This window comes from Trifolium pratense, linkage group LG4 (assembly GCF_020283565.1).
Source record: "Trifolium pratense cultivar HEN17-A07 linkage group LG4, ARS_RC_1.1, whole genome shotgun sequence".
Lineage (NCBI taxonomy): Eukaryota > Viridiplantae > Streptophyta > Magnoliopsida > Fabales > Fabaceae > Trifolium > Trifolium pratense.
The window spans coordinates 27,098,145-27,242,323 of NC_060062.1; the positions used below are offsets into that span (position 1 = coordinate 27,098,145).

Below are 144,179 nucleotides of genomic sequence, written 5' to 3' on the forward strand. Positions count from 1 at the left end.
GCAGTGAGCACTCTTGAACCGAAACAAGAGAATCTCAATGTACCATTACATCAAACCCACATAATCAATAGAAGAGTGAAAATGCAAGATGAAAGCTAAAATGTGTCCAGAAACTTTACCTTTCTTATGTCCAGCAAAAGCAGAAGCTACTGCAACAGTTACATCCTTAGTTTGCACCACTAGGATAATAATATCAAAAACCAAATAAATTATAATTAAAAGGCAATTTTGAAATAAAAACAGAGGATAGGAGTGATTAAGGATGCCAATTTTGTTGGAATGTTTAATTATTCCTTGATTGAGTAAAAAACAAAACATCCAGTTTTAGTGAATTAAGCTAATATTTGTAGTAGAAATTGAAGTTGTATCGAAATCTCGAATTAGTACTTTCATTCACTCGCACATGTATGAGCTGATTTTTGGCATCTTCCATTTTATTTTAAAAATAAAATATCATATTGACTATGAGAGTTTGATGTCAAATCAATAAAAATATATCATTTTATCGTAAATTTTTGAATAAATAGGTAGGAAATTAAAATAGTAAATTACAAATGGAAAAAACATAAAAGACAACAATCGCAATAAAAAATGGAAAAAAATTGTACACAATTGCAATACTAAAGGTCAAAATGTCAACATAAACTCTAATTTCTTTCATCACTAAAGTTGATTTTACTAACAAAAATATAAAATAAAAAGATAATAAAACAAAATACCCCTTCTTCAAAAAAAATAAAATCCAATTCGATAACTTACTTCTTTTTTATTTAAAATTCAAAAACTTGCTTGTGCTTCTCATGTGAATACTATCGACTAGCAAAGTTAGTGTGCTATATATATAGATTCGTTGATGATGCGATGAAGAAAGATGTAACAGTACGAAATGAATGCGGTCCATCAATAATTAAAGAAATAAAAAAGTAAAAACACATTAGATGATGATTTTATCGTGCTGGCAAGATTTAGATTCATGCATGTGTAAAATAAATTATACCATATGTATGTAAATGTTAATCTCAGTCAAAAAGTCTCACATCACATCATAATATAATATGTGAGTTGATCTAAACAAAAGTTTATAAGTAAGAGCTATTTCTTACTCCTCCATTCATTTTTACTTGTCGTTTTAAATATATATATATATATTTAAGAAAGTGTATTTTTGTATCTTATATTCTTATTATACTTTTATTTTAATTCACGAATAAATTATTATTTTTTTGCACACACACATTCGATTTTATGATAAAAAAAAATTCAAGCGATTTTATGATAATTACTCTTACGCATATTGTCAATAAAAAAAGCACATCATTATCTTAATTGGGTGCCAAAGCAAATTTAATGCCAACTTATCCCAATATAAAAATTAACATTTAATGATACAAAAAATTAAATATTTCAAAAGTTAAAATGCACAAATTAGCATTTAATAATTTATATTTTTGCTTCCTTAATATGTGTCTTAAGGGCACATTAGGGCACATGTTAACATTCTCTTAAAAACAAATATATTGGGAAGGGACATAAACCACTTAATGCTAGAACTAAAAAAATTAGATTAAATTGATGATGAAGGGAAAAGAAAAGACACACCAAGACATAAAAGAGTAGCTGGCACTTAACAAAGTAAATGGCATAACACAATTTTCGTGTCACCAACCATTTTACAAACAATCTCTACCATATAATTACCCTCAAACAAATCCGTATCTCTCTCCCAATTCAAACACCAAATCCAAATAATTATAACCTTTGATTTACTATTATTAATATTAATAATTTTACTAAATTAACAAGCCTCTAAAAAACTCTCCCCCTCCTCTCACATTTTCCTTATCGATGAAGGTGAATGAGAGAGATGAGTTCCTAAAGTAAATATAACTCTCATAAAAAACCGTCATCGATCATCGACCTGGATCATCATAAGAGAAAAATTATTAACAAATGGAGATGCAACGCATGAAAGAATTATTATCACTTTTGTTAGCATTGAAAAGTAACCGAGTTGCTCTTGTTGGTTGTAATCATACCGCGGCTCGATTTTGCTCTCGCTAATAAAACTTAGCGAGAGAGTTCTTTCCACACCCCCTCTCTTCTCTCTCATACCCTTTTATACCATAATATATTAACATATTCATCATAACTATTTTTATTTATTTATTTATTTTCATATGCGGTAATATATTCTCATTTTGCCATATTAGTTTCTAGCTATACATTATAAACATTTTTTTTTTTAAATCCCAACCATGGCGGTTGACCTAACTTCTCTTTCCCTTGGAACAAAAGGTTACTTTTACAACAAAAACAAGCATCTTAGTGCATTTGCTACCCCAAAAGCCCATTATCTTATAATTAGGCTCCCTATTTCAGGAATATGGAAGATTTTTTATCGTTTGGTTCTTTTGGCATTGTTTGTGACTTCACTACCATTGATAAGTTCATCATTTGTTTCAAGAAACCCTAGTCTTGATGATTCAACCTCAAACATGAAGATTCTTCCACAACAACAACTCAATGAATTTGATAATTCCATCAACATGGATCAACTTTTAACCCTCCTCTTCAACGACCTAACGAACGATGGCCTTGTGAAGAAATCGAATCAACACAAAGTCATTTTCCTTGGAGATGAAGAACAAGGGTTTCATCAATTTCAGAGTCTCATTGATCAATACAACATGGATTTTATTCCACTGAATGATGTGGCGAAACAAAATTCGATTCTTGATGACACGGTTGATTTCGTCTTCACGTCCAACTTCCCCACTTCCTCACAATTCATTGATAGAACCCTAAAAACAAATGGCATTGTAGCGGTGGTGATTCTTAATGCGGACGGGTTTCGTAAGCCGTCAAACTACAAGGTAGTGTACATGAGAAGATTCGAGAAAGTAGTTATGGCAATGAAGAAAATAGAAAAAACAATCAGAGTAGGTAGCCAGCGAAAGCTGTGTGGATACGCAACTGAGGCAAAGAAAGCAGCACTTCAGAAACTCGAGGATGTTCTCCTCGAGCCTCCACGTGCTGCCTCGGGAAAATCAAGAGTGTATTTGAAGCGTACAAAATATTTACCTGATTTGATGGGTGACACCCTGGAAAGCTATCCTCGTCATGTTTTCATCGACGTAGGGTTGCCAAACAAGGATAGAGGTAGTGGAACAAATTGGTTTTTGAAGAATTATCCTACAAGGAACAAGAATTTTGAGATGTATAAGATAGAGACTGTGGCCGAGGGTTCGAGCGCGGCTCAAGTTGAAATGTCAGATTGGTTGACGAAAAATGTAAAAGATGAAGAGTATGTGGTGATGAAAGCTGAGGCTGAAGTTGTTGAGGAGATGATGAGGAGTAGGGCTATTATGTTGGTGGATGAGCTTTTCTTGGAGTGCAAGCCACATGGTTTGAATTTGAAACAAGGGACTAGAGGTAGAAGGGCTTATTGGGAATGTTTGGCTTTGTATGGAAAATTGAGAGATGAAGGAGTAGCAGTTCATCAATGGTGGGGTTAATTAATTAATTGCTTTTTTGGAGAAGTCATTAATTTATTATTGCATGAAATTCTCGTCAAATTGTACCTTATCATCACAACCTATTAAAAATGCTCATTAGAGACCATGCATTTTTTATATATAGACCTTGTGCTCATACATATATTATTTTATTCAGCACGATTTAGTACAAGTGTTGAATTGTATTTGGTGTTTGAGAGAGGGTAATCTGGATATGGAGACAAAGACTTGCCAAGTTTAAAGGCTTGAGAGAGTTAGAGAGATGGGAGTGTGGATCTAGATGGCCATAATTGGAGCAAAAAAAATTAAAGCCAATGATATGATCTATATTTCTTCTTGTTTTTTCATTCTTTTATTTTGCGGCTTTGTGTATTATTTCTACCTTTTCTATTTTGAAAAGGGTTACACAAAACTTGAGCATCTTCTTTTGTATCCAATGGAATTTATAGTAAGTTATACAAATACTGAATATAATGTTTTATTTTTATGGCTTGGTTAATTATTACTCACTTTGTTATGAATGTCATGACGTTTACAAAGCAAAATTATTTTAAAACAAATCCAATTTTTATTTACGCACTTTGTTCCTTTTTAGGTGTCTAAAAAGTTATAGAAATTTTTCATTCCTTTTTATTTGTTATTCTCAAAGAACAAAATGATATTCCTATATGAATAATGCTAGCAACACTTTTTAACAAACACACTCTCTTTTATTGGTTGAAATTCATATGGGTCTCATAAAAAAATGTGGACCCATATAAATTTTATGGGACCCATGTGAATTTCAACCAATAAAAGAGAGTGTGTTGGAGTGTGTTTGTTAAAGAGTGTGTTGCTAGCACTCCTCTTCCTATATATAAGGAACACATTGAGAAAAACACACTGACCAAGGAGACTTATTTTTTTTTATTAAAAATTCTAAAATGTTATGTGTTATTCCAAAACTAACCTTGTATATTAATTTATTGTTGCCTCTTGTATTTATCAATATAGATTGGTATTCTTGATTCCAATGTGACTCCTCCTATGCACAAGGCTAATTAACAAGGGTATAAAAGGGATTACCTATTTAATAAAAAATAAATTTAAAGAGTGTTTCTTATAAATAGGACCGGAGAGGGTATCTATTATTACATCTGTTCTTAAATATAAAATCATTTTTTATATTTTTCTTTGTCTCATTTTATAAGATCCTTTTTAAATTTCTAAAAGCATTAATTATTTTTTCCAAACATACCTCCAATTACTGTGCATATTTTTCTACAATATATAATAAATACTCTAAAAACACATTAACACATTCTCTCTCTTGAAAGATATAATTGTAAAAATAATATTAACGGTCAACAAATTAATACTACAATCTACTTGTTTAATCTACATAATTTTCAAAAGGGGTCTTATATTTAGGGTAGTATTGTTTTGTCAAATAATATCTAAATTAATAAAATATATTATTTTATTTGATACGTTCAAATTACATGAAAATGCGAAACAAATTGTTTGTGGTAATTTTTCACACAGTTTCCCGCAGTTTTATGTCATAACCGTCCGATCTAAAATATATGGTTGAGATCGTTTTAGGTAATTTTATAACAACAATCATTGGTACTATCTGATCTATAAATAATAGCCCAAATTTAAAACAATGTGAAAATTGTGTGATACTTTACTGTAGCGAATCTCGATCCATGAAGCCACGCACACCTTGACTTGTTCTTATGGCATAACTTATGCCCTAACAAAGATCTATCACTCCAAAACCCCAAAGATCTGATACAAAACATTGACACAAAATAATATAAATTAACAGTAAGGCATATATTGATCATTATGACACCCTAACAAGCATTCCAACCCAGCTGTAGAAGACATCTTGTTACCAACTCCAATTCCAAAAGTAATGTGTTCAGTAACTAAATCCCTCAGTCTGCTACAATTCGAACGCAGACCTTATGACAGCCCAAAAGATCTCAGCTAGCAACTCGGGATCTCTGCTCGTGCCACCAATAAGCTGCGGAAAAGCGAAGAGTCTGATACAAAATTAACAATCGGACCATCTGTCCGAAGCCATACGGACACAAATTTTAGAGATGCAACCCAGCTGCAGCTGGAACTCTGAACTGCAATTCAAAAAAACCAGAACAAATTCGAATATTGCCCTGCAACCTCCACTTACAGAACCTAAATTCTGAAGCACGGTTATAATAATATCACCATCCACTTTACAGTTTCGAGGCAAGTAATTGGATTTGTCATCCATTGAGAAATATCGTAATCGAAACTTCTTGACTTTACTCTCAACCAATTCCACAAAAGTAATTTGGCCTGTTCCGTAATCGCTAAAGCTGAAATATTCTTGTCCTGAAAAATCTTTGCGTTTCTAGCTTTCCAAATGCTCCATATGCATGCAAACCAAATGGTTCGAAGTCCAGCTTCTGTACCGTTACTCCTTTGCACTATCTTTGTGAACGCGTCAAAACGTGTAATACACTCATTATGCATAACCGAGTTCACCTCTATCCACTTGCATATAGTCATCCAAACTTCATACACAATATTACATTCGAAGAGGATATGTGATGATGACTCCACCCTTTCACAATTCCTTGCACAGTTAACTGCAGCACTAATTCCTCTCTTACTAAGATTTTCTTTTGAAGGAATACGATTTTGGAATACCTGCCACCCAAAAATTGTCACCTTTCATGGCACCAATTTGTGCCACACCTTTTTATATGGTGTTTGATTCCCCAAATATTACTTAAAAAGAATAAATAAAAAATTCCTAACGGTGGGAGTGAGAAGGCCACGTTTCTATTTTTTTTTTGTTACACACGTTTCTGATTGTGTTTGAGACAATAAAAAAAATTATTCATTTTATTTTCTGAAACTTGAACCTAACCACTTTAGATTAGGCCAACAAAAATAGATTAGCAAAATATTAGGACTTTAATCCCACCCCGTGTTTCTTTTCTACCTCCCGTTTTTTCATTTTTATCCTTGTATAAAAATTTCCGAACGTGTTTTTCGAAGTTTTTCTAGTTCAAATTCGAAAAATATATTCTTAAGTTTTTTTCCAAGAAAAAATAAATTTGGAAAACGCGTTCCTAAATATTTATTCAAGGGCAAAAATGGAAACTTGGGGTAGAAAAGAAACACAGGTGGTAAGATAAACTTCCTGTTAATTATATACATTCATTTTACATTATTCAAACCATACCCTTTTCATAAGAACCGTAACAGTTTCACCCATCATATTCAACTAGATACTACATTATTCAAACAAACTCACCATGTGATATCCAATATTGATTGATCACAAGATAAATGTTTCATGACCCATCAACATACAACCCAACCATTGTTTTATACATCAATGAAAGAACAATGCTTGGAAAACAAAATTTCTAACACAGCTATAAGTAATCCAACATTTGTTTAGAACACTGTACAAATTAAAAAACAATACAAACTTTCAGTACTCGTGTATCCCTTTTTGAATCACTTCCAATTGCAACAACTACCAAATATATAAATAGCACAGGTGAAAAGCACTCTTAACTGCAAGAATTCACACGCACAACACCATTATTACAAGTACTAGTTTTTGCTGTTTAAACAGCAAAAACACGTACTTGTAGCAGGATCTGACGAGCATTGGCAATACAAAGCTTCAAAGCTTAGCTATGGCACAGGACTAGAAAAAAAGACATGCAAATCCAAAGCATGTGATCAATTGGGCAAGTGCAGCATCAGCACCTGAAATGTGGCAACTTGCCTAAAGAACACAAACAATGAAAAAAAGTTGTTTCAGAACCCCACAACTTTGCTAATTGCAAGTAAGAAACACTAGACAAAAGTTCAATGAGATCCTTCTAAAGATTTAATTTCAAAACTGCAACATTTAAAATTTTCTAAAGGAAGTTAATTAAAAATTCAATGATATTGCAGGAACCTACAGATCAATTTAACCATAAAAACTATGAACAGTATCAAAAGCTACTAAGAAATAGTCATAAGATACTGCAAAATAGTTAATATTTAATCATGTTTTACTTGAATCAGTACGATCAAGTTATTTTGTTTTATTTTAAATAAAAGTGACACAAGGCTATATAGTGACTTCTGGTTTGCAGCAAGATAAAGGCATCCACATAAAATAAAGGGTATCTAATAAAACTTGATTATTGGATTATGCATGTACAAGTACCACTATTAATGAAATATATAGTTGATTCTAAATCCTGGTCGACGTAGGTTCTATCGCATACAAGAGAAACATGGAAACCAAAAAGGATGAAAAAAATTGATCAAAAACCCAGATATAGGGTTAAGTACTATGGTTACAAGGAAAACTAGAAGAAAACTATTGCTATTGAGAAAAAACTGAAATATTGTCTTACAATCTCAAGAAACCACCTTATATTGGATAGAAATCCTATTTTAATTCAAATTATTCCTTGGAATAAATCTATTTCTAGCAAGTAGTTTACATAAAAAAAGACAAAAATAACATATATTGCTTTGTGTCACTCAAAAAATCCTATTGATTCGACTTCAAATAATCCAGATTCAACTAGTAAAGAGCCAAATTCAACTATTAGATGCAAGTTCAGTAGTGAAGATAAGAAGTTCAATAGTAGAGTAGTTAGTTATCAAATATTTAAGGCCTAAGAATCAAAATTGTTATCCACTCTCCATGCAAAACAGATTAGACATGGCAATAAAACTCATACCCGCGGGTACCCGCCCAAACCCTATCCGCTTTGACGGGGAAAATCCGAGTTGACTGGGTTTGGGTTCGGGTTTGGGTTTTCCCCAATTTTAAAAGACGGTGTTGGGGCGGGTAATGGGACATTGATACCCACCCCGAACCCGTCCCCAAGCCCGCCCCGCTTATATTATTTTACCTATTTTAAATTAGAAACCCTTAAAAATCTCTTAAATTACATTCATATGTTTGTTTTTTATTTTTAATTTGAGTATTAAACAAACCGTTTTCTCTATTTTTTTTCTTTATTTAAACAAATATTGTCGAAATAAAATACTAAAGTACAATCCAAATTCATGTGGGGAAGAGGCGTAATGGGGATACCCGATCCCCGTTGGGTATGAATTTAGGGTTATACTTTTTATCCCTGCTTGAAATTGGGACGGGTTTGGGGGAGATACCCGAACTTTATGGGTTTGAGTTTGGGGAGGGCAAAATCCACCCCCGCCCCGTTGCCATGCCTAAATCAGATTGATCAACAAATGCAAGAGAGATAGACTCCTTAATTCTTGCTCCAACATTAACTATGATTGTTTGCTCTCAAATCCTAAACAATATATTCAACAAATTTAAGGGCATATATCATTAACTATGGATAGACTTACTCATTAAAATCAATATATCATAGTAGAAGTGTATTAGTTTCCCTTATTGACAACATCCTTTCCTTTGATGATTATGACCGGACACTGAGCATGGTGGGCACAGTAGTTGCTAACACTTCCAAGGAACATCCTGCAATAAAAAAGAGGAAGAAGCACTGTGAGTGTCTTAGTCCATATAGTTTCCATTTTTAAAGTTAAATTGTTCAAACCAATAAAATATGAAAAATACAAGATTTGATGTAAAATGTAGAGCATTTATCCTAATGTCCAAAATGTAAACGGAAGCAGATCTATATCTGCAGATAAATGACAAAAGACTAAGAAAAAAGATTAATGATTAAGAAGTTACTTATGAGCCTTTTTAGTTTTTACTATGTAGGCTAGGTCATAGGCCCCTGTAGGCCGGCCTGGCCTATTCCCACCTCTAAAACCGGCACAACTACATCTTAAGTTTTGATCCTATCTCAATCCCACAAAACCAACTTACAAAGTTAGAATTGCCTAAGCTTAGAAAATTTTATTTATATTTTACACTATATCTCTAGACAATATTGGACCACAGTGTCTGGCCACTTGATCTAAGTGTGAAAATTTCCAATATCTTCCCTGGTACTAGTATTACTTTAGGATCACAGTGTCTGGCTACTTGTCAACATTATCATCATATATAAAGAATAATAAATTGTTCAGATGGTTTTTTTAATGCCATTTTGTGAAATGTGATGTCCTAATAAAGCTCAAAAATACCATAAATAATGTCAATTGATAGTGTAAATTATTTTTTTGGTCAAGTAGCCTAGTGGCTAGAATTCCGGCCTTTAAAGGTGAAGTCTAGTGTTCAGGGTTTGAACCCTCGCACTTCCATATATAATGCGATGTCCCTGCCAATTGAGTTAAGCTCACGGGGACAATTGCTCGTGTAAATTAATGTGTAGATTTATGGCAATTATCAAAATTTGTCAACAGTCAATTTGTACCTCTTAATAGGTCCAAAAGCTCGAGAGCCAATCACAAGCACATCAGCATGCAAATCCTGTACAGTTTCACAAATCTTCTCCTTTGGATCGCCAATAACAACATGGGTGCTGACTTCAGTCTGCTACAAATAGAGAAAAATCAATCGTAACTAAAAAAAAATGAAATTGGGGGATTCAAACAACACAGTCCTTACCTCTCAAACCCTGATGTTACTCCCCCCCCAAACAACTAAAACACCAATTCTCATATATTATGCCAAAATTATAAAATAAAATAAAAAATTGGTTATGCCAAATTCTCATATTATGCGAGTAAACCGGCTTACAATGCTACACAAGTAACCAATTCTCATATTATTACTGTTCAATAAACATTCTATGCGAGTAACACAGTTTACAATGTAATCAACATTTGGAAAAATAGATAGCCTAAATTGATAGTTAAACACTTAAACCAATCACACTGAATTTGAATTATTGCTAAATAAATAAATAAAATAGATAGCCTAAGAAAACAAAAACAACAAAAAAGACTTTCTTCATTTTCCATTTGATTTTTTTTTTGTTACATTTATGAATTTAATTTGTATGCACTATAAGTTTTTAAAAAAAGTTACAACACATGCAACAAATTACGTATCAATATTACCTATGTGGTGATACATGAATGAATACATCTATGAAACTATTTTACTTGCATACCAATTAAATTAAACTCTTCATATATTTAAATTTCTAAAGATCTCTGCACCATGAACAGCCTTTTTTTCACAAATTCCAGCGATTGCATATGGAAACACAACAATTATTAAAAAAAAAGGTTTAAATATGATGTTAGTCGATGTAAATATAACTTTTTTTTTTGTTTTAGTCCCTCTGAATTTTTTTGTTTGGTTCGGTCATACAAAATTCAAAAACGGTTGTTTTTAGTCCCTAACACCACCTTATTGGGACATGTGGTTCCACGTAGCGTGATTATATATTGGACCTCATATCACTTCAGGACTAAAAACACTAATTTTTTTAATTTGCAAACTGAACTCAAACAAAAACACTTGCAGGATTAAAACCAAAAAATGTTATTGTTAGAAATCATGGAATCATAGGGATGAAGATCATAGATGTAAGCAAGATAGAAAGCATAGGAGTATTCATGAGGAAAATACTCATAAGAATTCATATTAAATGAATATAGATTGATAAAAGAATGAGTAAAATGTACAATGGAGTGACTTATTTATAGATCTACTTTGAGTAACTAACTCACTAACTAATCAACTTTCTAATCTCCTAACCAACTTGATACCCTAACAACTAACTCAAGTTGATTAACTAACTATCGATATTCTTACCAATTACTTCCTCCGGTCTTAAATATAAGCAAAAGTCAAAATATATTTAGTCTAAATTTGAGCAAAATACGTTTTGACTTTTACTTATATTTAAGACCGAAGTATCTTTGTTAATGTTGATATCATTTTTTTTTAGATATACGAACATAAAGTGGAATGACCGGGTGTCCAACCTAGCAATTTTAGCATTTATGTCAGTTGAGCTAGGATTTGTGGACGATGCTAACTAATATCATATTTAAACCAAAATAAATGAGTAAAAAATTAATTTAACTGTAGAGTTACATTGAATTGGGAGCAAATTCCGAAAGCGTGATCAAGTATAGAATCAGTTATTCGCTTCTGGTGAGCTTCAATTGCAGCAGCAAACGCGGGAACTTCGAGATCACCTAGCAAAAAAGAAGAAGTTGGAATTAGAATGGTGAAAATTGAAAAGGAGAAGTTAAAGGATGAAAGAAAATGTACTGAACTGGGGCCACCGAAAGGGATAGAACCGGGATTAAGACCGGTGGCGATTGACGGCGGAGATTGAACATGGAAGATGATAAAAGAACCGGCGTTGGTGGAATCGGGTGTAGGTGATCGGAGCTTTAGATTTTCTAACGCCCAGCGGAGAGCGTTCATGCTTTCTTCGCTTCCGTCTACAGCTACTACTACTACACCGAGGTTTCCGTATTCAGACATAGCTTTGCTTGATTTGATTTGGTTTGGTTTATTGACTTCCCAGTTCTCCTTCTATCTTTTATCTAGGTAGTTAGTTGCTTCCTTTGACTTTCTTTTTGGAGGTTGCTTTTGTTGATTTTCTTTTGGATTATCTTACTTAATAATAAGTTTTTGTCTCTCTAATATGTACCAAATTTTATTTTTAATTCTACAAATAAAAAAATTGAATTTTAGTACTCTAAATTTTTAGTTTTTAATTCCTTATTTTTTCAAAAGTTCGCATGTTTCAAATGACTTTTTTCAAAAACATATTATATGACTTGTTTGTTTTTGGGTTCTATGAAATTAAAGAAATCATCGTCCATTCAATCACTCAGCAAAAACGTTATCTCAGCTATTGGACAAAGTCAAAATTTACTCGTTTATTTGGTTGAAGTTGAAGATGACGAATGGGGACTAAAATTAAAAACTGAAAATTTAAAGGGATCAAAGTTCGAAGGAAATTTTTAGATGACTAAAAATAAAATTTGATTATTTAAAGAGATTAAAGACATACTTCTTCTACCCCTTATTATAAGAAAATATTTACTTTTTTGGTGCATTTGATTCGTAAGACAACAAGAACTGGACAGAACAACACATGACAAAACAAGATAATACAGCACAGGACAAAACTGTACCGGATAGATATAGGGTGATAATATTTTTATATTCGAAAATAAAATGAATATTTTCGTATTTTTTATAGTTGTACTGTGGACAAAAAGTTGTCCTATGGTTTAGTGAGGGACAAAAAATCTTGTTTTTGTCCTGTCCCTTGCTACCTTATTTGTCCAGTCTCATAACCAGTTTAAAATCAAATAGGGTACAACAAAAGTTATTCAGTCAAATCCTCTGTTTTTCAGCCGATCAAACACACCCTTTATGTTTATTGAATGTTTGATGTATTTGATCTATAATATAGACTATATACATCAAACATTATCCATCATTTAAAGAATAACTATGTCTAGATAGTGCTTCCGTAAAAAAAGTATTAGTTATTTATTATTAAAAATTATACAAAAATTAATGTTTTCTAAATATACATTGAAACAAATCGAACACTTTATATGATAACATTTATCTTTAAAGCATCTCCAATAAGAGTATTAAAGAGAGTATCGTAGGTTAATGATCCGTACTTTAATTTTTTTATCATTGGAGTTTTGTGATACGGTACCTTATTTAAGGTATCATATCATCAATTTTATATCATTAATTTCGGTTAAGAAATACTTCATCCTTCCAAAATTATAAGAGAAAAATCTCCACTTTTTTATCCCAGGAAAAACAATTTTCAAAAATATTTTTTCCTTAATCTCGTAAAATTAAATGCAAAGTGCATTTAATTTTCTCCCCCTCATCTTTTCTCAATAATCAACAACCAATAAAAATTATTTTTACATTTTCTCATGCAACTTATCCCAAGGAAAACCCACAAAAATATATTTCAAATTATCATGTTTTACTTTTCCTTAATAAGTGTGATTTTTGTTTTTTCTTTTATAATTTGGGACGGATAGAGTAAATATAAAAGGGGACCACTTGCTAATATTAATAATGTATGATATCCAATGTGGTATCACTATTGGAGCAAAATATATATGAGTTACATAAGTATTAAATGACATTACATGTACCACTTATTAGTAATGTATAGGCTTAAATATAGTTTTGGCCTCCTAAGTTTCACAATTACTTGATTTTGACCCCTCACATTTCAATTGCTTGATTTTAACCCTCTAAGTTTCATAATTGCTTGATTTTAGCCCCCAAGTTTCAATTGCTCGATTTTGGCCCCCCAAGTTTACCCCATTTTGCATTTGCTAGCCCCCCGTTGACTTTTTTGACTAAAAATTGCTTATGTGACATTTAAAAAAAATTTAAAATATGTTTTAATTAAAAAAATTTAAAAATAATAATATTTTCTTTTATAAAAATGTATTAAAAATTATTTTTTAATAAAAGGTTTAATAATTATTTTTTATTTAAAAAAAAGTTTACAAAGTTTTAAAAAAATAGTTCATAAAATGTTTTTTTTACTTTTTTATATAACAAAATTATTTTACAAACTACATATAATAAGAAAAATATTTTATAATTTAATTTTAAAAAACAATTTGTAATTTATTTATTTTTAAATACTTACTTAATTTTAAAATGCTACATAACCAATTTTTAATCAAAATATTCAACGGAGAGCTAGCAAATACAAAAGGGGGTAAACTTGGGGGCCAAAATCGAGCAATTGAAACTTGGAGGGCTAAAATCAAGCAATTGTGAAACTTAGAGGGTTAAAATCAAGCAATTGAAATGTAGGGGAGCAAAATCAAGCAATTATAAAACTTAGGGGGACAAAACTGCATTTAAGCCTAATGTATAATACCCAAATTGACATCACAATTAGAGATATCCTTATATATTCGTAAATAAATATGATAAAAGTATGTCATGTGTACATAACACAAAAGTTTTATGTTAAATATGATGAACTACTTCCAAGATTAAGTGTCTCGCTTGTTACATTTCCTCTATACTTTTTTTTTATTTTTTTTATTTAGGTTTTTACAAAGGTACAAAGGGTCATGCTAACTTAGTATTCGGGGCACTAATTAAGGTAATTAAAATTGATAAATTTTATATTAAAATAAGTATTTTATATATTTTGAAAAAATAGATTACACAAGTTCTAAAATTATTTTACTATATTGTTCCTTAATTAGTACTTTAGGGATACTGATTATCATTTTCCTTTTATAATAAATAAATGAATGGATTCAAGTATTAAAAGATTTGGATCCAAGTGGTAAATAATTGGATGGTTTTGAGATATGGTCTTGGCAGCAAATAAAAAATTTAATAGTTAGGATGAATCTAAGAATAACTTAAAATATAAAAATACAATTTAGCCTTTTAAGGGAACACTCGATTGTAACCGAGAAAAGTACTTTCTATTCCACAAAAGTCATCATGGTTGGTCATTATACACAACTTTAAAAAGAAAATTGTTATATATATATATATATATATATATATATATATATATATATGGGGTTTTCTAACTTAGACCCTAGTTAGGTCTAAGTTAGCAAGGTGCACCTTTTCAATTGGACCAAAATACCCATTCTTTTAATTTTTGAAAGAATAGAGCAACAGGGGCATTTCTGTAATTTTACATAAAAAAAAAATACTGACACGCGCCCCCACCTTCTTAAAAATTAATAGACGTGGATCCAGTGTCGCGCGCGTACGGAAGGACCATGGTTACAGACCGTTGATTTCCATCAGACAGCCAAGATGTGATCTCATTAAGGCTGTCTGATTGATCAGACAGCCCAGATCATCCTACCATCTTGTCTGCGCCACACTAGATTATAAGCTGGAGAGAGAAAATTTTACTTTTGAAAAAGGCAGCCACGTGTCAGCATATGAATGGGTCTGCGTGATTTTTTCCATTTTATGCTTTAAACTCGATTATTTCATCGTAAATTAATTTTTTATTTTTTAATTTTTATACCAAAATTCATAATTTTTTTTTCTCTACAAATAGAGACTTGGTTTGTTTGATTTGGACACCGAAAAAAAAACGCAATTTTTCACTACTTTAAACTCGATTATTTCGTCGTAAATTAATTTTTTATTTTTTATTTTTTATACCAAAATTCATAATTTTTTTTCCTACAAATAGAGATTTGGTTCGTTCGATTTGGACACCGAAAAAAAAAACGCAATTTTTCACTACCTTAAATGAGATAAAACGATAATTAAAAACTAATGTTTGCTTCTGAAACCATTTATCTGGTACAATGGTTTCAGAGAGTTGTAATCTGAAACCATTTTGCTGGTAGAATGGTTTCAGTAAGTTGATTATTAGTTATTTGCTTCTGAAACCATTTAGCTTGTAGAATGGTTGCACATAGTTGTATTCTGAAACCATTTTACTGGTAGAATGGTTTCAGTGAGTAATTTATTAATTGTGTTTGCTTCTGAAACCATTTATCTGGTACAATGGTTTCAGAGAGTTGTAATCTGAAACCATTTTGCTGGTAGAATGGTTTCAGTAAGTAGATTATTAGTTATTTGCTTCTGAAACCATTTACCTTGTAGAATGGTTGCACATAGTTGTATTCTGAAACCATTTTACTGGTAGAATGGTTTCAGTGAGTAATTTATTAATTGTGTTTGCTTCTGAAACCATTTATCTGGTAGAATGGTTTCAGAGAGTTGTAAACTGAAACCATTTTGCTGGTAAAATGGTTTCAGTAAGTTGATTATTAGTTATTTGATGAGATTAAGGTAGTGAAAAATTGAGTTTTTTTTTCTGTGTCCAAATCAAACGAACCAAGTCTCTATTTGTAGAGAAAAAAAAATTATGAATTTTGGTATAAAAAATAAAAAATAAAAAATTAATTTACGACGAAATAATCGAGTTTAAAGTAGTGAAAAATTGCGTTTTTTTTTTCGGTGTCCAAATCAAACAAACCAAGTCTCTATTTGTAGAGAAAAAAAAATTATGAATTTTGGTATAAAAATTAAAAAATAAAAAATTAATTTACGACGAAATAATCGAGTTTAAAGTATAAAATGAAAAAAAATTAACGCAGCCAATTAAAATGTGACACGTGGCCTTTCCTTTTTAAAAGCTTTCTCTCTCCGCGTGTGGCCTTCACCCACACGCGCCTGTCGGCGCGTGTGATGCACGCGCTTGGCTTTTGTCAAATAACGCGCTGCCACGTGTCCTGGGGGGGAAAAAAGAAGTGGGGGGTGCGTGTACTGTTGCGTAAAATTACAGAAGTGCCCCTGTTGCTCTATTCTTCCAAAAAAATAAAAAATGGGTATTTTTGTCCAACTCAAAAGGTGCACCTTGCTAATTTAGACCCAACTGGGTCTAAATTAGCAGCCCCCTATATATATATAGAGTCAGGATCCGTTGACACCAACTAGTTTGACACCAAATGTTACACCTTTCAATAACGTTTTAACCGATATAAATTTTATAAAATCCACCGTTGGATTGAAAGTTTACATCATATAGATCATTTGTGTAAAATTTCAAATAAATCCAAAATCATTTGATATGTTATTGAGATACATCAAAATTAACGGTTTTTGTATTTTTTTAAATGCCGTTAATCTTTATGTGTCTCAATAGCATATCAAATGATTTTGGATTTGTCTGAAATTTTACACAAATGATCTATATGATGTAAACTTTCAATCCAACGGTGGATTTTATAAAATTTATATCGGTTAAAACGTTATTGAGAGGTGTAACATTTGGTGTCAAACTAGTTGGTGTCAACGGATCCTGACTCATATATATATATATATATATATATATTTTTTTTTCCTTTAAATATTTTAAATTTTTTTATAAAACAGTTGGCTATTAGAGGACAAAGCAGCAGGCTTTGCCCACATCCTTTGTATATATCTCTTTATTATATTAATAAAAAAATATACATAAATAGGGGACATAAATCTAACCAAGTTAGTCGCATAGGACAATCAAACATACCATACCAACTTCTAGTTAATCCTAGAGACAAAATATAATCCTAAAAATTTCAAGTGAATGAACCAACAGTCAAAATTTGTTTTAGTTTCTATAAAAAAATTCAGCAACTTTTGGTCCATAAAGTATTTATTGTCATGAGTTTTAGTCTCTATTTTTCATTCAACTCGTGCATATCATTGAATTTTTTATAAAAAAAATTATGTGGTCATGTTTAATAAATTATATGAATCTTTCTTACAAAAGTTTAATTTTTTTTAACAAAAGATAAATTAAATATGAACTTTTTAGTTTTTTCTACATAAAAATTCATCTTATGTTAAAAAAAATTAATTTTTTATGGGAGGTGTTTTCATAATATCATAAACATGAATACAAATAATCATTCAAAAATATGAAAGTACACAAAAGTTTGATCAAAAGTAGTGATCAAAAGTTGATAGAAAATATTTAAGAAACCGAAAGTTTCCGGAAAATAATGATTTGAGGGTAAAATAACGGCTACTATTATCTTCAGAATATAATAATAATAATCTAAAAAACCAAAAACCTCATAACACCATCATACTTGTTCAAGTTGCCACTCAAAAATCATTGAAGAAGGCTTCGCCTTCAACAACTTGCCGCATCACGACCACAAAAATACGAAAAACAACATCAATATCGTTGTGTGTGATGCTCACTTGATAAAAGGGGAAAAGAATAACTGTTCATGGTTGGTGCTACTTGGAATATTGAGGGACAAATGGTTTGAATTCTGTACATGTTAAGTCAGACTCATAAACCTTGGCTTTTGACTTGAAATCCACGAAGCTTCTCGTAGTTACTAGGCTCTCATTGTGGATCAAATAGACACAATGTATATAAAGGTTGCAGGTCATATATAATATAGGTTTTTTTTTAGTAAAAGTAACACGGGAGTTTTTCTTTACGCGCCCCGAACTCCCATTTTTACCCCATTGTATGTTGAGTAGCGAGTGTGTAATACACAATTTATGGGAAAAATAGTTTGCAAGTTAACCTGTCGACAATAATCAAAATCCCTGTTGCAGTCAAATTGTGTTGACAGATGACCAATTTTGATTGGCTATTTGTGTCTGTGTGACTGTGACATAGCATCCACTAATCATAAGCCTTGGTTAATTCAATAAATTGACACCATTATGTTAATTTTTTTCCTTCACATTCTCAAATTCTCTCATTCTTTCAATTTTATATTTTGCTATTTTTATCGTTTTGTTTGTAAACAACCACATAATTCGTTGTCAATTATTAACCAAACTAAGAATGTTATGGTAATCGGCGAAATACTATTTGTGACCAAATTGAGAACGTGACAAACAATCAAAATGAATTATATCCAAATGAGGCTTTCTCATACACAAATGGGATTGCCCCATGCTACCAAGCTATAGAAGGTGTGAGCAGCTGAGGGGCCGCTTGCGAGACCAACGTACAACAGAGGCTTGACTTTCTAAGTGCAAGTCTGAAGTAAGCAACTCGAAGCGAGATACCTCCATGTTCTTCTTCTAAAAATTGAGATGCTAGACGGGGACAAAGATGTGCAAGAGTAACATGCCCCTATTTTATCCCTTAGAGGGAGATTCTATTTAGGTCCTCATTTTTATATTAAATTTGATGTAATTTTTCTGTCTAATGTTTTTTGTTTTGAGAAAGTTTACGTTGTAATAAATATGTTTTTGATTAATTTTTTTTGTCTTTACCTTTTAATAAAAATCTTTACATTCAACTTGTCTACCATTACCCTTTCTTGTTTTTGCAAATCCTGTAATTGAAGGGTTTACTGGTTAACATGGGAAACCTAAAATGGTTAGCATGTTAACCCGCGAAATCTGTTTGATTTTAAATCTGTTTTCTCTGAACAAGTTATCTAAAATAATAAATAATGTCCAAAAAACATCGTATAACAAAAAACTTGTTCAATACCTTAAACTTTGTTTTGCATTGTTCCGTCCTGTATTATTTTGTCCTTTAGTTGATTTTATAAATCAAACAAACCCTACACTTATTTATTTCCAAATAAGCACACTTTGATTTTTATTGAAGGCAAATGCTAACCTATGACCTAAGGGCACATTTTAAGATGTAATTAATAAACTACTATCCCACTTAATGTGTTTCAAAAATAGTAATAATCAAGTTTATTAATTAAAAGATATGATCCACAATATTTATTAATTATTTAAATCAATTACAAAGGCAAATTGTGATACTTGCCAACCATCATCATATGATTACACGCGCAGCTAACTAAATTATTTTGGTACAAAAGCAGTTTTTTTTTGGTCAAATCTTTTTTTTAAGTTGAAAACAAAAATTAATTTTTTTTTTTGACTTAAAAAAAATTAAATTATTAGTATTATAAAATTCCAAAACATATTATCAATTCAAAATCCAAAATAGCACTAACAATCGTTACCATCACAACATAATACTATAATACTCAGTCTTATTCACCGAAACGAAAAAAATTAGATTATTAAGGATGCATATAATGTCAGGCGCATGTAATCATGATGATGGTTGACAAAAAATTAGATCACGATTTGCCTTTGTAATTGATATAAATAATTAATAAATATCGTGGACCATATCTTTTAATTAATAAACTTGATTATTACTAATTTTGAAACACATTAAGTGAGATATTAGTTCATTAATTGCATCTTAAAATGTGCCCTTAGAGCACATGTTAGCGGAACCTTTATTGAATATTAGGTAAAAGATATGTCACATACTTGATTTAAGAACTAGTATTGAATATTGATAGCAATTAAATTCTTAACTTTTTTTAAGCAATGCAGTAATAATTTCTAAGTTTAATTATTGTACACCATTAATATAAAATTATTTTACACGTGTATCTAATAATATGTCATCACATTATTTAATGAATGTGATATTTTATGTATTTTAAAACACATTACATGATATCAATCGTTAGTTGGTTTAGTGGTGATTGACGCTGAACTTGGTATGAAAAACAATAGTTTGATTTCCCTCAACTGTGAGTGAAAGTGGACTGTAACAACTTGATACCATAATTAACTTCCGAACCGAATTAAATTAATGATGAAAAGAAAAAAATACATTACATGATGTGAAAATACTATTAGAGTATTTTTTTTTTGGTTACAGTATATTACTAGTATTGAATATGTGTATATAAATTAAATTTATAATTCATTTATACTCATGAAGAGGGACCCAAAGTCCGAATATCAGATCAACGAAGTCAATTCCTGTGCAGGGAAAACAAAATTCTTTACTTCTTTTCCTTCCATTCCATCATCAATTTCTTAAATTCCATAACCAACCGTTTTTTTCTTCTCACACAATAAATAAACCATTTATTTATTCATTTATTAAATTAATTACCGCGTGCGTTCCACCTCTTACGATAAAAAAAAGGAGAATGTTAACATGTGCATATATGGCACATGTTAAGGTAGTAAAAATAGAAATTATGTCTTAGAATTTGTGCATTTTTAACTTTTCAAGCATTAAATGTCTTGTATCATTAAATGTTAAATTTCTATATTAAGATACTTTATCATGTGCCCTATATGCACATGTTAACAAGACCCTAAAAAAAATCGTGTAAAATAAAAACATGTTTTATACTAGTCCTCAAAAAAAAAAAAATAATAAAAAACAATTTTCATCTTCTCTCCCTTGTCCCAACGCAACTGCAAGAACAATAGTAAATGTTTCAAAATTTCAACGTAGTGTTTCAATTTCAATTTCTTCACCATCATCGTTGTGATTCTAAACACTCACTTCAATCTTTGAAATTTGCGTGCGTGTGAGCTACGTCACATGCATATCTCACTCTCATCTCCAAATTTCCACTTCTTTGGTAATCTAACACAATTCTTTTTTGATTCCGTTAAATTTCCGACTAATCCTTACCGTGATCGTCACTATCGCCGCCGTAATCGCCGCCGTATTACGGCGGAGGAGTCTACTCTCTTTTTTATTTATTTTTCTGGATAAATGCGTGTTACAGTGGATCTAGGGTTTTCTTCTTTGCTTTTCGCGGCTTTAATTTGTGTCATTTTGCCGGCGATCGGTTTCTTCATACGTTATAAGTGGCGGCGTGCGGCGGAGAGGGCGGAGGAGATTAAGAGACTGTTGATTCTCACGGCTGAGGAATCTGCCAGGGCTGAGCGTGAGGCGGCAGCTTCGTATCAATATGTTGTTGCTGCGAATTCGTATCAATATCAAAACGGTGCCGTTTCAGCTTCGTCTCAATACGTTTCACCGAATTCGCATCAAAACGGCGCCGCTTCGGTTGATAAGAGCAATCAATGTGTAGTGTGTTTTTCTCCCACCACTACAAGGTGTGCAAGGTGCAAAGCAGTTCATTACTGGTATGTTCTTGGCTTGAAATTTCTCTCTTTGTTGTTGATTTTGCTAAATTTAGGGTTTTAATTTTTAGGGCATAGGTTGTTAGTTTTTATATGTTGGTTGGCCTTTGATTTTTTGGATTATGTGTTTGTGTTGTTTTTGTTGAATGGGTTTTGTGTGGTTTCTCTTTAATCACAATGAAAAAAAGTAAAATATTTGTCTTTGGTTTGAATTGACACTGGACTCTTTTAGTTTGTATCCGAATATGATCAATGTTCAAAGAACGGTTTCTTTTGACATTAAAAATCTAATGCACTTATTTTCATTAAAAATCAAAGGATCAATACAATACATGTTGGACTATCATTGTAAAATTAGTGCAAGCACTTTGCTAATTGCAATGTGTTGGCTCGCCTCGTAGGAAATTCCACACGGGAGTTGTAACAAGAAAAAGAAAGTAACCTCCCACGCTCCTTGATGATGGTCACAAATTCTGTAGCATCCTCACACATGTGCTTCACTCCATCAACCACGAGCTTTGCATCCATCTCGAAAATAACATCCGCCATGTCCAGTTCTCTCATCCAAGTCTTTTGTTTCTTTTATAGAATACTTTTAGAAGTAAATGGCTTCCTTATAAATTTTCTTCTCAAGATTGGTGTATATGTAATACAATTGCTTGTTTTTTGCATTTTTGAGTTACGACCCCCATTATTTTTGGATAGATTCTCTATTAGTGGTAGGATTTTGTGTTGTTGCATAATTTGTTGAATAATTTTCACTGGTATTGACAATCATACCCATATTACTTTTTTAGTGGCATTTCAATTCTAGCATTTTTGAATGACAATCGTACTCATATTACTAAGCTGTCATTTCATTGCTTTTCCTCTGCAACTTTTCTATTTATGTAGGTTTTAGTAAAATTAAAGTATCCTTATTTCCTAACGTTATTTTACTGTATTTCAGTTCTGGTAAGTGCCAAATTGCTCATTGGCGTCAAGGTCACAAAGACAAATGTCATCCTCCCAGCACAGCTCGCCAGACTGATGATTTGGTAAGCAATATTAGTAAGAAGCTAGCCAAGCCAGACCGTCGTGGATTCAATGATGAGAAGTCTCGGATTGAAAGTACAGAGATTACAAAATCCTCTGAGAAACCCCCATTGTCTGATATAAAACGTTCTCCCAAATTTTCTTGTGTAGGGACTGATAATGCTAGAGTTGAGTCTCCTGCAGAGGAAAATATCGCAGACTCTAATTCTGAATTATCATGTAACTCATTTTCTGGATTCTCTGCTTCCACTGGTGCTAATGGATCATCATCATCTGATGATTCATCTGTTTGTGAGAGTATCATATCAAATGAGCATGAGAGATCCGAGGGACCTATTTCTACTGACCACACTTTTGACGTCTCTGACAACACATCAAATGGTCATAGCATTGGTGCAACCATCCCATTGTCACCTAAGTTTGCTAGTTTGGTTGATTCAGCTAGACCTGGTATTGGTAAAGAAGAGATTAAGCTCACATCAAATGATAGTTCAGGTTTGATGATGCAGAAAGGGGGAACAGAGCCTTCTAAAGTGTCGTATGGATTTTGGAATGGCACTCTTGATTCAAATGGGGTAAAAGATGACTCTTTTGGTGACCCTCTTCTATCTCACTCTAATGAACCTGTTACGAAGTCTGTTGGGAAAAATATGCCAAACATAGGATTAGGATCTTCCAAGAATGAAGGTCTTGATTCTACTCGTTATACAGATGCTTCAAGCATCCATAACTTGCACACTGTTGGCTCTAAGGTATCAAATCATGTTGTGATCAACCCTGGAAGCAGCTTGAGATCTGCTGAAATTAGTTGTCTTCCATGTACATCTGCCGAAACTAAGTTAGTTTCTAGAGCTGTAGAGGAGGAGCATTTACATTACAGTTCAAAATTTATGAACAATGGTACCCATTCTGGCACTGGTAATTCATCCCAGGTTGCTAATTGCTCTCCAACTTCCAAGGATGGCCTTAAAACATCTGTTATGAAAGTTGTTGATCAGTTTAGAGGATCAAATATGTCCAAACACTTTCCAATAGCTGTTGGAAGTGATGTTGCTGTAAAATACAGTGAAAAGGTTACTTTTAAATAAATCTCTTATGTTCTTCATTGCCTTAAGAAAATGTTTTTCTTACACAGTCTATTAACTGTTGTTGCAGGGTCTTTTTCCATATGATTTGTTTATCAAACTTTATAACTCGAACAGAGTGGAGGTCCAACCATTTGGTCTTACAAATTGTGGAAACAGGTAATTGGAAATGCTCGTGAGAAATTGATAATTGTTGCATTATATGTATTAATTGGAATATGTTCATGATGCAATAGAACAGTTTGACTTTACACAATTTTCTTCTTTCTTTTCCATAAGGATCTTATATTTCTTGCTCTTTGTTGATTGATCTATGTAAATGGTTAGGCTGTAGATTTTAATATGTTTAGGATTTGCTTTTTCAAAAAAAATATGTTTAGGATTTGCTTTTTCATTTTCATAATTTTACTACCATTTTGCAGCTGTTATGCGAATGCTGTACTCCAGTGCTTGGTATTTACACCACCATTGACTGCATATTTGCTTCAAGGGCTTCATTCTAAATCATGTATGTATGCAATCACATTTTCATGTTTGAATCATCACATGGCAAGCTGCAAGATTACTATCTGTATAACTGTTCTCTGATGTTAGTTTCTGATGTCAAATTCAGGTGTAAATAAAAAATGGTGTTTCATCTGTGAGTTTGAAAGTTTGATTTTGAAATCAAAAGACACAAAATCTCCCCTCTCACCTATAGGCATACTCTCTCAACTACAGAATATTGGAAGTCAACTTGGTAATGGAAGAGAAGAAGATGCGCATGAATTTCTAAGGTGTGGTTTACATCTTTGAACCTGTGTAAATTGATATTTCATACTTTCATTATTCTTGTTTTATTTCTTACTTAAAGTAATGCATCATATACAGGCATGTGATTGAAACAATGCAATCTGTTTGTCTTATGGAATGTGAGGCTAATGCATCAGACTCATTAAAAGAACAAACTAATTTAGTGGGTCTTACATTTGGAGGGTACCTGCGATCAAAGGTAATATATATATATATATATATATATATATATATATATATATATATATATATATATATATATATATATATATATATATATATATATATATATATATATATATATATATATATATATGCATCTATCTGTCATGGTCTTGTACCTCTGCAACTTTTGTATTGGCTTGTTTTCGAAATAGATAATGCTATTATTGCTGTAAACTAGCATTCACTTATCCAAACAAGACAGGAAATGAAAATAAAACTGATCATATATTGGCAGATAAAATGCATGACATGTGGAGGGAAATCTGAGCGTCAAGAAAGGATGATGGATTTGACTGTTGAGATAGAAGGAGAGATAGCATCCTTGGAGGATGCCCTTAAACAGTTTACAAGCATCGAAACTCTGGATGGAGAAAACAAGTACCACTGTGTCAGGTAGGAGCCTTTTGGAAATATTCAATATTATGATATCTTACGCATGCTTTCATCTCAATGCTATATAAGGTCGAAATAATATGTTTGGTCAATTAGTCTTGTCCAAATCTGTTACCGAAAATTAGGGGGAGTCTATTTTTAAGATTTTAAATGGATTTGGGTGTTCTGTGGCCACTCCTATAGTGATAATGAACTTGATTCGTAGATGTTTGGGAACTTAGTATAATAACTTAATAAATCATAACAGCTTTTGACAAAAAATAAAACGGATCATAAGTTATTTGGTGTATTATGGTGTCTGCAAGGATTTTCATTGCATGGCATGTACCAAAATCTTACCAAGGTTTATAATGCTTGTTTGTGGCCTACTTTTTGTGAGTACTGAAATCATACTTTGGATCTGCGTAGCAACATTTTAAAAACCGTATTGGTGATTGAACCGCTGAAACCGGGTCATGGTTCGTTGAATTGGATGACTAATAAATAAATAAGTATAATTTTTTTTTATTTTTTAAAAAGAACCGATTGAACCAATTGCGACCGAACTGAATTTCAATCTGATTCAGTGAGACTGAAAATCTACCGCAGTTTAACCAATTGAAAGACTGTCCAGTTCCAGGCAGAACCTTATGGTCTGGTTTTGTAAACATTGCTGGATATTGTTGATCAGTTTAATTGGAAGTTGAATCTTATCACTCATGCTTTTGATTAAATGGTTTATTTTCCGTTGTATTCTTGTTCAATGATTACTGTCCTCCATTTGTTATCTTTTTATGTTTTTGATTTGTTACATTACATTGTTTAAATCTTTGCCATATATGTGTAAATTGTGTCTTCCAGAGGTTTTTGTTATGGAATGTTTTTCCTTGTTATTGATAAACTGTTTCCATGTTAAACAGATGTAAATCTTATGAGAAGGCCAAGAAGAAAATGGCAGTTTCAGAGGCACCTAATGTTCTTACTATAGCATTGAAGAGATTTCGGGTATATATATATGTTTAATGCAAGCAAAATACTTTACCATACATCTTGTGTGCAAATTTAATACTTTTTTACATGTGTTGCAGTCTGGAAAATATGGGAAGCTCAATAAGCCAATTCAGTTTCCTGAAATACTTGACTTAGCTCCTTTCATGAGTGGAACTAGTGATTTGGCTATATACAGGCTGTATGGGGTCGTTGTGCACTTGGATACAATGAATGCTTCTTATTCAGGTCACTATGTGTGTTATGTGAAGAATTTCCAGAACAGTTGGTTCAAGATTGATGACAGTGTGGTATGCGTCAGTTTTCCTTAATTTGCATATCTTGATAGTCGATAATTGTGGTTCTTAAAATAAATACTCCCTCCCTGACACATTACAAGCAAAGTTCACTTTTTAAGTAAATTTTGCTTATAATATGTCACGGAGGGAGTATGTTTATGTGAATTTATGCTTTCTTTAATTAATGATCCTTCTTAACAAAGCTTATAAGTTAAAATGTTATTTTGTAGTTATACAAGACGGTTAGACTTTATGATCATTAATTCTATATTTAAGTCTTAGCATAACTCTTAACCATGGAAATTGATAAATGCATGGTTAGATGTCTGACACCTTTTGTGTCTGTCCATGAAACCCGTGGTAAATTTACTCTGCAGTGTTATCTAATTCCAAACTAAAAACTTCTTAATTACGGCCAAATAAGCCCATCCAGAATGTTGGAAATCCTCCTTAATTACGGCCACTCCTAGCTGCCTTAATTGAGATCACTATGGAATTCCTTAATTAACTAAGGAATTCCAACATAATTACGGAATTCCATAGTGATCTCACCCATAGCTTTTGGGTTTAAGTTTGGTGTAGTTCAAATTCTAAAATGATACTAGATTAATTGTTGGGCTACCCACACCGTCCATGGCTCATAAGCCTTTGGGTGAGGATTTTTTTAACTGGAAAGCTGTCTTAATTGCTGCAACTCCTAGCCAACATGTGTGTATACATTTTTTCATATGAAAGTTGTGTTTATCAATAATGAAAACTACTATGTTTTATCTACTGATATTTCCAATGTAGCTGTTACGTTGAACTCATTCAACCGTCTCGTATTTATTCTACAGGTGACGCCTGTTGAATTGGAAACAGTATTAACAAAAGGCGCATACATGCTTCTTTATGCTAGGTAATACATCTATTTTATATCTTCAATTTTTTAGAGTAACATATTGTTTTATCTATATTATGTTTTATTGTTTCATTTATTTTTAATTAGATGAATTCCTTGCAGGTGCTCACCTAGGGCCCCAAGATTAATCAGGAACATGATAGTGTCCTCAGATTCAAAAACCAAATTGAATGGAAAAACTATCATAATGAAGTACAAACATGCATCAACACATTCTGGTTCCACTGAATACATGACTAATTCAGTTTCTGGTACATATGATTTACCCGCCTTAGAGACAATCAATTCGAAGTTCCATCGCATGAAAAGTATCATGGAAGAAGACTCATCAAGTGATAATTCATCCCTCATCAGCAATAATTCAGACGATTGTTCTTGCAGCACTGATAGCACTTATGATTCAACAAGTACCGACGAATTTGCAGATTATATTTTTGGTAATTCAGGACGAGTTGGGGGCGGCACTTCCACCGCATGTTCAAGAGTGGGGATCGACGGTCTTTTGTATTGGAGTAGACCCGTGGATGTTGAAAGGAGTGATAAATGTGTTTCTCATTTGCATCACAACACAAGTATAGAGCATAGTAAGTTAGATACATGTAGGAGTAGTTTTAGGCAGAGTAATTCTTTTGAGAGAGCAGGATCCAATGATTTTAGCTATATAAATTCTGGTGTAACACATAGAAAGACAAGAGAAACAAAGGATTGAAATATTTGATTACCATACAAAAGTTGAGAGCCCCTAATTGATAAATAATAGTGGGGATTCTCTATACTATGAATTTTTTGCAGATCGTTTCTTTACAGGTTGATTTTAAAAATGCATAGTCTCGTTCTTATACATTTTTTAGAAATAATCTAAAAATATCAGTAGCTTATTTATACTTCTTTTTTTTATTTTTACAGAATGTCTTATTTATACTTTCAAGTTTGAACCTTGTATGCACCCAATTTTACTCCATTGACTTCTAAGAGACATGTTCTTGTTATAAGGTTTTCTTGCCCAGTTAATTCATTTCATACTTAGATGGCAATATGTAGGGTATGGTTGCATACCCGCAGTTTGGAAAATATTCACGCCTAGACTCATTTGCGTTGGTAACAATTTTAATACTCGTATCCATATCCTATCCGTATCTAAGTGCTCATATTGTACCTATAACTTGCATTTTAACTATAGAAATAACAATCACGGGGATAGAATACACAACTTTTGTAACCAGATGCATTGGCTCATGCAATACTATTAGAACAAAACGAGTTTTGGAACAATGACTTGATTGATGTTTTGATGATACCAATATATAAGAATTCAATTGGTAGTAGTAATGTGTGTTCTAGTATACAGGAAATTATATATGTGAAGAACATACATAAAGAACCACAGATAGAACATTAGGGAGTAATTAGTTAAAATAATTATAAGTAATAGTTATTAAATAAATTAGGTATTAATAGTATTTATATTAGTTGAACTTTGCCGAATTGTTAGTTAATCGGGCCTTTAAGCCCATCTAAAGTTTTATCCATTTAGAAGTAGTATAAATGTAGTGTGTTGAACACAAATTAAGGGAATTGAAAATGAATGTTTTATTTTATCTTTATTTTACTTGTCATCTTAGAGTACGATGAGTTAACTCTATAGTTAAATAGTTTAGAAGACAAGCATGGATCTTAGCTAAGGAGTCAAAGGAAGTCAAGTTTTGAATGGAACAACACCTAAATCCGAAGGTCAACTTTGAAGAGAGATAAGTAAACCCTTGGGGATATACAACCACGCTATGAAGACCGGATCTAAAATCGAAGATTGCTTCTGATGCCAAAGATTGGTTCTGAGTTGAAGAGAAGTTTTGAAGCCGAAGATCAGCTCTGTTGAAGATGTGTTATGGAAGAGAAGCCGAGTCTTTGAAGAGTGATTGGTCAAAAGATTCGTGTGTCAGTGATAAGTCATGTCTATACTGGATAACCTGCTCTTAGGACTGACACCTTTGTCCTCTTGCTCTAAGACGTCAACGTCTTTGACCTGCTCAAGGCAATTTGTCTCTGCTGCATTAAATGCTACATGAAACATGCTTACAATCAACAATGTTGAAGAAAGGTCATTCCCAAGAAAGCTCAATGGATACTTCCTACTACAACAAAAGATTAGGACTTAGGAGGTTCTCATCAAACTAGGATGATCAAAAGATTAGCGAGTTAGCTTTACAATGGTTAGACTGTGTACGATTAAGTCTTCATCAACAAATATATTTGATCTCCTCTAAAAGAGGAACTCTTAGTAACATTGAAGACTTGCAAGCAACCGGTACAATCAACCTACAAAATATAGCTTGTCATTGTACAAAATACTTAGATAGGTTTCTTACAAACTTGTATCTTAGAAAATTTAAGGTTTGTACAATCTGTACTTAATTGTAAAGCTTAACACTTCGAGAGTCTCAAGTGTGAGGCTTACCATTTGATTGTAAAAATTCTTTTAGAAGGCAACCAAAAGTCTCTTGACTTAGTGTATCGAGCAAACGGAATTTTATCGATCAGTAGTACCTTGAGCAAGGAAGTCTTGGACTAGGTGTTTGAGCAGGGAGTCTTGGATTGGGTGTCTCAGGCATTGTAATATTGGTGATTATATATACTGTTAAGCCTTCTTAGTAAGGGGACTAGATGTAACCCTAGTTAACGGATGAACCAGTATAAAATTCATGTGTGTTTTCTTGTCTATTTACTCTGTATTTACTTTGTCTTGCTTATAATTAGCCGTACCTTAGCAAGAAGTTTTTAGAAAAATAAAACAAAATTCAAATTCTTGTGTTTTTCTCACATTCAAAATACTTGTACCGGTTCATAAATTCGCAAAAAAATAGTCTTCAAAAAAAAATCAGTATGCACGGGTGCATAATAACTTGCACTGGTTCATGTTTGTCACATTTTTCAATTTTGTTTGTTTAGAATTGATCCACCGATTCATTCTGTGAGAATTTACATATGCCTGCATAAAATACAAAATTTAGGGAAAATGTAAAATTTTGAATTTTAAACCATTCTAATTTATTTCTATTCTATTTTTGACATCTATTATTGAAAGAGAGAAAGAAAGAGTGAAACATAACCGTATTGTAACTAATTCTTCTGTTTGTTATTGATTTTTGTTATCTGATGATTACAATACAAAGTTTTTATATAGACTTGAACTAGGAGTGTGTTAGTTCCTAATCAGTAAGCTAACACACTTGTATATAATGCTTAGTCTAATCTAAACATCTTAAGTCTAAACTAATCCATTTACTGTATAGTTACAAGGGTATTTACATTGTATACACTTACACACCCCCCTCAAGCTTATTGAGAGTCCCTCAATTTTGATACCATCTATGTCACGTCATGGAACTCCAATGATAAGAAGAAAAAAATTAAGATACTAATCATTATACTATAAAACTCTCTTAGATACTCTTATTGGAGATGCTCTTTTATATTTATTTTCCAGATATAAATGTGCACTAGTTAATCATTTATCTATAGTCCAAATTCTTCAAATTTATTAATCGATTTCCGTGTTTTTCTTTCTTCTCTCTTTTTTTTTTCTACTGGAAAAATAAAAATTCATCCTAAATTTTGCCTTTTAAATACCGAATCCACCATAAATCGCTTATTAATAAATGGCCTAACATAACAGTCACCTAGCAACTTGTTGGTTACCTCTCAGCGTTATCTTCATCCAATAATATATGCATCGATCAAGCTTCTGGATTCACTGTTACACTGCAAAGAACAACAGTGTACAGATATTCTCCACTTCCAATCTCTTCAAAGCGAAGTAATACCATAATCGAATCAACTAAAAACCCACTATGGAATTTGTGGAAACTCTATAGAATATAGTCTAGAAAAAGACCAATGCAATCTACCTAGATATCCAAATGTAGCAACATATCGTGACCCGCATGTAAAGAATAAAAATAACATTGATTCTTTATGAATTCTATATTCAATTATCCTCCGGTTCTATCTATATATATAATTCCTAAATAGTTCTCCTAACCCTAATCCACTTAGACCAATTAAATTGTTTCATTTAGCCACATCATCCATTTAAATCCAAATAAAACACTCTACAATGCCACATCAATTCTACTTATATTATTATTATTATTATTATTATTATTATTATTATTATTATTATTATTATTATTTATTATTATTTTATTATTTCATCTCTATACTTTTCATATTCTACATTTATAAACTTATGACTTTTTAATATACACTCAATCTATATATATAAATCCTAGATAGTTGTGGAATTGTCTATCTAAACCCTAATCCACAAACCAATGAAAACTTTTCATTTAGCCATATCATCCACTTACATTCATTTAATGTGGGGTACTAATTGTAATTATTATTATTATTATTATTATTATTTTGGGTTATTATTCATTTATATTTTTTTGTTCATTTTATTATTTTTTGTATTTTAATGTTTTTTTTTCAAAAAGGTTAATATTTTTGCTAATAATCTTTTGTCCAATCTTTGTAAATATAAGGAGTTGGTCGATTGTCAGGACTACTTTCTAATGTTAGTAAAAAAAATAGATACAATAAAGTTTACTAATGGTTGTTATGTCCTGTATGATTTTTATCATATTCGATATTTGAGTATGAGTTAAGTTGGTTTATTTTTGCTCCAATAAGTTTCAAATTAATATAAATGTCAAATTCGATAATACAGTAGTTTTTTTGTAAGAGATAATAAAGTAGTTTATCCAACTCAGAATCCTTCCAATGAGATTTATAATATAAATAAAAACTTATGTTTCAACATCGATTGTTTTCCATGGTCAATTATATGTTGTCATTTCCATAGTTATTTTGAAGAATGAGTTAAAGATATTGCTAATCAATGTTAATGAAGAAGATACCAAAGTAACTTCAAATCTGATGTATAAATAAGTTTTTTAAATGTATAAGCATCGATATATATAATTCCTAGATAGTTGTGCAACCACTAATCTAACCACAGTGTATGAGTATGACCATAAACCGTTTTCATAGTGACATGACAATTTATGGATTACCAACTTATTTTGGTAGATGCAATAAGATCCATTGTAATCTTTTCGAAATGTATAAACACATCTTTAATATCTATCTTATATTTACATCACTTTATTATATTTTTTTTTAAGGAACATCACTTTATTATTATTATTATTATAATTATTTTGTTTTTATTGATGTTATTATTATAATTTTCATAATACTTATTGTTTCAATTTATACGAATGATTTTTCAACATTATAATATAAAATACCGCATAACACCCGTGCATCGCACGGGTGTGGGACTAGTATATAATATATATAAGAAAAAGTTGACTTTTTTGTAGAATTGATGTATCTAAACAATAATATAGTATAAATACATCAATTCTATAATAAATCTAAAATGTAAAATTTTCTTATATATAAAACCGGAAGAAATATATGTTAGATTTCATATGCAAGAAAGATTCATTCTGGATGTTTCAGTTCAGGTAGGATTTTATTATTTCTTATTTATAAAAGGTACTAGAAACACTTTAGTCATAAAAAAAACATACTAGAAACACTAAATACATTTTACCAAAAAAAAAAAAAACACTAGACACATACTAACTTTTGTAAACACTTTGTGTATGTTTGGTTTCAATTTTGGAGCAGCCAGAATTGATTCTGGACATGTAGAATGAATTCTGACTTATTTGGTTCCTCAAAACTAGAATTGATTATGCCTCCAGAATGGATTCTACTTGAAGCTAGAAATTGTAGCTTCTCATTCTAGAATTGATTTTTACACTCAAATTATTTGTTCAACTCACTTTTGTATGAATATATCCAAACATAAATCAATTCTATCAAACTCAATTCTATCAAAATCAATTCTGTCAAACTCAATTCTATCAAAATCAATTCTGTCCACCGCAGAACCAAACACATACTATCTATATTTTCACGTAACCATTAGATTTAGTTTTAGGTCCTAGACTCAATCCTCTTCTTTATAAACCAATACTTAGAGCATGATTATCGGTTTATACATGTCGTTCCTTAACTGTTGCACAGCAGGTGCATGTCAAACCAAAGGCAATAATTCATGGGACAAGGATTGTGACTTTTTGGAGGGAAAGACACCCTGACTTTGGGCCAATATCATCCGTCAGATCCATCTGTTGCACAAGATAAGGCCACCTGCATTCAGAGAAGCACAATCACACTTCTCTGCAAAATTTGAAAATACACATAACAGAACACATCTAATGCCAATTAGATCTACTTGTTGAAACATCAACACTTTGCTGCAGAAATTGACAGCAGAATAAGAAAGAAGAAGAGCCAAGGAGATGCAATCAACTCTAAAGAATTTACCAAAGGCAAAAAAAGCTAAATGAAGCACAATAACAACGCCGTTGTTACTTATTCTTTAATCATGAAATTTTCTATTTCTATATGATTTTTATTGCTCTGCAATTTCAAGTTCTGTATGTCACTAAACAGAGTTGATGATGAAATCATTGTTATTGGATCTAGCTTAAGTTCTCAATCTGATTATGTCTTCTTTGCAAAACTAAATGACGAAGAGGCAAAAGTTTTTGGCAATCGCGGGGTTGACGAAGGGAACTTGTTAGGAGCGAGAACTGATTTGTTACTTTATAAACAAAAATAAATGTGGACAGGTGGCATTATCTGGTACAATAGATAGATCTGATGGATGAGATTAATTGGCCCAAAGTCAGGGTGCCTTTCCCTCCAAAAAGTCACACAATCCTTGTCCATAATTCATGTTTGGCAAGGTGCATAAACTAAAGAACGTGTGTATGCAGAAGCACGATCTTTACTATGCCACATAGATATAGGAAGCTATTGTTTTTTATTTTTTCCTTTCAAATGACCATTGTTAGTAATATTGTGGGGTTAAGTGAGACTCATTTTAGAGTGTTTGATGGATTGTATGGATATTTAGAAAATATAGTGGAGTTGTTTAAATAATTTGAAAGTATGAAATAGAGTAAACAGCCACTTTAGTCTCTGAAAGTGTCACTCACTGTCATAGTAGTCCCTGAATCACCAAAAAATATTTTAAAGTCCTTGATTCGAGCATCCGTTAGTCAAAATGGCCCCTTGCGTTAAATTAACGTTAACTCTGATAACATGTCCTCTTTTTTTGCCACATCACATGCTTATGTGTTACTTTCTTGCTTATATGTGAATTTCATGGTGCTTAAAGACTAAAATGAATACAATGTGTCTTCTTCAACCCAAAAACTTATACAAAACCCAGAAAACTGTTCCCCTTCAACCTAAAAATTGATACCAAATCCATAAATTTATTCATCTTCATCCAAAAATTTATCCCTCTACTTATCCTCCATTCTTGTTCTACATGGAATCAACCTTAAAACTCATTGAGGACAAACCCATTTCACCATATGATTAAACTTCTCACTCTTAAAAATTAGGGTTTTCAACAAAAATTAGGGATTTTTTTTTATTTTGAAGCATGAATTGAACAAAATAAAGCAATAGAAGATTTGATTGGAAGTAGAAAATGGAAGAAGATGATGATGTGATGATGGGTTGGTGAGGGAGAGTGTAGAAAGAGGATGAAGATTTGGGTATAATGTTTGATGGAGGTTTGTGAGGGAGATTGGAGAAGAGGATGAAAAAATTGTGTTTATTCATTTTTTCCAGGAAGATGAGATCATGATTTTATTCATTTTGGTCCCTATCGGTAGTTCACTTTCATTTTGGTCCTCACGTACGTGGGCTTAGTTTTTGAATCAGATTTGACAAGTCATGGTCCAATTAGTCAAGGACGAAAAAGACTGTTTACTCATGTGAAATAATATAAAATATTAAGTGGGACCAATTTAAAGAACTTAAGTGAGTTGGATGTATATGGATGCTCTTAGATTTTGTCAAAAAAATGTACTATAGACTATGAATAATTAAATCATCATGAATATTATTACAGAAATACAAATACTCCCTCTGTCCCAAATTATAAGGGAAAAACACCTATTTTTTTTTGTCCAAATTTATAAGAGAAAAAATCGTTTTCAATAATGTTTTTTTTCCTTATTTTTATAAAATTAAATGCAAATTGCATTTAATTTCTTCTCTCTCTCATTTTCTCAATAAACAACAACCAATAAAAATTGTTTTTACATCTTCCTATGCAACTTATTCCAAAGAAAACCCACAAAAACATACTTCAAATTCTCATGTTTTACTTTTTCTTAATAAGTGTGATTTTTTTATTTTTCCTTATAATTTGGGACCGAGGGAGTATATAATAAACTCAGAAATTGTAGCAAAGTAAAGTAATGTTTTTGTAAACATTATCTATATTTTCACGTAATCATTAGATTTAGTTTGAGGTCCTAGACTCAATCCTCTTCTTTATAAACCAATATTTTTTTTTACACATAAACTAATACTTAGATACTTAGATTTTGTCAAAAAATGTATCGTAGACTTTGAATAATCAAATCATCATGAATATTATTACGAAAATATATAATAAACTCGTAAATTGTAGCAAAGTAAAGTAATGCCAAGTCCCTAAACTCTAAACTATTACTCCGTGAAAACCTAGTTAGGATTATGTTTTTATCATAATAATAATAATAATAATAATAATAATAATAATAATAATAATGGTTAGTTTATGGATCATGTGATATAATGGACGGTCAAATTTTGAATTAGTTTCTATAAATTTCAAATTATTCAATTATATAATTAGGATTTAATGGTTAATGAAATGGATTAAGGTTGTTTTTTTTTTTTTTTTTGATAAGCTGTTTGATTTTATCGAGTTGAGATCCTCTCCATTTCTTATGTTTTCCATTTCTTCCATTATTAAAGTTTTTAAATATTTTGGGGTGTATAAATGACATTTGGACCCACTTGATGTCACATTTTTACATTTATATTCCCAAAACTATATAATAATGGAGGAAATGGAAAGAATTGGAAATGGAGAGGATCCTAACTCGATTTTATCGAATAAACTCTTCATCTAAGTAGTATAATTAATTAATCATTAATTTACTAGACTTAATACAAATCTACCAAAACCACCGTTAATTTCTACAAAACCATCAACAACTAAACCAATCAAGACCAAAGAAAATTGCAAAATAGCAACAAAAAGTGATTATTCATTACAATTCAGAAATGTGTTCTTGGCGTTGTAGACCAAATCACATCCGAAGGTAGTTGAGCACTATACATACACGACTCGCCACCGCCGGTGAGCTGCGGTGGGGACTTCTCATCACCACCACCACCACCGGAGACTGATTTATTCATAACATCCTCTTCCAAAGGTAACCTATGATAAGATGGATTGTTAAAAGAAGCGGCAATCACAAACACCGGACCAACGGCAAGCAACCGTCCAACGACAAACCCTCCGACGATCTGACCCTGAGGTCCGGCGAGAGAGATCGAGAATTCTTTTTGGATCGGCGGTGAGGGTTCCGACATGGAGAAGAACGTAGCGGAGATTGAGAGAATGTTAAAATGGCCGTGAAAAGTAACGGTAGTGCCGGGAGGAGCAGATATTTGACGGAGTGTAACGTTAGAGACGGTACCTGAACCGGTTAATACACATAAACTGGTTTTTCTTCGGTTACTGAACCGGGCTATTGCTTCAACAACATCGCTGCCTTGGGGAATTTCAAGAATGTGTGGGCTCATCGTGGGCTCGGGCTGACGATTAACTATGATTTGGGTTTTGGGCTTGTTTTTGGAGCCAGGTGGACGGCCTCTTGGCCTACGACCAATCTCAACAGTGGAACCGTCGCCGCCACTTGGCTTGTGGGCTGTTATTGGGCTTGGCCCACCGCTGCTTCGGGTTTCATCTTCTTCTGATGTTTGGCATTCACGAGAGGATTGGAAAAGGTTATGTTGTTGTTGTTGTTGAAAGTTTGAGAACATTTTGTCTTGTTGAAGTTCTTGTGTTTAATAGAAGAGAAGAGAAGAGAAGAGGACTCTATTATGAAGAGAAGAGAAGACAAGATAGAGATGAATAGAAGTGAAAGTAGAGTTGAGGTGATTGGATTTTTTGGGTATTAAATAATTGTGATAATGTGGGGTTTTGTAGGGAAAAAGATAGAGATACTACTACTATTTGAAATTGGATTAGATTAGATTAGATAGAGAAAGAAAAAGAGAGGGATGGAGGGAGGTGGGTGGGTGAACTTGGAATCCAAGTAAAGACTGGATGGCGCTGCTGGCTGGCTAGCTGGTTGGTTGGAGCAGTGTGGGGACCCACGTTATGTTGGACTTGGACGGATGGGATGTGTGTATACCTATGAAGCACGACACCGGACAGGACACGGACACTGACACGTCGACACTAATAAAATTTTGGAAAAATGACATAATTTAGTGTAATCATAGACACCGACCCGACACATATCCGACACGAAAATGCCTAATATGAGAAGTGTCGGTGCTTCCTAGATGGATACAGAGAAAATTGGAAGTCAATATAATTATTATGGATCATTTACTCAAAATAAAAAAAGAAATAAATAAAATTATGGATCATCTCAACTCCTCAAGGGTATTATATTATTAAGGAGAATCAATTCTCTCTATTACACGAGAGAAATAGTAGAATTTTAGCCATTGATTTGTGAGGAGAGAGAAAAGAAAAAGTGGAAAAAGATGAATCAAAAAGTAGAGATTGAAGAAATTGAGGAAAATAAAATTGAGAGAATCTATGTTCGATATTAAGCTAGGAGTACAAGTACGTTGCTTAGACGGACTGATAGTATCACCGCTGGTAGTGAGATTCACAATTTGACATGCATTCCTTCTTAATTATGCAGAGTACGGCGGTGTGAGCATTTCTATAGAAGAATTTCTCTACAATATGCATACAAATACAACAACTCCATGCAAATTAGTCACACACAAAAAAATAAAAAAAATAAAAAAATCCATGCAAATTGACGACATCCTTTTACTCTATTTGATTATTAGGACTCGAGTTGATGAACTTTGTGCAACCCACGTGATTATGAAACCCATCTTTGAAGAATTTGTTTAGGGGACTCAACACAACGTGCTCGAATATGAGAACCTATTCTAGGAGTGAGATTATGAGATCCGACTGAATAGAGAGCCCAAACTGGGTAACCTTTGCTAAGTTCATTAAGTAATCAGTATTGTTAAGTAATAACCACAATTGTTAAGATATTGATAACAATTGTTATGTGATAGCGAGCCTTTGATGTTATATATAATATGCTTGTGATGTGTTTGATGTTATATATGCTTGTGATGTGTTTGAATTTTCTTTGGTTATCGTTCCCATGCATTTTGTTAGGGTGTTTCAGCCCTAACTCAACTTCAGAGATGCAATTGATTATGACGTCTACTAGAGTCTACTAGAGTGAATCATCATTTATGGTTCTATTTTTAACAACCAATTTTTTTGGGTTAAATCCACGTGCCTCCAAACAATCTTATTCCAAGAATCATTTGATAAAATTTGATAAATGTGAAATACTCTTCCAACAAGGATTCATTCAAACCATTTTATACTATTTTATTTTTTATAGTTTACGTTAGGGGTGAGCATGAACCCGAGACCCGACTCGAAACCGATATAACCGACAACACATTGAAGCATTCGGTCGGGTGCGGGTCGGGTCTCGGGTCAACAAATTGCAAAAAACCGGGCATGAACGGTTGCATACGGGCGGGTGCGGGTCTCTAAAATTCTATCTCTCCATAACCGAAACCGACCGAACAACCATTAGATGCAAATAAATTTTTTCTCTTCTCTCCCTTTCAATCTAATATACTCTTCTCTTTGTTATTTTTATCCATCTTTGATATAAGATAAAAATATTATATTTTACAAAGCTTATAATTAATAATATGGTGATAAAGAAGGTGAGAAATATATTCTAATATATATATTCTAGATCTATTTTAATTTCTACGTCTCTTCTACTTAATATTTTATTGTCTTTAGATCTACATATTGAAAGAAAGTAACTGCATTTACCCTCTTTGTTTTTTAATTTACTTCGTCTATCTTTTGTTGCATTGTGTACGAGGTATTAAACTATTCGAAAATTATGAATTTTTGGATAATGAATGAGTTTTAGATGTAAACAAAGTTTCGATCTAACCCGTAATAACCGACCCGTTCAACCCGCCACTCATATGACCCGAACCCGAACAAACCGAATATATAGACGGTCGAAATTGGGTCCAAATTAAATTATTGCGATTTTTATCGATTTAGTGATTTTCGGCCCGAACCCAACCGATGCTCAGGCCTAATTTACCTCACTCAATCCAACCTCTATCGGTACACGCATAAGTGGTTCGCTACTTCTCTAAACACCCGCATGAATTGGGTCTCTCACCGTGGGAGAGGATTATTAACCGTTGATTTAACAAGGTCATATCATAAATATATTACACGTCATTGGAATTTAAAGAAAAAGGAAAATCAACAAAACAAAATCTGGAACTTCGTCTTATCTCTTCTCTGTCCAAACTATGACTTGTATCGTATGTTGTTCAGTCAGCCAACAAACACCGACTGCCACCATTGAAGACTCTTTTCCTTTGTTAAGCATTGGTCTGGCAAGTACTAATATTTATGGGACATAACCATTCAAATATAAAATACAGGTTCATTTGGGGTTGAATTTGATGTTTGATAAAATCTCCATCCCTAATTAAACTCAAAATTAAGCTTGATGCCTCTTTCATGGTGCCATTGTTATCACCGTCACCGTTCAAAAATATTATGTAATTAATTAATATTGCTTTTTTTTTCTTCTTTCTGTCAAGTTTCACACAAGTTACCACATTCCACTGAATTAATTTGAGCTAATCACCGTAAAAAGCAGTTCATTCGACCGGTAAAAAAACATGAAAAAGAGGAATTCCTCGATTGGTCCTTCCGCCACAACCCACAAGGTTATCTTTAAATTAAGTAAATCTATAAAATAGAAAGTAAGAACCACCGGAAGTGGTGTAGAGCGGTGGCAAGGAAAGATTCTGGAAGCAGCGATTAATAGCGGCTGAAAATCCGTTGGAAGCGGTGTGGCGCTATGGTTGCAGGGTCGGTCGGAAAAAAGATTGATTGTAAAGAGAGGGAAAGAGAGGACGAGGAAGAAATATAATACATACAAATCATTTTCCCCTAAAAGATATTGTGCTACCAGACAAACATTTTCCACAAGATTTTCGCATAGACATTAGCAAATGTTCTTATAAAGTACAAGCTTTATAACGGGAATGAGTTATCAGTTTATGGGAAATAAGAAAGAGAATACTGATTAATTCCAAGTTGTAAGACCAGCTGGTGGTGTATACATAATGAATGATAAAGCAAACAACTATGTCCTCTATGCTTATCAATTTATAAATAAAGAATAAAGTCAATAAAATAAAAAGCAAGGATAACAAAGAACAAGAGGGAGGGAATTGCTTAATTGCATCATATACGGGCAACGTAGGAATTTGCCTGTGTAACATATCTAACCCACCGATATGGCTCATGCGTTCCAGATTTCTTTCCTATTTGCAAATATTTTACCTGCATTTAGGAAATGTATTAAGCACTTAGCATGTTCAAATGGATCCCCTTCATTTTAAGGGGACAGAATATTCAAAGGAAATTCGGTTATACAATACCCATAATGTAGATGGCAAAGTTTTTGCATCGATAAATTTAATTTTTCAATTAATATAAAGAAATACAGATAACTTGTTAAAGCAGAATTTCAAAATACAACGGGCCAAAAACATCAAATGGGACTGTTTCTCCAAACTGGTTGAGGAAGAGAAATAACGGGTGGGAGGAAGGGTCAGCTCAAAAGTAAGGGTGGCTTAACTGGCAGACAATGAAATGAAAATGACACGCAGTCACATTGGGTGTTTAATTATCATAAAAAGGAATTATGTTCCAAGCCCTAACAAACAAGATCACAAGCTTAACCAGGTTTACATGACTTGGTCACAGGCTCACAGCAAATACATAACACGTGACAAAATAGACAACAAGAAAAATCTAATACGAGGCACTACGCTAACAGATTAAAGGGATCAAGGGATGGCCGGATGGACATCACTTGATGTATCTAGTAGGGTAGCAAAAAATGGAGACTTTGATAGACGGAAGGTTTTTGGTTAAACCAAAACCAAAAAGAGAAACATCAAGTTGACATGTCGGTTTACCTGAAGCTGTGATACATTGTACATTGGTATCGTAAATGTCATGCTAACAGGTCCGGATTCTTTCGTTATATTACCTGTTAAGACATAAATTTGCATAAATTCAATATATTGATTGTTCAATCAAAGAAAAAATAAACTATCCAATTTAGTGAATGCACTAACTACAAGAATAAATACCATGTGATTCCTGAGAAAAGGTTAGCTTTGCACGTAAAGTATGCTCAGATCCCCCATTAATCTGTTTCATTGCTCAAATCAGTGACCGTTATCTCCAGGAAAAAAAAGCTAATGACTTGAATTAAGAAATATTACCTTCTTTAAACTCCATTCTAGCCTCTTATTTGCCTCCTTAAAATCAGTAGTTTGTCCATTAGCACCAGGTTCCAGTTCAAAACTAACTCTGAAACAATTCCATATGACAACTCACATCAGCATTAGTGACTATAAGACTAGCTATCATTAAATATAATGTACACATTGCATATGCAAGGAAATGTTGTTTTCCCAGTTTCCTGTAAATGTGCATGAAGCATGATATGCTAAATCCCAGGAATTAAAGAATATAACTTGATATCGGAAAACCAAGTGTCGTACTCCCTCCGTGACATTTTATAAGCAAATTTCACCTTTCTAGGTTCATTGCATAAATTAATGGATCTGGACTATATTATATAACTTGATGAATGAGAGACAATAGAGGCATGAGATGGTGAAACCGTGGGTTTCAACTATGCACGATATGATATGATACGGAACAATCCATAGAATGATTACAAAACATTTTATTCCTGTTTACACGATATGATATGATAGGTCAATCCTATACAATAAATACATGGATCCTAATCTTATTTTCAACGGTATCAAAGCCTTCACGAACACATGGTCAAGAGAACAACCCTTGCAGACCAAATTCTTCAAATAGGAATAGAAATTTAGCATAAGCAAAAGTAGTAACTCATAGTGTTTGTATTAAAGGGTCCTTGGATGAGTGAACATGTTATGTGTAAAACTATTCGTGAACCATTACCTAATAGCACAAGTTGTTAGATGAGCTGGAAATGCAAGTTTGCAATTCTTTCAATATTGATTTAGGGCTGTCCCTTTAACTCTTTTTCAAACTGATGTCCAGACATTGTATGGTTAAATGGTGTGAATTACATGAGTCAGACAATGATCACATCACAAACAACAACTAATACAACAAATGATTTGATAATATCTCTAGAGTCTAGTCATACAATCAATGGACGGTTAATAGTTGGTGTTCAAAATTTCTTTCAGCATAACCAGTGGAGTGGAGAAATGCAATCATGTTTCCTCAAGCGGGACATTTTAAAAATTGTTTTTCATTAATTAGAGTAGATAATCAATTCCTCCAAATATTTGAGTTAAAATTAGTCAACAATCCCATCCAGAGTTTTATACCTAGCTCTACTCCTGTTCAAAACCTATTAGGTATTCTATGACCAATAGTAACACAAAACCACGACCCAATATTTCAACGGCTTCAATTGTTGAATGCATTAACAAATTCGGTCAAAGTTTCTAATTAATATTGTGAAATATACATGTCATTTATTAACTTATACAGAAGTACATAATAATACCTGGTGGTGTATTTTGGTAGTGGCATCTGCACTTTGACAGTGTTTGCTGTTATACTTGAGGCAAACTCAGCACTTACTTTAAGATATACTTCTGCCTGCAATATCAAATTTGGAAGTATTATTGAATGCAATGAAAGCAATTTAAGATTTGCAAAATTAGATACATTGTAACACGTCTATAAGCTTATACAACAAATGTGCCAGAAGAATTTATAAAAAGGAACTATGACACTAATATGCCTTAGCTACTCTTGCTATTTTTTAGGAAAAGAATAAGAAAAAAATATAAATATTGAAAAGTAGATATCACCTTAAGGGACCCTGTCTCTTCAATCAAAGCATTGATACGAAAAGGAGGCTTAAATGCCTGGGTCATACGGTAATTCATGACTGGAAATTCACCGTCAGGCGGTATCTAAAAATTGACAATGCAAGACAAGTGTTAAAATAATCAAAAGAAAGCAAGCTGAAGAAGTACTTTGTTATTTGGAATTTATTTGTTTTATCTTCAATACTATTTCTGTACTCACCAGGGATAGAGTTCTGTTCGTATCAAAACTATCAAGACGAACAGATTCATGGAAATTACAGTCATCTAATATCACTGCTCCCGAACCAGAGGAACTCCTATAACCTGCTCTAGAAACATTTCAAAAATAAGTTTCATTGATAGACCACTGGATACAATTGTTTATACTGGTATCAGTATGAAACTCATAGGACATACAAATATAATACGGAGTAATAAAGAACAGAAGAAATTGACATAATTCTTAATACGTATGGAAAAGCATTTATGAATATGCAAAATTGGCTATCATATAAAACTCATTAATCAAAATCCATCAGATCAAGCATGATTTACACTGGTAAAACTTAAAACCTGCACAGAAATTAGTTATATCTGGCCAAAGATTTTATCTTTCTAGGAATAGAAGAATTATATGCTAAGCATGAATATTCAATTGTGAACGAGAACAGAAAATTTAAAACCAAAATAACTAAAAAAACATACCAGACACTGGTCCCTGGCTTCCCCCAATGGTAAGGTCTTCATTAAGAGCTAAGCGAATTTCAGGATTTCCAGTAAGATAGCTCTTCATTTGTATTGTGCCATCAATCTCAGAAGTCAATATATATCCCTGAGTCATTAAGAAAACCAACAATGACAAACAAAACGTATGGCACGCGAACAACTTGAAATACAACTAACAATCACAAGCTTATCACAGTAGGTAGCACTTCAAAATGTGAATCAACAACAACGAAAGCCGTTTCATACTAGGGTATGTACATGGATTAAACAATATCGTTTTATCAAATACACAGGTTTTATAAAGGTCTTCAGAACTCTGGGTTCTCTTAGAGCTTTCCTTGACCTTCCACCAATCTATTTATTGGCCTAACTTGATTAAATAAACTTTTCATAGTAGGGTATCTATCAATCTTCACTTCACATGGATAAACCATCTTAGGAAAGAGAGATTCTGTTAACTTTTCCTCTAAAGATGTTATTTTTAAATATACAGTCAACCCTGACCTCATCTTTTCTTGTATTCCACTCCACTCGTTAACCACAACACAACCTTTTCATTTTGTATCACGTACCTTGTGCTCTTGCCGGAACTTAACTACCTAACATTTGCTGCCATAAAACATCACTAGTCTACTATTATGCATCACAAAAAATACATCCAACAGTTGCTCGTTATGTTTCATCAAACTAGTTTAGCCATTTAAGAAATCTAAATAGACTTTTAATTGAAATTGATGGTTCTTCAGAATAAATAAGTTTCAAGTAGTCAAGAGTCATGATTCAGGAATTAAATATGATATCTAATGAGTCCCTCCACATAGAGTTTTGTTTTGTCAATTAAAATCTTGGAAACCATAAGCAAAGCTACTATATACCCATGAAACAGGACAGATGAAGCAAAAACAGACAATAAAAAATTCAAAGTCATATTATATGTATGTACTCACACTAGAGCTAAACGTGATGCTGATTTTCTCAATTATATCTACAAAGATTTCCTCTCTCCTTCTACCCCCAGGCTCTGTTGCCACAACAGATTTTGTAACAGCTATTCCTGGCATTCTCTTTGTCCCCTGCTGCATGAAACAAAAATGAAGTATTATTATATCATAAATACAAGTCATAATCGCAAAAGCTATTAAGTGCTTGAAATAAAAGATATTAAACATCATACGGAAAAGATTGCAGCAGGCCCAAGAGGTGATAGACGTGCTGCATCAATTACAAGTGGCTCATTGAAAATATAGGACTTCAACAATTCTGTAGATGTTGTTTGCACGTAACCGAAATCCTGGTTCAAATCATGACATCAGGTCCCTCGTGTGTAAAATTTATGGAAACATAACTATAACTATTTAACTATAAATCTCAGGTCAAAGCAAGAGTGAAATGTAATAAAAAATAAATTACGCATTTATAAAAGAAAATCAGAAACAACATCCATCAGAAATTTAGTCAGGTTTGCGTTTCATTTTAATTCCATAAAAATATCAAGAGCGTATCTCTGAAACCTATCAGATGTTACATGTTACTATGTTAGAGACATTCAGAGTCCAAAAATCACTTTGTATTGATAGTAAGACTCAATAGTGAGTATGAAGAGTAGATTTAAATACCAAAGAAAAGGGAGTCAACTCGGAGAAAGTAGATAATTTTTAATTAAAAGAAGAAACAATACAGTTGAGAAAATATAAGACTGGTTATATAGAAGTAAAAAGAGTCAAATGGGGTATGAGAAGAAGCTCACAATAACTTCATCCAGTAACTCATACACCAGGACAAAATTCTTTCGTAACGAGTCTTCATTGAGAATCCCAAGGTAATCTTTAATAACACGAGCAATTCTTTGTAAAAGCTCGAAGACAAAGGAAGGTGATATATTAACCCTTGTAGTTGCAACAAACAGTAAGCCCACAACTTTCACATGAAAGTAATTTACACCATCTACATTCTGTCAACGAACATATAACATAATATAAAAGAAATCAGCATTTTCCACAAGAGTTGCAAATGACATAACAAGAATAGACATTTCCAGCTTCAATATAATCCATTTTCTGAGATATAAACATACTTTAAAAACCATATGTGATTGCAATAATAGGTATTGATAACAGGGAGTGATATAGCATTTCAGCATGTGTTAAATACATTGAAGGTGGGGCATAGCATAATAGCATTATTAATAATTAAGCATGACCGGCCACTCATCTACAAAGTACCAGGAGACTGGATTCTCTGTTCCCCCAGCCTTTTCGCATTTACAACATTTCTGAAATTTCAACATTTTCAATTGTACTATGCAATGTAAGGTGGGTGTTCTAAGCTGGCTAATGTTCCAATGAAAATAACTACATTATGTGATACAAAAGAAACAAAACGATCCAATTATCCATTGTTATACTTTTCCTGATTCAGTAAGATAATACCTACAAAGACAGGTGGTGCCTCCTGCAGTTCCCCATCTTCCCAAAACTTTACTTTGCGGAAAAATATCTCTGCACTTCCCTTTGGGACCTCACCACGATCTGCAATAAAGACAATTAAGTAACAATAGCCACTTAGGGTTTGGTAGTCAATGATTCAAAAACACTCCACTCCATTCATTCCATTTAGTGGAAGAATTATCATTTAAATCACAACTTGCTTGACCTAGGAATCTGACATTACAAGCAGCTACATAAATTGAGGAAGACGCCATGAAAAAACTGAAAAAGTAACAAGGTAAAACCGAACCACCAACACTATTTAAGCATCTATCAAAGAAATTCCATTGCCACCAAAAATGAAATGGAACTAAAATTTTGAGAAACTTATAACAAGTACAAGAAGCAAAAAAAATATATCCACGACTCGTTATAGTCCAATACAGATCTAACCATTTATAAGTCCCATTTTAAAGTTCTCGTGATTGAATACAATTATATAAATTATTCTAATTAAATACCACAAACTTAATTAGATTACATAAAACTCTTGATTTTTTGAATCAAAAAAGTATTTTAAAATCCTAATCAAATACATTTCCACAAATTCAAGAAGCATAAGAAAACATTTCCACAACTCGTTATAGGCATCTGTCCAATACATATTTAATTAATTATAAATACAAATGCAATGCAAGTTTCGCTTGAAAACAGGTTTCAAATTCTAACAAATATATAGACGCATTCAAAATTCCAACGCGTTTGAGCTCATGCAACAAGATTTAATAGCACATATACATCATCAAAATTTCAGCATTCATATATCACAAAGTTCATGTTTCAAGATTTTCCTATGGAAGTAATTAGTTGGTAGTGATTAATTATGACACGAATAAGATACGATTAAAGATCTAGATGCGTAAATTTGAATGAATAATCTTGCTATAGCTGAAGATAAATCGATCAAAATATTGGATCAAACAAACAGCATCAGATCCAAAAGCAAAGAAAACAAAAATCTGAATAGAAAAGTGTAGTTGAGAGAGAGAGAGAGAGAGAGCTAACAGTCACGGAAAACGATGTTATCGCCACGCTGTGAGAGGACGAAGAACTGTGAGATCATGGTTCCGTTCGATGCTGCACGCACTTCTTACAGTTGTTGCTTTTGTGATGGCTATTTTGCGAGCAATGAAGACGATAAATCGATAATCTTATTGCAATTAATTAACCGTAAATTCTAATATGGACCACTCATCGAGTGATTCATGGTGAATCAATAATGAATAATATTATAAAGAATATAAATTTTACAAAATTTACTATTGGATTGAAAGTTTATATCATAAAGATCATTCATAGAAAAATTTAGAAAAATTGAAAATTATTTAATATGTTATTGAGACACGTCAAGATTAACGGTTTATTAAATAATTTAATTTTGATGGGTCTCAATAACATATCAAATGATTTTCAAAAAAATTTAAAAAATTTATGGATGATCTATACGATATAAACTTTCAATCCAACAGTGAATTTCGTAAAATTCATATTCGGTAGATCACTTGTCCGTGGTAGACCACTTCTAAAGGTGAAGTGGTCCACCATAGCATTAGCCTTAATTAACGGTGTACTATAGTATATATTTTAATTTTCTTGGGAAAAAACAATTAAGTAATAATCCACCAAAAAATAATAAAGTACTAACTATAATAACTAAATGATTTATTCTTCAAAAAAAAAAATAACTAAATGATTTAATTGCACTGATGATCCTCTATTTTAACCATTTTGCAAATTTAATAATCTTAAATGACGTAATATGTTTTAAGCGACGTGACATATTTGATGATGAAAATTTACCCACATTGATGAAATTATAGAATTTAAAAAAAAAATGAAAACAGGAAACCAAAATTACCACTTCAAGGTCAGTACTAGTAGGGCCCGTTTGGTGCACAAGATAAGAGACAGGATAGGATAACTGTATCATATTCTGTCGCAATCCAGTGTTTGGTGATACAACAGGATATGATAAGTTAATCCTGAAGCTTATCCTATCCTGTCTCTCTAGTTATAATTCTTATCCTGAATTTGAGCTGGGTTACCAGCAGGATAGGATAAGAAGAAAAAAATAATTACTGATTTATTTTATAAAATATATTTTAAAATACATAAAATAAAATTAATAAAATATAAATAATAAAATAATTAATTTTTAAATATATATGTGATTTTCTCACATGGGTAATTTTGTAATTTATATATTCTAAAAAATCAAAATTTTACTAAAATTACAATATTTTATAGTAAAATGATTATTAAAAAATTGACAAATAGGGATATTAATTTAAATTTTATAAAAAATTAAATATAATTCTTTTGTAATAGTAGTTTTATTATTTACGTATGAGATATATCATATATTTATTTGTCTTATCTAACATGTATATATTATTGAGTTATTTATTTGATCATGATTCATATAAAAAATTAAACTTGATTATTTTCTCGTGATTTTTATTTTAAATTATATAAAGTTATTTGATTACTTATTTATATTTTTATTTATAAAATTCAAAGTATTACAAAATAATTTTAAAAAAATAACAATTGTTTTACAAGAGTAATTTTGTCAATTAAATATGTTATATATCTTATCATATTATTATGAGCAAGTATGTATTAAAAACAAAATATAATAGTTATCATGTTTGTTATCCTGTGTGCACCAAACATAGGATATGATAACTGAGTATAACTGTTATCCTGCTGTTATCCTATCCTATCCTTATCCTGTTTTATATCCTATCCTGTCACTATGCTATCCTGCGCACCAAACGGGCCCGTATAGTGTTTCAAAGATGTTTTTAAAATGAGAAGGGTGTTTGTTTTTTTAGCGCATCTGTTGTTGTTTTAGTCGGCCGTTAATTTCAACTTTAAAAAAATGGATTTTTTTCTTTGTATTTTTTAAAATAGATTTTCTAAAACTGTTTTTAAAAATATTACAAGTTTTTTATATTCGTTTTTTATAAATTGAAACATTAATTTTGACATCATATAACATACACAAATTATTGAAGATAAAATGATTTTTCGAAATTTTGATATTCAAAATAAGTTTCCATAAAATAATCAAATACCTAAAATAACATTTTAAGAATAACTTTTCAAACCAAATTTTCATTTGAAGTTTTTATAAAAAGTTTCTTTGTAAATTTTTTTAGACAAAATTATGTAACACTATAAAATTCTATTTTAAAAAAATCTATAACAAATAGGCCCTTAATTGGCTGATAATTTTTGGTTTAGCCATTGGTGATGGTAGTTTGAGTTTCACCTTGACACATTGAGTCGTTCTAATAAAATCATCCATTCATCCGCCGTTAAAAATCACTAGGAATAAACCCGTGCGTTGCACGAGTTTGATTAAAAAGCACGTTTAAAATATTTTTTAAATAAAATATAATAACTACGATAAGTATAAATACATATAATTAAATTTAATATTAGTCATGAGAAATGTTGAAATAAGCTCATGTTATAAAATGTGATTCATATATGTTTGTTTTATCTTTTTCATCTTTTGATCTCATTCCTTGAAAGTACATACCAAATAGCATAGCTTCTTACTCTCCTCTATGCAATTCAAGATATTTCATATTTAACTAAATTTTAGTTCTTGTGTTGATATATCGACTTCTTTTAGAATTTTTTTTTAGTAATTTGCTTAATTCTTTCTTTCTTTTTTTTGTGTGGATTTTTTTCCTTTGTTTAATTATGTCCTCGTTTTTCTTGTTGTTTAGTTGGTCTTTTAATCATTTAATAATATTTAATTGCGATTTTTTTTTTTAGTTTGGTTTAAGAACTTTCAATAATGACTTTCAAAGTACTCCAAAATAGAAATGAGAGAATGAAACAAAAAAAAAAATTGATTATTGGATATAAAAAAGAGTGAGTGAAATTAAATAAATCTCCACCATTGATTTATGATTCATCTTTGGTGGTTTTTGTCTTTTCATCCTTTGGTCTTTCTTGTAAAATTACGCACAACTTGACGGAACTATTAACTTTACTCCTATGTAATTTAAGGTTTCTCATATTTATTGAAATCTATGGTCATCCATAAACAAATTAGTATTCTTCATCTTTTAATTGAAATTGAAATACTACTTCAAATTCTTCATCCCCTCTGATGACAGCAGTCATTTGCTAATTTTAATTTCAATTTTGAAGCTTTGATATTTGTCTTGCCCACTTAGATGTTGTTTTGAAGAGATGTGTCGACACTAATTTAGTTTTAAATTGGGAAAAGTGTCATTTTATGGTTACCGAAGGAATAGTGTTAGGACACAAAATCTCTTCAAAAGGCATAGAAGTGGATAAAGCAAAAATTGAAGTTATAGAAAAATTACCACCTCCGATTAATGTAAAAGGAGTGAGGAGTTTTTTAGGCCACGCCGGTTTCTATCGACGTTTCATAAAGGACTTCTCAAAAATTGCTAAACCTTTGTGCAATCTCCTTGTGAAAGAGAATGATTTTAAATTTGATGATGAATGCTTGAATTCTTTTTCCATTATTAAAAATAAGTTGGTCACCGCGCCCGTAATCACAGCCCCTAATTGGGAATTACCTTTTGAACTTATGTGTGATGCCAGTGATTACGCGGTTGGAGCAGTGCTTGGCCAACGACACGCAAAATTTTTCCATGCTATATATTACGCGAGCAAAGTCCTTAATGAAAACCAAGTGAATTACTCCACAACTGAAAAGGAATTGCTTGCTGTAATATTTGCTTTGGAAAAGTTTCGCTCTTATTTAATTGGTTCGAAGGTTATTATTTTTACAGATCATGCAGCATTGAAGTTTCTACTCACAAAGGGGGATTCTAAACCCCGGTTACTTAGATGGATACTGTTGTTGCAAGAATTTGATATTGAGATCAAGGACAAGAAAGGGGTTGAGAATGTGGTAGCTGATCACCTCTCAAGGTTGGCAAACCCCGAAATAACAAAAAAGGAGAAGAGTATAGTAGTTGAGTTCCCAGATGAGCAGCTTTTAACAGTGACTGAAAGACCATGGTTCGCAGACATGGCAAATTTTAAAGCAGGAAATTTAGTCCCAGATGATTATAGTTGGCAGCAAAGAAAGAAATTTTTCAATGACGCTAAATTTTATCTTTGGGATGATCCATATTTATTTAAGGTAGGTCCTGACGGTTTGATAAGACGATGTGTTGCAGGTGAGGAAGCAAAAAGTATAATGTGGCATTGTCATAGTTCAGCTTACGGAGGCCACCACGGTGGAGAAAGAACTGCAGCAAAAATTCGTCAATGCGGTTTTTGGTGGCCTACCATGTTCAAGGATTGTGTTGAATTTGTAAAAAATTGTGATAAATGCCAACGAACAGGTAGTATTGCCATGAGGAATGAGATGCCCCAAAATGGAATTTTAGAGATCGAACCTTTCGATTGTTGAGGTATTGACTTCATGGGTCCTTTTCCCTCGTCTTATTCTAACCTTTACATTCTTGTTTGTGTTGATTATGTCACCAAGTGGGTTGAAGCAACTGCTTCTGTTGCTAATGATGCTCATACTGTTGTTAACTTCTTGAAAAAGAATGTTTTTGCTAGGTTCGGAGTACCCAGAATTTTGATCAGTGATGGGGGGAAGCATTTTTGCAATAAATATTTGGAAAGTGTGTTAGCTAAATACAATGTCAAACATAAAGTTGCTACCCCCTATCACCCACAAACATGTGGACAAGTTGAAGTATCCAACAGGCAGTTGAAACAAATCCTTGAGAAGACTGTTGCTAACTCAAGGAAAGATTGGGCAAAGAAGTTAGATGATGCGCTTTGGGCGTATAGGACTGCATTCAAGACTCATCTTGGGTTGTCACCATATCAGTTGGTGTATGGAAAAGCATGTCATTTACCGGTGGAGCTAGAACACAAGGCCTATTGGGCGGTAAAATTTCTAAATTTTGATGAAAAAGCGGCAGGTAGGAAGAGGTTGCTGAAGTTGAACGAGTTGGAAGAGATGAGGCTGCAAGCTTATGAAAATGCGGTCATTTACAAGGAGAGGACCAAGAGGTATCATGATAAAAAATTGGTTAGAAAAGAGTTTTACCCGGGACAAAGTGTATTGTTATTTAATTCGAAACTGAAACTCTTTCCCGGTAAACTCAAATCTAAATGGTCAGGACCATATGTGATCAAAGAAGTTTTTCTCATGGAGCGGTAGAATTAGAAGAGCCATTATCGAAGAGGACATTTAAAGTAAATGGCCAAAGAATTAAGCTCTACAATGGAGGCGAGATTCCTACTGAGAGGGTCTCATTGGTACTGAATGACCTTTAAGGTCAGCATTAGTCAAGCTAGTGACGGTAAAGAAGCGCTTGATGGGAGGCAACCCATCCGGTATGTTTTATTTCAGTCTTTATTTTTAGTAAAAAAAAAACAAAAAACAAAAAAAAAGGAAAAAGAAAAAAAGAACAAAAAAGAGAGACTATCAATGATGTCATATGCTGACAATCCCTTGTGTTTCATCTTTCTGTTGTCTTGTTTATTATCAAGTTTAATGTTTTTATGTCTTTTCAGAATTGTCAGTGTGTTAATACCTGAATTTGCATGATGAAAATCTCTTAGACTTGCACATAAAACAATAACTGCAGTGTGATTGCTCATGAAGTGCAATGGTTCAAGAGACAAAGAGACGAATTGGAAAGATAGAGTTTTACACGGTGTACAAGTTCAACTTTCAGATACCTCAGCTGGTGAGCATATTGAGCCAAATAAATTCCATGGTATACCCTTTTCTTTCACATCTTATGAGTGTATCCATGCTTTGTATATTTTCTATAACTTGCGACTATTCTCTACTGTTGATTGGTTTTGCATTTACACACATAGAGGCACATTTGTTTGGTACTCCGAGCCTTTTCAAGCTACCCTGTTTATTATTTATCCGTTGCTAAACCAATTTGAGCCTTAAAAAAAAAAAATTCCCTTTTCTTTTGGTGACATACCAAATTATAAGCCTTTTAGACTTGAAAATTTTTATCTGTTTGCCCTCCTTGGAGTTAGGTATAAGCTTTAAATTTTCTTGTCATGACATCATTTTAAGTTTGGGGTTGCTTTTGGAATCAGCAACATCTTACGTTTGGGGTCGAGGTACTAGAGAACAAAAAAAAAATGATGATAATAATAACAAGAGACTCACCAAAATAATTGAGTTTTCTTAAAAAATAAAGAGCCATTAATCATGAAAAATAGTGGCATCTTCAAAAAAAAAAAAAAGAGAAATTTTATTTTGAAAGATAAGTTCTCTAAGTACCTTATTAACAATGAATTGAGCCCCGATAATGGTAATGCTTCAACAAGGAATAGTAGTGGATATCTAACTCCAATTTAGCCTACTTTTTCCAAAATTATCCCACCGTTTGCCCAAGCCAAGTTATAACCCTTAAGACCTCAAAAATGTGTGCAATGTATTTACTTTGATTGACGTTTAGAATTTTTTCAAGCTTATGGTAAAATAGCATTTGCATGTTGATGGAGTGAATACCCTGTCAAAAATTGAGTGAATTAGTGAGTGAGAGATAAGGTTGAACTTTGTACATTGTGTGGAACGGTCATTGGACCAAATTTGATTCAAGTCTTGGAAGCCAAAGTGTTGATTGAGCAGGATCACTGAAGTTAACACCGGTGGTTCTATTGCCGGATGAAGAGAAAAAGGTTTATGAGATTTTTATCATTCAAATTAATTTGTTAATTCCCTGACAATTTTGTTTTGACAGGCATGTCACTTGAGGACAAGTAACAGTTCAAGTTTGGGGTTGTGATGACAGCAGTCATTTGCTAATTTTAATTTCAATTTTAGTTTTTTTTAATTAGTTTTTAGTAGTAATACATGATCAAAAAGGAGATTATTTGAAGAACTTAACATATAAAAAAGTTTGAAGACAAAGGGCCAAAAGGAGAAAAAATACTTAGAAAAATTCTAAGTTTTGAAGCTCAAACACGCCTACGCTCTCTGTATTTTTCGCAGCCCCAAAAACATCCTATAGTGGCGCGATCAGCTTGCATATGACTTCAGAATTTATCTTTGCACATGATGACGTCAGCATGACAGATGGGTGGACCAGCTGTTTTTGTTTTTCTTTGATGAGGTGTCAACACACTAATGGGCTTGAGGCCTTTTAAGTTGGCACGTGACTGTTCTTTAGGAAGATATAAATAGGAGCTTCATAGTAACCTAGGGATATTACGAGACTTTTGGGAAAAAACTGAACCAAGGAATTCACGCCGTCAGGGAGAGAAGAAGCAATTGCCATTGGGTTTTATATCAAGGTGACTTCATCATTGATGTATTATTATATAATTGTTATGTCAATTATTATTATGAGTAACTAATCTCATCAGATTAGGAGTTATAGATGATTTTTTTTGAAACTATCTGAGCCCTGTAACTACATGTTCTAGTTTATTCAATGAAAACTTATAATTATTCAGTTAATCTTGTGTTTATTGCTTTTCGTTAATTGATCACTTTCGAATTGATTTTAAGTTATAAATCACTATTGACCCTAGGGTTTATAATGGAACTAGATTAATTGTTTGTCAATCGTAATTGCTATAGGAATATAGAATTAATTGGCATGATTGTTAATATAACGTTCTTTAAAGCTTTTGATAATATTAGTTTCGCCTAAGGAATTAGGGTACTTTATTAGATAAACGGGATTGATGAGCCAAGGAATTTGGACTCGGTCTATTTTGTTATATTGTCGTAATTATAAGAATTTCATTGTTGAGGGCTAGAACCTAGAGTACCAGTTAGGGACAAAGAGATGATTCAAAATAATTCCTAGTCGTCTTTCTCTAATACAAGTTCACGTTTCAATTTTCTTGCGATTTTAATTATTGTCATTGTTACTACAAATCAATCTGAAAACCCCCCTTTGCAAGTTATTTATTAATCCTAATTTAATTTAATTGTTTAGTTGAAAATAAGAACAATCCCTGTGGATACGAATCTTATAAATTTTACTACTTAGCGACGAATTTAGTTCACTTGCTAAAATTGTCATCACCCTCTAAATCAGGTAGATTCCTATCGGAAAGAGGTTTGACAATTAGTTTTTTCAAAATTCATTATAATTTGGTTTTTTTTTTCTATGCTTGCAATTATATTGTTACAAAATATTTTTAAAATGTGGAAGTTGAAAATGTGAAACAATTGAATTAAGATTAAAGATGAAAATTTAATTTTTTTTTTCTAATTCACATAATTATAGGCACTAATAGTATAAGAATGGGTGAAAAATGTTTTTGACACAAACATAAACGAATAATATTAGAGTCATTCACTCTTTAATCTCTTGCAAATGGACCAAATTATGAAAATTGTTTTGGCAAAATTACACTACAGGTCCTTTATCTTATTTTTTTGTAACATTTTGGTCATTTATCTTTTTTTTGTAACACTTTGGTCCTTTATCTTTTATTTGTAACACTTTAGTCCTTTATGCTTTTTATTTGTAACACTTTAGTCCCCTTTTTTATAACAGTTTGGTCCTTTATCTTTTGTTATTTGTAACACGTTGGTCCTTTATTTTTTATAAATAAATAAGATAAGAACCAAAGTGTTACAAAAAAAAAAGATAAAGGACCAAATTGTTACCAAAAAAAGATAAAGGATTAAACTGTTACAAAAAAATAAGATAAAGGACTTGTAGTGTAATTTTGCCAATTCTTTTCACTTTTTTATAACTTGCATATATTTTTATTTTTTTTTAAGCAAAATAAGTTGGTAGCAGCAAGCTAACCAACCCAAAATATATAGATAATAAGAAAAAGAGAACAACAAAACAAGATGGAGGGGACAAAAACCAAAACTCCATCAAACACAATATCTAAAGGTTGTAAAACCTTGTTTGTTCCTATGTAAGCTAGCTGCAAGAAAATCAGGAGGTTCAAGCCAAAAGGTGTAGGAAGATAGACTATAACCAAGAGAAGCAAGGGTGTCAGCAACTTGATTCCCTTCTCTAAAAATATGAGAGACGATGCCATTCATTTGTTTGAAGAGTTATAACTTGCATATAATTTTGGCATACTTACATTTTTTATAACTTGTAAATAGATCATTTATATATTTTAGGGATGGAATAATTTTTTGTTAAAAGAAATGATAATTAAAATCAATTTAACAATATGTTCATTAGTTGTATATATAAAAAATCTCCAATTATTAATTTGATTCAAATGATAATTATCGAAAGAACATTTAAATTGCAACCTAAGATGACGTGCTTAGATTAAAATACGACTGTCTATTAAAATTTATATATATTCAATCCACACTTAACCGATCCAGATTTAGGCACATGTTATACGATAAATGTATGAAGATTATATATTTGGTCAACCTCTAAAAGTTGAATCAATATACTTCTTGTATTACAATTATAAGAACCACATGACTTGAGTGTCAACTTAAAAAAAAAATTCTACTTTGTTTTTGTTTCTGTATTTCTCTTGAGATATATCACCTACACATTGTAGACAATATAATATTTAAAAATGAAACACATATTTATATTTCTAAATTATTTGGATTGCCCTCCTTTGATTGAATGTCTCCAACATCAATATACATACCCTCAATCTATATAAATTTTAAGGCACTACAAAATCAATAAATAAAAGTCTCTTTTATCCTCTTCAACTTATTCACATGAAAAATTAAATATATTCCCATTAATCAACATAAGAATATAAAAAACAAATAAGCTAAAACATTAGACTAATAAAATAATACACAAAAAAAGAAGATTTTTCTAGTAACAAACATTATATCAATAAAAAAGGATGGCTTACATGACTGCCATTAGAGTTAAATACACATCCTGTTTGTTTCATTCACATGAAAAAATAGTCATATTCATATTAATCGATATCAATATAAGTAAATAAGAAAGGATGCTTAAAAATTAGACTAACAAATTATACCATATCGCTAAAATAGGAAGCCTTAAATATTTGTTGAATCTGCAGATTGTCCCACATTCTAGCAATGCACACTTTTATACTACTTTCATTTGTCGCATTGTCGAGGTTATTTAAAAAACTGTATGCGACATGATCTCCAGCTCATGTTGGCCTGTAAGGAAAACAAACCAAGATTTTATATGTATAAAGGGTATGAAATGTAAAAACAATATGCTTACTTATTGGCATTACTTTGAGAAGCAGACATGATGTGGTAACTCTCTTAGTTGTGTAATTAAAATATTTCTTGGGTGTGAAAGGTGATGAGTATAGGAGGAATGGACACATTTATATAGGAACCAATTAACCATGTTATGAATATAGGAAGAGTTAGGCTTGTTCAAAAAAAAAATATAGGAAGAGTGTTAGGATGTGACCCAAAAAAAAAACGAAGAGTTTGGCTATAGAGAGTCACACATGCAGTGGTTACAAATATTAATTACTTGGAGTTACATGATAAAGTAAAGGCTTAATTAGTAAAATAGTCTCTTAAAGATATTTTTTGTTTCACATTGGTCCCTTAAAGAAAAAAAGGTCTGAATAGGTCCCTTAAAGAAAAAAAGGTTCGAATAGGTCCCTTAAAGACATTTCCGTTAATCAGTTTGGTCCTTTCCATCCATTTTTTCGAGGACCAAACTGATTAACGGAGATGTCTTTAAGGGACCAAACTGATTAACGGAGATGTCTTTAAGGGACCTATTCGGACCTTTTTTTCTTTAAGGGACCTATTCGGTCATTTTTTTCTTTAAGGGACCAATGTGAAACCAAAAATGTCTTTAAGGGACCATCCTACTAATTAAGCCTAAAGTAAATGAGGGAATGATTAAGTGGGAGTTACATAATAAAAGTAGATGAGAGAAAGACAAAGGAGCCACAATTGATATGTTGTTATACGGACCACCAAAATGTTATATATCTTTCATTGTCAACAAAAAAGAATTCAATAATAGAAAAAATAATCTTTTAGATCATCATCATAATAATTAAAGAACTCAATAGTAGGAAAAAAGAATAGGTCATAAAAGGAAATTGTGTTGTAGATCATAATAAATAAAATAAATAAATAAATAGTTGAAAATAAATTTATAAAATGTTATAATTTCAAACAATAAATAAATATAAAATAATTGAACAAATAAAAAAAATTTACATTTAATTATTTTAAATTTTGCATTAAATTTTTTTAGAGGTGCCACATCATCATCATATGAAAAGTAAAAAAAAAGTAGTATAAATTTTTTATTAGTGAAACAAACAAATTATTTATTTTAGATTTTGCATTAGAACACTATTGAGTATGTAAATAGTTACTAGACCCTTACCCCTGCGATGCACGGGTGTGATGCGATTGTTTTTATTTTACAATTGCATAAAGCTGAAACATTAAATATTATCAAAATAATAATAATAAAATAGAGAATCTGAGATTCAAAAGATTTATTTTCGAAGGAGAAGTGATGTGGCATTGTAAGTAACTGATGTGGTTAAATGAAGAAATATTATTGGTTTAAGGATTATGGTTTACTTTACATGAGTAACATAATAACTATCTATAATTTATATATATAGGAGTAATAAGATATATCTCCACACAACATATAAATCTATTTCAAAACACACAAAGGATTGAATGAAAAGAGATGTGGCAAAATCTAAGTCACACAATTGACATATATAAATAGTGACAGAATTAGAAAAACTCAAATAAAACAAATAAAATTAAAGGGTACATACCTTTTAAAATTATTCCAAAGGGACATATGTGAAGAGCATCCACCTCACAATTCAGTTCTTTTGAGTAAGAGATGATGACCCAAAGCTTAAAATCAAAAATTATAAAAATAAGTATATCAATAAAAAAAATGAACAAATAAAAAAGTAAAGGAGAGGAAAACAAAACAACTATTACATAATTCAATTAAAAATAATTAAAAATAAAGTATATATTATTTAATTTGTATCATATTAGAATATGAATACACATATATATACAGTAGCACTTAACTAAACCTATATATAAATGATGTGTAACACAAAAGTTGAATGTATGATCTGCAACAAACAAAAAATGTCAAATTCTCTTAATTTTATTTGTAATGCAAAAAGTTAATTTTTGCAAAAAATAAAATAACTACAACAAATCATGGTTTTAGAAAATAACATAAGTATTTATACCTGATGCACAAAAGATGAAGAGGCAAGATAATGGAAAGAGAAATTGCACATATGAGATATGAAAAAAATCTATTCTCACATTCAACCAAAAAAACAAATGATAATCTTGTTAAGCACATGATTGAGCATCAGGGGATGAAAATATTTGTTTCTAACATTCGTAATGGTTAGTTAGGAAAATATGAATATGATACAAATTAAAACAATTGTAACCTATATATTAAAATATTGGTAGAAGAGTCCAAGGGATGAAAATTGAATGGTGACTTAAGAGATGAAAAATATATTACCGGGAGTTACAAAGTTAATTAGTGTGTATTTTTGTATTCTCCTTATTATAATATATAGTAAGCAAAAGTTATTATATTCGCTAAAAAAAGTAAAGGCTAAGTAAAGGCTTGAGTGAGTGTATATTAAAAAGCCATAAGTATATAAATGTATAATATGAAAAGTATAGAGATGACAATAACAATAATAATAATAATATAAGTAGAAATGATGTGATATTGTAGAGTGATTTAATTAGATTTAAATGGATGACGTGGCTAAATGAAACAATTTGATTGGTCTAAGTGGATTAGGGTTAGGAGAACTATTTAAAATCAAAATAATAATAATAAAATAGAGAATCTGAGATTCAAAAGATTTATTTTCGAAGGAGAAGTGATGTGGCATTGTAAGTGACTGATGTGGTTAAATGAAGAAATATTATTGGTTTAAGGATTATGGTTTACTTTACATGAGTAACATAATAACTATCTATAATTTATATATATATATAGGAGTAATAGGATATATCTCCACACAACATATAAATCTATTTCAAAACACACAAAGGATTGGATGAAAAGAGATGTGGCAAAATCTAAGTCACACAATTGACATATATAAATAGTGACAGAATTAGAAAAACTCAAATAAAATTAAAGGGTACATACCTTTTAAAATTATTCCAAAGGGACATATGTGAAGAGCATCAACCTCACAGTTCAGTTCTTTTGAGTAAGAGATGATGACCCAAAGCCTAAAATCAAAAATTATAAAAATAAGTATATCAATAAAAAAAATGAACAAATAAAAAAGTAAAGGAGAGGAAAACAAAACAACTATTACATAATTCAATTAAAAATAATTAAAAATAAAGTATATATTATTTAATTTGTATCATAATAGAATATGAATACACATATATATACAGTAACACTTAACTAAACCTATATATAAATGATGTGTAACACAAAAGTTGAATGTATGATCTGCAACAAACAAAAAATGTCAAATTCTCTTAAGTTTATTTTTAATGCAAAAAGTTAATTTTTGCAAAAAATAAAATAACTACAACAAATCATGGTTTTAGAAAATAACATAAGTATTTATACCTGATGCACAAAAGATGAAGAGGCAAGATAATGGAAAGAGAAATTGCACATATGAGATATGAAAAAAATCTATTCTCACATTCAACCAAAAAAACAAATGATAATCTTGTTAAGCACATGATTGAGCATCAGAGGATGAAAATATTTGTTTCTAACATTCGTAATGGTTAGTTAGGAAAATATGAATATGATACACATTAAAACAATTGTAACCTATATATTAAAATATTGGTAGAAGAGTCTAAGGGATGAAAATTGAATGGTGACTTAAGAGATGAAAAATATATTACCGGGAGTTACAAAGTTAATTAGTGTGTATTTTTGTATTCTCCTTATTATAATATAGTAAGCAAAAGTTATTATATTCGCTAAAAAAAGTAAAGGCTAAGTAAAAGCTTGAGTGAGTGTATATTAAAAAGCCATAAGTATATAAATGTAGAATATGAAAAGTATAGAGATGACAATAACAATAATAATAATAATAATAATAATAATAATAATAATAATAATAATAATAATATACGTAGAAATGATGTGATATTGTAGAGTGATTTAATTAGATTTAAATGGATGATGTGGCTAAATGAAACAATTTGATTGGTCTAAGTGGATTAAGGTTAGGAGAACTATTTAGGAATTATATATATATCTATATATATAATTCCTAGATAGTTCTCCTACTATCCATCTTAACCCTAATCCACATCATCCACTTACATCCAATTAAATCACACAATAATGCCACATCACTTCCTTATATTATATCATTTTCATCTCTATTTTTTTTTATATTATATCAATCTCATAATAAATAATAAAGAATTATGCTTCTCCAATTATCCAAAAATTGATGTCACAAGATGTTACAGTTTTCTACATTATTATTGAATTATACCTCTCCAATTATCCAAAAATTGATGTCCCAAGATGTTACACTTTTCTATATTACTATAACATTCCTTAGTTACAATGAAGATGAACATATTTGGATTCTCTTTCAACATTTATCCCATTTAAATGTCAACCGTTTTCATAGAAACAACAAAGAGTTTATAATTTAGTCACACAAAAAAATACGAAGAGTGTATACATTATTGACTTAATTACATTTCTATTGAGTTTAGTTTTTAGTTAAAACAAATTACTCTTTCAAACTATAGCTCCTATCTACCCTCACGTGTCTGTTATAGTAGCTGGAAAAGCAAATCTAAAGTTGAAAGTTCGAATTGTTAATGTGTAGAATGTAACAGACAAATACAAATCAAACTGAGGTTACGTCTATGAATATGTTGTTTGTTGATGAAAAGGTGATGTACTATCTTGATATACTTCTCACATTTTCACAAAATCTCTATTGATGTTTTTTTTATTGACTTTTTCCCTTTTTTTTTTACTTTGATCATTCAGTGTGATAAGATTCTTGCTACTTTGGGAAATAGTTTGGTTTCAAAGATAAAAAAATTGGTTGACGAAGGATCAACATATAAGGTTGAAAATATATTGGTTGGAGGAAGTGATAAGTACATCACTTTATTATTATTATTATTATTATTATTATTATTATTATTATTATTATTATTATTATTATTATTATTATTATTTTCATTTTCACAACACTTATTGTTACAATTTATATGAATAATTTTTCAACATTATAACATAAAATATCACATAATACCTGTGCATCGCACGGGTGTGAGACTAGTATATATAATTCCTAAATAATTCTCCTAACCCTAATCCACTTAGACCAATCAAATTGTTTCATTTAGCCACATCATCTATTTAAATTCAATTAATCACTCTACAATGCCACATCATTTCTACTTATATTATTATTATTATTATTATTATTATTATTATTATTATTATTATTATTGTCATCTCTATACTTTTCATATTCTACATTTATATATTTATGGCTTTTTAATATGCACTCACTCAAACCTTTACTTAGCCTTTACTTTTTTTTGTCTAATATAATAATTTTTGCTTACTATATTATAATAAAGAGAATACAAAAATACACACTAATTAACTTTGTAACTCCCGGTAATAATATATTTTTCATCTCTTAAATCACCATTCAATTTTCATCTCTTGGACTCTTCTACCAATATTTTAATATATATGTTACAATTGTTTTAATTTATATCCTATTCATATTTTCCTAACTAACCATTACGAATGTTAGAAACAAATATTTTCATCCCTTAATGCTCAATCATGTGCTTAAAAAAAAAAAGTAAAGGCTCAATATTTTAATTACGAATGTGAGAATAGATTTTTTCATATCTTATATGTGCAATTTCTCTTTCGATTATCTTGCCTCTTCATCTTTTGTGCATCAGGTATAAATACTTATGTTATTTTCTAAAACCATGATTTGTTGTAGTTATTTTATTTTTTGCAAAAATTAACTTTTTGCATAACAAATAAAATTAAGAGAAATTGACATTTTTTGTTTGTTGCAGATCATACATTCAACTTTTGTGTTACACATCATTTATAGGTTTAGTTAAGTGCTACTGTGTACTCATATTCTATTATGATACAAATTAAATAATATATACTTTATTTTTAATTGAATTATGTAATAGTTGTTTTACTTTCCTTTCCTTTACTTTTTTTTTTATTTTTTTTATTGATATACTTATTTTTATAATTTTTGATTTTAGGCTTTGGGTCATCATCTCTTACTCAAACGAACTGAACTGTGAGGTTGATGCTCTTCACATATGTCCCTTTGGAATATTTTTAAAAGGTATGTACCCTTTAATTTTATTTGTTTTATTTGAGTTTTTCTAATTCTGTCACTATTTATATGTCAATTGTGTGACTTAGATTTTGTCACATCTCTTTTCATCCAATCATTTGTGTGTTTTGAAATAGATGTATATGTTGTGCAGAGATATATCATATTACTCCTGTATATATAAATTTTAGATAGTTATTCTGTTACTCATGTAAAGTAAACCATAATCCTTAAACCAATAATATTTTTTCATTTAACCACTCATTTACAATGCCACACCACTTCTCCTTAGAAAATAAATCTTTTGAATATTGGATTATCTATTTTATTATTATTATTTTGATAATATTTAATGTTTCAGTTTTATGCAATTGTAAAATAAAAACAATCGCATCACACCCGTGCATCGCACGGGTGTGGGACTAGGAATTGTATTAGAGTCCCAACATATAAATCCTAGATAGTTGTGGAATTGTCTATCTAAACCCTAATTCACAAACCAATGAAAATCTTTCATTTAGCCACATCATTCACTTACATTCATTTAATCTATATATATAAATCCTAGATAGTTGTGGAATTGTCTATCTAAACCCTAATCCACAAACCAATGAAAAACTTTCATTTAGCCAGGGGGTACTATTTGTAATTATTATTATAATAATAATAATTATTATTATTATTATTATTATTATTATTATTATTATTATTATTGTTATTGTTGTTGTTGTTGTTTTGGGTTATTATTCATTTTAATTTTTTTGTTCATTTTATTATTTTGTGTATTTTATTGTTTTTTTTTTCAAAAAAGTTAATGTTTTTGCTAATAATCTTTTGTCCAATCTTTGTAAATATAAGGAGTTGGTCGATTGTCGGGACTACTTTCTAATGTTAATAAAAAAAATAGATAAAATAAAATTTACTAATGGTTGTTATGCCCTGTATGATTTTTTTCATATTCGATATTTGAGTATAGTTAAGTTGGTTTATCTTTGCTCCAATAAGTTTCAAATTAATATAAATGTCAAATTCGATAATACAGTAGTTTTTTGGTAAGAGATAATGAAGTAGTTTATCCAACTCAGAATCCTCCAATGAGATTTATAATATAAATAAAAATTTATGTTTCAACATCGATTGTTTTCCATGATCAATGATATATTGTCATTTCCATAGTTATTTTGAAGAATGAGTTAAAAATATTGTTAATCAATGTTAATGAAGAAGATGCCAAAGTAACTTCAAATATCATGTATAAATAAGTTTTTTAAATGTATAAACATCTATATATATGATTCCTAGATAGTTGTGCAACCACTAATCTAACCATAGTGTATGAGTATGACCACAAACTGTTTTCATAGTGACATGACAATTTATGGATTACCAACTTATTTTGATAGATGCAATAGGATCCATTGTAATCTTTTTGAAATGTATAAACACATCTTTAATATCTACCTTATATATATTTACATCACTTTTTATTATTATTATTATTTTGTTGTTGTTCATGTTATTATTATAATTTTCATAATACATATTGTTTCAATTTATACAAATGATTTTTCAACATTATAATATAAAATATCGCATAACACCCGTGCATCGCACGGGTATATATATATATAGATGCAATGCAACATGATGAGTAAAAAAGAAGAGTATTCCGTATAAATTTTTTATGGATTTGGTAGCCATAATTTGTAAGAAGGTTTTTTTTTAATGATAATTGTAAGAAGTTATATAGTGATATATTGATAATTAAAATGATTTAATTAAAAGAGATGATGAAAATGTTTTAATAGAGATCGTAAACTTTTCTTATAGAGTGTCACATCATCACAATGTTTGCTTATGAGCAACTCAACCTTCCTTTTACTAGTAAAAGATATGTCTTTAATTAATGTTGTCAAACTCCCTTGATATTGTGATGAAACTGTGTGTACCAAACATGCAGGTGATTGTGACAAAAGTTAAACAAAAAAGCTAAAAAAATTCATAACATTGTTGGCAATGAGGATCGAACATAAGACATATCATGCATACTACCCAAACTTCTCACTACTAGATCAAACCTAGTGGTTTAAAAAAAATAAAAAAAATACATAACATAAGTAAATGCTTAAATATGATTTTGGTTCCTATAAAACTTTTAAAATGATTTTTTAACTACATATTTTGCTGTCAAATTTCTATCAATGGTTTGATGCATTTGGTTGAAATGTAATCTTCCATCTTTATAAATTATGAACCCATCCAAGCCTAATTCACTAACCCTAATTCACCCAAACCTAATACCAAACCTAATAACCCATTTTTCCAAACCTTTTTCCAAACCTAATACCAAACCTAATTCTAACCTTATAATACAAAACTTAATTCTAACCCTACTCACAATATACTCCTCTTTTCTAAAAACTAACCCTATAATACAAAACCTAATTCTAACCCTACTCACAATATACTCCTCTTTTCTAAAAATTCTATTTATCAGAAGACCTGCAAATTTCACTGTATCAGAAGACCTGCAAATTCCTCTCATTAATACTCAAACCAATGCAATCTTCCATGTGTCTTCTATGGAAGATTTTTCTCTGTATCTTCCATGCAACATTCCATCTGTCCAACATGCACTTCTTAAATGTATTCATATTTCTCTATAAATACCACCAATTTACTCATCTACCTATCATCAACAAATCAACAAATTTCTCTTGACACAAAAATGGCTATATGCAGGCCATGTTTCTCTATAAATCCTCCATAAAAAATTCATCTATATTTTCATGTATCTTCTTCACCAGAGAACAAAAATCCCTACATCTCTTCATCTCACCTTTTTTTTCTCTAATATCTGGTATGGAATTAAAACCTTTCTCCCTCAATCCTTGATGGATTGCAACCACACCCAAGCAATTTCTTCCCCCTCTCAGTTACATTTTTCATATTATTTTCAAAGCTATGAATTTGATTTATGGTGGAAGATGCTAAATATATGTTATAGACATTTTTGTGTTGATGGAAGTAGAGGAGTGGAAGTAGACATTTTTGTTGCATCTAAGTTGATAGGTGAGAATTTTTTGTTGCCATCTCTTCACCTTAACTTTTTTTTTTGTAATTATTTTTCTCTAATTTCTGGAACTCTATGTTTGTCTCATGTATTTCCTTAATCTATTTTTTCTTTTTTGGTTAATTACAAAGGAGTTTGGTACTCTCTAAACTGAAAGGTAAATCATGGTTTCAATTATGCTTTAAATCTATTTGTTTTTGTTTCTTATTCCTTTGATTATGCAGTAAAAGATGATCATTATTATTTAATTTTTTTCTTCTTTTTTCCTCATTTGTTCTCTATTTTCTCAGATTTATAATCTCTGCTGCCCACATCTTTATTTATCACAACTCAAAGGAACAAATTTTTCTCATGTTAGTTGGTAGTTGTGTATAAAACACGAGTAAAGAAGTTTTTGAAGAAGATACAGGTACTTCCATCATATTCTCCATGTTTGTTTTACTTTTATGTTTTCTTTTTCATTCATCTTACGCAACTATTATGATTTTTTTTATATGGTTTCAATTATTATTATTATTATTATTATTGTCCCAATTGATTAATGAATGAATGGCTGGAGTATTTACAACTGAGATAGATGCAGAACAAGGGATGTGGAACCAAACATTCTCATCAAGCAATCTAAACCAAACAATAACAATATATATTTTGTATTTTGTTGTCTTTGTAGCTGGAAAAAATTTTGTTCTAAAAAAAAAGTGTAATGCTATTTTGTAGGGATAATTATTAACAAAAATATTTCATGGAAAGCAATCAAAGTGCATGCAACTACTAGCATCAAATATCTTATGGACCAAAATTTTAATTTTTTTTTCATAAAATATTTGTTGTCTTTCCAGCTAAAAAGTTTTATTATATTTATTCCCATTCAAATTTAATAAAGCAACAAGTTGACATTGTTCCTTTTGTTCTCAGGAGAAGAATTTTTGAAGATACAGGTACTTCCATCATATTTTCCATGTTTGTTTGTTTACTTTTGTGTTTTGTTTTGTTTTACGGCTTTTCATGTAGAAAACTCATCTTATGCAACTATTATATATGATTTATTTATTTTTATATGGTTTCAATTATTATTATTGTCCCTGATTAAAAAAAAATAAATTATTATTATTGTCCCAATAAAACAAAACAAAACCTTAATTTGGTTTGTGTTGATTAATGAATGGCGGGGTGTTTACAACATAGATAAATGCAGAATAAGGGATGTGGAACCAAACATTCTCATCAAGAAGCTTGCAACCTAAACCAAACAATAACAATATATTTTGTATTTTGCTGTCTTTGTAGCTAAGTAAAAAAAAACGTATTTGTAGGGATAATTATTCCTAATTATACTAAACATTCCTATTTTTACTCTCTCTTATTTAATCCATTTGTTTTCCTTCGCTCTCTCTAACTAAGCAAAAAAAAAAAAAAAAAAGAAGAAGTGCATTCAATGCTATTTTGTAGGAAATTATTCCTAATTTTACTCAACACTCCTATTAAACACTAATTTAGTTCTTAACTCTAATTTAATTGGGTAGAATTTATTGTCGTATTTGTTGGAGGAATTTGAATTTCTAATAGTATGTCCCCATCCTAAAAAATAATAAAAATACTCCTCTAACAAACTGATAATTCTCAAAAGAGAAAAATCTATAAGAAATTTTTTAGTATGAAATATTGTTTCACAAAATAATATTTAAAATTCATAACCAAACTTATACGTAAATAATATACTCCTACATAGCACTAAAATAAAATTAGAGAGTAGTCATGTTATAAGTTTATTAATTCATGTTATAAATTAGAGAGTAGATTTTAGTGCTATAATTAGAGTGTATCACTAAACTTAAATGGGTTTATAATTATCGCTAAAGAATTTTAATAATTTTTTTACATATATTATGTTTTATTTTCCTAAATCTAATCTATTCTTTGTACCAAAAAAAAGAATTTTGTTATTCATCTCTATCATATTTATTGCAATGAATAGTGGAAACTGAACAACTTTTAACATGCAGCCAAATAATATTTAAAATCTATTTTTTTATTCCATAGTAAAAGATTATCATCATTTGTACCAAAAATAATTAATTATAAATGATCATTACTGTATTATTTAAGCTTTAATTTTTTTCATCACATCTTTGCTGTATTTGTGGCTAAAAAACAATTGTTATATTTATTCTCTTTCAACTTAATCAAGTAATGGCCACCTATACACTAAGCCAGAAAAAACGTGTAGCCAAAATGTTAAAGCAATCTTGGTGAAAATAGTTCATATTTATTGATATTTACAACTTTTAGGAATTAGAGGGATCCGTAAAAAGGGGGTGGGGGGTGGGTGGGTTAGATAAATAATTAGATATATATTTATTGTTGCCTAATTTTACTCAATACTCCTATTTTTACTCTTTCTTATTTAATCCCTTTATTTTGCTTCCGTCTCTCAACACTCTTTTTATGTAATCCCTATTTTACTTCTGAACTCTTAAGTATAGAAATTTTGATTAAAACAATTAAATTAGTTTATAATCAAATGTTTTTAGTCATTTATCCAATGTCCAATTACAGCTTAAATAGATATCAATAACTTTATTATCCGCTAACTAAGATCAAGATACCACTAGAGTGAGATACTTAAACACTAATAGAATTTATTTTTTTGGTAGAAAACATTAAAAGGATTTAAGTAAGACAAGAATTGAATTGTAAATTTAGTTTGAATTGAATTAATTGCAATCCAACAATGCATGCACACCAAATTTTTATGGGTCTAACATTGATATGTTCCATCTCTCTCATACTGATAGAATTTGACTAATATCCACCAATGCATGCACATCAAATAAATGGAATGACATACTTAAATGTTGATAGAATTTGAGTAATACTTAAATACTGATATAAGGTGAGAGTAGCTTTGCTCAAAAGGAATACTTCCATGCTTCCACTCTGTGCAGATTATAAATGCTCAACCTATATATCCCTAATTCTAACCCTAAATTTTAATTTCTAACCATAATTCTCCCTAACCCTAAACCTTCTTTTTCCTCTCTAACCCTAAACCCTCTTCTTCATCATTAATTGCTTATTCTTTCAAAAGTCAAAAGACATGCAAAAAGTCATGTGTCTTCCAACCTAAACTCTCTATCTTTCTCCCTAACCTTATGGTCTTCTTCAAAACCGTGTTTCTACTTCTTTGTCATCAACTTCTTCTTCCTCATTAATTAACAAGAAACATGCAAACATTACATGTGTCCAAAGAATTACATGTTTCAAATTCACTCTTATATTCTCTCCACTCTTCTACTTCCACTCCGGGAACTCCAACATACTAACTCATGAGGCATTTGATTGCATGCATTCTAATTGGACGTAAGAGAGAGAGAGAGAGAGAGAGAGAGAGAGAGAGAGAATAAATTGGAATTATGGGCGGATCACAATTTTTATCTCTCATAAATTTTTTAAAATATTATAAGTTATTACCGATAAAAAATTATAATTCACGGGGAGATGACCATTTTTATATACGATAAATTTTTAGAAATCACTATTACAAGTTATTACTGATAAAAATTTATAATTCATGGGGAGATGACCATTTTTATTGATGATACAAAAATTTAAAATCACTATTACAAATTATTAATATTAATGATAAAAAAATTATAATAAACGGGGAGATGACAATTTTCATAGCTGATAAGACTATAAAATCACAATTACAAATTATTACTGATAAAAATTTATAATTCACGGGGAGATGATAATTTTTATCGCTAATAAATAAATTTAAATTATTGTTACAAGTTTTTTTTTAATAATACTATTACATATAATTACGGATAAAAATTTATAATTGACAGGAAGATGAAAATTTTTATCGCTAATAAAAGTTACACATATCACGGGTCTTGAAGGCTTCACTATAAAATTCGGTGTGATGGATAGCCAAATGTTAATTTAAAACTTGGAAGACACACTTTAGCTCATGGAAAACACTAGGATCCTACACATGTTACTCCGCCCAAATGTGCTTATAATTATAGGACCATAAAAGCAATAATATGAGCTTATAACTATAGGACCATAAAAGCAATAATTTTCAACCAAAAAGATTCGTAGAATAGAACTAAATTACTTTTGTTGATATAAACATGGTACTTATAATTTTTTTTGTCATGTGGTGTTTATCCAAAAGAACTACTTTATCTAAAATTAATTCGCTCTATTTATGCATTTTGGAAGCAAGCAATGTCCAATTAGAAGCACTAGAAAATGTGCAACACACTAATCAAGCAGCTAAACTTCTTAGAGCATCTACATTCATGCCACCCAACTTGGTGTATAAATGGACCCTACTTAATATATTATATTATTTTACACTTTCTAATTATTTAAGCAACTCAACAAATGATAATTTTTATCACTGACAAAAGTTTTAAAATGATTATTATAAGTTATTACTGATAAAAATTTATAATTGACGGGGAAATGCATTTTTTATTGCCAATAAAAGTTTGTGCCATTTTTTATAATGACGGGGAAATGGATTTTTTTTTATGGGAAGATAACAATTTTCACCTCCGATAGAAATTTTAAAATCACAATACAAATTATTACTAATAAAAATTTATAATTACTGTAATTACTATTACAAGTTTTTTTAATAATACTATTACATGTAATTACTGATAAAAATTTATAATTGACAGGGAGATAAAAAAAATTATCGCTAATAAAATTTTTAAAATCACTACTACAAAAACACCAAATAATAAGGTGGTTCATTTCAAAATTTCACTTTTCATAGGTGTACGCGTATAACCTTAGTAACTTTTAATTTCACTATCTTTTGTTAACTTTCTCTTAACTTGCTATCATCTCTACATCACTTGAACAATTGTGTTTAGTTTGCATGTATGTTTGTAATGATAACTTTTGCTAGGTCCACAATTATGATTAAGTTATATCATTCTCTTAATTTAAATCAACAACCATGATTGGGGAGATGACAATTTTTATTGATGATAAAAAAATTTAAAATCATTATTATAAATTATTAATGATAAAAATTATATTAAAGGGGGAGAAATTATAACTGATAAAAATTTATAATTTACGATATCGGAAAAAATTATAAATCACGAGGATATGACAATTTTTATCGCAAAATTACAAATTTAAAAATCACTTTTACAAGTTATTACTAATAAAAAATTCTAATTCACTTGGAGATGACAATTTTTATTGCTCATAAGGATTTTAAAGTTACCATTATAAGTTATTACTTATAAAAATTTATAATTGACGGGGAGATGAAATTTCTTATCGCTAATAAAAATTTTAAAATTACTATTACAAAAACATCAAATAATAAGATGATTGTTTAATTTACCATGATCAACAATATTCATGATTGACACAAAAATGATGTTCCACCGAACCCGTGCAACGCACGGGCCAGCGACTACTGATAACATTCATTTCATATTTCAATGGAAAATTAAACTCGGATAAGGTTGAATCATTTAAAGAAATACTACCTCCGTCCTTAATTATAAGATCATGTTTGACCACTGCACGTATGTTAATGCATAATTTTGATCACTAATATATTTAATTGTCTATTAGTAAAAATTATAAAAATTTAATAATTTGAAAATACTCATCAAAACAAATTGAACAAGATCTTATATGCTAATATTTAGATTTATATATTATTATAAAAACACGGTCAAAACAATGTAAATGAATAGTACATTTTGTGACACAGAGTCTTATAATTAGGGACGGAGGTAGCAATATATAACCAATTTTCTCAAATAATGTGTTAGGCTAACATTAGATTCAAGAAATCACATTTTATTAACGTAGTTAGGGTATCATAGTTACAATGTACTGCATATTAGATTTCACATCACTAGTTCGTGCCCGTTTGTGTGATTCGCGTTTTCTATGTTGCCAACGTATATAAATTATAAACGGAAATTTATTATAAAAGAATATTAGTGAAATTCCTGGCACGTAGTGGACAAGTGCTATAACAGATGTTACAGCAGTTGTCTGTATCTCACAGCAGACAAGTTGTCTGTATCTCACAGCAGACAAAACAGAGTAAAACGAACAGAGTAAAACAGATGTTACAACAGTTGTCTTGTAGTGTTCTATAGATACAAGTATAAATATTAATTGTTAGGCACACTCACACGAAACATAAAAATATTAACAAAAATGATTGAAGTAATATGATTTGATATAACAATTTTAATTTTCTTTTAATTTTTTATTTATTTATGTGTGTGCCTAAATGTTTTGCAGGTATTAAATTTCGTTTGTTTTATAATTTTACATTAGCTTCTTTACATGATAGAATCATGACAAAGGTGAGATGACAATAATACCCTCAGCTCCAGAATTCCTTTTCTTTGACAACATAACTGCTACGTTCTTCATTAACATTACATCCTTTAAAATCAAGGGTCCATTTCTCAAACGAGCAATTCGAAAAATTATAATATCCTCCATGAATACAAAGCAATTCCTTCTTCACTCTATCTTCTAACCATGGATAACTTAGCAAGTTTAATAATGATTGGTTAATTGATTCCTGAAACAAATCCAATGAAAAAACTTTTATTAGCTTTCCAAAATAAAATTTCTTAAATTTAACATCTTGATAATGTTACATGCCAACAAACTAAAACACGAACATTGGAACAACACCGACACATGCATATGAAGTAAAAACACATATTGAACACGACACTAACACAAAGACACAAATGATAATTTGAGATAATAAAAGTAAACAAATATAATAAAAAAGTATCGGTGTTGTGACTTATCAGACACAACACGAACACGTAGACATTAATAATAATTAGAAAATGAAAGTAATTAAACATAATCAAAGTTTGATATTGTTACGTATGAGACATCAAACACGTTTTTAATCTAAAGTGTCGGTATTAGTTAATTTCAGCAAAGTATAATGAAATATGATGGATACCTTCTCACAGAATCTGCACTGTTGATCAAAGCTAAGATGAGATGTGGTAGCTTTGGTCTTCAATTTGGCAACTTTCCCATTGGCAACCCAATTGTGTATGAAGTTTCTTAAGAATGAATGAACTCAAATGAGAACTTAAGCCATCACAAACAATTTAATAGTGAACTATTTTAAGCAAGAAATACCTTGGTTCTGTATCTTCTTTCATACTCATTAGAGCTTCAATTCCAGCACAACTACTATGACCAATGACTAATATATTCTCAACCTAAATTTTTCATCAACAATTTGATTATATTTATGTAGTTGTATAAGGTATGAACAATTTACTTTAGAAGGTAAAATAATTAATCCTAACTGTTAATATAACATGCACATGTATATCAAAACATGGATGCATTAAAGTTCCTTATTCTAGATATTCAATTCACATTTTTTTGGCAAATGCTTTTACATGGGAATTTATTGAGAAATCAATATGTTTTTCCATTTCATCTATGGAACAGTAAGGGTTTGAATTGACTTATTTGAATTTATCTACTAACATAAATATTTGTGGAGACTATTTGAGAGAAAAAAAACTTATGATATGTCCATAAGTTATTTCCAGCTTATTTCCATAAGGCATAGCTGACATGAAAAAAGTTTTACTTTATATAAACTTTTTTTTACTAAAACTTTATATAAACTTTTGTTAAATAGCTTATACTTAAATAATTATACTTCCTCCGATTTCAAATATATAGCAAAAAATCACTTTCAAGATTTATTGAATAATTAATGAATCTGAAAAATTGTTTTTCGCTTATATTTAAAACCATAGAATAATCATTGGTAGAACGAAAGAGATTTAGGCTCTGTTTGGTAAAAAATAGTGGATAGCTGATTGAATATGTAGTGTTTAGTAAAATTAGCGGTTGAATAACTTATAAGTATGAAATGACATAAAATATATATATTTAATTAATATTAAAAAAATTTATTTCAAATAAGATTGCAGGGGTGAAATTGGAAGAAAAACAATAAGCTATAAGCTAATAAAATAAGCTATAAGCTCTTTTTAAAAAACGTTTATCAAACAAGTCATTCTTTATCATATGAGCTTATAAACCAAAAGCTATAAACTCGAAATACGGTTTTACCACAGAGAGCCTTGGTATGAAAAAAATGTCAATTGTCGGTTTTTTTTTTAACACATGTACAGAATATTTTTACTATTATAAAATTTTAAATAAGCTGTTTATCCAAACATAGTGTAAGTGTACCTGAAGAGTAGTTACAGCAAACTGAAGAGCAGCATTACACTCTGATGGTCCATTCTGCCATTCAACAGAAGAAAATAAATATTGAAAATAGTCTGAAATAAATATCCTGTTCAATAGGCAAAAATAATGAAGCAGTAATAAAAATACCTTCATCACAGGTACAAGATTGGCAATGTTACGTATCATAAAGACTTCACCAGGTTGGAATCCTAATATGTTAGAGGGGCATACCCTTGAGTCTGCACAAGCAATTACCATAAACTGTACTTGGATTTATTAGTTAAATGAACAATGTCTCAGTTTAATTACAAAGTTAAAATGCGTTGTTGTGGAGATTATTTGTGAAGAATTAATAGTTTGGAAGAAGTTGTTAATTAATTAAATAAAGGAAAATTGCATCCATAGGTCATTTAAGTTTTACGTTTGTATCAGATATCTTCTTTAAGTTTTTTAAGTATTAGATTGGTCATTTAAGTTTTACGTTTGTATCAGATAGGTCCTTCAAGTTTTTTAAGTATCATATAGATCCTTTAAGTTTTAAGTTTGTATCAAATATAGGTCCTTAGGACCTATTTGATAGGACCTACTCCCCCCGTCCCAAAATATAAGAGATACTTTGACTAAATGACACTATTTATTTATCTTGCTTTGATCATATTTTATCAATAATATATAGATATAAATATTAGCAAATAAGATCTTGTTTGATTTTTTTTTATGAGTATTTTCAAAATATTAAATTTTTATAATTTTTACCAATAGAGAATTAAAGATATTAGTGATCAAAATGATCAAAATTGTGCATTGACATATGTGCATTAGTCAAACTAGGTTTAATATTTTGGGACAAATGGAGTATTTGATACAAACTTAAAGAATCAATCTGATACAAACTGTAAAACTTAAAGTACATATCTGATACTTAAAAAACTTAAAGTACTTATATGATATAAACGTAAAACTTAAATAACGTATCGATGTGTTTTGCCTTAAATAAAAGTGCCTCTTCAAATCTTTTTGTTAATTAGTTACCTTTGGATATTGAGCTTCAGCAAGAGATTGAAAATGCTCCAACTCTTTTCTGTCTAAGACAAAAACGTTAGCTTATAAGATACTGACTAAAAAAAAACAAAAGGAAATAATTTTTTGCAAAATTGAAACATGACAATGTGCAGCTCTTACATGTACTTTTGGTTCTTGAAATTTAAAAACCTCTGCTTCATCAAACCAAATAAATTCATGTAGCCATCAGTTTCAACCATATAATTCCCTACATTAAGATCTTTACTTTCATTACTAAGATCCTCTGGTTGTTTCTCCCTGCGGTTAAAAGAAAAGTCATGTAATTGTGATCAAATGTTACCTTTATTATTTGTTACATGCAAAGAATTTTAATTTGGATTGTTGTCATAATACCATATGCAACTTGCAAAATTTACAGTGTCATTTACAATTACCAAGTCCTATTGCAATATTTTGTTTTTTTTATCACCAATATTCAGGTCACTAGACCGCCTAATCTGGGTTGGGGGTTAGTTCTGACATCAAAGTTTCAGCCCTCTCCCGATCGCAGTTGCAAGAGATCGAACCGTGGTTCTCCCTACCAAGTTTAGCATCAATCATCACTGGAGCAACTAACGATTGGTAAGTCCTATTACAATTCTTGACGGAACTCATAGATGAGAGAAAGGTATAGCAAACTAATGAACGGATATTATTGATGATTGGGTCAATCTAAGGTTTCTAAAAATAGGAATTTTGCATTGATTAATTAATTATTAATTAATTAATTAAAAAAATTATGTTTAAAAGTTCAATGCACAAAGTTTTAAAAGAAATTTACTCCATTTGACTTCTTATGATTCAATGCACAAGTTTCAAATGAAGTTCATCGCACATGTTAGCATTTCCCTCGATGATTTGATCAACTGGATAACAATAAATATAATAGAAATTAGAAATAGACTCTATTTGTACATACAAGTCCATATAAAAATGAGATGATAACAACTAACAATGACAACTAACATAATTCACTCAAAACTATATTAACAAACTTACCTCTAATGTGTGCACGTAATACTAATTAGTAATTACTAACTAAATAAACTATTCATCAATAGTTGATATTATCCAAACTTTGAGAATGGATCCTCTAGACCTCTACTATCACTAAATCACAACCTTAGGGGTGTATATGGATTGGGCAAATCCGGTCGACCCGGTCAAACCCACCCAATCCAACCCAAAAAAGTGGGTTGGGTCGGACAAGTGGGTGGATATGAATTTCAAAAATGAAAAACCCATTAAAAAATCGGGTTTCAGGTAAAAACGGACCCAACCCAAAAAACCCACTAGTGCTATGTTTTTTGAAATTTTTTTATGAAAATACTAAAGATTTTTTCATTTGATTATTAAATATTTTTATATTGAAAATGAGTTATACTATTTTTTACGAAAATAAAAAAGATTGAATAATTTTTAAAAACAAATATGATAACTTTTCGCATTATTTTTTTAAAATTTTTAAAAAATGAATAATTTTCATAAACAAATATAGTGATTCATGGTTTAGTCATTTGATATTAAAAAAAGCAAAAAAAATCATTTGGATAACACGCTATCCAGCCTGTAAATTAGTAGATTTACACAAAAAAATGGGTGATTATTTTTTATAGTGAAAAAAAGTTACCCTATTTTTCAAGAAGATACATTGATTGAGTTATTTTTTATGAGAAAATATGATGATTCAATATTTAGATATTTAATAAAAAAAATAGAAAAATAATTTGGGTAATCCACAACCCAACCCAGTCCAATCCGGAAATTAGTGGATTTACCCAACCCGGCCCAATGTTATAACGGGTGGTTATTTTACTAAACCCAATTCGGAGTACCATATGTAGTTTGGGTTTTGATTTTGGTCAAACCCAACCCAATCCGGCTCACGTACACCCCTACACAACCTCACAACCATCCATTTGAGTCAATTAGTCTGATCAACTTTGTTAAATCTCTATTGAATGGTTGGGATCTACAGTGAACACCCCCCATTAAGATATACATCGAAGAGGATCCCCTCTACAAACTTTAGGCACAAACTTAACTGAAACTTACTTGAATGATGGCAATGATGATGCATGGCAACCATCCGATTTCACCCAATTCATCTACAAAACCAACAAAACAATACTTAATAAACAAGAGATTAAAAGAAAAATAATAAACCACTTAAGAATAGAGAAACTCACAAATTTTGGGTGAGGCTTTGTTATTGAGGAAATCACAGAATCTCCATGGACGCATGAACCAACTAAAGGTGCCTTTGATCGGAGAACTGAACTAATTATTCTGGACCCTGTTAAACATAAGTGATTAAATTCAAATTATTAATTTCATTACTTTACAAAAAATGAAAGGTATGTAAGTGTAACTCACGAATTGGCCACACCATCTCTTCAAAAATTCTGATTAAATACAAACTAATTTTGCATTGCGCATGCCTTATATAATCCTCAAATATATTAAATAAAATATTTTTTTGTACACTAGTGCTTGATAATTTGATAGTATTTTTCCTACACCACTCTTTAAAGTAAAAATTGGTTAAAAAGTATTTGTGAATACCACATAAAAATCTACTTTATTGGAATAAATACCTCAAATTATCAAGAAATAGCGTAGGTCTGTCCTAAATAAAATGATTGTCATCATTATTAAATTGTATATTGCTCTATGTTATGGGATGAGAAGAATCTCGTGGCTATTGGTTGAAGATGACATAGAAGACACGACTCTCAATTATTAAATAAATTATCCTGTTGTTACATTACACGTACGTACCACGACGTAGTTATCCAATTTTGTGGGATGCTGCTGTCGTCTAGCTAACATTCACCGGGACAAGGATTACATGACTTTATCCCGGGAAAGTCACATGCCTTTGGACAAATCATGTCCTTCTGATCAATCGGACGAACCACAGCATGCCACATGTTAGTTTAAAAAATCTATACACTTAACAAAGCGTAAACGGGATTTACGCACTGTTGATTGCACTCGTCCATTCCACATCAGCTCCATTTTATTTCTAATTTTTTCTAATTTGCATCTTAATTTTATTTTGTCTTATCTGTTTTTGTCTTTTCCTGGGAATGCATAGAACAGGTAGCCTACGCGATCTATGAAGGGTTTTGCTAGATAGGGGTGTGCTGTCTCGTGTAGGTGTTAACCGGTGAATCAATTACCTTTTCGTATGGGTTTCTTCTCGTGTAGGTGTTATCTGATGGATGAATTTTCCCTCCCAAATGCAATTGCCCTGATTTGAAATTTTTGAGTATCTATAAATTGGGTATAATTGTTGATATTTGTTCAGTCACAAATTGTTTGTCTCGTCTTCCTAACAATGGTGTACATGGAGAAACGTTTGGTTGATTCTGCTTTTGATGAAATTGCTGATGTTGTTCCTGGCAAAGAAAGGGTTTGTATCAAGGCTAGGGTTATTCGGTTGTGGAAAGTTCCTGCTTTTCTCAATCCAAATGAATCTGGCTCTATTGAGTTGAGATGGTTCTTGTCCAAGGTAAAATGTAGTTTTGATTGTAGCTTCTCAGTTTTAAGTTCTTATTTTGATATCATGCACGTATTCATGGTTTATACTGATTAATTTATGTTATATTCAACTGGTGTGGATTCATCTGTTGTGGGCGATATGTGCTCTTCTTATTTTCCCTCCTAGACAGAGCTAGGTTGTTCTTGATTGTTTTCATCTGGTGTAGTAGGTTATATATGGTGTCTTATTTTCCTGGCTAAACAAAGTTTCTTTGGTTTTGAATTTTGAAATCTGTAGTATAATTTTCCCCGATTGAATTTCTTGGTATCCAGTTGTCTATAAATTAAGGATGGAGAAATTGGGACCAACAAATTATAGTTTGGCTTTGACAGGATGGTTCACCAACAAATTTTTCGTCAATGATTCTTTTCCCTTAACTTTCTTTCTTTTCTTTAATACCTATTTTTCTTCATTTGTATTTGTAATCCCTAATTTTTGCTTTAACTTCTTTATTGATTTTCTTAATTGAAAAAAATTTCACAAATTTAGTTTTGTGATGAGGGTTTCTATTTGGGATTATTTATCATTAATTTGTTTATTAGCTCGACAACAGGTTGTTTGGCTTGCAGGTTTGAACTAAAAGGCAGCAAGAATGTATTGGGGGAGTTTCACAGTGGCTTTGTGAACAATAGAGAAAGAACTGGTGAGGGATGATTAATTTGTTTTCTATTTCATTCTGTTTTTCATTTATGTAGTTTTTCTTTCTTATTCATAGTAGCTTCATCTTGATTTATGTCTCTTTTTCCACAAAATTGGGAATGATGTATCAGGATTTATGGGTGATATCTATACACTTGACACATAGATAACGGGATTTGGGCACTGTAGGTTGTAATCATTCGTGTCACGTCGATCCGTTTTGATTTTTTTTTTCGTTCCTTGGTTTTACAAGACCCACAGAACTTGGATGCCTTTGTGTTTCTATAATACACCTTCCTCAGATATGCTCTTGTCATCGTGTAGGCTTTATCTGGTGCTCCAATTTTCCCTTCATAAACAGTTTCATCATCTATAAATTTGGGTTGAGATGGAAGGTAAGAGGACCATAAATTTGTCATCGCTTCCAATTTCTTCTCGTGTATGCTATTTCTTGCATTGTTGTTGTTGTTCTTCTTCTTAGTTTCTTTGTTGTCTTATAATTTAATTACTCATCTATTTCAATTTTATACATGCCCACCATGTGTTTGATAATTTTTTTTTGTGGATTCTCATCAATATGTTTGAATTAGAACTTTTTTAACATGTTTGAATTAGAATTTGATCTACTGAATCTTCAATTTTCATGTGTACATGTTATGTTGCAGAAAGCGACTGGTTGTTTTATCTTATAATCCAACTCTATTTCTAGACTTCAGCTAACAGATTGGTATTGAAGGTTTGTGTTTGAAGAAGATTGAGAAAGTTTGCAAAAAATATAGGCTCATGGTGCATTGATGATAGTGTATATAAGAGGTATGATTTCTTTTCCTTATTATAGATCTTTGGGCATGTTGTATATGTGTTGGCCATTTATTTCATAGTTCAATTTCAGATGTTTGGTGTGATTATTAGACTGCAGTTTTGGTTTGTTTTGAAACTTACTGTGCTGTCAATTATGTTCAATATCAGTGTGAATTTTTCCTGTTAGGACAATTTGGTGTTTTATTTCATTATTGTTAAGTTGTGCATCCAATCTGAAATCTGAACAAAGTTTGATAGTCCAATAACATGGTGAGTCTATAAGCTTTCACATTAGGTTAGACATCATAATAAGGATAAGTAGTAATTTAGATATTGTTCGACAACTTAAATATAAGCTTTGAAAGATTTTGCATTCAGTATGACCGAGCATACATGGGTATCTGTTCCATCTAATTAATATACTTATTTCAGATAATCGCTTGGGATCTCACTCTTGCTGCTTGTGATACAAGTTATAGAATAATTTGTCACTCTTATGATAATTAGCTTCTAACTACTCTACACTGATATTGTTTATTTTCTTATAAAACGTGTATAGAGCATGGAGTTAGGATCCTCTCCATTTCTCATTCTTTCTATTTCCTCCATTATTATATAGTTTTTGGAATATAAATGTAAAAATATGATATTAAGTGGGTCCAAATACTTTTTATACACCAAAAAATATTTAAAAACTTTGGTAATGGAAAAATGGAAATGATAGAAAATGGAGAGGATCTCAACTCTAGAGCATGTTCTCTTAAGTGGTGTTGGAGGTTGCTTATATATCTCCTTTTCATTTGTAAACTTTTTTTTATGTCAGGAGCATGGTGGCAGTCTTAACGAAGCTGTAAATGCATATTTTAGCGAAGGAGACAGAAATTTGATGACCAGGTACACCCTTTTTAATAATCAAGAGATCATTTAGAATACATATTCCAAGAAGCAATTTTGTTATGAGAATGCAAACTTTTAATAAACAGCTACACTGTTGTCTTTTCTTATGTGTACATGTTTGGGTTATAGCATACTTTAATACTATTATTTTTCTACTCAAAAGAGCTTCGAATATAATATTGTGGTTTTAAGTTGGTCTGAGACATAATTTTTTTCCCTTTCTATTCAAATATATGTACAATGTTGTGGTTATCTTGTGGTTATGAATGTGACTTTTCGTTAAAACAATGGTTGGCGGATCGGAGGTCCTGTCTAGGTTGTATTTAAAACCTTATAAGTTTGTTTCCCTTGGTTTTTCATTCTGGTCATGCATCAGAGTGTTTGGTGCTATTCCTCATTATTCTCAGATTCATCTTTTCGGGGACTGGTTTATGTGTTTGTTATGCAGGTGGCACTTATTTTCTACGTATCAGATCTTGTGATCACATACTATAGCATGGTTGTTTTCTGTTTTTATTAACAGGTTTCATCTCTCTAGCTTTGGTTGTCACTGATGTAGGTCTGGACTATTTAGTAGTGTTGGTTGTATCTCATAAGGCCTTATCCATTTTCTCGGGCCAGAACTTGAGAAAGTTCGATGTGCCTTGAGTCGAGAGTGATAAGGCGAGAGATCCCATCTTGGTACCAAATAATTATGTTACATTGGTAGTTAAATTTTGAAAATGAAAATAGAATAGATGAATTTATCTTATTTATTGATAGCAAAAATACTTGAAGCAACTATATTTTCTTTGTAATGTTCCCCAATCATTTCATTGTAAACATTGACGCTGATGTTACTGATGCAGTTTCTATATTAGGAGAGTGTTTAAATGAAGAGCACCGGTTGCAGCCTTTGTGTAACCATGTTAAGTATGACCTTTGAGAATAATGTCTTTTATGATCATTTAACTTATGCATTCATCATATTTATAAGAAAAACCATGGTTGAGTTGGAATTAAGTAGATTTTGCAGATTAAATATACTTGAGGTTACAGGAAAAGCACAAGCAAATGCAAGAAAGTAATCCGAGTATGTATAATGTACCACAGGTATTTACTGGACACTAGAAGAATGAATTTGAAATTTGCTATTTTGGAATTTGTATTGTAATTATTTGCTTAATAACTGCTAATATAATCAGGAACAAAGTGATGATAAGAATGGTACAATTGTGAAGAAGGGCAGACAAGAAAAGAAGATAAAACTGGAGACAGAGTCACATAACATTAAATCCAGATTTTATCACCAATTCCTATTTCATCTGCATTAAGTTTTTAATCCCTCAACTTATCTCATGCCATCAAGAGTCAAAGATTGCTACTCCTTCCAAGATTCATTTAGTTTTTATTTCTTTTATATTCTCAAACTTTACACCCAAGTCTCACACAAATAATGAGTTAATTTTATATTTATATAATGAGTTAATTTTGTAATTATTATTTATTTTATGAAGACATTAATTAGCTTATGTTTCAAATTATTATCACATGATAATGAGAAAACAAAGACGTCGACCGTAAATGCTGTGTAACATGAAGTTTTTCAGAAAATTTGAATAAAATATTCAGTTTCTCATGGTTGTATTTATAATGTATTGGCATGCTAAGCAAGAGTAATCATTTCTATGTATTGTTGCTGAATTATCATGTATGATGGGGTTGGTTTTTTTTTTCCTTTCACCATCAGTTTAATCTGGTTTGGTGGTCAGTTCTGGCATTAAGTGGTTTTAGCCCCCTTCCGATCGCAGTTGAGGGGATCGAACCGTGGTTCTCCCTATCAAATTCAACGTCAATCACCACTGAGCCAACTAACGATTGGTGGGTTGGGTTTATTTATTGGGTCACATGAATAGTTAGCATTTAAAGACGATGTTAGTAAAAACAAAATGATTTTAAAAATAAAAAATACATCCGTGCGACAGCACGGGTTTAAAGACTAGTATTTAAACAAACTGAAAAAGCAACCAGACTGATGCAGAATTGCAGATCTCTGCTTCTACACTACACCACCACCTCCGTATTTGAGTTCTGCCGCAATTCAATCGGCTTCTGCCGTTGTCACGGATTTGTAATATTTGATCTAGGGATGTTCATGATTCAACTATATAAATGGTTTGGTTCGGTTACAGTTCGTTTTAGAATCGGTTTATATATTTAAACCGTTTTTTTTTTGTTGAACCAAACAAACTTACTGCATTTCATTAATTATCAAAAGTTCAATACATGAAGGAATAATCTCAAATCTATGGAAACTAGTCCAGGAATTGGCCGCCCTAGCTAAAGTGTGAGCAACCGAATTCACTTGTCTCCTAATAAACTTAACTTCAAAGTTCACACATGATAACATAACAAGAATAATTTCATTAACGATTGAAAGAAACTCTGAATTGCCTCGCCGTTTGGTACGAATAGAATATCAGAACAACCTTTTCCAGAAAAAATACCGGAAACTATTTTTCCGAAAAATATCAAAAACTTGTTTTTAGAATAAAAATATCGGAACTTTCTTCCCGAAAAAATATCGAAAACATTTTTTCCAGAAAAAACTCGAAATCGGTTTTATCTGAAATAGAAACTTTTTCCCTGAAAAAATCGAGAACTTTTTTCCGAAAAAATTCAAAGATTTGTTCCCAAAAAAAGATCGAAAACTTTTTTCCAGAAAAATCGAGAACTTTTTTTCCGAAAAAAAAAAAATTTCCCGAAAAAAGATTAAACACATTTCCAAAAAATATCGAATCTTTTTTCCCAAAAAAATTGGAAACTTTTATTGATGAAACATTAAATAAATTTAAATATTCTTTTTTAATAAAAACCAGTTCATAAATTCAAACTGATTCTGAACCAGTTATGCAGTGAATTGTAACTGTTTTTTAAAAGTGGTTTAGTTCAAAATTGAATTAAATTGTCTGGTTTAAAATATGGTTGAGTGCAGTTCGAATTACAGTTTGGTTCAGTTAACTTAATTTTTGAACACCCCTAATTTGATGCTTGAGAAAAGAAAAAACAGAAAAACTGATGGTGGTTTAAGGGTGGACAACGAGCGGAGGATCGACGCCGCGAGCGACAGAGATCTAGTAGACGATAGGTTGAAGTGAATTTTTTAGTCACTAGGCTACTAACAAAAAAAGTGCATGTCTTATTCCCACCTCCCAAAATATAATTCCATAAAAAAATTATAATTTTGTTTTTTAATACCAAAATATTTAAAGTTACTTTTTAAATAATTAATTCAACTCTTGTAAAAATAGGATCTTATAAAAATGGACAACAAATTTTTTTACGGGTGTCATATTCAGGCCCGACATGCACACATGTGCCCTCGAGCTTCAAAACTTTTAGGGTCTGACTGCTGTCTGGCAAGTGAATCAGTCTATAGTCGAGTAATAATTCACACTCTAGGTGTCTAGAATGAGTTTGTATCCATAGGGATTGTGCCAAGTCGATCGATCTCTTTTAGGAATTTAGATAGTTTTGCATTCGCTTTAGTTTTAAAAAGGTTTTGAGACATAATCAAATAATGAAAGATAAAAGAGTTAAGCTTACTCTCTGATTTTTTTTTTTAATAAGCAAGCTTACTCTATGATTAAATGTGTTTTCGTTTATTCTTTCTCTCTTAATAATGAATTCTTTCTTAATAATAGCATCTTCATTTTTTTTGGTGAACTAAGAGCATAATGACGTCAAAGGATCTAGAAAGAATCCCAACTAGGTTGGCACCCCTCATAGACCCTCATCCTGCGCCAATCGCTCATAATAATAACGAGCCCTGCATAGATAATAAAATTTGTGGTTAATGTCGAGGTCCAAGAAACATAATTGGATCCAACATCCACTCAAGTTGAGGCTACATTCCTCCTATAAAATTCATTTCAAATCAAATGAATGTTAGTAACTTTGTTAAATTTAAGGCTTAATTAGTATTTTGGTCCCTTAAAAATATTTTTGGTTTCATACAGGTCCCTTAAAGAAAAAAAGTTCTGTTTTGGTCCCTTAAAGACATCTATGTTAGCCAAATTGGTCCATTCCGTTAATTTTATAAAAAAAACGTTAACTTTTGCACATGTGGCAATTGGAAGAGATCCTCTACTTTTTTCAGGAACTGCATCCTACCTTTCCACTGTTTTGACCCGTCAGATTAATCCAATCACACATATTATGACATGTGTCTCACCTTCTTTTAATTAAAAATAAAACAAAAAAAGCTTTCTTGCCTCATCTATGTTGTTGTTGTTGAAAGCTTGGTTGCAACCCTTTTTTTCTTCTTCTCGAGATTCAGTTAACAAAGAAAGCTTGATGGCAGGCTCCGTATGTGTTGTTGTTGAAAACATGCAATGATTTGTACCCCAAAAAATGAAACATGAAACAATTTATTTATGCTTCAAAAGATAACACTAAATTGATTTGGAACTCTAAAATCTTTACACTCTTTCTTTCTTAACAATTTGCAGAGGATTGATTTTATAACTGTGTTAGATCTGGGTTTTAGATCTTCAATTTTAAACCAAAAAATAAAGAAAATGGTGGTGGTGAGGGTGGATTTAAAGAGGGAGGTGTTGTTGGAAGAAGAAATGGAAAGAAAGGCATGGAGGAAGAAGAAAGAGGGAGGTGTTGTGGGAAGAAGAATGAGGCTTTGAGAGTAACAAGAAAAAATTGTGATTTTATAGGTTTTGAAGAAAAAAATCTGGGTTTCTGAAGAAGATGAAGAAGGAGAAGGGAAGATGAAGAAAAGTAAAATAAATCAAATGTTGGTGGTTCATTATTAGTTATCATAGGTTTACAAAATCTAATGGTATAGATTTTAAGTAAAAGATTCAATGGTTATAATTAAAAATTTTAATGAGGTCTATGGTGGACCATTTACATTGTTGTTCCACCATATACATTTGGGGTTAACATTTAACAGAAATGACATTTTTAGCTAATAGAGATGTCTTTAAAGGACCAAAGTGAAACTTTTTTTCTTTAAGGGACTAATGTAAAACCAAAAATATCTTTAAGGGACCAAAATACTAATTAAGCCTAAATTTAAAAAGTAGATTACTCTGATACTATAGGAGAAATTCTACTATAGGCACAACCCTAAATCTTTTTTATATAGGCACACACATATCAAAGGTAAAAATTAAATCATAAATAATTTTGTCACATCAATCAATATCAATTAATCTTTTTATCTTTAAATTTTAGGAAAATGCTAAACAGTGCCCCCGGGGCACTAGTTAAGGATGCAAAAATAGTAATTTGGCATTGGAGTTTGTGCAGTCAACTTCTCGAAAGGTTAAAAAGTGTTATTTACTTTTCAAAACTTTCTAATTTTGGTTTCCTTAACCAGTGCCCCGGGGGCACCGGTTAGCATGACCCTAAATTTTATTTAGATATGTATGCCTAAATTTGAAAGTTTGTATTTGTGCCTATGAAAGTGTTCCTCATGCTATAGATACAAAATATACATAATTAACCCACGCTTAAGCTTTTCGAGTGGTTGGTCCGTAACATGTCGTTAGACTCAGGCAGGACAAGATTCATTATATTATATATAAACATGATCAGAACTTAATAATAAAAACCTAGAAGAAAAAACCATTTCATTCAACAAATAACAAGTAAAAAAGAAAACATGTAGATATTATAGAGCAGCAATTGTCAATTAGTATCACATACAGCAAAATATTAGTGTTAATTGAGATATTTTCAATCAGAGGCATTTTGACATTTTTTATTAGAGTCAAAACATCATGAAATTAGTTGAGCTATGTATGGCCTTTAGCTTGGCAACCATTATGAGTTACTCTTGGATAAATTCGGAAATCCAAAGCTTTCCTACGGTCAAATAATCATGGATGGTAATTTGACTCATACCCAGAGGGTACCCGCAAAAATTACCTACAACAGGTAGGGTAAAAACCCGCATTTTGGGTACATGTATGAGTAATTACCCGCAAAAATGAACGAGTACGGGTGCGGGTACGGGTACCCAGTAGCGGAGACAGGGGTGGCCTGGCTGGGCCATGACTAGGGGTGTACGTGGGCCGGATTGGGTTGGATTTGACCAAAACCAAAACCCGAACCACATAGGGTACTCCGGTTTGGGTCTAGTAAAATAACCACCCGTTATAATGTTGGACCGGGTTGGGTAAATCCACTAAATTATTGGTTGGATTGGGTAGTGGGTTACCCAAATTATTTTTCTATTTTTTATATTAAATATCTAAATATCGAATCATTATATTTTTTCATAAAAATAACTCAACCATTCTATTTTCTTAGAAAATAGTGTAAGTTTTATTCTCTATAAAAAATAACCACTCATTTTTTGTGTAAATCCACTAATTTACGGATCGGATAGTGTGTTATCCAATTTTTTTTTTTTTTTTTACTTTTTTTAATATCAAATGACTAAACGATGAATAGTGCGATTAATTATCATATTTGTTTATAAATTTTTTTCAATCTTTTTATTTTCATAAAAAATAGTAGGCTTAAATGCAGTTTTGATCCCCCTATTTTGAATTTTTTTAAGTTTTGGTCCCCCTATTTCAAAAACCAGTTTTTTAGTCCCTCTATTTTAAATTTTTTGTACTTTTGGTCCCCACTTCATTTTGAGTCAATTTTCATGATGTGGCAGATGACACATGGAAACTACAATTACACGTGACATTATTGTTTATTTTATTTCAATAAATCATTTTATTAAAATTCATTTTGATTAATAAAATATTAAATAAATAAATTAATTAAAAGAGATTAATCCCAAAAATCCCTAATTTTCCTAGATTTCTTCATCTACGATCATCATCTTATCTCAAATCTAGATTTCTTCCTCATCCCATCTTCAAAATTAGGGAATGCTTTGTTGAGTTGGTTTCCCTTTAGGTCTGGAGTTTTATGCTATGAGGAAAGTTATAGAACAAATAAACTTGTACAATAAATAGGTAATTTTATTGATATTGGGAAACAATGAACGATTTCTTGATTGAAAAACATGGAAAAATTTCTTGTTAACATTAGTGAGATTTTTGGTTACGAGGAGTTAAGTGGAAGAAACGGAGAAAGGTTTTGGTGGTGTTGGTGATGAAGTTGAATAAATTTGGATTTTTTTTTGTTGATAGACGAATAAATTTAAATTTGAATTTGAATTTGTGATTAATCTCTTATAATTTATTTATTTAATATTTTATTAATCAAAATAATTATTTTTTTACTGTAATCAAAATAATTTTTAGGGTAAATAGGGTTTTAGCCCCCTGCAAAATAGGAGAATTTTGCATTACCCCCTGTAAAATAAAAAGTTGTGATTCCCCCCTCGTAATATTAAGATTCTTTGTTTTACCCCCCTGAACTAACAACATGGATTTGAAATCTTAATTTTGCTTACATGGAAATCATACATGGCTTTTTTTTTTACACATGGCTTTTTTTACTGTTTTTAATTATTTAATTTTTATTTTGCCACATATTGAGCTATGTCATTTAAAAAAAATAAAAAATAAAAAACAAAAAAGGGGAAAAACAAACAGCAAGAAACATCAACAATCTTCACCACTCTCATGGGAAGAACAAACAACAACAACTCATTCTTTCATTCAATTAAAAAAAAAAATCAAAACAACAACAACAAACTTCATCTTCAATCTTAAATTTCATCTCATCAATTCAATCTCAAACCCATAAATCCAAAACCATAAAAAACTCATAAGTTTCTCAAAACATAAAATCTCACGGTTCATTCTCCACCACCAGCCACCACCACTGTCGTCGTCCATCTCTCTTTCCCACCAATTGCATCTCTCTTCCTTGCAGCATCACTCTCACTAATTTCCGCCGATTTTCAGATCTGAATTTTGTTGTTTGTTGATTTTCCAAAAAATTAAAATTAAATCACAATTAATGATGTTTGGAGAACTTGTGTTGTTGTTATTTTTCTTGAACTTGTAATTGCTAACCCAACCCATATCCTTCACCAAGATCAAAGGAATGAACACGTGAGAGGTAGAGACCAGGAAGGAGAGAGATGAAGGAGTTGATTATGTTAGGGTTGTTGTTGGTGGTGGTGGTTATGGAGGAGGTGGAGGAAGAGTTTGAATTGGAGGAACTGTGGAGATGATGATTTTATTTTTTTTTTCGATTTAGGGATTTGAGATGAAAGTTGCTTCCTGAGATTTGATATGAAAGTTGTTTTTTGGAAGAAAAAAAATTGTGGGATTTGAGATGAAGATTTTTTTAATTTTTAATTTTATTTTAAATAACAATGATTTGGAATAATTATAATAATAAAAATTCTAAGAAAATCCACATATGCATGCCACATCATAAAAAAAAAGATTCCATGTCTAGTTGACGAATTAGGGGGGTAATTGAATGAATCTTTATATTACAGGGGGGTAATCACAAAAAAAAATTTTGCAGGGGGTAATGCAAAATTCACCCATTTTACAGGGGGTAAAACCCTATTTACCCTAATTTTTAATATTATGATTTATTGAAATAAAATAAATAATAATGTCACGTGTAATTGTAGTGTTCATGTGTCATCTGCCACATCATGAAAATTGACTCAAAATAAAGTGGGGGACCAAAAGTACAAAAAATATAAAATAGGGGAACTGAAAAGTTGGTTTTTGAAATAGGGGGACCAAAACTTCAAAAAATTCAAAATAGGGGGATCAAAACTGCATTTAAACCAAAATAGTATAACTTATTTTTAGGCTTAAATGCAGTTTTGGCCCCTCAAGTTTCACAATTGCTTGATTTTGGCCCCCCACATTTCAATTGCTTGATTTTAACCCTCTAAGTTTCACAATTGCTTGATTTTAGCCCTCCAAGTTTCAATTGCTCGATTTTGGCCCCCCAAGTTTACCCCCTTTTGCATTTGCTAGCCCCCCATTGACTTTTTTGACTATAAATTGCTTATGTGACTTTTTAAAAAAAGTAAAAATGTGTTTTAATTAAAAAATAATAATATTTGCTTTTATAAAAATGTATTAAAAATTGTTTTTTTAATAAAAAGTTTAATAATTATTTTTTATTTAAAAAAAAGTTTACAAAGTTTTTAAAAAATTATTCATAAAATGTTTTTTTACTTTTTTATATAACAAAATTATTTTGCGAACTACATATAATAAAAAAAAAATTAATTTAGTTTTTAAAAAACAATTTGTAATTTATTTATTTATTTTTAAATACTTATTTAATTTTAAAATGCCACATAACCAATTTTTAATCAAAATATTCAACGGGGGGCTAGCAAATGCAAAAGGGGGTAAACTTGGGGGGCCAAAATCGAGCAATTGAAACTTGGAGGGCTAAAATCAAGCAATTGTGAAACTTAGGGGGTTAAAATCAAGCAATTAAAATGTGGGGGACCAAAATCAAGCAATTGTGAAACTTGGGGGGCCAAAACTGCATTAAAGCCTTATTTTTAATATAAAAAGATTTAATAATCAGGTGGCAAAATCTTTAGTATTTTAATAAAAATTATTTCAAAATACATAACACTAGTGAGTTAGTTTGTTTTTTGGGTTGGGTCCGATTTTACCCGAAACCCGATTTTCTTTATGGGTTTTTCATTTTTGAAATTCATATCTACCCACTAGCCCAACCCGACCCACTTTTTTGGGTTAGATTGGGTGAGTTTGACTGGGTCAACCGAATTTGCACAATCCATGTACACCACTAGCCATGACTAGGGGTGTACGTGGGCCGGATTGGGTTGGGTTTGGCCAAAACCAAAACCCAAACCACATATGGTACTCCGGGTTGGGTTTAGTAAAATAACAACCCGTTATAACATTGGGCCGGGTTGGGTAAATCCACTAATTTTCGGGTTGGATTTGGTTGGGTTGTGGGTTACCCAAATTATTTTTCTATTTTTTTATTAAATATCTAAATATTGAATCATCATATTTTCTCATAAAAAATAACTCAATCAATGTATCTTCTTGAAAAATAGGGTAACTTTTTTTCGCTATAAAAAATAATCATCTATTTTTGTGTGTAAATCTACTAATTTACGGGTTGGATAGCGTGTTATCCAAATGATTTTTTTGCTTTTTTTAATATCAAATGACTAAACCATGAATCACTATATTTGTTTATGAAAATTATTCAAATTTTTTAAATTTTTAAAAAATAATGCGAAAAGTTATCATATTTGTTTATAAAAATTATTCAATCTTTTTTATTTTCGTAAAAAATAGTATAACTCATTTTCAATATAAAAAATATTTAATAATCAAATGAAAAAATCTTTAGTATTTTCATAAAAAAATTTCAAGAAACATAGCACTAGTGGGTTAGTGGGTTTTTTGGGTTGGGTCCGGTTTTACCCGAAACCCAATTTTTTTAATGGGTTTTTCATTTTTGAAATCCATATCCACCCACTTGCCCGACCCAACCCACTTTTTTGGGTTGGGTTGGGTGGGTTTGACCGGGTCGACCGGATTTGCCCAACCCATGTACACCCCTAGCCATGACCCACCCCCAAAATCATGTGAAATTACGAAAATACCAAGCCCTTGGTATTTTATTAAAATTACAAGCATAGACTCTATATATAATAGGTTGCGCGTGTTCATACCAAATTCTATAGGTAGCCGAGTGGTTGTTGAGGTAACAATTAATGCTGGACAGTTTATAAACATTATACTAGTTTTTTACATTACTTTTTTTTTCTTTCAATATTCACTATTACGAGGGATAATTTTTTTTAAACAAAATCAATAATTATTTTGTTGCTAGTTTTGGTAAATAATATCATAATTTTTTAAACTATAGAATAAAAATATTTCAAAAAATACTCGTTTACCTATGACCTAATATCAAGATAAATTCAAAAACTCCTTTTTTGTGTGAATAAAACACAATTTTTTACTATACAAAAAAAAACACAATTTTTTATTAATATAACATTAACAATTTCTATTTTTTCCAGAAAAATCACAATTGTTTTCGATTAAGAAAAATCATTATCCTTTTAGTATACATATAATATAATATAATAAAACATATTTATAGTCAATTTTGTACAATTATTATAACTTAAATTCTTATATGCAATATAATTTTTGTGTTTAATTTATATATTATAATTTTTTGTTGGCCCATCCGAATATTTTTTCCTAGCTCCGCCACTGCGGGTACCTTAGTACCCACCCCGCCCCATACCCACATAATATATATTTATTTATTTTATTTATATTATTATATAATAATATATCTAAATCAATTTAAAATAATACAACACTATTAAATTATTACATATTTTTAATAAAAACATTTATTTATAACATAATTATACAAAAATAATGTGAATATTTAACATAAATATGAACTTAACATAAGGTTAGTAATAATTTTGTTTATAATTTTCATTAGTCAATATTAAAATCTTTAAATTTTTTTAAATTTTGTTAAAATCATATGATATTTTATAATTGATCAATTTATTTTAAGAAAAAATGCGGGTAACGGGTACGGGTATGGGTAGAGCTGGGTATACGGACCAAGGTCCGCGGGCCGACCCGTTTAACCCGCAGCCCGCACGGACTTGAGACCAAATTTTTTTGGCCCGTTTACATTTTTGCCCGTGTGGGTTGGACCGTTAAAACTGCGGGTTATGCGGGTTAAATCCGCGGGTTTGCGGGTTAGCCCGTGGCCCGCCTGCTTTTTTTTATATAATTAATTACAAAATTTATCATATAAGAAAGTTTTTCTGTTAATCTGTTAATCTTTTTATGCTTTTTTGGGTACATGTAGAAAGTTTTTCTCACAAAAATGGACGGTAAAAAAATGACGATAAGAATCAGTTAAATTTGATTTTAGTTGCATTACTTACAAAGAGAAGATAGATAAACTCAATGATATCACAAACTTTATTTATTTTTATTTGTTAGTTACAATTTATATGTTATAACATAAAATTATTAATAATATATTTTTTTAAGCTTTCATTATATCAATATTTTACTAATTTAGTTTATTTTTTGAAAAAAATGATTTTTTATTTTTTTGGTAATAGTCCGCGGGTTAACCGTTTAACCCGCGGGCTTATGCGGACCGGACTCGGACTTAATATTATAACTCGTTTATATTTGCCGACAGGCTTGTTCGCCTCGTTTAATATGCGGGTTTATGCGGGGCGGGCTAGCCCGCATACCCAGCTCTGGGTATGGGTACTTAGGTACCCATAGAGTATGGAAACGGGGGGCAAAAGTTGTTACCCACACGAATATGGGGATAAGTACGGGTATTTTTTTCTATTCACGGGTATGGGAATGGGTACTATAGAACCCTACCCATATCGTCATCCCAACAAATAAGTGCTGTTCTTAATAGGAATAGCACCAATTACATGTACAAAAGCGCAAGCCTCTCTCTGTTTTGCCTCTGCGCGTAGTCCCTGGGAAGTACTAGTATAATAATCAACATGGAAAGGCACACTTTAAACTGAAGTGCTCACCATAGTCAAAAGATCCTTTGGAAGATCTAAGAAGGTTTCTTTAAACTTTCCAAGCACTGGAATAGGTGCCTCAACAAGATTTACAACCTAAAATCAAATGCACATGAAAATTGTAAGAAGAGCAAATATGCAATAATATTGAGCAAAGGTAACATCCAAAACTCACCTCGTCAAGCAAACCTTTCGGAATCAGAATTTGGCCATTTACACTTTCGGCTAATGTATTAGATTGCTCTACAATTTTTTCTTATGGTCCTGCCAATAGTACCAATCTAGTCATATTTTAAAAATCTATGATTGTAAACTGTTATATTGACAAACTTATCTACACATACCTCAACTACAACATTGACTCCAGTCTTTCTCATTGCAGCTGGATAAGATTCTGCGTTTTCTATCTGCAAATGAAGTATGCAGTTTTTTATATTCAAGAAAAAACTCATTAAGGAAAACCAAAGATGATAACAAAGAGTTAGGAGAGGAAGGGATGCTCCTTAAGAAAGAAAAAAGTCGAGAATAAAACAAAGAATATGGCAGCTATTACACATGCACACGAATACGAGATTGGACTCGTTGATACCGGATGTAATGTAAGAATTGCTAATGCTTACACAATTACACCCATTAGTTTTCTGGAGTAATTTTTAATAGTGAATTTCATCAATTAATCCATGTAGCCAAGTAGCCAACTAAAATTAAATTAAAAGCATACAATCAATTGATTAAAATCATTTAGGCATGCACCTGGACAACAGCTGAAGTAGTATTACGAAGGCCGCAAGACGAATTTTCACTGCATAATATAAAATCAAATGTTATTTAATTTGGTTTAATATGGACAATCCAGGTATTATCACAGATTAATATGGACAAACAATGTATTACCACAACATCTCCATGCAAGGCCAAAATCCAACGGAACGGATAGGCCTGCTAAACATCACCTATATATATTAAAGTATGAAAACATGTTAAAATCATTGTTGCTCTCATTCTTCTAAATTAAAAAAATAAAGTAAATTTCTAAACTATGTCTAGTATCCATGTGTTATGTTACTTAAGGGAGCACGTTATAAAAACCATTCATGAGTTTTCACCAAAACTTTTGAGAGAGTTGGTTTATAACATGCTATCTGTGTTTTGTTGTTTTGTGACATCTCTGAAGATAGAGCCAAGTTGCGTGCAGAACCACAGTACACACCTAAAAAGCTAACATACATGTGAATTCCAACGCATTGTCTTTGGAAATGATATTTTAGCAATAGTAGCAGGCAAATCTTCAGATCAAAACCTTTCTGTATACTAAGTCCAGTAGAACAGAATATTTACGAGAAAAACTCACAGCAGCCTGACATAAGAAAGCTAAATTAAGGCAGCATTCTTGAATCACAATTCAGGATATAATAAGAAAAATCTAAACCACAATGAAACCTTTGTTGGATTTCCTTCTTGATCAAATGCTTTTGAAACAGGGGGACCTCGAACCTCAACCTCTTGTTCTGTTTGTTTCGTGATAAGATTTTCAACAGAAACCTGTGGATTTCATAGCAGGGAACAGATACAATTACTATCATTTCTTGTGCGAGTGTTTCTAAAACTTGAAACTTTTACAGTATATGAATTGCAATGCGTATTTTTTTTCAATTATAGAACTTATGATTCTATCTACTAATAATCCTAAGTAGGGACTTAAAGAGAGCTGGTACAAATAGGGTGAGAATCAAGGATATTGAAGTATGTGTTTCTTTAACTAGTTATTTGTGTTAATTCCAATACATCTACAGTTGAAACAAAAGACCTGGACAATAGAAGGAACATTGGTTTTCCAAATGAATTTGTGGAAGTGGAGCCTTCATCAAATGGGCGATGAGTTAGCACTTGGAAGTTGGAATAGGGATTTGCAAGAAAAACTAAACACTAATCTAATTCTAAATTATCATATCAGAGTATATAACTATATATAATACTATAACGTTTACTATAAAAAGCAAAATTCCTAAGATTTTAATTTTACAAGATTTCAAATTGTTTTCCTTGTCTACAAACTTTTAAGTGCAAAATGATAATGCATCGCTTTTATCTTTTTTATTCTTTCATACTTATGTTTGTATTTTTCTGTGATAAGTAAGGAAAATCAACAAGAAACTCATCCTAGATCAATTACAAAAGCGAAAAGCATCTATAAATAAGAATTGTGCTCAAAAAGTGAATTCCCGTCTTCCTGCGGTGCCCAAAATCCGCACTTCACCATGCTTTTAACCAATGTCGTTATAGTAATTGCAATATTAAATCTTTCAGCTACAATAACCAACAAAGTATCATCAATATTGAACAATGATAGAGGATAATAATATTTTAATAAAAAAATATAATGAGGGCTGATAGTGAATGCATAATGAATGCGATGACAACAGTCTGTTTCAAAAAGAAAATGAAATGAAAATGCTTGAAATTCAAAACAGAAATAGGAAAAAGGTAAAAGTTTATTTGCAAATGGAAGAGATGAAGCTCCAATATTGATATATTGTAGGTAAAAATATCATGATTTTAATCAGATGAAAATGAGTTATACTTGTTTTCTTGCATCAACAACATCTTGAGGTGGCAACTCTTCAGTTCCAATTGCAAGAACAATGATCATGAACCTGAAACCAAAGCAAAGCAAAGCAAAGCTAGAATTTTACTTTACTTTATAGATAAAGTCAAACAATAATCAATAATAAAATGTGTACTCAAGCTAAAAATTAATATGATTTAACCCCTACCATATCTGTAAGTTTGTTTTGAATTAATAAGCAAATCCAGTAATTGTAACATGAAATATAGGATAATAGTGTTTCTTTAAAGCGTGGATACCTAGAAATACTTACAATATTGCTATTGAAAATGTGAATGAATTCATTATTTTAACTTTATGATTCCCGACATATATTTCAGAGTTATATTTAAGATAGCTTTATAATTTATATTGCTTGATTACTCCAACTGAAGACACTCAAAGTAAAATCATGTTTCATATATTGATAATGTGCTGCTTTTGATATCCATTAAGTCCAATGCCTACTCAATATTCTAAGCAAATCTCCATTGATATCACACCAATAGTTTCCAATCAGGCAGCCATGACTTGGACATCGCCAGAAACAAGCCACAAAAAACTGCATTTTTTGTTGAAGCAGAATCTTGTAATAAATATGTTTTTATTCATAGTATTGATTCAAATCTTAAGTTATTAGGTGAAATCCCAAAGATTTTTTCAATATCTGATGGAAATAAACCTCACTAATTTTGTGCGTAAATTTGATTAGGAAGAGTGCATGCAAAGAGTGAACTCCAAACCATATCATCATAAAGGCTCTAATAGCATGCCAAGGACCAGTACCAACTTCCCTATAAACTTAAACTAAAGATAAAGGGCCAAGCATTTATATCTATATCGCTGACATGTAACCCAAAAATGAAAGATCAATGAATGAATCAAGATCAATGAAATTAGATAAAACTGTTTATCTGATCAGCATTAGTGTTTCCAAAATATTAGCAGAACCAAAGATTTACAGAAGATAAGGTGATTGCGTGACTGGTGACCTATTTATGCAAACTAACCTTCTCACATGCAGCCTTCAAAACATCCTTTGGCACTACAGACTGATCAGGTTCTGAGATGAAACCAAGGAGGAAGCCAAGCATCTCCCTAGTCTTCAACCAAAGTTGGGCACACTGGCGAGCTAAACTGAGGAAAACCAAGATGAAGAAAAGCATCATGAAATGTAGAAAAATCAAGACACCAGGTAATGATTATAGGTTCACAATTGCAACTTTGGGGTGGACAGCTGCCTTCATTGCAAATTCCCTGTGCATCTGCCCATCATCTCATGCCTTATTGAATTGCAAAACATATAACATTTGCAGATGCCCATTGAGCTTATATATAACTTATAGCACAAACGCCAATCATAATAAGAGCTTATATATAAGCTTACATAAGCTATTTTTATAGCAAAAGATAAAACAAAGATAAATTATTTTCATATATACAGACTATTTTTATAAGCTATATTGGAGAGCTTGTGAAAAAAACTTATCCAAATTGTCCTAAGTTGTTTTCGTAAGTTCTCCCAAATTAACAGCTGCACAAAACTTATGTTAGTAGATAAGCTCAAATAAGTCAATCCAAACAAGTCCATGTTTATCAAACTAATCTAATCCATCAATGAGAAATTTAGCAGTAAAGATTATGTAGTAGGATTTAGGCTAAAGAAAACAGCTTATGCAAACTTGTGATGTAGAATTTATGCACCCCATCAGCCATTCTGGATAATGTGATATGTATCATGAATTTTAGAATAAAGTACAGGCAAGCTGTGGGGATGAGGTAAAGTAGCCAACTGATAATTTTCTTACTTCATCTTTGGGTTGAAGTGCTGACCAGTAAATTCAGAATGTCCTCCAACAGAATTCTGAATGCACACATCAAATAGTTTGCACTCAATTCTTCAACAAAAAACAAGTATTTAAAACTAACATACTGTAACTGTAACACTGTAACAGCCACTAAAAAAACATAGCACTTACAGCTCATGTGAAAACTTTATAAACTTTATATATAAAACAGTAACTTAAATTTATATTTAAGTGAGCTTTGCCTACCGTAAAAGTAAAATCTGATACAGGATAGCTACTCTCCTTGTAATTATGGGGTATAACAGGTGAAATATGGCGACGATCTATTTTCAATGCTGGATCAGGTTCTGCATTTTAATAATACAGATGATCAGTGTAAGAGATGCAATACAGTATAAATATCATAGAGGACTCCAAAATTGTTGGTTTCTTTGTACTATTCTTCAGTTGATTCGTTTCTTCCTTAGAGAATTCCTTTGAAACCTTTATCAGTGGGCCAATCAAATACAAGGAAACACTTTTTTTTGCTTTGCAAAATCACTTCATACTGTAGTTGCAAAATTGCATTTAGGGACTAAGGGTCCATCAAAGCACAATAGATAATAGCATTTAAGGACTAGGGTCAACAACCAGCTTTCAAATTAAGGCATCATCCAACATTTTTGGGTCACCCTTACAAAAATCATGGAACAAAGTCTATCCATCCACATTTTGAATAAAGAATTCACATTGAAATTGCTTTGCTTTGAAAGCCACCATCCAACGTTTCCATTATGAATAAAGAATTCATAGTGCATTTTCCTCAAAGGTCATTGAAGCATTCATCCCTTACAAAACTTATGAAACATTAGGGACAAGGGTCATTAAGCTCATAATGCAAAATCACTTTTAATTGTAGTTGCAGAATTGAACTTTGGGACTAAGGGTCATCAAAGCAGAATATATATCCCTTCATGCATTATTATGAATAAAAACTCTTTTTTTTTTTAATAGAAAAGAGGACACCAATAGAGACAATTGCTTGAGTAGCAATTATAAGGCAACAACTAGCTTTTTCACATTCAGGGACTAGAGTCATTAAGTAATTTATCCAACATTTTCCGGGCATCAAGTAAGCATTCATAATGCATTTTCCTCAAAGGTCATTGAAGCATTCATCCCTTACAAAACTTATGAAACATTAGGGTCAAGAGTCATTGAGCTCATAATGCAAAACCACTTTTAATTGCAGTTGCAGAATTGAACTTAGGGACTAAGGGTCATCCAAGCAGAATATATATATATATCCATTCATGCATTATTATGAATAAAAATTCATATTTTTTTAGTAGAAAAGAGGACACCGATAGAGACAATTGCTCGAGTAGCAATTATAAGGCAACAACTAGCTTTTTCACATTCAGGGACTAGAGTCATTAAGTAATTTATCCAGCAGAAAAAACTGAGACAGGAATCATATACCTCTTGATCTGACTTCATTTTCAAATTTGGAATAGAAAGTTGCTCTAATTTGACTTTTAATCTTAAAATATAATGAAAGAGTGATGTTCAAGGAGACTCAAGTACTGATAATGTTCATGATAAGAAGAGTGTCAGACACACAAAACAAAAGGAAAATGACAGAGACAAAATTCTAAGTACTTGTGTTATAGAATGCTTATTTATTAGAACACAATAAAAGCTTATCTGGGAGAGGAAGGAAGGAAGGCAGAATGAATAACTCAACATATATATTTCATAAAAATAAGATCTTAAAGGTTCATAACCTGTATAATTTCATGCCACATGTCCTTCACTGAGATACCCTCGTAAGAACCAGATATAACAAAGACAAGGCATTTTGAGACATGAGCATATTCGGTCTCTTCTGTGGCAATCGCAAATGTGACGAGAGATTGCTCTTTTGCAGTCTTGTAGATGCATATATCAGATAATTTACAAATATAAATTTTGTTTTTTTTTTCTTTCTATAGACTAGGAGTTAGATTCACGCACTATATATGTTGAGAAGTAAGAATCCAGCATTAAAGCTAATAATGCTTTCACATTAAGGCATCATCCAGCATTTTTGGGCCACCCTTACAAAAATCATGGAACAAAGTCTATCCATCCACATTTTGAATAAATTTCATATTAAAATTACTTTGCTTTGAAAGCCACCATCCAACTTTTCCATTATGAATAAAGAATTCATAATGCATTTTCCTCAAAGGTCATTGAGGGATCCATCCCTTACAAAACTTATGAAACATTAGGGACAAGGGTCATTAAGTTCATAATGCAAAATAACTTTTAATTGCAATTGCATAATTGAATTCAGGGACTAAGGGTCATAAAAACAGAATATATATCCATTCATGCATTATTATGAATAAAAATTCATAATTTTTTTAATAGAAAAGAGGACACCGATAGGGACAATTCCTTGAGTACCAATGAAGGCAATAACTAGCCTTTTCTCATTCAGGGACCAGAGCCATTAAGTAATTTATCCAGCATTTTTGGGCATCAAGAAAGCATTCGTAATGCATTTTCCTCAAAGGTCATTGAAGCAATCATCCCTTACAAAACTTATAAAACATTAGGGACAAGGGTCATTAAGTTCATAATACAAAATCACTTTTAATTGCAGTTGCAGAATTGAATTTAGGGACTACGGGTCATCAAAGCAGATTATATATCTCTATTCATGCATTATTATGAATAAAAATTCATAATATCTTTTAATAGAAAAGCGGACACCGATAGAGACAATTGCTTGAGTAGCAATTACGGCAACAACTAGCTTTCACATTCAGTGACATTTAATCTGTTACAAAAATTGTTTTCGAAGCAGACGATTGAAAGTTCTTGAATACTCACGAATGAAAAAATTGCCAACCCATCATCATTATGAATAGGTATTGATTATAAACCAAACGGGTCAAATATATTGGAAACAAGTTTCCAATAAGCAGAAGATTGAAAGTTATCGGGACAGAACACTTTTCCTCAATTAAAATTTCGTGTTTTCAAGCAGAAGATTGAATGTTCTTGAAATATCATGAATTAAAATATCGGTATCATCAATCCTAAACATTATCATGTCATAGAACCCATTTTTGCACGATTAAGGTTTTTGTTTTTGTTTTTCTCAAGCAGAAGATTGAATGTTCTTGAATGATCAAGAATGAGAAAAATGGGTAAAGTTATACCTTTTATCAAGCAGAAGATTGAATGTTCAAAAATGGGTTTCGATTTAGGGTTTATACCCTCATTTTCATCAAAAAAAAAAAAAAGAAAGAGAAAAGGGTTTTGATTTTATGAAGCAGAAGATTGAATATTACCGTAGCAAACAGAAGAGATTATCGGCATAGATCGAGCATACCAGTTTCTTGATCTTTCAACAACCCACCGAACACCACAGCGTTTGCGTGTTTCGTTATTTTCTTGTTTCTTGAAGAAGAAAGAATGAATTTTTCTGTTCTTGAAACGAAACGACGGCTTTAATGTGCCGTTTGTTTTAGTTATTTCTTTTCTTTTAATAATTTAAAATAATTTAAAACTTCAACTATAATAAAACAATTTTTAAAATTTTTAAAAATAATAGGACCAAAATGCCACTTTATTTTAGGGAACAAAACACACTTAATCCAAATTTTTATTACTAATACTAATTCTTATATTTTCATTTTTTTTAAAATAAAAAATTTAAAAATTAACTATAATAAAATAGGGGTTTTCTAACTTAGACCCTAGTTAGGTCTAAGTTAGCAAGGTGCACCTTTTGAGTTGGACAAAAATACCCATTTTTTTTTTTTGAAACAATAGAGCAACTGGGGCATGTATGTAATTTGCATCATAAAAATACCCTTTTTTTTTTTAAACAATAGAACAACTATTACATTTTTTAAATTTCTTCCAAATTTCGACCTCATTTTACGTGCGAATCGAACGCCGATTTCAAAAACTAATACCGGAAACCTTTGTAAAATTGAAAAACGATCAAAATTCATATAAGGAACGTCGAGTTTCGTTGAGTATTGAGGGAGATCGAACCGGGTCAAAAACCGGGTCGCACGACCCGTTTCTGCATAAAACGGGTGGGAGGGACGATGAACAGTGCGCGTCGCCCACGCCCACTCTCACCGGCGGCGCGTGGGGGCGCGTGCGGCCTCAGGGAGGCTCTATTTTTTTTTATTTTTTCATAATAAAATAGTAGATAATATTCTGGAAATTTTGGTATATTGTATGAAATTTTTGGAGACCCGAAACTATTTTTAGTTAATTAAATGAGTAAAAAGGTAATTAAAAATATTATAATTCCATAAAAAATTTCCAAAATTTTATGTAAAGTACTATGAATTATTTAGAACCCTCTTGTGTACCTCACTCTCCCTAGTTCAAGTCATGAAATTATTTTCACAAATTCCGCTGATTATTTAAAACCATTTAACAAATAATAATAATAATTTCATAGATTTGTACTCTGAAACCAATTGTTTTTTTATTTGTTTCTAATAAAATATTAGATAATATTCTGGAACTTTTGGTATATTTTATGAAATTTTTTGAGACCTAAAACTATTTTTCGTTAATTAAATGAGATAAAACGGTAATTAAAAACTATTGTTTGCTTCTGAAACCATTTAGCTGGAAGAATGGTTTCAGAGAGTTATACTGTGAAACCATTCTAGCAGTAAAATGGTTTCAGAAGCAAACAATTAAAAATCAACTCCCCTGAAACCATTCTATCAGTGAAATGGTTTCAAAGTACAACGCTCTGAAACCATTGTACCAGCTAAATGGTTTCAGAAGCAAACAATTAAGAAATTACTCACTGAAACCATTCTACCAGTAAAATGGTTTCAGAGAGTTATACTGTGAAACCATTCTACCAGCTAAATGGTTTCACAGTATTATATAAAGATAATTAAAGGTAGTGAAAAATTGAGTTTTTTTTTTTGTGTCCAAATCAAACGAACCAAGTCTCTATTTGTAGACAAAAAAAAATTATGAATTTTGGTATAAAAATAAAAAAATAAAAAATTAATTTACAACGAAATAATTGAGTTTAAAGTATTAAATGAAAAAAAAAACACGCCAACCACCCAGCAGTTGACACGTGTCCTGCTTTTTTAAAATGAAATTTTCTCTCTCCAGGCGCAGATCTAGTGTGGTGCACGCGCTGGCTTATCATGGAGATGGATGATCTGGACTGTCTGATTGATCCGACAGCCATGATGAGATCATCTCTTGGCCGTCTGATGGAAATCAACGGTCTGTAACGGTGGTCCTGCGGTAGGCGCGCGACACTGGATCAGCGCCAATATGTTTTTTTTTTTTTTTTTTAAAAAAAGAAAGGGTATTTTTGTCCAACTCAAAAGGTGCACCTTGCTAATTTAGACCCAACTGGGTCTAAATTAGCAGCCCCCAATAAAATAATAATAATAATAATAATAATAATAAGAAATACATATTTTCTCTCGACCAATTAATATGTCAATGTTAATGGATGTCATGAGGTGCAATTCTATTTTTGATTTGATCCAACACAAGACTTTAACACTTACTCTATTGATTAAAATCTTCGGCGGATAATGTAAGTTTTTCATTTTATAAGTAAATTTTCTTTAAACTTATAAGGATTTTTTATTTTATCTTTATTTTCTTTAAACTCTTCATTCTAAATTCTAATATATGAGATCTCTTTCACAGAGAGTTAAGAAAATTAATGTTTGCATTAAATTTTTCAATAAGATATATTCTCTTTCCAAAATCACTCTTCAATTATTAAGAGAGAAAAATAGTAGTACTAATATTATTTTTTTTGAATGGCAAAGATGAATATATATATATATATATATATATATATATATATATATATATATATATATATATATTTGAAGTAAACTTAAATTTCATAAAGCTTGCTTTCTAATTAAAAGCCCATCATTACTTTAATCAAACCCGTAAGAGAATATAAGTACAAAACTCTAAAAAGATTAAAGTTTTGGGATGGAGGAAGTAACTTTTATGCTATTAGAGCATCCACAATGGAGCTCCCCAAATTTGAGTACTTAACTGGGTCTCACGTGTACACATAACTCATTTATTATTTTTTAATAATAGTACCTAATAAGTACTCAATCCCTCCAACACGGCACCTCTTAAAAAGTTCTAAATCGATTCCACTAATAACTCTATGGGTGTGTTTGATTTGTTAAAGGGTAAGTACTGGACAGAACAGTACATGACAGAACAGCACAGAACAAACTTTTGGGATATTGAACATTTTTTTGTCTTATACGATATTTTGTTAATAAAATGGTATTTTGGCATTTTAGACAACTTGTACTGCAGACAAAAAGTTGTGTTGTGGTTTAGTGAGGTACAAAAAATTATGTTTTTGTCCTGTCCATTGATTCCCAGTTTGTCCAGTTCCTGAAACAGTTTTACAATCAAACACTACAACTACAGTTGTCCTGTCCAGTCCCTTATTTTTTAGCGAATCAAACGGACCCTATATCTCATCAATAATACTACATCTTTATAAGTAGGTCCCACAAAAATATATTATAATGAGGAGAGAGAAAGTACCTATTTGAGAAGCGATACCTATTAGGTACTCAATGAGTTTTGCTCCAATGATAGTACCTAATAAGTATATATATATATATATATATATATATATATATATATATATATATATATATATATATATATATATATATATACACACAAGTACTACTATCGTTGGAGATGGTGTTAAATTTCAACTTTGCATAGCTTTTATGCTATTAAACTAGCTGGACAAGTGATATAACTCAATTCTGCAAATTAAATTATAATGTACCGTAAAAACTATTCCAACTATACATTTATTTATTTATTATTATTTATATTCAATCTTATTCCATTTAGTCTAAGAACTCTTGGAAGAAAAAAAAAAGTTTGTCTAAAATGTGTCTGATACACCCGCACGTGGCACGTCACTTTAGAGAGGTGTCTATGCTATACATGTTACGTTATAATAAATAAACAAATATTTTTCACCTTGCCAAAGAGTAAAAGTAATGCGATTGACAAAGGTAGATAGAATTTTAATGGAGTACTCCTTCCTAAGATAACAAAATCATCAAGGTAAATATCAGAATGCACCGGATCACAAAATAAGAAGTAAAACAAATGATTGACATATAAATCCAAAGATCTATGGTACAATGTTAAAGTAAAATAAATAATAAATAATGAAATAAAAATACATTTTTATATAAGAGCTAATTACCTTTAAACAAAACTCTCCTATTTCGGCATCATCATGCAAATGCAATTGTAAAAAGAGGATGTCCATTTAAGTAGAAATGCAAATGCAATTGTAATAACAAATTGTTGTTACCAATTAATTGATGGAAAAGGAAGAGTTAGTGGTGATTACCGATTAGTATAATTGAAAGGTTGATGTATTATATTTATGTATTATATGAGAGAGTTTAGAATGTAAGAAAACAAATAGGTAGTAATTATTTTCGTAAATAAAGAAGATTCAATGCGAGATAACTCTTGACCTTATGTATTCTTTCCATTAAGTTGATATCATTAGCCATATTTATTCATTGTTTTTTTTTAAAGATGACACATCATCATCATAATAGTATGAGATATGACACATAAGCACCAACTTAAGCTTAGAAAAAAGGAAAAAAGAGAAGCTTTGTTAGGCTGCCTAGGTTTTTTAATTATTACAACTTTGTTGATGACTGTAATCAACAAATATTAAAAAGTTAGAACAAAATTTGGCCCATATACACTTTATTTTTATTAAAGCTTAGAATAACTTTTTATTTACTTCAAGGCTTGAACCCATTCCCAAATAAATGACCGTTCCCATCATTACAATAACTTATTATTTAGGTTTAATTAGTAAAATAGTCCCTTAAAGATATTTTTGGTTTCACATTGGTCCCTTAAAGAAAAAAATGTCCGAATAAGTCCCTTAAAGAAAAAAAGGTTCGAATAGTACAAATTCATATAAATGGAGTTTGAATTTTAATGTATATTCATATATTTGTGTAGAAAAAGTACAAAGGCTATGCTAATTATATTTACAAAGCAAGCATGAAACGTAAATGGAAAATGGTCAAAGATACTTAATTACAAACAATTCCTATTGAATGAAAATATCTCCTATTAATCACAAATTCATTGCCATCTTGATTTGAATGGAAACCGTGTACAGCTAAGCATGATTTGCTGTGATAACACTCCCCCTCAAGATGGGAGGTGTAAGTTGGATAAACCCATCTTGCTCTTTAAATGCATGAATTGATCTTTGCCCAATGACTTGGTAAGTAAATCAGCAATTTGATTTGCGGAACTGACCTTCATGGTAGTAATGAGACCGGAAGAAACTTTTTCACGAACAACATGACAATCGATTTCTATGTGTTTCGTCCGTTCATGGTATACCGGATTTGAGGCAATATGAAGAGCAGATTGGTTGTCACAAAACAACGGTATTGATGTAGAAGGAGATAGACCAATATCTTTCATAAGATAGGAGAGCCAAGTAATTTCACAAGTTGCATTAGCCATTGCTCTATATTCAGCTTCAGCCGAGGAACGTGAGACCACACTTTGTTTCTTTGTCTTCCAAGAGTTTATGCTAGAACCCAAAAAAATGCAGTATCCAGTAGTGGAGCGTCGAGTGGTAGGGCAACTAGCCCAATCTGAATCACAATAACCTTGAAGAGAAAGATTTGAACTAGAAGGAAAGAAGAGACCTTGGCCCGGAGTCGCCTTGAGATAGCGAATAAGTCGAGTAGCAGCATTCATGTGTGGTTGGCGAGGAGCATGCATGAATTGACTCAAAATATTGACCGGGTATGTGATATCAGGGCGCGTGGCGGTGAGATAAATGAGACGACCCACAAGGCGACGATAAGGCGCGGGATCAGATAAAATTGTACCATCAGATGGAGATAATTTTAAATTTTGTTCCATCGGAAAGTCTACAGGTTTGGTGGCAGTAAGACCACTATCAGATATAATATCAAGAGCATATTGTCGTTGACATAAAAAAATACCCTTTTTTGATCTTGCAACTTCAATGCCCAAAAAATATTTCAAACGACCCAAGTCTTTAATTTTGAAGTGTTTGTGTATAAGATCTTTAACCAAATTCATGAGATGGAGATCTGAACCTGTGAGGACAATATCATCGACATACAGTAGCAAATAAACAGAACCAGATTCACGATTCAGACAAAAAAGAGATGGGTCAGCTGTACTATGTGAGAAACCAAAGTTAATAAGAACTTCTGAAAATTTTGAATACCAGTTTCTTGATGCCTGCTTAAGACCATATAATGATTTATTTAACTTACAAACGAGAGGCTCCCCCTGACGCCTAAAACCGGGTGGCAACTGCATATAGACATCCTCATGTAAATCTCCGTGTAAGAAAGCATTATTGACATCAAGTTGATGAAGAGGCCAATTTTTTGCAGCGGCAATAGAGAGAATGACTCTAACTGTAACAAGTTTAGCAACTGGAGCAAAAGTGTCAAAATAATCAACCCCTTCAACTTGGGTATATCCTTTAGCAACTAAACGTGCTTTATACCGTTCGATGCTTCCATCAGATTTTCGTTTAATTTTGAAAACCCAACGACAACCTATCGGTTTTTTCCCAGGTGGTAGTGAACTAAAGACCATGTTCTGTTTTCACACAAGGCGTCAATCTCCGATTGCATTGCGTTGCGCCATTCCGGAAAATTCTTAGCCTCAGTGTATGATTTTGGCTCAGACTCAATAGCAATTTTTGATAAAAAAGAACGATAAGTAGAAGAAAAATTATGAGAAGATAAGAAATTGCAAAGAGGATAAGGATTACCAGGAGTATGAGTCGAAGAAGATGCCTGTGATGAGCTGAGAGAGCAAACATAGTCAGTGAGGTAGCCGGGCGGTTTTCGTGTTCGAGTGGGGTGGTTGTGAACTACTGAGGAAGGTTGGGGTGGTACTGGTTCATTGTTGGAAGATGATGGCTCTTGATTTGGATGTGGATTAAGTGGGGGAATATGTGGTGTTGTTTGTATGGGGGAGGGAGGATCGTATAGTGTAGGTGGGTCATCAAATGGATATATGGTAGAAGAAGGTGTTTCAATTGGTGGCAATGGTAAAACTAAGGGAGATGATTCAACATTAAGCATCTTATATGGAAAAATATGTTCATGAAAAATAGCATCTCTAGTTACATATATTTTTTTTGATGATAAATCAAGTATTTTGTAACCTTTTTGACCATGGGGATAACCTAAGAAAACTCCCGGAGATGCACGTTTATCAAATTTGTGGGAAATTTGTGTGTTGTGACCATATACTAAACAACCAAAAACACGAAGGTGAGAAAGATTTGGTTTTTTGTTAAATAATATTTCATGAGGTGTACGACCTTTGAGAACTTTAGATGGTAAACGATTGATTAGATATGTAGCTGTTAACACAAAATCACCCCAAAAATTTAAAGGCAAATTAGATTGAAAATGTAGAGCACGTGCAACATTTAATAAATGTCTATGCTTACGCTCAACAACTCCATTTTGTTGTGGGGTGTAAGCACAACTTGATTGTTGCAATACTCCCAAATCTTTGAAAAAATTATTAGTGTGGGAGTTGAAAAATTCACGTGCATTGTCTGATTGAATTTTTTTAATATGTGTATGAAATTGTTTTTCAATCATTTTAAAAAATTGAGGAATTAGTGTGTTAACTTCACTTTTGTGATGCATGAGAAAAACTCACGTGCTTCTTGAAAAATCATCAACCACAGTAAGAAAAAATTTTGCACCGGAAGAGTGAGATTTATTATAGGGTCCCCAAACATCAAAATGTACTAACTCAAAACATGTAACAGTAGAAATGTTACTTAATGGAAATTTTAAACGAGTTTGTTTTGCCAAAGGACAAACATTACATGAACATTTATTTGAAAACTTAATGCTAGAATCAAGATTATTGAATTGGGAAGATAGAGTGGGGGCTGGATGTCCTAAGCGCCAATGCCACAAATCAAAAAAAGATTCAAATGAAACTGCAGAGGAAATGATAGTTGGAGAATGGTTCATAAGGTAAAGGCCTCCATGTTGCTCACCCATCACAGAAGTCTTCTTCGTCCTCTGGTCCTGTAAAATACATGAAGTGGAAGTAAAAGTGATAGAAGAGTTAGTATCACGTGACAATTTGCTAATAGATAACAAATTAAATTGAAATGAGGGAACATGTAAAACATGTGGAATTAAAAGACCAGTTTTCAAATAAATAGAACCAATATGATGTACCGGAACAAGTTTATTGTCAGGTAATTTAACAGAAGTGGAGACTTTTTTGTAGGAATTAAAAAAAGAAAGATCAGATACCATATGATGAGTTGCTCCAGAATCTAAAATCCAAAGAGAGGAAGAAGGTTTTAAAGACGCAAAACATTGAAAAGAAGTACCTGCAAAATTTGCTAGAGGTTGATTATTATCGGACTTTATGAGAGAAAGCAATTGCTGGATTTGAGTCTGAGACAAATTAACCAATGGCTGAGAATCCGAAGATGAAGCAACAGCAGCAGCAGTGGGATGACCGTGTGAAGCAGAAGGTCTCGAGCCTCGACTATCACGAGAGGAAGGCCCACGACGGGTTTTGTTGGATCCAATATTATGTTTCCACCAAGGAGGATATCCAATCTTACTGTAACAACGACTATCTGAATGTCCATCAATATCGTAGATTGAACAATGATAAAGGGGTTTAACATTGCCATCGCGAGAATTAGTGGTATGTTGGGCCGCCATAGCAGATTGTTCCATTGCAATGGAACGAGAATCAGATAATGAACGTTGACGTTCTTCCTGCAGCAAAAGAGAGTATGCTTTCGGCACTGAAGGAAGAGGATCCATTAGGAGGATTTGACTCCGAACAGATGAAAATGAATCATTTAAGCCTTGTAAAAAATCCATGAGATGTTCAGTAGCATAAATTTCATTGAAATTGGGTATAACACCACACGCACAAGCAGGAAGTGTACGATAAGAATCAAGTTCATCTCGATAGGCCTTGAGTTGTGTATAATAAGTAGCAATGGAATTGGTTCCTTGAGAAAGGTTCGAAATGGCTCGCCGTATTTCAAAAATACGAGGTGCATTTTTTTGATTAAAACGCGTAAGGAGATCAAGCCATATATCACGTGCACTTTTGATCCAAAGAATGGAATTTGCAATTGTTGGGATAGTGGAATGAACAAGCCAAGATTGAACCATGCTATTGCAACGAATCCAGTTAGAAAAATTGGGGTTGTTGGGTTCTGGTTTGAGGATGGTGCCATCAATAAATCCAAGTTTGTTTTTAGCTTCTAGGGCCATGGTAATTGCACGGCTCCATGTGGGGTAATTATCCCCATCAAGAAGTTGTGTAACTAGTAATTGTCCTGGTTGATCAGAGGAATGAAGAAAATATGGAGAGGATGGATTTGGAATGTTGTTGGCTTGATTTGGAATGATGTTGGCAGCCATGAGTGATTAAAGAATGAAGGATCAGTGGTAGGCTGATACCATGTGCGATGCACGGGTGTGATGCAATTATTTTTATTTTACAATTGCATAAAACTGAAACATTACATATTATCAAAATAATAATAATAAAAAAATAGAGAATCCGAAATTCAAAAGATTTATTTTCTAAGGAGAAGTGGTGTGGCATTGTAAGTGAGTGGTTAAATGAAGAAATATTATTGGTTTAAGGATTATGGTTTACTTTACATGAGTAACAGAATGACTATCTAAAATTTATATATATAGGAGTAATATGATATATCTCCGCACAACATATAAATCTATTTCAAAACACACAAAGGATTGGATGAAAAGATATGTGACAAAATCTAAGTCACACAATTGGCATATAAATAGTGACAGAATTAGAAAAACTCAAATAAAACAAATAAAATTAAAGGGTACATACCTTTTAAAAATATTTCAAAGGGACATATATGTGAAGAGCATCAACCTCACAGTTCAGTTCGTTTTGAGTAAGAGATGATGACCCAAAGCCTAAAATCAAAAATTATAAAAATAAGTATATCAATAAAAAAAAATGAATAAATAAAAAAGGAAAGGAAAGGAAAGTAAAACAACTATTACATAATTCAATTAAAAATAAAGTATATATTATTTAATTTGTATCATAATAGAATATAAATACACATATACAGTAACAATTAACTAAACCTATAAATGATGTGCAACACAAAAGTTGAATGTATGATCTGCAACAAACAAAAAATGTCAAATTCTCTTAATTTTATTTGTTATGCAAAAAGTTAATTTTTGCAAAAAATAAAATAACTACAACAAATCATAATTTTAGAAAATAACATAAGTATTTATACCTGATGCACAAAAGATGAAGAGGCAAGATAATGGAAAGAGAAATTGCACATTATAAGATATGAAAAAATCTATTCTCACATTCAACCGGAAAAACAAATGGTAATCTTATTAAGCACATGATTGAGCACCAGAGGATGAAAATATTTGTTTCTAACATTCGTAATGGTTAGTTAGGAAAATATGAATAGGATACAAATTAAAATAGTTGTAAGCTATATATATTAAAATATTGGTAGAAGAGTCCAAGGGATGAAAATTGAATTGTGACTTAAGAGATGAAAAATATATTACCGAGAGTTACAAAGTTAATTAGTGTGTATTTTTGTATTCTCCTTATTATAATATAGTAAGCAAAAATTATTATATTCACCAAAAAAAGTAAAGGCTAAGTAAAAGCTTGAGTGAGTGTATATTAAAAAGCCATAAGTATATAAATGTAGAATATGAAAAGTATAGAGATCACAATAATAATAATAATAATAATAATAATAATAATAATAATAATAACTAATAATAATAATAATAATAATAATAATAATATAGATGATGTGGCTAAATGAAACAATTTGATTAGTCTAAGTGGATTAGGGTTAGGAGAACTATCTAGGAATTATATATATAGAGTTTGAAAATGGAGTTTGAATTTTAATGGACGGAAAGGACCAAACTGATTAACGGAGATGTCTTTAAGGGACCAAACTGATTAACGAATATGTCTTTAAGGGACCTATTCAGACCTTTTTTTCTTTAAGGGACCTATTCGGTCCTTTTTTTCTTTAAGGGACCAATATGAAACCAAAAATGTCTTTAAGGGACCATTTTACTAATTAAGCCTATTATTTAATTATTTATTTTATAATATAAATTGATTGAATGATAAAATTACAAAATTAGTATGTACTATTTTATTTTTATAATTCGAAAAAATAATTAAAATTTGAAATTTAATTTAAAATAATATTGCCAAGTTTTAAGAATTACATAATTAAAAAATAATTTAAAATAACATTACATAATTTTAAAAACAATTAATTTTGTGATGTACCAAAAAACAATTAATTTTGAAGATGAAGATGAGTACGCCTATTCAAAAATAGTGTTTTTGTGATGTACCAAAAAAAATGTTTTTGTGTAAATATCCATTAATTCAAATTGAATATATAAAATAAAATGGAAGAATATTTTAATGAAAAATAAAGTGGGTTCAAGAAGAAAGAGAGAGAGAGAGAGAGTTCTTATTCTATAAGCGATACCTAATAGGTACTCAAATGAGTGGTACTCCAATGGTAGTACCTAATAAGTATCATAAGTACTACACCATTAGAGATGGTCTAACATCGAAAATGAATACTCTTTTGTTGTTGCAAGTTTCAACAGGGGATGGATTGGTAGATGAAGAGGATTGGTGGTATCCCGTTACTGTCACTTGTTATAGCAATTACTCCCTCCGTCCCAAAACAATTGTCCCTGTTGACTGTTGATATTTATTTTTGACCGTATTTTTTTACTAATGTATAAAGACAAATATTAGCAAATAAGATATTGTTTGATTTGTCTCAATGAATATTTTCACAATATTAAATTTTTATAATTTTTCATGAAAGAAAACTAAAGATATTAATGATTCAAATTATGCATTGGTATGCGTAAAAGACCATTATTTTGGGACGGAGGTAGTAGCAATTATAACATTTGATTATGGAGTTTATCATTGTAGAGCATTTGGAAAACATATTTATCCACATAAATAAATTTTTATGTATTATTCATAAGTTTATCAAAATAGTTTATGAAAGTACAATTTATAAAAATACAATTTTTGTCAGTGAGAATTTATGAATTAACATAAAAACTTATTTATTTGCATAAAATATTTTTCATAAACTTAAAAATTAGTAAATCCAAACATATCCATAATATTTTATAGCCTATTAGGAATTGGGATAATAATATTGAGCTGGATTATTAGTTCGTATTTTTTTGGTAAGGGATTATTAGTTGGTATAGTTCTAATACTAGACGCTTACCCGTGCGATGCACGGATCTTATGCACTGTTTTATAATATATAACGTCAAAATATTATTTGCATAAATTGAAACAATATATATAAAAATGGCTCAAATGTTTTAACTTGATTAGTCCAACAAAAAATTTAATTAGTCCACTAAAATAATAAAATAATTAGTCCACGAAATATTTCCTCTATTTTAAATTTGTTGTTCTAGCTATTGTGTATTAGGATAAATTCTACTATGGACACAATCTCAAATCTTTTACATATAGGGGCACACACATCAAACATAAAAAATAAATTATAAATAATTTTGTCACATCAAGCAATATCAATTAATCTTTTTATCTTTAAATTTTATTTAAGTATGTATGTGTGCCTAAATTTAAATACTTTTTAGTTATACCTATAGAAGCGTTCCTCTTCGTATTAGAAAGCATGTTTTCAAATAGTGATTTTCTTTTCAGGTAAAAACTAAACATAGTAGAAAACTATATATGCATAAATGACTAACAATATGAATTACATTAGCATCTGCATGTAAAACAATTTATTTGTAGAGTTTAGTAAATATCATGCAATCCACTGAAAAAAAATCACAAATAAAAGAATAAAAATGCATAGGAAAAAAAAATAAAACTTGAATATTAGAGAAAAAAGCTCACCTCCAATTTTTCCAACAATATGAATTATATTTGTTTCTCAAACAATTTATTTGTACAGTTTCATATATATCATGCAATCGGCTGGAAAAAAAAAACACAATTGAGAGAATAAATATACAAAGAAAAAAAATAAAACTTGAATATTAGAGAAAATTGCACATAAATGAATATTAGAGAAAAAAGCATACCTCCAAGGTGTCTAACAATATGAATTACATTTGCATCTCTCAAACAATTTATTTGTAGAGTTTCATAAATATCATACAACCCAATGCAAAAAATCACAAATAAGAGAATAAAAATGCAAAGAAAAACAATAAAACTTGAATACAAAAGGCAAAGAAATGAATAAATAAGGATGTGAATGAGGTTTATGGAGAGAAGGATTCACTATGATGTGGTATTTAAATGGAATAGAGAGAGTATGAGCATCAATATATGTAACTTACGGGTAATGAAAAGAATAGAAAAGAGTGAAGAATTATAACCATAAGAATTTATTGAGAGGTGGTACACTTAGAGCAATTATATTGGCTTCAAAAATATGAAAGCATTTAAGCATTTTAATTCTCCATCATAATAGTGGGTTCATGCATTTTAACACTCCATCATAGTGGAAATAATATGATATTAATCTACAATAATATTGATGAATTGTATTTTTTTTATTTGTATATTTATTCAACGATATGAAAACTTTTCATTTTATACATTAGGTGGGATTTCATAGGTTGTAATTAAAATTGTTACAATTAATTTTAAATAGATAGAAGAGAATAATTTAAAGGCTATGATTGGTTGATACAATTAGGGTTAGAATAGTGGTAGGAGAACTATCTAGGATTTATATATATATATAGATATAGATATATTTTAATTTTATTAATTAGTTTCAAATTTTTTTAGCAATTTTATAAGGGCATATAGTTCTTTTTTTGACCCAAGGGCATATAGTTCTAATAATGTACTATAAATAATGAGATTACCGATATGTGTATAATTTATTAATTATTAATTTTAATTTTTTATATTTAAAATTATAGTTTATGTGCTTAATTATATAAATTATTTTCTAATCATATATTTTGTTTGTTTTAATCGAACCTTTATCAAGGATGAAATTTTAACTAAAAGAGGCAGCACATGATAAACTTCAATATTAAGTTATTATAATATTATATTATATATGCTGACCAGACTACTTGATAATAAAAATATATTATATATGCTGACTCATCAAACATTAGGACTTATTTGGTGGGTAAGATAAGAGGCATGGTAATATATATATATATATATATATATATATATATATATATATATATATATATATATATATATATATATATATATATATATTTTTTTTTTTTGATATAGTGACATGGTAAAATGTTTTATCATATTTTTTCTCAATCAAATATTTGATGACACATAACACATGTTTGCTTATCAAAAAAAAAAAAAAAACACATAACACATGTTTCTTATCATGTGTGCGTCAAACACATCATCGGATAATGTCATATCTCTATCCAACTTCTTATATTATTTTTTGTCTCTATCATATTTTTTGTCCAGTCATGTCAGTCTTATCGTGTCCTCTCTATATATAAAAAGAAACACTATGAATTTTTCACGTATTCGTGTCTTGTAATAAGACTCAATTAAATAATTTCACATATTATTTTTAAAAAGAAACACTATGAATTTTTCTCGTCTAGCTTTTCTTTTGTTGTTTTTCATTCTTGTTCTATCACACGTCAAAAGTGTTGATTGTCCATTCGAGCAAAATTATATTTCTCTTTGGGGACAACAAAATATGCGAATTCTCGATCAAAGTCGGGAAGTTCAACTCACGTTGGATCAAAACTCCGGTATGACATGCATAGTTCATTATACATACACATTTTATCTATTAAAAAAGTCAGAATAGTGACAAAAACTCAAAGAAAAAAATTTCTAAATATCTTCGCTTGAGTGTTAGCGACGCTAAATTTGATGAATAATAAATTGTTCTGTCTCTAATTTACGTTGTTATTTTAACTTTTTCTAGTGATTTTAAGCAATAACATTATTTAACAAAAAATTTCTAACAATTGTTTTAATCTTAGGTTCTGGTTTTCAATCTGTTCAAAGCTATGGTTCCGAATGGTTCAGCATGAGAATTAAGTTGCCTAAAAAGGATTCAACTGCAGTGATCACTACCTTTTATGTACTTTTTCTTATATATCAATATTATTGTGATTTTATTTTTGCACGTATATATATGAATTTATTTTAATTCATAGTATTAGTTTACACTTTAAACTTAAATAATTTTATTATTGCTTCTCAATTTCTATTTGTTGCAGTTGATTTCTGATACCGGGCCTACTCGAGATGAAATTGAGTTTGAATTTTTAGGTGGCAATCTTAATCAACCTCCTCTATTGCACACAAACATTTATATTAATGGGCAAGGTGGTAGGGAGCAACAATTTCATTTTTGGTTCGATCCCACGGCAGATTTTCATGATTACACACTTCTTTTGAATGAAAAACACATAGTGTATGTAACAATATTCTCATCATTCTTCTCTTTTTTTCTTGCCTTGTATTATTTTTTGTTCCTGTAGAATTATTATTTTTTATCTTTTTTGTAAGGATTTGAAAAAACTCAAAATTTCACATTAGGATGATATTAGGCTTAAATAGGATTAATTTGACATTTTAACTTAATATTCTCCTTTAAATAAGTTAGATTAAACCATATTTTTGTGATTGAAAAATATGTATAAAATATGTACGTATGTTTGGATTGAAATATTTTAGAAAGGTGGAGAGGGCTTACTTTTCTCTTTTAAATTATTGGCACTATAAAATATTTTTTAAAATTAATTAACTGCAATTGAAATATTATACAATTATTCATCATATTGTTCTCTGATTTTATTTATATATTTTTTAAATATCAAATATATTTTAAAATATGGACTTGGCCTTTAAAACCCTACCAATCAGACTATTAGATATAATGAATTTTCCAAAAATAGTTGAGATGACCTTTTGAAATCAAATTGAAGATCCTTAATAATTGTATGTACTTTTTTTATATGAAAATAATTGAAGATCTTAGTTTGCAAATCTAAATATTAGTTTGTTATATGAAATGTTTCAGATTTTTTGTGGATGGCACACCTATAAGAGTGTTCAAGAATAGCAAAGATAAAGGAGGAAGTTATCGAACACAAGCAATGAAGGTTTATGCAACAATATGGACTAATCCATGGGGCTCTAATGGAGTTCCAATTAACTGGAATGATGCACCCTTTGAAGCTCACTATAGATCATTTGGCATCAATGCTTGCCAAGCACAAAGCACTAATCTTCAACCATGTAATTCCTCAAAGTATTGGTGGAATGCTCATAAGTTTTTGGAGCTAAACCCCTATTCAAAAACAAGCCTACAACAACAGCTATTTATTTTATAATTATTGTACTAAACAAACAACCACTAAGTCCTGAGTATCAAGTTGAGTGTCAAGGTTTACCTATAGACTAACTCAATAGGATTTCATTAGGATTTAATTTTTTTTTCTTCTGTTTATTGTCAAAAACAAAATTTGTTTCTGTTTAGAATAGTTTATGATTTGTTTTTTATTTAGAGATATAATTTAAGAATATATTTTATATTGATTACAATATTTTATGATTTGTTTTTTAATCCTTAGTTCAAACCAGTTGAGCGCTACACATCGTCCCTATATATGCAATGGGCTGACAATGTGTATGCGAAATCAAAATTTATAAGCTAAAGATTTTAGAGGGGGGCGTGTACCCCCTCCGTTTCACAAGAAACAAGGGGCCTCGACTTTTCGGTTTGTTTGATATAGCATAAAAGGACAGAAATTCAAATTCTAGACAAAGTGAACCTTTGTTTCTTGACTTGAATGTTGGTTGCATATAAGTTCATGTAGAGAAGTGTAAGTTGAAGACATCCACTACTACTACCAGCAGCAATTCTTGGAGAACACACTTCAAAGAGGGACTCTGTAGGATGGATCTACCATTTTCAAAATAAACAAGTTGCCTCTATTACCTCTGGATATTCTGTCAAGTTTCGGCACAAGAAAGAAATTAATATTTAATCAGAATGGAATTCTAACCCTGATCACTTGTTATTAATAATGCATTATTGATGAAAGGTACTATGTACTACTTTGTTCTTGTATAATGTATATGCATATATATTGTGTTTGACCAAACTCACCTTAAATCTTCATCCAAATAAGTAATTTCCAATTGACCGCGACCAGACCCGGGTGATTTTATAGGTATCTGTAATTAGCATTGTACACTCATTTGTCAGGAAAACGTATTCTTCATGTAGTTGGAACGTCTTTAGTCACAAATCTCATACTCAGCATATCGGTAGCCGTTAGATCAAGACCAAACGGTTCTGGTGTCAAGCTCGATACTTTATAGTTTTAACAAAATCTACTTGCTTTCTGCACCGTCAGATCTTGATACAACAGTTACGGTCATTGATGTTATAGCTACATGAATGCGCGGATTTGTGATTGAATACTTGAATTTATGGTCATCTGTAAAATATGACAAATAGGCTAAATATGAAATTTTAAAGTAAAACTTGAATTTATGAACATACCAGACTAGCAATCTTGAAGAAGTCAAACTTGACAGCTACCTTTCTTGAGTTAAGTGGCACTAAATTGGCAGTGGCCTACAACAATAGTGGAAACTTGAGGGATGCAGATTACAGAATATTATTAAGATTCATTTACTTATACATTTAGCAGCTAACTTTTTTGAATGGCGTTTAGCACCTAACTAGGACTTGAATTATCAAAAAGCTTGAAAATGGTCTTCAAAACACCATGTTACCACAAGATATTGCTACTTACTTACTTCGTACTCATGCCCATCTCATAATCATATCAGCATAAGTTGAAAAACTAAAATTCGCCAACAGCAAAGTTTCTTGAATTCTTCTATTGAAAAATTCATCAAAGACAGATTTTTATTCTCGTTTCAATGGCATAAATTTACGCAATGTAAACAGATGTCCAAAACTTTAGTACCTGGTTGTAGAATGGCCAAGTTTCTATATTCTGAGCTCTCAATGTATCTGCATTAATTGCCTGGTAGATCTTTCCAATTGGTCGCAGGAATTTCGGTCTCTAGGATAGTTTAACGCCAATTAATTATCACTTTACCGAGGGAAATGAACATAATATAGAACCATATTGCAAAATCAATCATGTTATAATTAAAACAACAAAAAGGGAATTAGAATCTATGTATAATTCTTTGTTTGAATTGAGATCAGGTAATCAAGGAATGTAAGTCAAGCAAAATTGACTCTCATTATTGTTATGAGTTATGACTTAATCTATACCCCAATTCTCAATCATTAAAATTTCACTCCAAGTATCTATTTATTTATCAGTCATAATATAGTTAAAAAAAGTAATTTGGCACAATGTGGTTCATAAAGAATCAGTTTAGTTAAAAAACTTAGGGTTCAGTTTTATGTAACGGCAGTTTCAGTTTGGTTTGAAAACACACTCAAACAAACACATAACCAATCAACCATTCAATGTCAGTTAAGTTTTATCGAGGACAGTTTGTTCTTTCTTCCGAACCATGAACTATCCTAATCTTAGACCACAATAAAGAGTGGTTATATATTGAGAAAGACTCAATGCTCTCCATAGAGATATGACTTAAGATAAAACCTATAAAGCTGGACAATCCTCGTCTTAGAAGTCTATTTTAGGGGGTTGATCGAGTTAGACCCGAAACTTAAGAGTCTATTTTGTTATCAAAAGAACAAAGGGGAGTGGTCTAGAATCATTATACCAAGTACTACTAATTACCACATTATTTTTTGGCGTAAAACAGGTATCTCCGCGCGCAACTACAAAACCTAATCTCTCGAGTCTTGTGGGACCCAAATGAGCAAACTCTCCCTAAGAGTTTTAACACTCTAACCCAGGACCTTGGTTAACCTAAAAGAGACCCGCGTCATCTCATCTAAACGTTGTTGGGTTCTAATTACCACATTTTGATGAGGATGATAATTAAACTTCAAACAGAATTGTCTTTATCATTTGTGATACAGTGTCATCTGATTCCAGAATAGTATAAAAGCTCTACAAACAAACCTGTGTTTGCAAAATTGATTGAGAAGTTGTATATAAAAGCTCCCATTTTCCATTGAGCAAATCAGAGTTAAGAGGCTCCTTAACACAATTCATAGCCTCAAGTTTACAAGCAATCTAGACAAGAACTACACACAATCAACCATAAACTAAAAAACCATAAAAGACAGTGAAACAAAGCCACATAAACATAAATTATTATGCAAGAGTAAAATTAACCTTGTCCACACGTTGTTGATCTTCAAGAGTAGCCTCGGCGCCACGGTCAAGTGGTGAAATTGTTTCATAGAGCTCAACTTTGAGGCTCTGGATATCCCTTCCTTTGCCACCACCAGTGGAAAAACCTTGGAAGAATGAAACCATGTTCTTCCATTTCTTAGAATTAGCTACGGATGATGATGGTAATGTGATGTTGGTGGTGTTGAATTTTGGTGGTGGGGGTGCGAAAACAAGATTTAGTTGTGATGGATTGGAATCAATTCTACATTTGAATGGAAGAGTAGAAGTGGGAGTGGAGATAACTAGTGAGAGATGAGTCATGCTTATACACTAATTGCCTCTCTGTAGTGAGGAATTAACATGTCTCTTGTGGGAGAATACAAAATTAACTAGTACTATACAACAAACAAGTGAGGAAGTGAGTACTAATGTGTAAAAAAAATTCATAAATTTAGTAGTTTAATTTCTTTTCTTATATATATAAAAAAAAATCATAGTGTTTTCTATCTTGGTTATTCAATGAACATTTAGTTAGAAAAAGATCTTACAATTTTTTGTGATTTATAAAGTGTAGATGATTGGTTTAATCCCAACTCCTAGTATATAATATATACACCCCTAAGTCTAGAGGGAAATCGTTACCGGGAATCTTTTCCGAGTCTTGCGCGCATTACCTCCCTTTCTTGGAATCTGTCATCCTTTTTAGTAATTCAGGGTGTCAATCCTCCTAATTAGTTGTTTTCTTCTGCCACGTCATACTCGCCTCATATTTATCCAAGCGGAGTCGGGTATGAGTCATTGGATTGACTTGTATGTTCGATTCCGCCTTATGAGGTCCAAACAATTTTTTATCGAGCTCAGAGATGGTTTGACCGTATACATAGTATGTTGTTTCTTAAATTAATATCGAGAAAAAAATATAAATAGCAAGAAATAAAGGAATGTATTAATTAATTATTCTGTTAAATTATCTTCTACTCCCTCCGGTCCTTTTTATAAGGAACACTTAGGGCAAAAAAATTGATCCTTTTTATAAGAAACTTTGACCAATTTTCAAATGTTTTAAATGTTCAATTTCATTTATGCCCTTATTTATTATGAGAGAGAATTTAAAAATAAGTAAATTAGTTGACTAAATTAAATAAGGGTATATATGGAATAAATTTAAATTTATAAGAGTATTAAATGAAAATAATTATGTTAAATGTGATTCATTGGTCAGTGTGATTTTTTCAAATTGTTCCTTATAAAAAGGACCGGAGGGAGTATTAAATTTATCTTTTTATTATTCTTTTTTTGGTACATAATTTATCTTTTTATTTTAAGTCTTGTCTAGTGTAATAAAAAGAGAAAATTTATCTTCTATTAAATTATTCTGATAAAATATCTTAAATTTTTCTTATGTGTTAATTAATTAAATTAATTTGATAATTTATCTACAAAAAAAGTAACCCGATGTATCTGTCTATTATACGTGACATAATCTTAATTATGAAGCTGGGTTGCTACATTGTCACAGTAGTGGACAGGCACACGCCAACAATTCAACCACCATGAAAGTTGCTATATGCACACCACATCAAATTCTTGGTGGTTGAATACTTCTAAATGTATCTTTTTCCTTTGGTGTTGTACCAAACGCCGATTTCTTGCGCTCACTCTTTACTTATGCCATTGCCATACGTTTCCGGTAGAGATCATATTGAATTTCGAACACTTCACTTACTCACTTTAAGGGTGAAATTTAAATAAATTATAAGACATCTCCTATTTGAATAATGAAGGTTAACTATTTTTATTTTTAGTCTTAGTAAAAATTACTTTCATGTTTTGGTCCCTCCAAACCATGTTATAGCTTCTTCGGTCTATCTTATATTGGAAAATGGATTTTCTCAAATGTGATTTACATTTGGAGTTGTGCTATTTGCACACATTTTTTTGCCAATACTGTATCGACACTTAACACGATATAGACTGATTTAAATATTGCACGGAAACCAAAGATGAATAAAAATTGTGGAAAAGTGAATCGAAGCCTCCAATTGTATAAAAATACGGTTTGGCTGTTAAAATGTGTGTTCATATGATTTTTCTCTTACATTTGAGAGAATAAAATATAATCTATTACTTTCGTGTTTTTGTTCCACCAAACTAACTTATGACTTCTTCTGTTTATCTTTTATTGATGTCTAAATATATAAACATATCTTAAATAAATAACAAAATCTTACATGTTACAAACCTCGTTTAATGAATTGTATATTGATGAGTGTTGTTAAAATACAATGGTATAGTAAATAACATGTTAGGTTTTTTTGTAAAAAAAAAATGTATGTAGTTTTTTAACATGTGACAAAGTCTAGCTAAGTTCAAGTTTTAATACATGATGATGATGATTATCAACATATTCCTTATTAAATTTTAAACTCCCTTCTATCTTTTTTTTTACAACAGAGCAAATGAGGATCGAAAATAGAACTTTATGCATATTATCAATATCTCCCACCATAAGAACAAATCCAGTGGTTTTCCCTTTTATAAATTATGTAATACTATGTTTGAGAGTTGAACTTAAAACAAGAGAAGGAGAGACACTTATTTTTAAATTAAGAAAATTGTGAAAAAAAATGTTTTAAAAATAATTAAAACGGTGCTTGAAATATTATATGATTATTTACTATGTCACTCCTTAAGTTTTTAAAAAATCTCAAATATACATCAAAATATAGATTTAATCCTCTAAATTAAGTCTCCTCCAATTCTAAGTTCTAACTAATGTAGCTATCAAATCAAACACACCCTAACTTACAAGACAATTTCCAACCAAGAGATAGAGACTCCAAATAAATAGTTGGAATGCATTTGTGGACATTGTCATATAGTACCACAAAATACATATGCATCATATGGGACATGAGTTGGAATGCGTTGGCCAATCCAAATAAATAGTTGTCCTCTAATTTCCGTGTGACATGCACATACTTGCAAAACCATAAAAGAATATGCACCACTTCTCAATTCCACGTGCTAGGGGTCCAATTCAACAGTCAATTTTTTAGTTTCTGAATTCTTTGGCATAATGGATATACATGTATATTTGTTAAGGTTTATGATTTTGATTAATTTATAAATAGTATTTATTAATTTTCTTATATTAAATATATTTGTGGATTAAGCACAATTATCCACCTAAGCAGTATACAATACATATTCATATAATATGTGTACCGAAATATTTAATTTTTTTGTTGTTGAAGAAAGTCAATTAATCCTCACAAAAGCATGAAAAATAATTCTACGCCATCACATACCATTAAGTAACAATTAAAGAATACTAGTACAGCGGGGGTTATTATATTTCTACTTCATTTACAAAAACAAATATTCCACACACATAGGTTGCTTGGTTTATAAGAAACAACACTTCCATAGTTTCTTTTTCTTTTTTAAGAAATAACACTTATAGGGTCCGTTTGATCTGCAAAATATAAATACTGGACAGAACAGTACAAGACAGAACAGTACAAGACAAACGTTTAAGGTATTGAACAAACTTTGTGTTCTAAGATGTTTGGTGGACAAAAGATTATTTTGGTATTTTAGACAACTTGTGCTGAGGACAAAAAGTTGTCCCGTGGTTCTGTGGGGGACAAGAATTTCAAGTTTTGTCCTGTCCCTTGGCCCGCAGTTTGTCCAGTACCAGGAACAGTTTTAAAATCAAACACAGTACAACAGGAGTTGTCCTGTCCAGTCCCTTATTTTTTAACAGATCAAACGCACCCATATAGTATTTCACCACCCTCTGTTTTTCTTTTGTTACAATTTCTCCGTTGTGTGAGAAGAAACTTTGAGAGAGAGAGAAAAGTAAGTAGAAATTACGCTATTTGATACGTACTGTAATTTTCAAACAACCAAATCATTTGATAAAAAAAAGCATGTATGTATGTATCCATTTTTTTTGGCTTAAATGCAGTTTTACCTCATCTGTTTTGAAAAATGCGGAATTTTACCTCCCTACTTTAAAATGCGGAAATTTACCCCCCCCCCCTATTTTATAATTTGTTGGATTTTGCCCCCACCAAAATTCTGCACAAAATTTGCTTCTGAGCCTCAAGTTCGAAGCTTCGCACATAACTCAATTTGGATCAATAATTCACAAAATTGATACCGAAACAACCGTAATCGAGTTAGATTTCAACAGAAACAAACCCCACTAAATTTGGAGTTATAGAGGGAGATTAATTACCATTTTAGTGAAGGTCTGTCCAATTACTAATTATGCAGAAATCTACTTATGACCTTCAAATTCAACATCGTCTACCAAACACATCGTAACTCCAAATTCGACGAAATTGAAATGCAAACAAGGGTAATTTCGTTAGCTTTCCATACATGTAAATATTATTCAAAAATGAGCTACAGAGTGAGAGGCATGACGAAAATACTAGTAATAGTTTCATACGATAATTAATTTGAACATACCTTCACTAAAACGGTAATTAATTTATCTCTGTAACTCCAAATTTAGTGGAGTTTGATTATGTAGAAAACTAACTCGTTTACGGTCGTTTCGGTACCAGTTTTGTGAATTATTGATCCAAATTGAGTTCTATGAGAAGCTTTGAACTTGAGACTCAGAAGCAGATTTTGTGCAGAATTTTGGTGGGGGGCAAAATCCAACAAATTATAAAATAGGGGGATAAAATTCCGCATTTTAAAATATGGGGGGTAAAATTCCACATTTTTCAAAACAGGGGGTAAAACTGCATTTAAACCTTTTTTTTAAGATCAAAATATGGCAACAAAGAGCTAACCATTACAAAATATATTAAAGTAGAGAAAGCAAAAGTGACATGTGACTATACAATTGCAACTAATATAAAGAAAGCTAAAATCTCATATACGATTACACCATTAAAATAAAATATGATGCATCCCTTCAAACTTATAAAATATTATAAAAGATCTATTACATTATAATATAAACAAAACTACGATATAATAAATCAATCAAAAATCTAATATTTCTAAACAATTTTTAATTTTTTTTTATACATATACTAATATTAAATATAATCATATTTTAAATTAGTATATACCCTATTGTTTAACTATGTGTGGTTATATTAGTCAAAAAAAACTATCTGTGTTATACTTAATTATCACAATTGTTATTTTTCATTTCTAAAAATATTTTAATTATATATTTTAATCAAACCCGTGCAACGCACGGGTTTACCCCTAGTTCTTTTAAGGAGAAGTAAGATCAAACACAATTTTAATAAAGATCTTAAAATAAGAAGTGTCTTTTTTTAATGAAGAAAACACAATTTAAGTGACTTAAATAAAAAATAATTTATGATAATTATCTTTTTTAAGTTATTATTTTTTTTTTAAAGTTTGTTATTAGTATAACTATATGTTATTATCTTTTTTTTCTTTGTTATTAATATTATTATCTTTTTTTATATTTATCAAAATATTGTTTACATCGCTTTTTAAGTTTGTTATTATTAAGACTAGTGGCCAAACGGTTCCGTGCCCGTTTGTGTGATACGTGGTTTTTTATTGCGCTAATGTATGTAAATTATAAACAATCCATATAAATTGTAAACTACCATTGAACCATATTTAATTTAGAGAAGATGTTAACAAAAAATTTAAGGAATGATAAATGCAAACACAAATTAATGACATCTATACAAAAATAATTTTTTTATTTAAAAAAAGGCAAGAAAGAATATGATTTAATCAATTAGTCGATGTTCACAACAATGTAATATGCCTTTAGAAATCGAGTGGTTTCTTGACAAAAATAAAAATAAGTACATAAATTAAGTGGTTCATACTTTATTGCTTGCAAAAGATTAGAATTTTAAACTTTTCTTTGACAAATTTAATTGAATTTGTTTTGATGAAAAATAAATAAGAGAAACACATGCATATTTGGTGTTTGATTCTTTACTATGAATGTACAATTTCCTTTTCAATTAAATGGGGGATCTTTCCATGAGTTACATTGTAGTAATGGGTGTGTACATCCGTTTCGTTGCATGTGTAGTAACCTTTTGTATCATTAATTTTTGTTGTCAAAGATCTTGTGCAATGTAACACCATTCATCCACACTTGAAACTCCCTATAGAACCATGGTAGACAAAACATCAACAAAACACAATAAAAATTAACAAAAGAGCTGGATAAAATATTGGTTTTTTAAAAGGTAAAAGTTAAAACTCAATAGCAAATTGGGGTTGGGATTCTCCGGTGGCAAGCAAAGACTGCTCTAATTTTCCATTCATTTCACATTCTCATCAACTTATTTCTTTCTTTTTCTGACTTTTCTCTCAAAATAAATTTTTGGTAAAAAAAACAATTTGAAATAAAGTTTTGAAAAAGATAGAGAAGATATAGTGCGTGTCCATGTTTTCTATGAATAAACTTTTGGTAAAAAAAACAATTTGAATAAGTTTTTACCTATGAATCTTCACGTCATTTGAACAAAAATTGCAAAGAAATAAAAAATGAAAAAACAATGACATTTATATGTTGTATATACAACTCCTATGTTTCCTTAACATATTGTACTTATGTGTCATCTTTACAAAACTACATCTTTTAATTTTGAGTAAAGGTTTCTTTGGTTTTCTTTTTATTTGTGCCGGATATACCTAATAAAACCCTTTAATTAGTTTATGGTTTTTTTTTAAGAAAAAAAATTGCCTAACAATATTCCTTACTTTGGGTAACAATATTCTTTTTTGGTTATCATTTTTTTTGTAATATTAGCTATTTTCGTTGTTTATCCAAATATTGTTAAATCACTTTTTAAGTTTGTTATTTTTAAGATAATTATTATCTTTCAAAAATCACATCTCTAAATAGTATAATATTTTTTATTCAACAATATGAATTTTATAAGTCTGTTATTTGTCAATATTATAAGTCAGTCTATTATTAAATTTTTAAAAATTGTATATCACATTATTTTATTCAATAAACAAATTATACAAATAAAATTTTTAATTTTTAATGTAAATACAACTATATTGTTATATAATAGCTAACCTTTAAACAAAACCATCATATTTCCACATCATGCAAATGTTTCTTTTTTTACAGACATGCAAATGTAATTGTAGAAAGAGGATTTTCATTTCGGTAAACAAAATCTATTATAATATGATAATAGGAGAAAACGAAGTAGAAATTAAAGAGACAATGTTTAAGAATAACAAATGATTGTTACCAATTAATTGAGGAAAAGAAGAGTTAGTGGTGATTACTTATTAGTATAATTGAAAGGATAACTCTGCCCTTACATATTCTTTATTAAGTTGACATCATTAGCCATATTTATTCATTGTGTGTTTTTTATTTTTATTTTATCAAATTCATAAGGAAAAAAGAAAAAGATATTCTGAATTGAGGATTATAAATGCTAGAGGTTCAAGATAAAATCCCTTATTTATCTGAAGAATATTAGAACATATATGATTTCTTTTCTCTTTTAAAAAATATATTCTTTTATTAAAAATGTTCTTTTAAAGTCTAGCTCTAATATAAAATTTGACAAAGTTGATTTCAAAACTCTTTAAATGTCTATTTTTTGTATTGTCAAATAAAAACACTATATATTTACCTAAAAATACTAATTGAGTTTATAAAGGTCAAAGACAAGTGTCTATATTTATTATATATTATTATTATTGATAATAATAAAGAGATTGAAATATAATTAAGATAAAGTTATAGAGAATTGAGAGAGAAAATGCGAGAAATATAGAGAGGATAGTGGATATAAGTCGATGTCGATCCTTAAAAATAAATTAGTAGACTGTACTATAGTATGTCTTTATGACAAAGTTTTTTTCTTTATGATAAGTCGATGTGAATTCATGATGTGAACCGTAAGCTGCCAAAATATTATCAAACCGATCAAAATTAAAATGAATAAGATATTCATTTTTAGTGCAGTATCCTTTCGCATGCTTAGCGAACTCATAATCTCATCATTTTGTTTGATCAGTGATATGACAAATTTATTCAAGCAGAATGACAATGAAATGTTTTGGTAATATTGCGACTTTGATATGAAGATTACATCTTTCATTTTAATAGTGTTTTGACTTTAATTTGAAATATATTTAGAGGATTAAAAATATATTTAATAACCCTATAAAATACTATTTACACTACACATGCATGACAAAGTTGTTTCGAAAGTTCTTTGAATATTTAGTCTAATATAAAAAGCCTCTTTAAAGTATAAAAAAATTAATACTTCGAAATAATTTACGATTAATTAACATGTCATATTATTCTTATAAATTAAAGGTCAAGACAAGTATCAACCATTTTTTCATATAAAATAATAATGAGATTAAGTATAATTAAGATAAAGATAGAGAGATACAGAGAATGATAGATATAGAGAATGTATTAAAATGATCCACTATATTTTCATAAAAACAAAAAATACATTAAAATAAAAATTACACTAATTTGAAGATATATAAATCAAACCTAGAAAAAATAAGATTAATCAAACAAATTTTTAATATAATACACTAATCGACTACACTTTTATTAATTTCTATATACACCTGAATGACACATTGTCTGTGTTTAAAACAATTTTTATCTATCTATCTATCTATCTATCTATCTATCTATCTATCTATCTATCTATCTATCTATCTATCTATCTATCTATCTATCTATCTATCTATCTATCTATCTATCTATCTATCTATCTATCTATCTATCTATCTATCTATCTATCTATCTATCTATCTATCTATATTATAGATTCACTTGAATGGAGAAAAAAATTAAAAATATTTTAAAATTCACTTTTATAATCGAAGAATAATTCAACACATCTAAAAAAAATTATCATTTTTAACACAATTTATTATAAAACACAACTTTTTTTTAAAACATTCTAATCAATATATAAGCTTTTTTCCATCATGATTCGCCATGCCTGAACCCTCATCACCACCGTAACTACCTCAAACCTCACTAACAAAATCATTTAGTTTTGTTCGCGGCAGAATGATACCAACGAAGCATTATGAAGAAACTATAAATTAGAAGTAGAGCAAAACTTTACCAATGAAATTGAGTTACAAAATTACTTAAACTAGCAAATGAAGAGTAAATAGTGTTGAACAATATTTTGTAAAGTTTTTTTTTTTTTTTTTGCTCAATCTTAACGACATGGAGAGATGAAGAGTTTGTGAATTTCCAGTTTGCCTTCAACTTTAATTTGGAGAAAAGGAGTGGAAAGTTTTTCTTTTTTGAGAAAAAGGAGAAATAAAAGGTTTGCGTAGAATTATGATAATGGTAATCTAGCTGGTAGATAAAATTTTACTTTTAAGAATTATGATAATGCTTTTATTTTTGTAAGGAAAATGAATTTTTTGTAAGGGAAATGAATAGTCTCTCATTTGTTTCTTTTAAGTATTGCTGCATTGCATTGGAACTGCTTAAAAGATTGAGTATAGCTGTTATGATATAAGTTAGTCTAGTTAATGTGTCAGAAGCAAATATGAATCAAATATTATAAGTGGAGTAAAATCTAAAAAATTATAAAATAGGAGAGTGAAAATTCTAGATTTTAAAATAAGGGGGTAAAATTCCGATTCAATCAAAATACGGGGGTAAAACTGTATTTAAGCCAAAAATTATCACTATATAAAAAAAAAGTTATTAAAAACTAAAAGTTGGAAAAAGTTTAAGGTAGTCTCAGTGAGCTTAACTCAGTTGACAAGACATCACACTATATGTGTAGGAGCCGAAATTTGAATCTCGAACACTCCACTTAGTATTCATCTTTAAGATGAATTTTTTAGTCACTAGACAACTTGACCGAAGACGAATAGAAATAGTTTTTCGTAAAAAAAAATGTATTATTTTAAAATATTTAATTTAATAAATTAAAATTTAAGGGATTATCCGATTCAGTGGTTTTCACAAAAGGACATCTAAATTCATCCAAAAATATTTGATTTTTTGCGCCGTTTGATTTTCAGTTTTATTTCTTATCTCCCCCCATCTCTCCCTCTCTAATCTTTTGTGATTATTGAAAAGTTACATACATATAAACATCTCATAGTTGTGTGTATGTGGTTGTCATCTCTATATTGAGATTAGATACTTAGTTAATGCTCATTATTCTGGTAGTTGGTCGTTATAGTACGCGAAAATATTCCGACCATTGACAAAGGATGGGCTTCATGGGTTGTTCCCTGCTTTGACGGTCCATAAGGATATCTCCTCAACTACTGGACTCTAAGCCCAGTCCGGAATAGTTGCATACATATAAACATCTCATAATTGTGTGTAAGTGGGATAATTTCTTAATACTAAAACCGATAAATTCTAATATAGACCACTTCATCAAGTGGTCCATGGTGGACCAGTCATGAATAATATTATAATGAATACGAATTTTACAAAATCCACCGTTGGATTGAAAGTTTATATCATACAGATTATCCATAGAAAAATTTAGAAAAATTGAAAATCATTTGATATGTTATTGAGACACATCAAGATTAACGGTTTATTAAATAACGTAAATCTTGATGGGTCTCAATAACATATCAAATGATTTTCAAAAAAAAATTAAAAAATTTATAGATGATCTATACGATATAAACTTTAAGAATTAAGAGAGTAGCATGCTAGTGTATAAACGAACATCTATTGACATATAGTCTTTGTTTCTTTTCCATGTTCATTGATTCGAAAAATTAACCATAATGCTACATATTTCTACAAAGAGAGAAAAGAAAAATCCCAATTACATATTGGCAGAAGTCCTCATTCCTGAGAATTACTCTCCCGAGCCCGTTTCAGACCCAACATAAATGGGCCCATCCTAGAATCAACAAAAGCCCGATTCTCTATCACCGCCTTCAAACCCCTTTCCAAAGCTTCAACCTCCTTCTCCTCTCTCCCATCACCACCACCCTTTCCTTTACACCACTCCACCACCATAACACTCTTGGTCCTTCCTCCAACTGTCATCATCTCTGCTCGAATCGGTATCGCCCGAACCGACCGGATTGCTTTAGTCAGATCCCGGTTCAGTCCCGGTCGGTCTTCACAACAAACTGTCACTTTCATTCGCTTCGGTTCCCCTTCCTCTCCGCCGCAATAACTCACCGTCGCCTCATCCGATTCTCCCGGAAACGGCCATGTCTCACCTACTTCCGTAGAATCAACTGAACCGGGTTCTCCACTACACGAAGACGACGACTCATCGTTACGGTTCGCTACGTCATCAGCTTCCTTCCTCAACCGTTTCACGTGGTGCACCACTTCCGCTAGCAACGACGCCTTATCTGACTGCATAAAAATAAAAGTGAGAAAACATTGAACCTTAAAAAATGTAATAAAAAATAAATAATGTATAGCACACTTATTAATTATAATTACTAGTATGTCATTTCATTTTCTTAAATTATTATAGGTGCCTAGTGTCGGTGTTCGTGCTCATAAGAAAAAAAAAAAAACTCGTTCAAGTGTATATGAAATGACCTTGGTGGTGTTGGGGAGGAGAGAGCGAAGAGAGGAGAGATGGGCATTGATTCGCTGTCTGCGTCTCCTTTCAGCTTCCCTGTGACTCTTGCATGCTTCTCTTGATTTCCTCTCCGATTTTGATTTCTCACCGTTGATTTTTTCTGAATCTTTATCTAGCCAGCTCTCAAACCCATAGAATCTCCTTAAAGGAGGAAGCATTTCTTTTTTCCCCTTCTTTTTTCTTGGAGAATGAATGATATGTGTGCTTCAAATTTGTAATAATGAAAGCGAAACCGAATATTTTCGTGTCCGTTGTTGATGTACGGTAGGATCAATGTAATGATGAAGGAAGAAGGGGGATGAAGGGAAGGAACAAAACAAAACAGATGTAAAGAGGAGTAGGGAAATAGGGAGTTTAAATGCTTATGAGAGACCATTGTAGCTATAGGGAATAAGTTTTTTTTTTTTTTTTTTACAAAGCTATAGGGAATACGTTGGTACAGTACCTGTTATAATTGTATAATTGTACATGTGTCTACGAAGACGACAAAAGAGACAGTTACTTCTTCACTGTTTTTTTTCAGACAAATAAACATCAAAAGTTTTAACTCTGTTTTTTGGGATCAAGAGATGTTGCTTTGTCTTAATCTTTGTTTAACTTTTATGGAAATGTTTTGACTGTAATTATAAAGGGTGGTTTGTGCTTATCAAAAAAATAAATAAATAAATAAAGGGTGGTTTGTGTTTTCTTATGGATCAAGAGTTGATCCTTTGTTTTAACCTTAATTTGTCAAGTAGATGCTAGTAATTTTTGTCATAAGCTTAGTTGAAAGAAATTGCATTATATATATATATATACACACACACGCAGTGATGTTTAAATTTCGGTCATTTCACTTATCCACCTTAAAAGTGGAATTTGTAGTCACTAGACTACTTAACAAAAAAAAAATTTGATAATTATTTAATAAAGAAAAATGATAAACAACGTCCTAGAGATACTAATTAAACATATCAATAAAAAAAAATTGAAATTTTTGTATTTAATATCTTAAAGATATAAAAAATTATCTTTTTTTTTTGTAGAATAAAAAATTATCTTTTTAACATTAACTTTATCTTTAATTTTCTTTTTAAATATACTAGACAAATATCTGAGACACGGTTTAGCAGGACCCTTTTAATAAAGTATGGTTTTTTATAAGCAACTATTATAAGCAAAAAACCACTTTTAAATTCACTGGAAAACTGATTTATCTAGTCCATAATATAGACTAATTACATCAGTTTTTCAATAACCTTAAGAAATAATTTATTTATTTTTTTGCTTATAATAGTGACCAAAGGAACTATGTTTTACTCTTCTTGATTCTTAGCTCAATGGCTCTAATTTATTGAAATTCAAATGAATTTATTAAGTATATACATGTAGTTAGCTCAATATTCGTATCATTCTATGATTTCAGACCGTTTAGCTTGAAAAAGCCATCATCGCTTGCTGCAGGAAGTAGTGGGTACGTGTGTCGTTCCATTCGCCTTAATTGAATAGGGACTTCTATTTTATCTTTTAGGACTAAATAGGAGTTTGCACGCTTCTTTGTTATTCTATGTTTATCTCTTTGGGATGTTTGTCACACTCGTGCTTGAGGATAATCGATTAGGCTCGATTAAGTTGATTAAACTTGTGCTGATTTATGTATTTGTATCACTCATTTGGGTCGAACTGCACTTTGCTGGGTCAGGTTCCATGTCCCCCTAGTTTATTTTTCTTTTATACTTTTCTCTTATTTTATTATTACATATGAGACTATGGTAGACAACGAGAGACTTGATGTGTGCCTTAATTGTGTAGGTCTCATTAACTAGTTAAAGTTTCTTATAAAACTTTAACTAGTTAGAGAGGTAAAATTTAGTAGATAGTGTCTAAAGTAACCGTTATTTTTGTTTTGTTCTTAGATGTATTCACAAACAAAATATTTCGTCCGGTCCTTTTTATAAGAAATAATTTGAAAAGAAAAAAAATTGGTCCTTTTTATAAGAAGCAATCTTTAAATTTATTGTTTATTAATTAAACAATACCATTTTTACCTTATTAAATTGTATCAAATGTAATGCATTTCAATTAGAGTGACATATTCTCTATACTTTGGAATATATTATAAAATTTTAAAAAAATTAATAAGAAAGATAAGGTTCCTTAATCTGTGTGTTTTTTTAAAATTGTTCCTTATAAAAAGAATCGAAGAAAGTACAAAAGTAACGTTGGAAAGCAATCATTGAAGCTTATATTATTATGAAACATTTGATTTTATATATTTAATATAATTATATAAGAAAAAAGAAAAATGAATATTAAGTTGTGCTATATTATTTCTAGCTAATAAAAAATTACATTTATAAATCTAAGAATCACAGTATTCTTTTAACTCTTTGTAGAATATTTATTTACAATCTTTAATGTTCGAAAATTAAAATGGCAAAAATAAATGTCATTATAAAAGATTGTCAAAACCATGATTTCTTATGTTTAACTACTTTGGTCGAAACCATTTTAAATGTTGTTTGTTTCGCAATAAAATTCCTAATATTAACCTGAAAACTCCCATTAAATTTATATTTTCTCTTATCCATTCATGCCAAATGTTTAAGAGTTTAATGGACATAAACAGACAGAGTAAAAAAAACTTTACACACTCAACCAATATGAGTGTTTCAACCTTCTATGTCATATCATGAAAGTGAGGTTAGATGTGATGACGTGACGGAAAACATGATTGTGATTGGTTGACAGTGTAAAATTACTTTATACTATCATATTCTTTTTTCTCAATGTTTAATTATTACTATAATGTTTCATTGTATTTTTTTTTTTATCACAGTTATGGCGTATATTGAAATAAGAAAAAATAACTGCCCATAAAAAAATAACTAGATCTTGAATTTCTAATATAAACATTTATGTAAGTTTAAAACAAAAATGAAAAGTAAAATTGATGTGGATGGATGATGTATGTGGCAAATGGTGTATGGAATATATATAGTGGTGGTGTTTGGTGCAAAAAGGAAATAAGCGGTGCAGGAAGCAATGACCATCAACGGAAAAAGATAACTGTTACTTAACAGTCTCATTCTTTATTTCCTTACTCTGGCCGGCGCCGACAGCTTTGTTTGAGGGAATCAAAACGATACAGATGGTCATCATCATATACAATATGCTCATCCGACAATCTCTTTTGCTTCTTGGATCACTTGTTCTGCCTGCGTTACACACACCATCGTCTTGTCTATGTAATGCTTTCACACAAACAAACCCCATTTGCTATTTGTTCCAAGGAATGGTAACATATGTGATTTAAAGAGAGTTTGGTAAAACATAGGATAGCTTATAAGCTAGCTTATAGGGGATGTACTTATAATGATTAACTTATAAGTTAATTTTTAGCTTATAGCGAATAAGCTAGCTGATTGAATTTGTAGTGTTTGGTAAAATTAGCGGTTGAACATACTTATAATTATGAAACGAAATAAAAAATATATGTTTAATTAATATTTAATTTTTTTAAGTAAGATAATAGGGGTAAAGTTGGAAGATATTGCATAATAGGAGTAAATATTAATTAAACATATCTTTTTATGTTATTTCATATTTATAAGCTGGTTCAACCGTTAATTTTATCAAACACTACAAATTCAATCAACCATCTTATTCGCTATAAGTTAAAAACTAGCTTATAAGATATCTGTCATAAGCTCATATGCTATAAGCTAGTTTATCAATTATCCGCTATTTTTTTTTATCAAACGGGGTCTTAATATAAAAAAATTTACTTTAAAAGTTGTCAATTTAATTATTTAAAAGTATTTTTTTTTTAAATTGTTAATTTAATTTTTTAAAAGTCAAAATATTTTTTTAATGTAAAATTTATGAATTTTTTTAACATGTATCTTTAAGACACTTTGTTTGCAAGACATTTGTTATAATAATATAATATTTTTAATGAATTTAAAAAGTATATTTTTCATAAGTAGTAATTTATTTTATTCTTTTATGAGAAATATCTAGAGTGAAGACCGAAGAGATACTGTCACAATACAAGATAGAGAAGATTCGAGGAGTTAAAAGACATTTACAAATTAATGAGACTCGAATTTGCACTACTCAGTATATAGGACTAGACTGAACTCTTTTATGTTACTATATAGAGGCTAGAAAATCTCTCACAAACTCATAACCAACCACAAATAAATTTAAAGATTGAAGTAAGGAAAGTTGATGGTTTCTCTCCCAACCCCCCTCAATTTTTTTCTACCCCCCAAAAATCCAAGTTTGCCCCTTGCGGTTTGAAACATTTTTGTCAAAAAACTTCGGTTCGTATTCACCGAAGCCAAATATTAGACCATTTCGGTAACTGCAAACCGAACATTAGCGTTTTCGGTACACAAAAAACGAACGTCAGCTTGTTCGGTATCTGCGAACCGAAATATCCTATATTTCGGTACGTTGGTCGCTGGAATTAGGTCATTTTCGGTAGAAGTTTACCGAAATAATTGTTTCGGTACATGCGAACCGAAATGTCCCAAATTTCGGTAAGTGGTTACCGAAATTTATCAGCATGTCAGCTTATTTCGGTTCGTATAAACCGCAGTACCCCCAGGGGCAAAAACGGAAATTCAGGGGGTAGAAAAGAATTGAGGGGGGTTGGGAGAGAAAACATCAGGAAAGTTTTCAAGTTCTTGAAGATTCTCATTTGGGAATTTTTGAAGGAGCACAAATTTTTTTTTTTTTTTTAAAATGAGTTAGGAGATTAAACTCCGGACCTATAACATACGATCCAAATCTCTCACCACTATAACAAAGCTAGTGGCTTGGAGCACAAAATTGTTTTGTTTGCAATTATTTTGGTTCTTCATATCTAAAATATTTTCTATTGTCAAGTAAGTCTAGTAGCTAGAAAAATTATGTTAAAACCACTAGATTTAATTGATAGAGACATCATATTATATAGGTACGAATTTGTGTTCGGATCCCGATCACTCCACTTATTCATTTTAAAGGTGATATTTCTAATTACTAGATTACTTGATAAAAAAATAAAATAAAAGAATTAACTAATATTAAATGATGTGATTAAATAATGAGTTTTGCTAAAATACACCTACTATTATTTATGAAGTTGTGTTTTAACAACATTCACTTTAATATGTGTTTAACTACATTTTCGTTACAACTTGCTAAAATACACTTTCATAAATATTAATGGATATATTGTAACAAATGCTTTAATGAAATACAAAACGGAAAACAAATGTTACTTAAATGTATTTTATTTGAAGTGGTAGCATCTAAAAATTGCTCATGCAAGATATGGTGCCCTTGTGTACCATCGTCACTATAATACACACGACCAAAATATAAATTGTTAAGGATAATACTAGCATTACATTTTAATCTTAAATTAATATTGAAATTAATTTGTTCCCATCCCACCAATCCTGATCAAGTACTCCAAGTCCAATTGATAAAGAAGAATATACTCCTATGATGATTGGCCGACACATTCTTTCTTCCCCCACCTATTGGTTTACAAGTAGTACTACACATTCTTTGTTTCTCATGAAATAAAATAGTATACAAAATCTGGAAAATGTGCATGTGAATATGTCGGGTGGACCCCACGATGATATGAAGGAAAAATCAACATCTCAAGTCAGTGCTAGCTGCTGCTGCTGCTGCTCTGCTCCAGCAGCAAGAACAGAGGAGACTTCAGATGGTATCACCCAATCTGCAGGAAGCAGAAGGCAGATACAGCCTGAACTATATTATCACCTATCTATTTCAACTGCATCCTCTAATTAAATTCTACTCCCTCCGTCCTACAATGAGTGAGTCAGTTGACTGCGTCATGCATGTCAATACATAACTTTGACGACTAATATTTTTAATTATATAATAGTAAAAATTATATAAATATGATATTTTGAAAATACTCATCGAGATGATCCAACAATATCTTATATGTTAATATTTGTTTTTATTTATTAGTGGAAAAATAGGGTCAAAGTAAGATGTGTGAATAGTGTATATAGTCAAAATGACTCACTCGTTTTAAGACGGAGGAGTAATTGTTGGAACATGATGTGAAATTGAAGGAAGAAACTACGTGGATTGTGAATTTGAAAAAAAAACAACTTTAAGTCCCATATTGGAGGGAACACAACCCTTAGTAGTGGAGCCGGCCCCAAGAGGTACCCAGTTTTGTAAACGGGTGACCACGCATTCCTTGTCGAATATCACACACACGCGCGCGCCGCCGCCGTCCGGCTCGGATCGGGCCGGGCTTGGGCTTGGTGATATATTAATTTTTTAAGAAAAAACAGCGCATATCCGTTGCTCAGTCAAATTTTTGTTCCTAAATATCTGCTCACGTTTTTTATCAGTTTTTGAAATTCAACTGATTCCTAAAATTTAGTAATTCAGTTCCCCACTTCCTCAAATTCGATTTTCAAAATATACGATAAATAGCAGCCTTTTGTTTTGTCATTCTTTAGTTCATACAAGTCTCTGATAATAATTTTTTCCTTCTCTCTTCTTGCTTTCTTCACTGAAAAAATTCTTTCTTTCTTTGTTGTTTCATCGAGTGGCTTTGCAGCCATAGAGAATTGATACTCTTGTATCAATTATCGAATTGATTCATCGAATCAATAGAGAAGGGTGTATCTCTGCCCGAATTCTACAGTGCAATAACAATTCGGTATTAAATTGTGAAGGCTATTTTATCCTGGAGACTTCACGGTTGATAGTCTACTCTGCACAATTTTGAGTAGTACCGTGAAACATCTTAAAGAAGGCGTATTCACTCGGAACTCAACCGATAATATTTTTACAGTAGTAGCATTTTCGAAATTTTTCAAAATCAAAAACAACAGTAAATCATTCTAGTACTTAGTAAATTTCATTTAGGTAATTTCACACTTCCAATTCTCTTGAGATATAGTTCTCCCTCCGGTCACATATATATATATATATATATATATATATGGGGCTGCTAACTTAGACCCAGTTGGGTCTAAGTTAGCAAGGTGCACCTTTTCAGTTGGACAAAAATACCCATTCTTTTTAATTAATTAACCGAAATACCCATCAATGGACGCGGATCCAGTGTCGCGCGCGTACCGAAGGACCATGGTTACAGATCGTTGATTTCCATCAGACAGCCAAGATCTGATCTCATCAAGACTGTCTGATCAATCCGACAGCCCAGATCATCCTGATCCATCAGATTCCAGCGCGTGCGCCACACTGGATTACACCCTGGAGAGAGAAAAATTTGCTTTTTAAAAGTAGGACACGTGTCACACAATGGTTGGCTGGACGTGATTTTTGTTCATTTAATACTTTGAACTCAATTATTTCGTTGTAAATTAATTTTTTATTTTTTTTTTATACCAAAATTCATAATTTTTTTTTTCTACAAATAGAGACTTGGTTCGTTTGATTTGGACACCGAAAAAAAAAATGCAATTTTTCACTACCTTAATCTCATTTTTTGTCTACTAAATACGTTACTTGTGTGTTGTAATTTAACACGCACCACTCAACCAACTCACTGAAACCATTATACCAGGAAAATAGTAGATAATATTCTGGAACTTTTGGTATATTTTATGAAATTTTTGGAGACCTGAAACTATTTTTAGTTAATTAAATGAGATAAAACGGTAATTAAAAACTAGTGTTTGCTTCTGAAACCATTTTACTGGTAGAATGGTTGCACATAGTTGTATTTTGAAACCATTTTACTGGTAGAATGGTTTCAATGAGTAATTTATTAATTGTGTTTGCTTCTGAAACCATTTATCTGGAACAATGGTTTCAGAGAGTTGTAATCTGAAACCATTTTGCTGGTAGAATGGTTTCAGTAAGTTGATTATTAGTTATTTGCTTCTGAAACCATTTAGCTTGTAGAATGGTTGCACATAGTTGTATTCTGAAACCATTTTACTGGTAGAATGGTTTCAGTGAGTAATTTATTAATTGTGTTTGCTTCTGAAACCATTTATCTGGTACAATGGTTTCAGAGAGTTGTAATCTGAAACCATTTTGTTGGTAGAATGGTTTCAGTGAGTTGATGTAAGGTAGTGAAAAATGAGATTAAAGTAGTGAAAAATTGGGGTTTTTTTCTGTGTCCAAATCAAACGAACCAAGTCTCTATTTGTAGAGAAAAAAAAATTATGAATTTTGGTATAAAAAAAATAAAAAATAATTTACAACGAAATAATTGAGTTCAAAGTATTAAATGGAAAAAAATCACGCTCAGCCGATCAGACAGCGACACGTGTCCTGCTTTTAAAATGTAGATTCTTCTCTCTCCAGGGTGTAATCCAGTGTGGTGCACGCGCTGGAATCTGATGGATTCGGATGATCTGGGATGTCTGATAGATCAGATAGTCTTGATAAGATCAGATCTTGGCTGTCTGATGGAAATCAACGGTTTGTAATCATGGTCCTGCGGTACGCGCGCGACACTGGATTTGCGTCCATTGATGGTATTTTGGTTAATTAATTAAAAAGAATGGGTATTTTTGTCCAACTGAAAAGGTGCACCTTGCTAAGTTAGCAGCCCCCTATATATATATATATATATATATATATATATATATATATATATATATATATATATATATATATAAGAGTTGGAGTTACTTACCATGTTTAATTTGTGGTTTCTTTTCATAAATTTGTTTTAGCTTTATCTCTATTTGTGACAAAAATTATTAGAAACTAACCAAATAAATTGTGAAAATAATCAATTAAAGTTTTTTTTTTGACTTAAAAAAAATAAAAAAAAATTGTATTTTATATATATATATAGTATATATTTGACGGAATATTATATATTTTTTTAGAAGTGGTTTTTGGGTAAGTCTCACGAATCTTCTTACACTCTCTACGAGGGAATAGACTCAAGTAACGTGAGAAGTTATTATACATAAGTGTAATCCTTATGCATGGTACATAAGTCAATAACATCCATTAGATTGAGCATCCACATGTAATAATCCTAGCCAATCTCAACTCACACACTCACACCTAAACTCACACCCCCCAAATTTCTCACGTACCCCCCAAATTACTCGCGCACCCCCCCAAATTTCTCGTGCACCCCCCAAATTACTCGCGCACCCCAAATTTCTCGTGCACCCCCCAAATTTCTCATGCACCCCCAATTTCTCGCGCACCCCCCCAAAATTTTTCACGCACCCCCCAGATGACTTGTGCGCCCAATTTTTTTTTAACCCCCCATATTTCAAGCCTAAACCATTTTGCTGTGGGAATGGTTTCAAAAATATACACTCCAAAACCATTAAGTGCATAAGATGGTTTTGAAGTACAACCTATAATTAGAATCATAATTGTTTTTTTTTGGTACAATTATAATCATTATTTAAAACCAGTTAAATGGTTTCAGATAGTTATACACTAAAACCATTTGTATTGTAAAATGGTTTTCTGTGTGTTTTTATGGTTTCAAAAATTCTGGAAACCATTATGCTGGTTAAATGGTTTCAGATAGTTATACACTGAAACCATTTGTATTATAAAATGGTTTTATGTGTGTTTTTATGGTTTTAAAAATTCTGGAAACCATTATGTTGGTTAAATGGTTTCAGATAGTTATACACTGAAACCATTTGTATTGTAAAATGGTTTTATGTGTGTTTATATGGTTTTAAAAATTCTGTAAACCATTATGTTGGTTAAATGGTTTCAAATCACAATTATTGTTCGTATTCTAATTATAGGGTTGTACTCTAAAACCATCTTATACACTTAATGGTTTTGGAGTGCATATCTCTGAAACCATTCCCATAACAAAATGGTTTAGGCTAGAAATGTGGAAGGGACCAAAAAAATAAAATTGGGGGGCAAAAGTCATATTGGGGGTGTGCGAGAAATTTGGGGGTGCATGAGAAATTTGGGGGTGCAGAAGTAATTTTGGGGGTGCATGAGAAATTTGGGGGTGTGCTAGTAATTTGGGGGGTGCACTAAGTAACTTATGCATGGTGCATAAGGATAGCTTATGTATAATAACCAATCCCTCAAGTAACTACTAGATTTCAGTTAAATTTGGATTGATCTAGAATATTTAATTTATTTGTGACCGAAAAAATCTTTGATCACACACCTCTCAAATAGTTAAAAATTAAAGAAGGATATTACAGCAAAAAACAAATTGTTAAAAATTAAAGAAAGATGGGAAAATGGTCATTTTGGTCTCAATGTGTAATCCGTTGTCATTCTGGTCCGTCACTGAAGAAAAACTATTAAATAGTTTCTGAATCTGCATTCCATTAGTCAGTTTAGTCCTTACTGTTAAAATTGGCAGTTAACTCAACAAAAAAGCTAACATGGGTTTCTGGTCCCTCACAAAAAAAAACATACAAAATAGTCATTGACCCTGCAATCCATTAGTTACTTTGATCCCTAATGTTAAAAATGATCGTTAACTTTATAAAAAAAATTTATTTTAGTGACGTGTGGCACGCAGAATTAACACATTTATGTAACAGCTGAATGAATGATGTGGTGAACAGTGGCGGAACTGGAAAATAATTCTTGGGTGGGCCGCAAAAAAATTATAATATTTAAATTAAATATAAAAATTATATTTCATACAAAAATTTAATTTAGAATAAATATAAATTTTACCACAAAATTAAATTTCATGCTCTAAATAATATTTGACGTGTTCCAAATGACTTG

General features: G+C 30.9%; 9 protein-coding genes and 3 long non-coding RNA genes across 39 annotated transcripts; 5 read left to right on the plus strand and 7 right to left on the minus strand.

The window, feature by feature from the left end:
• Positions 1-2,339: 2,339 nt before the first annotated feature.
• LOC123920101 lies at positions 2,340-4,008 on the plus strand. The gene has a single exon (XM_045972243.1). It carries the CDS (start codon positions 2,496-2,498, stop codon positions 3,513-3,515), a length of 1,020 nt encoding a protein of 339 aa, XP_045828199.1. The 5' UTR covers positions 2,340-2,495; the 3' UTR covers positions 3,516-4,008.
• Positions 4,009-6,814: 2,806 nt separating this feature from the next.
• LOC123920104 (universal stress protein PHOS34) lies at positions 6,815-12,045 on the minus strand. Of its 3 annotated transcripts, XR_006813427.1 has the most exons (6): positions 11,694-12,022; positions 11,509-11,612; positions 9,872-9,993; positions 8,895-9,024; positions 7,226-7,296; positions 6,815-7,139 (listed from the first exon to the last, which is right to left on the minus strand). XR_006813427.1 is itself a non-coding variant. In XM_045972245.1 (5 exons), the coding sequence occupies exons 1-4, from the start codon at positions 11,905-11,907 to the stop codon at positions 8,928-8,930; spliced, it is 534 nt and encodes a 177-aa protein (XP_045828201.1). In that variant the 5' UTR covers positions 11,908-12,045; the 3' UTR covers positions 6,815-7,296; positions 8,895-8,927. The 3 variants fall into 3 exon arrangements, 2 of the variants coding, with proteins under 2 accessions (XP_045828201.1, XP_045828200.1); XM_045972245.1 differs by having other exon boundaries at positions 6,815-7,296; positions 9,872-9,990; positions 11,694-12,045; XM_045972244.1 differs by having other exon boundaries at positions 6,815-7,296.
• Positions 12,046-20,701: 8,656 nt separating this feature from the next.
• Positions 20,702-28,321, plus strand: LOC123920105 (ubiquitin carboxyl-terminal hydrolase 16-like). 2 transcript variants are annotated; one of them, XM_045972248.1, is made up of 12 exons: positions 21,701-21,837; positions 22,236-22,383; positions 22,784-23,942; positions 24,025-24,113; positions 24,377-24,462; positions 24,568-24,730; positions 24,825-24,945; positions 25,207-25,364; positions 26,264-26,348; positions 26,432-26,641; positions 27,466-27,527; positions 27,633-28,321. In XM_045972248.1, the coding sequence occupies exons 2-12, from the start codon at positions 22,292-22,294 to the stop codon at positions 28,237-28,239; spliced, it is 2,832 nt and encodes a 943-aa protein (XP_045828204.1). In that variant the 5' UTR covers positions 21,701-21,837; positions 22,236-22,291; the 3' UTR covers positions 28,240-28,321. The 2 variants fall into 2 exon arrangements, with proteins under 2 accessions (XP_045828202.1, XP_045828204.1); XM_045972246.1 differs by lacking the exon at positions 22,236-22,383 and having other exon boundaries at positions 20,702-21,837.
• An 8,271-nt stretch (positions 28,322-36,592) lies between these two features.
• Positions 36,593-37,678, minus strand: LOC123920106 (AT-hook motif nuclear-localized protein 28-like). Its single transcript, XM_045972249.1, has one exon. It carries the CDS (start codon positions 37,512-37,514, stop codon positions 36,744-36,746), a length of 771 nt encoding a protein of 256 aa, XP_045828205.1. The 5' UTR covers positions 37,515-37,678; the 3' UTR covers positions 36,593-36,743.
• A 3,106-nt stretch (positions 37,679-40,784) lies between these two features.
• Positions 40,785-48,077, minus strand: LOC123920107 (AP-4 complex subunit mu-like). 2 transcript variants are annotated; one of them, XM_045972251.1, is made up of 13 exons: positions 47,930-48,077; positions 46,872-46,966; positions 46,186-46,389; positions 45,613-45,729; positions 45,386-45,511; positions 44,418-44,544; positions 43,933-44,036; positions 43,713-43,817; positions 43,403-43,497; positions 42,105-42,192; positions 41,970-42,030; positions 41,793-41,866; positions 40,785-41,151 (listed from the first exon to the last, which is right to left on the minus strand). In XM_045972251.1, the coding sequence occupies exons 1-13, from the start codon at positions 47,985-47,987 to the stop codon at positions 41,053-41,055; spliced, it is 1,353 nt and encodes a 450-aa protein (XP_045828207.1). In that variant the 5' UTR covers positions 47,988-48,077; the 3' UTR covers positions 40,785-41,052. The 2 variants fall into 2 exon arrangements, with proteins under 2 accessions (XP_045828207.1, XP_045828206.1); XM_045972250.1 differs by having other exon boundaries at positions 45,386-45,514.
• Positions 48,078-66,601: 18,524 nt separating this feature from the next.
• Positions 66,602-67,840, plus strand: LOC123920108. The gene is made up of 3 exons (XR_006813428.1): positions 66,602-67,297; positions 67,430-67,455; positions 67,589-67,840. It is a non-coding gene; the product is annotated as an uncharacterized LOC123920108 (long non-coding RNA).
• A 5,695-nt stretch (positions 67,841-73,535) lies between these two features.
• On the minus strand, positions 73,536-79,381 carry LOC123920109 (beta carbonic anhydrase 5, chloroplastic-like). Of its 2 annotated transcripts, none has more exons than XM_045972252.1 (10): positions 78,999-79,381; positions 78,812-78,918; positions 78,678-78,730; positions 76,743-76,880; positions 76,593-76,641; positions 75,708-75,821; positions 75,561-75,614; positions 74,481-74,563; positions 74,296-74,401; positions 73,536-73,893 (listed from the first exon to the last, which is right to left on the minus strand). In XM_045972252.1, the coding sequence occupies exons 1-10, from the start codon at positions 79,012-79,014 to the stop codon at positions 73,690-73,692; spliced, it is 924 nt and encodes a 307-aa protein (XP_045828208.1). In that variant the 5' UTR covers positions 79,015-79,381; the 3' UTR covers positions 73,536-73,689. The 2 variants fall into 2 exon arrangements, with proteins under 2 accessions (XP_045828208.1, XP_045828209.1); XM_045972253.1 differs by having other exon boundaries at positions 79,220-79,357.
• Positions 79,382-79,572: 191 nt separating this feature from the next.
• LOC123920110 lies at positions 79,573-83,990 on the plus strand. Of its 18 annotated transcripts, none has more exons than XR_006813430.1 (6): positions 79,575-80,139; positions 80,723-80,812; positions 81,133-81,203; positions 81,474-81,621; positions 82,433-83,598; positions 83,691-83,990. It is a non-coding gene; the product is annotated as an uncharacterized LOC123920110 (long non-coding RNA). The 18 variants fall into 18 exon arrangements; XR_006813445.1 differs by having other exon boundaries at positions 79,726-80,139; positions 80,739-80,812; positions 81,545-81,621; XR_006813443.1 differs by having other exon boundaries at positions 79,748-80,139; positions 80,739-80,812; positions 81,062-81,203.
• A 2,216-nt stretch (positions 83,991-86,206) lies between these two features.
• LOC123920112 (glycine--tRNA ligase, chloroplastic/mitochondrial 2-like) lies at positions 86,207-102,872 on the minus strand. 6 transcript variants are annotated; one of them, XM_045972255.1, is made up of 10 exons: positions 99,656-102,872; positions 99,410-99,465; positions 98,612-98,738; positions 97,578-97,650; positions 96,437-96,538; positions 95,891-95,949; positions 95,750-95,798; positions 95,341-95,403; positions 95,172-95,260; positions 94,617-95,092 (listed from the first exon to the last, which is right to left on the minus strand). In XM_045972255.1, the coding sequence occupies exons 4-9, from the start codon at positions 97,644-97,646 to the stop codon at positions 95,240-95,242; spliced, it is 363 nt and encodes a 120-aa protein (XP_045828211.1). In that variant the 5' UTR covers positions 97,647-97,650; positions 98,612-98,738; positions 99,410-99,465; positions 99,656-102,872; the 3' UTR covers positions 94,617-95,092; positions 95,172-95,239. The 6 variants fall into 6 exon arrangements, with proteins under 6 accessions (XP_045828212.1, XP_045828215.1, XP_045828211.1 ...); XM_045972258.1 differs by having other exon boundaries at positions 98,612-99,465; positions 99,656-99,756; positions 102,736-102,864; XM_045972256.1 differs by adding an exon at positions 86,207-86,314 and having other exon boundaries at positions 95,006-95,092; positions 98,612-102,872.
• Positions 102,873-117,894: 15,022 nt separating this feature from the next.
• On the plus strand, positions 117,895-118,751 carry LOC123920114. Its single transcript, XR_006813447.1, has 3 exons — positions 117,895-117,958; positions 118,004-118,046; positions 118,656-118,751. It is a non-coding gene; the product is annotated as an uncharacterized LOC123920114 (long non-coding RNA).
• Positions 118,752-119,150: 399 nt separating this feature from the next.
• Positions 119,151-122,461, minus strand: LOC123920113 (probable plastid-lipid-associated protein 4, chloroplastic). The gene is made up of 6 exons (XM_045972262.1): positions 121,882-122,461; positions 121,666-121,779; positions 120,580-120,678; positions 120,147-120,221; positions 119,748-119,815; positions 119,151-119,587 (listed from the first exon to the last, which is right to left on the minus strand). The coding sequence occupies exons 1-6, from the start codon at positions 122,200-122,202 to the stop codon at positions 119,515-119,517; spliced, it is 750 nt and encodes a 249-aa protein (XP_045828218.1). The 5' UTR covers positions 122,203-122,461; the 3' UTR covers positions 119,151-119,514.
• A 10,119-nt stretch (positions 122,462-132,580) lies between these two features.
• Positions 132,581-133,812, minus strand: LOC123920115 (transcription factor bHLH30-like). Its single transcript, XM_045972263.1, has 2 exons — positions 133,433-133,812; positions 132,581-133,240 (listed from the first exon to the last, which is right to left on the minus strand). The coding sequence occupies exons 1-2, from the start codon at positions 133,631-133,633 to the stop codon at positions 132,713-132,715; spliced, it is 729 nt and encodes a 242-aa protein (XP_045828219.1). The 5' UTR covers positions 133,634-133,812; the 3' UTR covers positions 132,581-132,712.
• Positions 133,813-144,179: the final 10,367 nt, after the last annotated feature.

Excerpts from the sequence above, each read along its gene's own strand:
- LOC123920101 (XM_045972243.1), top strand. The coding sequence starts at position 2,496 with ATGAAGATTCTTCCACAACAACAACTCAATGAATTTGATAATTCCATC.
- LOC123920104 (XM_045972244.1), bottom strand. The coding sequence starts at position 11,907 with ATGTCTGAATACGGAAACCTCGGTGTAGTAGTAGTAGCTGTAGACGGA. Across the intron at positions 11,613-11,693 it reads TATCCCTTTCGGTGGCCCCA|GTGATCTCGAAGTTCCCGCG; the intron begins GTTCAGTACATT and ends CTTTTTTGCTAG. Across the intron at positions 9,994-11,508 it reads GAATTTGCTCCCAATTCAAT|CAGACTGAAGTCAGCACCCA; the intron begins GTAACTCTACAG and ends CTCTATTTGTAG.
- LOC123920105 (XM_045972246.1), top strand. The coding sequence starts at position 21,461 with ATGCGTGTTACAGTGGATCTAGGGTTTTCTTCTTTGCTTTTCGCGGCT. Across the intron at positions 24,731-24,824 it reads GATGCGCATGAATTTCTAAG|GCATGTGATTGAAACAATGC; the intron begins GTGTGGTTTACA and ends CATCATATACAG. Across the intron at positions 27,528-27,632 it reads TACATGCTTCTTTATGCTAG|GTGCTCACCTAGGGCCCCAA; the intron begins GTAATACATCTA and ends AATTCCTTGCAG.
- LOC123920106 (XM_045972249.1), bottom strand. The coding sequence starts at position 37,514 with ATGTTCTCAAACTTTCAACAACAACAACAACATAACCTTTTCCAATCC.
- LOC123920107 (XM_045972250.1), bottom strand. The coding sequence starts at position 47,987 with ATGATCTCACAGTTCTTCGTCCTCTCACAGCGTGGCGATAACATCGTT. Across the intron at positions 46,967-47,929 it reads TAACATCGTTTTCCGTGACT|ATCGTGGTGAGGTCCCAAAG; the intron begins GTTAGCTCTCTC and ends TCTTTATTGCAG. Across the intron at positions 43,818-43,932 it reads CGAACAGAACTCTATCCCTG|ATACCGCCTGACGGTGAATT; the intron begins GTGAGTACAGAA and ends GTCAATTTTTAG.
- LOC123920109 (XM_045972252.1), bottom strand. Across the intron at positions 75,822-76,592 it reads CTGAAGCTCAATATCCAAAG|TTTATGGTAATTGCTTGTGC; the intron begins GTAACTAATTAA and ends ATCCAAGTACAG. Across the intron at positions 74,564-75,560 it reads TTGCTGTAACTACTCTTCAG|GTTGAGAATATATTAGTCAT; the intron begins GTACACTTACAC and ends TGAAAAATTTAG.
- LOC123920112 (XM_045972256.1), bottom strand. The coding sequence starts at position 97,646 with ATGATCATTGTTCTTGCAATTGGAACTGAAGAGTTGCCACCTCAAGAT. Across the intron at positions 96,539-97,577 it reads TTGTTGATGCAAGAAAACAA|GTTTCTGTTGAAAATCTTAT; the intron begins GTATAACTCATT and ends TGAAATCCACAG. Across the intron at positions 95,404-95,749 it reads CTACTTCAGCTGTTGTCCAG|ATAGAAAACGCAGAATCTTA; the intron begins GTGCATGCCTAA and ends CTTCATTTGCAG.
- LOC123920113 (XM_045972262.1), bottom strand. The coding sequence starts at position 122,202 with ATGACTCATCTCTCACTAGTTATCTCCACTCCCACTTCTACTCTTCCA. Across the intron at positions 121,780-121,881 it reads ATCAACAACGTGTGGACAAG|ATTGCTTGTAAACTTGAGGC; the intron begins GTTAATTTTACT and ends GTTCTTGTCTAG. Across the intron at positions 119,816-120,146 it reads TCTTCAAGATTGCTAGTCTG|ATACCTATAAAATCACCCGG; the intron begins GTATGTTCATAA and ends TGCTAATTACAG.
- LOC123920115 (XM_045972263.1), bottom strand. The coding sequence starts at position 133,633 with ATGCTTCCTCCTTTAAGGAGATTCTATGGGTTTGAGAGCTGGCTAGAT. Across the intron at positions 133,241-133,432 it reads TCCTCCCCAACACCACCAAG|TCAGATAAGGCGTCGTTGCT; the intron begins GTCATTTCATAT and ends ATTTTTATGCAG.